Genomic DNA, 144,179 nt, shown 5'->3' with positions numbered 1-144,179 from the left:
TTCATCCGATGGGGCAGAAGAGGACATCCAGACCGGCAGAAATCTTCATCCTATCCGGGCAGAAGAGGCCTTCCGGACCGGCAGAAGGCTTCATCCAAGCGGCATCTTCTATCTTCTTCCATCCGACGAGGACCGACTCCATCTTGAAGACATCCGGCGCGGAGCATCCTTCCAGCACGATGGACTAACAACGAATGACGGTTCCTTTAAATGACATCATCCAAGATGGCGTCCCTCGAATTCTGATTGGCTGATAGGATTCTATCAGCCAATCGGAATTAAGGTAGGAAAAATCCGATTGGTTGATTTAATCAGCCAATCGGATTGAAGTTCAATCCGATTGGCTGATTGGATCAGCCAATAGAATTGACCTTGCATTCCATTGGCTGATCCAATCGGATTTTTCCTACCTTAATTCCAATTGGCTGATAGAATCCTATCAGCCAATCAGAATTCGAGGGACGCCATCTTGGATGATGTCATTTAAAGGAACCGTCATTTGTCGTTAGTCCGTCGTGCTGGAAGGATGCTCTGCGCCGGATGTCTTCAAGATGGAGTCCCTCCTCGTCGGATGGAAGAAGATAGAAGATGCCGCTTGGATGAAGCCTTCTGCCGGTCCGGATGTCCTCTTCTGCCCGGATAGGATGAAGACTTCTGCCAGGCTGGATGTCCTCTTCTGCCCCATCGGATGAAGACTTCTGCCGGATCGAATGGCCACTTGTGCCCGGCTGAGTAAAGACGGCTCAAGGTAAGGGAGATCTTCAATGGGGTAGTGTTAGGTTTCTTTAAGGGGGGATTGGGTGGGTTTTAGAGTAGGGGTGTGTGGGTGGTGGGTTTTAATGTTGGGGGGGTATTGTATTTTTCTTTTACAGGTAAAAGAGCTGATTACTTTGGGGCAATGCCCAGCAAAAGGCCCTTTTAAGGGCTATTTGTAATTTAGTATAGGGTAGGGAAATTTTATTATTTTGGGGGGCTTTTTTATTTTATTAGGGGGATTAGATTAGGTATAATTAGTTTAAAATTCTTGTAATTCTTTTGTTATTTTCTGTAATTTAGTAGTTTTTCTTTTGTAATTTAGTTTATTGAATTTAATTGTAATTAATTGTAGGTATTTTAGGTAATTTATTTAATGATAGTGTAGTGTTAGGTGTAATTGTAACTTAGGTTAGGATTTATTTTACAGGTAATTTTGTATTTAGTTTAGCTAGGTAGTTTATTAAATAGTTAATAACTATTTAATAACTATTCTACCTGGTTAAAATAAATACAAAGTTGCCTGTAAAATAAATATAAATCCTAAAATGGCTACAATGTAACTATTAGTTATATTGTAGCTATCTTATGGTTTATTTTATAGGTAAGTATTTAGTTTTCAATAGGAATAATTTATTTAATTGTAGTTATTTTATTTAGATTTATTTAAATTATATTTAAATTAGGGGGGTGTTAGGGTTAGGGTAAGACTTAGGTTTAGGGGTTAATAACTTTATTATAGTGGCGGCGACGTTGGCGGCGGCAGATTAGGGGTTAATTAATTTAATATAGTTGCGGCGACGTTGGGGGGGGCAGATTAGGGGTTAATAACTATAATGTAGGTGTCGGCGATGTTGGGGGCATCAGATTAGGGGTTTATAACTATAATGTAGGTGGCGGCGGTGTCCAGAGCGGCAGATTAGGGGTTAATAGTATAATGCAGGTGGCGACGATGTCGGGGGCGGCAGATTAGGGGTTAATAAGTGAAAGAATAGGGGTGTTTAGACTCGGGGTTCATGTTAGGGTGTTAGGTGCAGACATATTTTTTATTTCCCCATAGGAAACAATGGGGCTGCGTTAGGAGCTGGACGCTGCTTTTTTGCAGGTGTTAGGTTTTTTTTCAGCCAGCTCAGCCCCATTGTTTCCTATGGGGAAATTGTGCACGAGCACGTTTAGCCAGCTTACCGCTACCGTAAGCAACGCTGGTATTGAGGTGAGATGTGGAGCTAAATTCTGCTCTACGCTCACCTTTTTGCGGCTAACGACAGGTTTAAAAAAACCTGTAATACCAGCGTTGGCTTAAGGTAGCGTTAGAAAAAAAGCCTCGTTAGCAACGCACCCCTGTTACCGCCAAACTCGTAATCTCGCTGTATGTTTTTATAAAACACCTTTCTCTTGCAAGGTGTATCCAGTCCACGGATTCATCCTTTACTTGTGGGATATTCTCATTCCCTACAGGAAGTGGCAAAGAGAGCACACAGCAGAGCTGTCCATATAGCTCCCCCTCTAGCTCCACCCCCCAGTCATTCTCTTTGCCGGCTCTAAGCACTAGGGTCTCTCTCGGGAGTGTAAAGTGAATGTGGTGTTAGAATTGTAGTTTTATTATCTTCAATCAAAAGTTTGGTACCGGTTTGTACTATTTACATTCTAGCAGAAAAGTGATGAAGATTTCTGCTGAGAGGAAAATGATTTTAGCATGTTGTAACTAAAATCCACTGCTGTTCCCACACAGGACTTAGGAGTACCAGAAAACTTCAGTTGGGGGGAACAGTTTGCAGGGTGATCTGCAATAAGGTATGTTCAGTAATTTATTTCTAGACAAGACTGAGATAATGCTAGAAGAGACTGACAATATCCCCATGAGGGGAGGGTAAGCTATGTTCACAGACTTAGTAAGGAATTGAATGCTTACATAATAGGGCTAATATACTGGTTGACACTTATTCAGGGCAATCGATTGTTTGGCTAAGGAAAAATCGTTTTGCAAGACACTTTGAAAGCCCCTTTGGGTTCTTTCTGGGGTTATTACCCACATGGCTGTTTTTTAGTCACTTAGGAGTGATTTAATAGGACTCACAGCTCCGGAGTAGAGTGGGAGGGGCCTAATTTTGCGCCTCAGATGCGCACTTAGAATTGCAGAGAAGTTCATGCTGCTTCACATGGAGGGTCCTGCTGATGTTTGAGGGCCTAAAATAAGCTATATTCCCCCAAATCTGATCCCTAAAGGCAGGTAGGGCCACAGCAAGGCTGTGGCAAGGTGCTGTAGTAATTTAACCAGGGGTTGGCTTTAGGCTGCTCCGGTTTGGGCATTAAAGGGGTTAATCGTTTTGAAACTTGTGGTGCAATCTTATTAATGCTTTAGCTACATACTGTGAAAATTTCAGAAAGATTGCTGCATTTTTCACTGTTTTGTAAAATTGTGTGCTCTTTTTATCTCTTAAAGGCACAGTAACGTTTTTTTCAAATTGTGTTTTTTATTTGATTAAAGTGATTTCCAAGCCTGTTTGTGTACTCTACTAGTCTGTTAAACATGTCTGACACTAAGGAAAATCCTTGTTCAATGAGTTTAGAAGCCATGGTGGAACCCCCTCTCAGAATGTGTCCCACTTGTACTGATATGTCTATACACTTTAAAGATCATATTGTTGCACTTAAGAATGTGGCCCAAGATGATTCTCAGACTGAAGGTAACAAGGGTAGCCCGTCTGCCTCTCCCCAAGTGTCACAACCAGTTACGCCCGCGCAAGCGACTGCTAGTACCTCTAGTGCGTCTAACCCTTTTACATTACAAGACTTAGCGGTAGTCATGGATAATTCTCTTACAGCCTTCTTATCTAAACTGCCCGTGTTACCTACAAAGCGTGATAGCTCTGTTTTAAGAACAGATTATGAGCATTCTGACGCTTTGATAGCTGTATCCGATATACCCTCACAACGCTCTGAAGTGGGAGCGAGGGATTTGATTCTGAAGGAGAAGTCTCTGATTCAGGAAGGGTTCCTCCTCAGACAGATTCAGATACATTGGCTTTTAAATTTAAACTAGAACACCTCTGCGTTTTGCTTAGGGAGGTATTAGCTACTCTGGATGACTGCGACCCTTTGGTGATTCCAGAGAAATTGTGTAAAATGGACAAGTACCTAGAGGTCCCTGTTTACACGGATACATTTCCGGTCCCTAAGAGGATTGCGGATATCGTTACTAGGGAGTGGGATAGACCAGGTGTTCCCTTTGTTCCCCCTCCTGTTTTTAAGAAAATGTTCCCCATACCTGACCCTGTGCGGGACTCGTGGCAGACGGTCCCTAAGGTGGAGGGGGCTGTTTCTTCACTTGCTAAACGCACAACCATACCAATTGAAGACAGTTGTGCTTTTAAAGACCCTATGGATAAGAAGTTAGAGGGTTTACTTAAGAAAATTTTTGTTCAACAAGGCTTTCTTCTCCAGCCTATTGCCTGCATTATTCCTGTAACTACTGCAGCTGCTTTCTGGTTTGAGGCGCTGGAAGACTCGCTCCAGACGGAGACCTCATATGAGGAAATTATGGATAGAATTAAGGCTCTAAAGCTAGCTAATTCTTTTATCACTGACGCCGCTTTCCAAATAGCTAAGTTAGCGGCAAAAAATTCAGGTTTCGCCATTTGGGATCGCAGGGCGCTGTGGCTAAAGTTCTGGTTGGCCGATGTGTCGTCTAAATCCAAGCTTTTGAACATCCCTTTCAAAGGAAAGACCCTCTTCGGGCCTGAATTGAAAGAGATTATTTCAGAAATCACCGGGGGAAAAGGCCATGCCCTCCCTCAGGACAAGTCCTTTAAGACAAAGAACAAAGCTAATTTTCGTTCCTTTCGTAATTTCAGGAACGGCCCGCTTCATCCTCTCCGGCTGCAAAGCAAGAGGGTAACGCTTCACAGCCCAAGACAACCTGGAAACCTTACCAGGGCTGGAATAAGGGTAAACAAGCCAAACAGCCTGCAGCTGCCAACAAGACAGCATGAAGGGGTAGCCCCCGATCCGGGACCGGATCTTGTAGGGGGCAGACTCTCTCTCTTCGCTCAGGCCAGGGCAAGAGATGTACACGATCCTTGGGCGTTAGATATTGTATCCCAGGGATATCTTCTAGAATTCAAGGGTTCTCCTCCAAGGGGGAGGTTCCACATTTCTCGTCTGTCTACAGATCAGACAAAGAAAGAGGCGTTTTTACGCTGTGTAGGAGATCTACATACAATGGGAGTGATCCACCCAGTTCCAATCATGGAACAAGGGCTGGGTTTTTACTCAAACCTGTTTGTGGTTCCCAAACAAGAGGGAACTTTCAGACCCATCCTGGATCTAAAAATTCTAAACAGATTCCTAAGAGTCCCATCATTCAAAATGGAGACCATTCTGACAATCTTACCAATGATCCAGGAAGGTCAATATATGACTACTGTGGATCTAAAGGATGCATACCTACACATTCCTATCCACAAAGATCATCACCAGTTTCTCAGGTTCACCTTTCTGGACAAGCATTACCAGTTTGTGGCTCTTCCTTTCGGCTTAGCCACTGCTCCCAGAATTTTCACAAAGGTGCTAGGGTCCCTCCTGGCGGTTCTAAGGCCGGGGCATAGCAGTGGCGCCTTACCTAGACGACATCTTAATTCAGGCGCCGTCTTTCCAAAGAGCCAAGTCTCACACGGAGATTGTATTGGCCTTTCTGAGATCTCACGGGTGGAAGGTGAACATCAAAAAGAGTTCCCTTTCCCCTCTCACAAGGGTTCCCTTCCTAGGGACTCTAATAGACTCGGTAGAAATGAAAATATTTCTGACGGAGGTCAGAAAATTAAAACTCTTAACTACTTGCCGAGTTCTTCATTCCGTTCCCCGGCCATCTGTGGCTCAGTGCATGGAGACAATCGGATTGATGGTAGCGGCAATGGACATAGTCCCTTTTGCTCGGATACACCTCAGACCACTGCAACTATGCATGCTCAAACAGTGGAATGGGGATTATGCAGATTTGTCTCCTCAAATTCAGTTGGACCAGGAGACCAGAGATTCTCTTCTCTGGTGGTTGTCTCAGGATCACCTGTCTCAGGGAATATGTTTCCGCAGACCAGAGTGGATCATTGGAACGACCGACGCCAGTCTGTTAGGCTGGGGGGCGGTCTGGGACTCCCTGAAAGCTCAGGGCTTATGGTCTCAGGAAGAAAAGCTTCTCCCGATAAACATTCTGGAACTGAGGGCGATATTCAACGCTCTTCAGGCATGGCCTCAACTAGCTGCGGCCAAATTCATCAGATTTCAGTCGGACAACATCACGACTGTAGCTTATGTCAATCATCAGGGGGGAACAAAGAGTTCCCTAGCGATGACGGAAGTAACCAAAATAATCAGGTGGGCGTAGGATCACTCCTGCCATCTCTCAGCAATTCACATCCCAGGAGTAGACAACTGGGAGGCGGATTTTCTAAGTCGTCAGACTTTTCACCCGGGGGAGTGGGAACTCCACCCGGAGGTATTTGCCCAGCTGACTCAGCTATGGGGCACTCCAGAATTGGATCTGATGGCGTCCCGTCAGAATGCCAAACATCCTCTCTACGGGTACATGTCCCGGGACCCCAAGGCGGTATTGATAGATGCTCTAGCAGCGCCTTGGTCCTTCAATCTGGCTTATGTTTTCCACCGTTTCCTCTCCTTCCGTGTCTGGTCGCCAGAATCAAACAGGAGAAGGCTTCGGTGATTCTGATAGCGCCTGCGTGGCCACGCAGGACTTGGTATGCAGACCTAGTGGACATGTCATCTGTCCCACCATGGACACTGCCGATGAGGCAGGATCTTCTAATACAGGGTCCGTTCAAGCATCCAAATTTAGTTTCTCTACGTCTGACTGCTTGGAGATTGAACGCTTAATTCTATCAAAGCGTGGGTTCTCTGAGTCAGTTATAGATACTCTGATTCAGGCTAGAAAGCCTGTCACCAGGAAAATCTACCATAAAATATGGCGGAAATATCTTTGTTGGTGTGAATCCAAGGGTTACTCATGGAGTAAGATTAGGATTCCCAGGATATTGTCCTTTCTCCAAGAGGGATTGGGGAAAGGATTGGCAGCTAGTTCCTTAAAAGGACAAATATCTGCTTTGTCTATTCTGTTACACAAGCATCTGGCAGAGGTACCAGACGTTCAAGCGTTTGTTCAGGCTTTAGTCAGAATCAAGCCTGTCTATAAACCTGTGGCTCCGCCATGGAGTTTGAACCTAGTTCTTTCAGTTCTTCAAGGGGTTCCGTTTGAACCTTTACATTCCATAGACATTAAGTTGTTATCTTGGAAAGTTTTGTTTTTGGTAGCTATCTCTTCTGCTCGAAGAGTTTCAGAATTATCTGCCTTACAGTGTGATTCACCTTACATGGTGTTCCACGCAGACAAGGTAGTTTTGCGTACCAAGCCTGGTTTTCTTCCTAAAGTTGTTTCTAACAAGAATATTAACCAGGAAATAGTTGTTCCTTCTCTGTGTCCTAATCCATCTTCGAAGAAGGAACGTCTATTACACAATCTTGATGTAGTTCGTGCTTTAAAGTTCTATTTACAAGCAACTAAGGATTTCGGACAAACATCTTCCTTGTTTGTTATCTATTCTGGTAAGAGGAGAGGTCAGAAAGCGACTGCTACCTCTCTTTCCTTTTGGCTGAAAAGCATCATCCGTTTGGCCTATGAGACTGCTGGCCAGCAGCCTCCTGAAAGAATTACTGCTCATTCTACCAGAGCAGTGGCTTCCACATGGGCTTTCAAAAATGAGGCTTCTGTTGAACAGATTTGTAAGGCAGCGACTTGGTCTTCACTGCATACTTTTGCCAAATTTTATAAATTTGTTACTTTTGCTTCTTCTGAGGCTATTTTTGGGAGAAAGGTTTTGCAAGCAGTGGTGCCTTCCGTTTAAGGTACCTGTCTTGTTCCCTCCCTTCATCCGTGTCCTAAAGCTTTGGTATTGGTATCCCACAAGTAAAGGATGAATCTGTGGACTGGATACACCTTGCAAGAGAAAACAGAATTTATGCTTACCTGATAAATTACTTTCTCTTGCGGTGTATCCAGTCCACGGCCCGCCCTGGCATTTAAGTCAGGTAAAAAAATTTTGTTTAAACTACAGTCACCACTGCACCCTATGGTTTCTCCTTTTTCTTCCTAACCTTTGGTCGAATGACTGGGGGGTGGAGCTAGAGGGGGAGCTATATGGACAGCTCTGCTGCGTGCTCTCTTTGCCACTTCCTGTAGGGAAGGAGAATATCCCACAAGTAAAGGATGAATCCGTGGACTGGATACACCGCAAGAGAAAGTAATTTATCAGGTAAGCATAAATTCAGTTTTTTTATAGGATATGTGTGAGTTATATTAATTAATTAATAATTTGTTAATTAATTAATAAACCCTATGACTCCTGCATACTGCACAATGATAGGATGATATGTTCAGAAGTTTGCTTCTATCTGACAATAACATAAACATTCAGGAGGCTTTTCAGGAAGTGTGTCCTGTGTCTGCCAAACAATGTATATTTTACTAAATGCTGTGACACACTGAGAGTAGCGCGCAGCGTGATGATGCGGCTGTGAACGCTAAGAGTGTCCTGCCTTTTCATCTCTGCGCACTCAGCCGCATCAGGTCGCGTAACTGAGCGCTTAGAGTTGAAATATTTGAACTTCAGAAGCGAGCAACGTGACGTGAAGCAGTTACTTCGCCTCGAGCCACATCGCTTGCAGTGTGTCACAGTCTTTAAAGGAATTTGTTTTTTTCATGAGGCATCAGGACTGTTTAGCAGTAATAAACTTTGAAAGGTTTTTTTGTCCTTTTTGACTAGAGAAGGAAAATAATATTTTAAAAAATAACTATTGACAGCCTTATTATTCATTACTAAAATCCAGACATGAAGAAACAATATTTACCAGAAATGAAGGAGAAATACAGTCTTATCCTGATGAAAATTTTGATCATAAGAATTAAGGCTTTGACACACTACAAGTGATGCGGCGCGAGGCGAAACAGCTGCTTCATGCCGTGTCGTATCACTTCAGAAGTTCAAATATTTCAACACTTAGCGCTCAGCTACGCGACCTTACGTGGCTAAGCGTGCAGAGATGAGAAGGCAGGACACACTTAGCGTGCGCAGTCGCATCATCACGCTGCGTGGTTCTTGCCGCTCTCAGTGTGTCACGGTCTTAACACACTTTTATTTTGCATGCAGCTCCTATACAATCCAGTGAATAATGTATTAGGCATAAATAAAAAGTCATTTTGATGTCCCTTTAATAACACATAGTAAAAAAATGATATGTTCCTCCTCCCTTCTGTTCCTATAGTTTAAATGGACAGTAAAGCAAAAATTAAACTAAATTATTTATTGCAGCCCACACCGCCGCCACAAGAATGCAGTGTTTGTCGAGTGCAGGGCACATATCTGCTAATGACCAGACTCCAGAGGCTGGGGGAGCAGTTAGTGTAGCGCACGTGTCTCTCCCCCTTCAGTGACCTCTCCCCCCCTTCAGTGGTGTCTCCCCCATTAAGTTGTGTCTCTCCCTCTTCAGCGGTGTCCCTCCCCCCTTCAGTAGTGTCTCCCCCCTTCAGTTGTGTCTCCCCCCCTTCAGTGGTGTCTATTCCGCCTTCAGCGGTGTCTCTCCCCCTTCAGTGGTGTCTATACGTATTAAGACATGCATAGGTATGTATCTCTATCCCACCATTACCCAATCACGCACTCCTTATAGAAACGTTAACAAAAGCAACACACATAACCTCATTTCTTTCCCATGCATCACATAAGCACACACTCCTTTCACTTGTGCATTAAGGAATTCTCGTTCTGTCTGCAACAAACTTACAACCATTCATGACCTGTTTATTTCAAATGCTTTCACTCTTTTAGCAATTATAGAAACCTGGCTATCTTCTTCTGACACCGCTTCCATTGCTTCTCTCACACACGGTGGTCTCCACTTTAGCCATACCCCGAAGCCAGGTGAGAAACCAGGCAGTGGTTTTGGGGTCCTGCTCTCCCTCTCATGCACGTATCAGTACCTACCTCCAATCCCATCTCTCTCCTTCTCCTCCTTTGAAGTGCATTGTATCCGTATTTTCTCCCCCCTCTCCATCCGAGTGGCAGTCATCTATCGCCCTCCTGGACCAACCTCCCAATTCCTTGACAACTTTGCTGCCTGGCTTCCTCACTTTCTCTCTACAAATATACCAACGCTAATTCTTGGGGACTTCAACATTTCCATTGACAACCCATCGGCCCCTCCTGCCTCTAAACTTCTTTCACACCTCCTTCGATCTCTCACAATCCATCCTATTCTCTACTCACTGTGATGGACACTCCATCGATCTGGTATTTTCCTACCTCTGCTCTATTTCTGACCTAACTTGTCACCATTTTCCTATAATATTAATGCAACAGCTAAACCCCCTTCTCCATCCTGCCCCCACACATCCAGAAATCTACACGCTGTGGATCCGCTCCAATTTTCAAAAATCATTTAAAAGCTCCTCTCTCACACTTCCACTATAACCTGCCCTGATCTCGCTTCAGCCCACCATAACAAAGCTCTCTCCTCTGCACTAGACACACTTGCTCCTCCCTAACTGCACAAGTTACACTGTTACAGCCATGGCACTCTCAGCAAACACCCTATTTGCAAAAATGCTCCCGTACTGCTGAGCGTGTACGGAGGAAAACTCACTCAGAACCTGATTTCATCCACTATAAGTTTATTCTTCATTCATAAACTTCTGCCCTTCACTTAGCCAAGCAAACCTACTTCTCTTCTCTCATATCTACTTTTTCCACAAACCCTAAATGACTCTTCTCCACCTTTAACTCTCTCCTCTACCCACCTACTCCACCCCCTCCGTCTGTCTAGTGCTCAAGACCTGGCTGACTAATTTCTAAACAAAACACATACTATCCGAAGCAACATCCCAACATCAACCTGCAATCTTCCAACTCTAGGCCCAGTTACTCTCTCTGCCACCCTCCCCATCTTTCATCCAGCCACTGAGAATGAAGTTTCGTCACTACTATCTTCCTCACTCCTCACTACCTGCCAACTCTGCCCTATCCCTTCTCATCCCTTCCTGTCTTCCATCCTCACTCCTGCTCTTACTCACATCTTCAACCTATCTCTCTCTACCGGTTCATTCCCATCTTCTTTCAAATATGCAAAGGTCACTCCCATACTCAAAAGACCCTCCCTTGACCCTAATTCTCCTGAAAGCTACCGCCCCATGTCACTGCTTCCACTAACATCAAATGCCTAAAAAAACTAGTTTACAACTGCCTAACCCACTTCCTGTCCACATACTCCTTGTTTGACCCCCTGCAATCTGGATTCCACCCCAAACACTCAACTGAGACTGCCCTTTCCAAGGTTACTAACGATCTTCTTTCTGCTAAAAGCAATGGCCACTACTCTATACTTATCTTACTTGACCTATAAGCTGCCTTTGAAACAGTTGACCACCCCTCCTCCTACAGACCCTTAGCTCTTTTGGCCTTTGTGACACTGCACTTCTTGGATTCACTCTTATCTTTCTCACAGGTCTTTTTCTGTGTCATTTGCTGGCGACTCCTCCTCTCCAATGCCTCTGTCTGTTGGAGTACCTCAAGAATCAGTTCTGGGTCCTCTACTCTTCTCCATTTATACTTCTTCACTGGGTAAATTTATCAACAGTTATGGCTTCAAATATCACCTCTATGCTGATGACACTCAAATCTACCTCTCCACCCCTGCTCTCGCTCCCTCTGTCCTTTCTCATTTCAGCAACTGCTTATCTGGTATTTCTTCCTGGATGGCCTCTCACCACCTAAAGATTAACATGTCCAAGACTGAGCTCCTTCTAATCCCCCCCTCTAGCTCTACGCCAAATTCAGACTTCTTTATACCTGTTAACGGCACCACCATCTCTCCATCGCCCCAAGTTCGCTGCCTCGGAGTTACACTTGACTCAAATCTATCCTTCACCCTCCACATCCAATCACTTTCCTCATCCTGCCGCAACCACCTAAGCAATATTTCCAAGAATCGCCCTTTTCTGAGTGCTATCACCACAAAGCAAATAATCCACTTACTTGTTATTTCCTGACATGACTACTGCAATAACCTAACTACTGGCCTTCCTCTCTACTGCCTCTCCCCTCTTCAATCCATCCTAAATGCCTCTGCAAGGCTAATCCACCTTTCCCATCGCTCTGTATCTGCTGCACCTCTCTGAAAGTCCCTTCATTGGCTCCCCATTCACAGCAGAATTAAATTCAAAATACTCACCCTTACATACAAAGCTCTCACCAATGCTGCTCCCCACTACCTATCCTCTCTAGTCAACAAGTATTCTCTAACCCGCCCACTAAGAAACATCTTCAAATATCACCTCTTCCCATGTTAGACTACAGGACTTTTGTCGTGCAGCACCTACCCTCTGGAACACTCTACTTCGTACTGTCAGGCTTTCCCCTAATCTTTCTTCATTTAAATGCTCCCTGAAGACTTTTTTGCTCAGAGAAGCCTACCACCCAACTCAATAATAAATTAATTCCATAATTAACATCTTGCTCACTCTTGCAGTCCTCACCTCCTGTTTCTCAAACTCCTACCCTAGATTGTAAGTTCCCATGGGATTAGGGCCCTCAATTCATCCTGTGTTTGTAAAATTTTGTTTTATATAATTGTCTTATCTAAATGAATAGTACTCATGGACAACGCTGCGGAATATGTTGGCGCTTTATAAATAAAGTATAATAATAAAATAATAATATCTCTATGTTAAAGCCCTTTGCAGTTCTTTTTTTTCTTAAACCTGAGATCTCATATCTTTGAGCCTTTATAACTTTTTTGGGCAATATTTTTTTAATAATTTATTAGATGGTCTTATTATGAGTGTAACTGAACTTTGTAATGTAGTTTTAATATGTTTTGTGTAGTGTTTTATTGGAGCGTAACAGTTAAGCTCCTATCTAACGGGTTTCGCGCATGAGCACATGCGCTTCATCAGAGATATTGGTCTCTGCTGATCAGGGTCAATATAAAGGTGAGAGGAGCCAATTAACAAGTGAAACAGTTTTAACCCTTTTTGTGTATGATAGACCTTATGAACTAGTATTTAAAGGGAAAGGCACCTGAATATACTTGATTGAAAAATAAAGGAACTATACCAATCACCTATTAATTGCTCCTGGAAACAGATTATCACATGAAACAATTATCTAGGGTACAATTATTATTTACAATACAAGTGTTTTTGCCATTGGTTAGTGTTTTGATATATTCACATCATTCAGTTAGAAAAAGTATATATATACAAGTGGGGAATTGCAAATGAAGCAATTAGATGATCCCCAAAGGTGTACTTACATATGATGTTACTGACCATAGTGGTCCTACAACACACGGGGTAATAGGGGACAACTGGCAAAAAACAAGACAAAACAAAACAGTACATGATTATTGGTTAAAATAGTTAATAACATTCAGAATATGATATTAAGTTGGCATTGCTTTTATTTCATTGATAGAGAATAAAAAGTAAAAAGGGAGAGATGAAAAAAAGAGAAAAGGAAAAAGTATAGACTATATAATATATTCATCTATATGTAAACCCCTAGAGTAAAATTGGGAGTTTACAGTTAATATGTGCCTCAAAGTGTGTTTAGAGCATAATAAGAGTTTATATTATTCTTGCTCATAGGTAATGGAGATATCATTCTCCAGTTATTTGTGGAGAAAAGAAAATTGAGTGTTATGCATTACTAGAGAGATAGCATAGCCATAAAGCATCTGCATTGTCAGAGACTAAAATTGTCTATGACAATGCAGAACAAAAATTGATAACCAATAAATAAATGAGATAAAAACATTTTCTATAAGATAATTGGGGAAAAAAACTAATGGAATAGTAGAACGGGAAGGAAATGCAACCACTTAGGAAAAAGAGTATATATATGTAAAAACTAGTTAGTTGATTGTAAGAAAAAAAAATAATAAACTAAAATTGTTTATTCAACACTTATCTAACAAATTGTATTTTTGGAGTTAGCTTTTGATTCAGACTTAGACACAGCTTTCTGACACTAGGCATTACATTTTGATCAACACTTAGACACAGCTGTCTGACACTGGCAGTACATTTTGATCCAAACTTAGACACAGCTTTCTGACACTGGGCAGTACGTTTTGAACCAGACTTAGACACAGCTGTCTGACACTGGGCATTACGTTTTGATCAATACTTAGACACAGCTGTCTGACACTGGGCAGTACATTTTGATCCAGACTTAGACACAGCTTTCTGACACTAGGCAGTACGTTTTGATCCAGACTTAGACACAGTTGTCTGACAGTGGGCAGTATGTTTTGATCCAGACTTAGACACAGCTGTCTGACACTAGGCAGTACGTTTTGATCAATACTTAGGGCTCGATGATTGAAAGCTCTCTGGGCTGGCGTGATTATTAAAGAATGCTCGCCAGTCCTTCTATTTCCCTTGTGAAATGATCTAAAGCCATTTTTTACCCTGAAAACAGGGTGTCTCGCTAAGGGGCGTATACTGCATTTTCATATGAAATGTGCACAACAAAATTCGTATTTTAAACATTATGCAAAACAAATATTTGAATCATTCACACAAAAATAAGCATGGAAAAATTGTATTGTTAAGGTGCATCAAAAATCGTAACTAAACTCTTCACCAAAAATCGTATGTTAACAAAAACGTAAAATTAGTATCTAATTTACAAAGGAATAAATCAAATTAAATATTCACAGCGTAAATTGTAATTGTAGTACACTGAATGTGCAAAAATCAAACAGAAATTTGAATTTATAAATACAAAATGTATAGCGTAATTGTTGTGTTTTTGTAAAATGGGCTGAACATGGGCGTTCCATGGGCGTATATGAAAATGTCTCACTAATCCCAGCGTAATTCTATAAAGATTTTCGCACTGCAGATATCACAGTTTTTTCTCACCAACTAAAAGGTGGCGAGCTTTTGTCAAAACAATATGAACACTTATAACCCCAATAGAAAAACAAATGCATACGAACATATAGGCGAATGTAAGATGCTATAAGCAGAAAGCAGCGTAATGTGAGTTATATTGGCTGCAGGATTTTAATTTTAAAGTGCTCCCCCTGCTCTCTGCTAACTTCGCACTAAGGAGCGAAGTTTCCCTATCCAGCGAGCTCCATTACTTTTAATAGGAGCCATCTCGCAACTCGCAGGGACTGCCCCTTTTTAACGATCATTACACCGGGGCAGCCCGACGAGTGTCAGCGAGAAAATAAGGTTTGAGCTGGCGAACAATATATCATCGAGCCCTTAGACACAGCTGTCTGACACTGGGCAGTACATTTTGATCCAGACTTAGACACAGCTGTCTGACACTAGGCAGTACGTTTTGATCACTACTTAGACACAGCTGTCTGACACTGGGCAGTACGTTTTGATCCAGACTTAGACACAGCTGTCTGACACTGGGCAGTACATTTTGATCCAAACGTAGACACAGCTTTCTGACACTGGGCAGTACATTTTGATCCAGACTTAGACACAGTTTCTGACACTGGGCAGTATGTTTTGATCCAGACTTAGACACAGCTTTCTGACACTAGGCAGTATATTTTGATCAATACTAAGACACAGCTGTCTGACACTGGACAGTACATTTTGATCCAGACTTAGACACAGCTTTCTGACACTGGGCAGTACGTTTTGATCCAGACTTAGACACAGCTTTCTGATACATGTCAATACATTTCGCTCCAGATTGAGACACAGTTTTCTGAAACAGGGCAGTACATTTCACTCCAGAATGTCTTGATAGTCTTTTGATTTCATCATGTCCTGCACAGATTCTTGGCATCCAGTGCCAGAGGCAGCATCGATTGTCAACTTGAATTGTGTGGCTTGTCAACATGAATTTGGGCTTTTTTGTGTTTCTCTCTTAAAATGCAAGGGTACCGATACTTTAAAATGCAAGGGTACCAATACTTTATAGTGCTAGGGTACCAATACTTTATAATGCAAGGGTACCAATAATTTATAGTGCAAGGCTACCAATACTTTATAATGCAAGGGTACCAATACTTTATAACGCAAGGGTACCAATACTTTATAATGCAAGGGCACCAATACCTTATAGTGCAAGGCACCAATACTTTATAATGCAAGGGTACCAATACTTTAAAATGCAAAGGTACCAATACTTTATAATGCAAGGGTACCAATACTTTATAATGCAAGGGCACCAATACTATATAATACAAGGGCACCAATACTTTATAGTATAAGGGTACCAATACTTTATAATGTAAGGGTACCAATACTTTATAATACAAGGGTACCAATACTTTATAATGCAAGGGCACCAATACTTTATAATGCAAGGGTACCAATACTTTATAATGCAAGGGTACCAATACTTTAAAATGCAAGGGAACCAATACTTTATAATGCAAGGGTACCAATACTTTATAGTGCAAGGGCACTAATACTTTATAATGCAAGGGCACCAATACTTTATAATGCAAGGGTACCAATACTTTAAAATGCAAGGGCACCAATACTTTATAATGCAAGGGCACCAATACTTTATAATGCAAGGGCACCAATACTATATAATACAAGGGCACCAATACTTTATAGTATAAGGGTACCAATACTTTATAATGTAAGGGTACCGATACTTTATAATACAAGGGTACCAATCCTATATTATAAAAGGCCAAGTGTTTGTCTGAAGCCGCCATGCGCAGTAGAGACAAACACTTGGCCTTGAGATAGGGAGCGTGAGGTACACAGCATACAAGCAGCTGTGAGATAGGGAGCGCGAGGTACACAAACAGCTGTGAGGTCTGCTGCGTGAGAAGCGGCCACGCGCTCCCCAGACCTCACAGCTGTTTGTGGCCGACGGGAGCGTTGCGATGGGGGCGTGACCGGGCGTTGCGAGGGGCGTGGCCGGGCGTCGCGAGGGGCGTGGCCGGGCGGGGTACTGCGATGTGAACACAGAGCCAGAGAGGGAGCAGGAGAGGGGGCGAGAGAGACAAAGAGGGGGCAAAGAGAGACAAAGAAGGGGGGGCGAAGAGAGACAAAGGGAGGGGGCGAAGAGAGACAAAGGGGGTGGGGCGAAGAGAGACAAAGGGGGGGGGGCGAAGAGAGACAAAGGGGGGGCGAAGAGAGACAAAGGGGGGGGCGAAGAGAGACAAAGGGGGGGGGCGAAGAGAGACAAAGGGGGGGGGCGAAGAGAGACAAAGGGGGGGGGCAAAGAGAGACAAAGGGGGGGGCGAAGAGAGACAAAGGGGGGGGAAGAGAGACAAAGGGGGGGAAGAGAGACAAAGGGGGGGAAGAGAGACAAAGGGGGGGGGGAGACAAAGGGGGGGGGGAGAGAGACAAAGGGGGGGAAGAGAGACAAAGGGGGGGGGGAGAGAGACAATGGGGGGGGAGAGAGACAAAGGGGGGGGAAGAGAGACAAAGGGGGGAAGAGAGACAAAGGGGGGGGAAGAGAGACAAAGGGGGGGGGAAGAGAGACAAAGGGGGGGGGGAGAGAGACAAAGGGGGGGGGGAGAGAGACAAAGGGGGGGGGGGGAGACAAAGGGGGGGGAGAGAGACAAAGGGGGGGGAAGAGAGACAAAGGGGGGGAAGAGAGACAAAGGGGGGGGGGGAGAGAGATAAAGGGGGGGGAGAGAGACAAAGGGGGGGGAAGAGAGACAAAGGGGGGGGGAGAGAGACAAAGGGGGGGGAGAGAGACAAAGGGGGGGGGGGAGACAAAGGGGGGGGAAGAGAGACAAAGGGGGGAAGAGAGACAAAGGGGGGGAAGAGAGACAAGGGGGGGGAAGAGAGACAAGGGGGGAAGAGAGACAAAGGGGGGGGAAGAGAGACAAAGGGGGGGGAAGAGAGACAAAGGGGGGGGGAAGAGAGACAAAGGGGGAGAAGAGAGACAAAGGGGGGGAAGAGAGACAAAGGGGGGGGAAGAGAGACAAAGGGGGGGGGAAGAGAGACAAAGGGGGGGGAAGAGAGACAAAGGGGAGGGGGAAGAGAGACAAAGGGGGGGGGGAGAGAGACAAAGGGGGGGGAAGAGAGACAAGGGGGGGGAAGAGAGACAAAGGGGGGGGAAGAGAGACAAAGGGGGGGGAAGAGAGACAAAGGGGGGGAAGAGAGACAAAGGGGGGGAAGAGAGACAAAGGGGGGGGAGAGAGACAAAGGGGGGGGAAGAGAGACAAAGGGGGGGAAGAGAGACAAAGGGGGGGGAAGAGAGACAAAGGGGGGGGAAGAGAGACAAAGGGGGGGGAAGAGAGACAAAGGGGGGGGAAGAGAGACAAAGGGGGGGGAAGAGAGACAAAGGGGGGGAAGAGAGACGGGGGGGAGACAAAGGGGGGGAAGAGAGACAAAGAGGGGGGGAAGAGAGACGGGGGGGAGACAAAGGGGGGGAAGAGAGACAAAGGGGGGGGAGAGAGACAAAGGGGGGGGAGAGACAAAGGGGGGGGAAGAGAGACGGGGGGGAGACAAAGGGGGGGGGAGAGAGACAAAGGGGGGGGAGAGACAAAGGGGGGGAGAGAGACAAAGGGGGGGGAGAGAGACAAAGGGGGGGAGAGAGACAAAGGGGGGGAGAGAGACAAAGGGGGGAAAGAGAGACAAAGGGGGGGGGGAATCAAGGGGGGGAGAGACAAAGGGGGGGGAGAGAGACAAAGGGGGGGGAGAGAGACAAAGGGGGGGGGAGAGAGACAAGGGGGGGGGGGAGAGACAAAGGGAGGGGGAGCCAAAGAGGGTGGGGGGAGAGCAAAATAGGGGGGAGAGAGAGCAAAAGAGGGGAGAGAGAGAGCAAAAGAGGGGAGAGAGAGAGCAAAGGAGAGGGGGGAGAGAAAGCAAAAGAGGGGGAGAGAGAGAGCAAAGGAGAGGGGAGAGAGAGAGCAAAGGAGAGGGGGGAGAGAAAGCAAAAGAGAGGGGGGAGAGAAAGCAAAAGAGAGGGGGGAAGTGAGAGCAAAAGAGAGGAGGGAGAGAGCAAGGGGTGGGACCGCTGTACTGCAAAAAATGGCCCGTGTACACGGGCTTTAGTACTAGTACTTTATAATGTAAGGGTACCAATACTTTATAGTGCAAGAGTACCAATACTTTATAATGCAAGGGTACCAATACTTTATAGTGCAAGGGTACCAATACTTTATAATGCAAGGGTATCAATACTTTATAATGCAAGGGTACCAATACTTTATAATACAAGGGTACCATACTTTATAGTGCAAGGGTAACAATACTTTATAATGCAAGGGTACCAATACTGCAAGGGTACCAATACTTTATAATGCAAGGGTACCAATACTTTATAGTGCAAGGGTACCAATACTTTATAATGAAAGGGTATCAATACTTTATAATGCAAGGGTACCAATACTTTATAAAGCAAGGGTACCAATACTTTATAATACAAGGGTACCATACTTTATAGTGCAAGGGTAACAATACTTTATAATGCAAGGGTACCAATACTTTAAAATGCAAGGGCACCAATACTTTATAATGCAAGGGTACCAATACTTTATAGTGCAAAGGCACCAATACTTTATAATGCATGAGTACCAATACTTTATAATGCAAGGGCACCAATACTTTATAATGCAAGGGTACCAATACTTTATAGTGCAAAGGCATCAATACTTTATAATGCAAGGGTACCAATACTTTAAAATGCAAGGGTACCAATACTTTATAATGCAAAGGCACCAATACTATATAATACAAGGGCACCAATACTTTATAATACAAGGGTACCAATACTTTATAATGCAAGGGAACCAATACTTTATAATGCAAGGGTACCAATACTTTATAATGCAAGGGTACAAATATTTTATAATACAAGGGTACCATACTTTATAGTGCAAGGGTAACAATACTTTATAATGTAAGGGTACCAATACTTTATAGTGCAAGAGTACCAATACTTTATAATGCAAGGGTACCAATACTTTATAGTGCAAGGGTACCAATACTTTATAATGCAAGGGTATCAATACTTTATAATGCAAGGGTACCAATACTTTATAATACAAGGGTACCATACTTTATAGTGCAAGGGTAACAATACTTTATAATGCAAGGGTACCAATACTGCAAGGGTACCAATACTTTATAATGCAAGGGTACCAATACTTTATAGTGCAAGGGTACCAATACTTTATAATGAAAGGGTATCAATACTTTATAATGCAAGGGTACCAATACTTTATAAAGCAAGGGTACCAATACTTTATAATACAAGGGTACCATACTTTATAGTGCAAGGGTAACAATACTTTATAATGTAAGGGTACCAATACTTTATAGTGCAAGGGTACCAATACTTTATAATGCAAGGGTATCAATACTTTATAATGCAAGGGTACCAATACTGCAAGGGTACCAATACTTTATAATGCAAGGGTACCAATACTTTATAGTGTAAGGGTACCAATACTTTATAATGTAAGGGTACCAATACTTTATAATGTAAGGGCACCAATACTTTATAATGCAAGGGCACCAATACTTTATAGTGCAAGGGTACCAATACTTTATAATGCAAGGGTATCAATAATTTATAATGCAAGGGTACCAATACTGCAAGGGTACCAATACTTAATAGTGCAAGGGTAACAATACTTTATAATGTAAGGGTACCAATAATTTATAATGCAAGGGCACCAATACTTTATAATGTAAGGGCACCAATACTTTATAATGCAAGGGTACCAATACTTTATAATGCAAGGGCACCAATACTTTATAATGCAAGGGCACCAATACTGCAAGGGTACCAATACTTAATAGTGCAAGGGTAACAATACTTTATAATGTAAGGGTACCAATACTTTATAATGTAAGGGCACCAATACTTTATAATGTAAGGGCACCAATACTTTATAATGCAAGGGTACCAATACTTTATAATGCAAGGGCACCAATACTTTATAATGCAAGGGCACCAATACTTTATAATGCAAGGGTAACAATACTTTATAATGCAAGGGCACCAATACTATATAATACAAGGGCACCAATACTTTATAGTATAAGGGTACCAATACTTTATAATGTAAGGGTACCAATACTTTATAATACAAGGGTACCAATACTTTATAATGCAAGGGTACCAATACTTTATAATGCAAGGGTACAAATACTTTAAATTCAAGGGTACCAATACATTATAATGCAAGGGCACCAATACTTTATAATACAAGGGCACCAATACTTTATAGTATAAGGGTACCAATACTTTATAATGTAAGGGTACCAATACTTTATAATGCAAGGGTACCAATACTTTAAAATGCAAGGGCACCAATACTTTATAATGCAAGGGTACCAATACTTTATAGTGCAAGGGCACCAATACTTTATAATGCAAGGGCACCAATATTTTATAATGCAAGGTTACCAATACTTTATAATGCAAGGGCACCAATACTTTATAATGCAAGGGCACCAATACTTTATAATGCAAGGGTACCAATACTTTATAGTGCAAAGGCACCAATACTTTATAATGCATGGGTACCAATACTTTATAATGCAAGGGCACCAATACTTTATAATGCAAGGGTACCAATACTTTATAATGCAAGGGCACCAATACTTTATAATGCAAGGGCACCAATACTTTATAATGCAAGGGTACCAATACTTTATAGTGCAAAGGCACCAATACTTTATAATGCAAGGGTACCAATACTTTAAAATGCAAGGGTACCAATACTTTATAATGCAAGGGCACCAATACTATATAATACAAGGGCACCAATACTTTATAGTATAAGGGTACCAATACTTTATAATGTAAGGGTACCAATACTATATAATACAAGGGTACCAATACTTTATAATGCAAGGGCACCAATACTTTATAATGCAAGGGTAACAATACTTTATAATGCAAGGGTACCAATACTGCAAGGGTACCAATACTTTATAATGCAAGGGTACCAATACTTTATAGTGTAAGGGTACCAATACTGCAAGGGTACCAATACTTTATAATGCAAGGGTACCAATACTTTATAGTGTAAGGGTACCAATACTTTATAATGAAAGGGTATCAATACTTTATAATGCAAGGGTACCAATACTTTATAAAGCAAGGGTACCAATACTTTATAATACAAGGGTACCATACTTTATAGTGCAAGGGTAACAATACTTTATAATGTAAGGGTACCAATACTTTATAGTGCAAGGGTACCAATACTTTATAATGCAAGGGTATCAATACTTTATAATGCAAGGGTACCAATACTGCAAGGGTACCAATACTTAATAATGCAAGGGTACCAATACTTTATAATGTAAGGGCACCAATATTTTATAATGCAAGGGCACCAATACTTTATAGTGCAAGGGTACCAATACTTTATAATGCAAGGGTATCAATACTTTATAATGCAAGGGTACCAATACTGCAAGGGTACCAATACTTTATAATGTAAGGGTATCAATACTTTATAATGTAAGGGTACCAATACTTTATAATACCAATACTTTATAATACAAGGGTACCATACTTTATAGTGCAAGGGTAACAATACTTTATAATGTAATGGTACCAATACTTTATAGTGCAAGAGTACCAATACTTTATAATGCAAGGGTACCAATACTTTATAATACAAGGGTACCAAACTTTATAGTGCAAGGGTAACAATACTTTATAATGCAAGGGTACCAATACTGCAAGGTTACCAATACTTTATAATGCAAGGGTACCAATACTTTATAGTGTAAGGGTACCAATACTTTATAGTGTAAGGGTACCAATACTTTATAATGCAAGGGTACCAATACTTTATAAAGAAAGGGTACCAATACTTTATAGTGTAAGGGTACCAATACTTTATAATGCAAGAGTATCAATACAGGGAGTGCAGAATTATTAGGCAAGTTGTATTTTTGAGGATTCATTTTATTATTGAACAACAACCATGATCTCAATGAACCCAAAAAACTCATTAATATCAAAGCTGAATAGTTTTGGAAGTAGTTTTTAGTTTGTTTTTAGTTATAGCTATTTTAGGGGGATATCTGTGTGTGCAGGTGACTATTACTGTGCATAATTATTAGGCAACTTAACAAAAAAAACAAATATATACCCATTTCAATTATTTATTTTTACCAGTGAAACCAATTTAACATCTCAACATTCACAAATATACATTTAAGACATTCAAAAACAAAACAAAAACAAATCAGTGACCAATATAGCCACCTTTCTTTGCAAGGACACTCAAAAGCCTGCCATCCATGGATTCTGTCAGTGTTTTGATCTGTTCACCATCAACATTGCGTGCAGCAGCAACCACAGCCTCCCAGTAACTGTTCAGAGAGGTGTACTGTTTTCCCTCCTTGTAAATCTCACATTTGATGATGGACCACAGGTTCTCAATGGGGTTCAGATCAGGTGAACAAGGAGGCCATGTCATTAGATTTTCTTATTTTATACCCGTTCTTGCCAGCCACGCTGTGGAGTACTTGGACGCGTGTGATGGAGCATTGTCCTGCATGAAAATCATGTTTTTCTTGAAGGATGCAGACTTCTTCCTGTACCACTGCTTGAAGAAGGTGTCTTCCAGAAACTGGCAGTAGGACTGGGAGTTGAGCTTGACTCCATCCTCAACCCGAAAAGGCCCCACAAGCTCATCTTTGAATATACCAGCCCAAACCAGTACTCCACCTTGCTGGCGTCTGAGTCGGACTAGAGCTCTCTGCCCTTTACCAATCCAGCCACGGGCCCATCCATCTGGCCCATCAAGACTCACTCTCATTTCATCAGTCCATAAAACCTTAGAAAAATCAGTCTTGAGATATTTCTTGGCCCAGTCTTGACGTTTCAGCTTGTGTGTCTTGTTCAGTGGTGGTCGTCTTTCAGCCTTTCTTACCTTGGCCATGTCTCTGAGTATTGCACACCTTGTGCTTTTGGGCACTCCAGTGATGTTGCAGCTCTGAAATATGGCCAAACTGGTGGCAAGTGGCAACTTGGCAGCTGCACGCTTGACTTTTCTCAGTTCATGGGCAGTTATTTTGCGCCTTGGTTTTTCCACACGCTTCTTGCGACCCTGTTGACTATTTTGAATGAAACGCTTGATTGTTCGATGATCACGCTTCAGAAGCTTTGCAATTTTAAGAGTGCTGCATCCCTCTGCAAGATATCTCACTATTTTTGACTTTTCTGAGCCTGTCAAGTCCTTCTTTTGACCCATTTTGCCAAAGGAAAGGAAGTTGCCTAATAATTATGCACACCTGATATAGGGTGTTGATGTCATTAGACCACACCCCTTCTCATTACAGAGATGCACATCACCTAATATGCTTAATTGGTAGTAGGCTTTCGAGCCTATACAGCTTGGAGTAAGACAACATGCATAAAGAGGATGATGTGGTCAAAATACTCATTTGCCTAATAATTCTGCACTCCCTGTACTTTATAGTGTAAGGGTACCAATACTTTAAAATGCAAGGGTACCAATACTTTATAATGCAAGGGTACCAATACTTTATAATGCAAGGGTACTAATACTTTATAATGCAAGGGTACCAATACTTTATGGTGTAAGGGTACCAATACTTTATAGTTTAAGGGTACCAATACTTTATAGTGTAAGGGTACCAAAAATTTAAAATGCAAGGGTACCAATACTTTATAATGCAAGGGTACCAATACTTTATAATGCAAGGGTACCAATACTTTATAGTGTAAGGGTAAGGGCACCAATACTTTATAATGCAAGGGTACCAATACTTTATAGTGTAAGGGTACCAATACTTTATAGTTTAAGGGTACCAATACTTTAAAATGCAAGGATACCAATACTTTATAGTGTAAGGGTACCAATACTTTAAAATGCAAGGGTAGCAATACTTTATAATGCAAGGGTACCAATACTTTAAAATGCAAGGGTACCAATACTTCGGATTTGAAGAAATTCGGCTCGATTCGGTTCGATTCGGTTCGGAAATTCGGAATTTCGGTAAGTGTTAGGTGGGATTAGACTAGTATTATGTACTGTATATTAGGTGTAACCCATAATAGAGTGATATAACCTAACATTCTGTACAATACTAGTGTAATCCAATGGCCATCCGAATTTACGAATTAATTCAAACTAATTCGGATATATTCGGAAAATTCGGCAGTATTTTAATTCGGAAAATCGGTTCGATCCGAATCGCTGAATTTTCCGAATTTTCCGAGTTTCCAAATCGAACTGAACCGAATCGCACATATCTATACTTTATAATGCAAGGGTACCAATACTTTATAATGCAGGGGTACCAATACTTTAAAATGCAAGGATACCAATACTTTATAATGCAAGGGTGTCAATACTTTATAATGCAAAGGTACCAATACTTTAAAATGCAAGGGTACCAATACTTTATAATGCAAGGGCACCAATACTTTATAGTGCAAAGGTACCAATACTTTATAATGAAAAGATAACAATACTTTATAGTGCAATGGTACCAATACTTTATAATGCAAATCTACCAATACTTTATAATGCAAGGGTACTAATACTTTATAGTGCAATGGTACTAATACTTTATAATGCAAGGGCACCAATACTTTATAGTGCAAGGGTACCAATACTTTATAATGCCAGGGTGTCTATACTTTATAACGCAAGGGTACCAATACTTTAAAATGCAAGGGTACCAATACTTTATAATGCAAGGGAACAAATACTTTATAATGCAAGGGTGCCAATACTTTATAATGCAAGTGTACCAATACTTTATAGTGCAAGGGTACCAATACTTTTTAATACAAGGGTACCAATACTTTAAAATGCAAGGGTACCAATACTTTATAATGTAAGGGTACCAATACTTTATAATGCAAGGGTACCAATACTTTATAATTCAAGGGTACCAATACTTTATAGTGCAAGGGCACCAATACTTTATAGTGCAAAGGTACCAATACTTTATAATGCAAAGGTACCAATACTTTATAGTGCAAGGGCGTCAATACTTAAAAAAATCCAAAGGTACCAATACTTTATAATGCAAAGGCACCAATACAAGGGTACCAATACTATATAATGCAAGGGCACCAATACTTTATAATGCCAGGTTACCAATACTTTGTAATGCACAGGCACCAATACTTCATAATGCAAGGGTACCAATATTTTATAATGCAAGGGTACTAATACTTTGTAATGCACGGGCACCAATACTTTATAATGCAAGGGTACCAATACTTTGTAATGCAAGGGTACTAATACTTTGTAATGCATGGGCACCAATACTTTAAAATACAAGGGTACCAATACTTTATAGTGTAAGGGTACCAATACTTTAAAATGCAAGGGTACCAATACTTCGGATTTGAAGAAATTCGGCTCGATTCGGTTCGATTCGGTTCGGAAATTCGGAATTTCGGTAAGTGTTAGGTGGGATTAGACTAGTATTATGTACTGTATATTAGGTGTAACCCATAATAGAGTGATATAACCTAACATTCTGTACAATACTAGTGTAATCCAATGGCCATCCGAATTTACGAATTAATTCAAACTAATTCGGATATATTCGGAAAATTCGGCAGTATTTTAATTCGGAAATTCGGTTCGATCCGAATCGCTGAATTTTCCGAATTTTCCGAATTTCCAAATCAAACTGAACCGAATCGCACATATCTATACTTTATAATGCAAGGGTACCAATACTTTATAATGCAGGGGTACCAATACTTTAAAATGCAAGGATACCAATACTTTATAATGCAAGGGTGTCAATACTTTATAATGCAAAGGTACTAATACTTTAAAATGCAAGGGTACCAATACTTTATAATGCAAGGGCACCAATACTTTATAGTGCAAAGGTACCAATACTTTATAATGAAAAGATAACAATACTTTATAGTGCAATGGTACCAATACTTTATAATGCAAATGTACCAATACTTTATAATGCAAGGGTACTAATACTTTATAGTGCAATGGTACTAATACTTTATAATGCAAGGGCACCAATACTTTATAGTGCAAGGGTACCAATACTTTATAATGCCAGGGTGTCAATACTTTATAACGCAAGGGTACCAATACTTTAAAATGCAAGGGTACCAATACTTTATAATGCAAGGGAACAAATACTTTATAATGCAAGGGTGCCAATACTTTATAATGCAAGTGTACCAATACTTTATAGTGCAAGGGTACCAATACTTTTTAATACAAGGGTACCAATACTTTAAAATGCAAGGGTACCAATACTTTATAATGTAAGGGTACCAATACTTTATAATGCAAGGGTACCAATACTTTATAATTCAAGGGTACCAATACTTTATAGTGCAAGGGCACCAATACTTTATAGTGCAAAGGTACCAATACTTTATAATGCAAAGGTACCAATACTTTATAGTGCAAGGGCGTCAATACTTAAAAAAATCCAAAGGTACCAATACTTTATAATGCAAAGGCACCAATACAAGGGTACCAATACTATATAATGCAAGGGCACCAATACTTTATAATGCCAGGTTACCAATACTTTGTAATGCACAGGCACCAATACTTCATAATGCAAGGGTACCAATATTTTATAATGCAAGGGTACTAATACTTTGTAATGCACAGGCACCAATACTTTATAATGCAAGGGTACCAATACTTTGTAATGCAAGGGTACTAATACTTTGTAATGCATGGGCACCAATACTTTAAAATACAAGGGTACCAATACTTTATAGTGTAAGGGTACCAATACTTTATAATGCAAGGGTACCAATACTTTATAGTGTAAGGGTACCAATACTTTATAATGCAAGTGTACCAATACTTTATAGTATAATGGTACCAATACTTTATAATGCAAGGGTACTAATACTTTATAAAGCAAGGGTACCAATACTTTATAGTGTAAGGGTACCAATACTTTATAATGCAAGGGTACCAATACTTTATAATGGAAGGGTACAAATACTTTATAATGCAAGGGTACCAATACTTTATAAAGAAAGGGTACCAATACTTTATAATGCAAGGGTACCAATACTTTATAGTGTAAGGGTACTAATACTTTATAATGCAAGGGTAATAATACTTTATAGTGTAAGGGTACCAATACTTTATAATGCAAGGGTACCAATACTTTATAATGCAAGGGCACCAATACTTTATAGTGTAAGGGTACCAATACTTTATAATGCAAGAGTATCAATACTTTATAGTGTAAGGGTACCAATACTTTAAAATGCAAGACATTTTAAAGTATTTATAATGGAAGGGTACCAATACTTTATAATGCAAGGGTACCAATACTTTATAGCGTAAGGGTACCAATACTTTATAATGCAAGGGTACCAATACTTTATAGTGTAAGGGTACCAATATTTTATAATGCAAGGGTACCAATACTTTATAGTGTAAGGGTACTAATACTTTATAATGCAAGGGTACCAATACTTTACAGTGTAAGGGTACCAATACTTTATAATGCAAGGGTACCAATACTTTATAAAGCAAGGATACCAATACTTTATAGTGTAAGGGTACCAATACTTTATAATGCAAGAGTATCAATACTTTATAGTGTAAGGGTACCAATACTTTAAAATGCAAGGGTACCAATACTTTATAATGCAAGGGTACCAATACTTTATAGTGTAAGGGTACCAATACTTTATAATGCAAGGGTACCAATACTTTATAATGCAAGGTTACCAATACTTTATAGTGTAAGGGTAAGGACACCAATACTTTATAATGCAAGGGTACCAACACTTTATAATGCAAGGGTACCAATACTTTATAGTGTAAGGGTACCAATCGTTTATAGTTTAAGGGTACAAATACTTTAAAATGCAAGGATACCAATACTTTATAGTGTAAGGGTACCAATACTTTAAAATGCAAGGGTACCAATACTTTATAATGCAAGGGTACCAATACTTTAAAATGCAAGGGCACCAATACTTTAAAATGCAAGGGTACCAATACTTTAAAATGCAAGGGCACCAATACTTTTAAATGCAAGGGTACCAGAACTTTAAAATGCAAGGGTATCAATACTTTATAATGCAAGGGCACCAATACTTTATAGTGTAAGGGTACCCGTACTCGATCGGGTTGAATTGCGGCGATCTCTGTCCACCTGGTCAGAGCAGGCGGACAGGGTTATAGAGCAGCGGTCTTTGTGACCGCTGCTTCATAACTGCTGTTTTTGGGGAGTCTGAAGACTCACCAGAAACACGGCCCTTCAAGCGCCATTTGGAGCTTGATAAATTGGCCTCTTAGACACAGCTGTCCGACACTGGGCAGTACATTTTGATTCAGACTTAGACACAGCTGTCTGACACTAGGCAGTACGTTTTGATCAATACTTAGACACAGCTGTCTGACACTAGGCAGTACGTTTTGATCAATACTTAGACACAGCTTTCTGACACTGGGCAGTACGTTTTGATCCAGACTTAGACACAACTTTCTGATACATGTCAGTACATTTCGCTCCAGATTGAGACACAGTTTTCTGAAACAGGGCAGTACATTTAACTCCAGAATATCTTGATAGTCTTTTGATTTCATCATGTCCTGCACAGATTCTAGGCATCCAGTGCCAGAGGCAGCATCAATTGGCAACATGCATTTTGTGGCTTGTCAACAAGAATTTTGGCTTTTTTGTGTTTCTCTCTTAAAATGTGAGGGTACCAATACTTTATAATGCAAGGGTACCAATACTTTATAGTGCAAGGGTACCAATACTTTAGAATGCAAAGGTACCAATAATTTATAGTGCAAGGCTACCAATACTTTATAGTGCAAGGGTACCAATACTATATAGTGCAAGGGTACCAATACTTTATAATGCAAGGGTACCAATACTTTATAATTCAAGGGCACCAATACGTTATAGTGCAAGGGTACCAATACTATATAATGCAAGGGTACCAATACTATATAGTGCAAAGGTACCAATACTATATAATGCAAGGGTACTAATACTTTATAATGTAAGGGTACCAATACTTTATAATTCAAGGGCACCAATACTTTATAATGCAAGGGTACCAATACTTTATAATGCAAGGGTGTCAATACTTTATAATGCAAAGGTACCAATACTTTAAAATGCAAGGGTACCAATACTTTATAATGCAAGGGCACAAATACTTTATAGTGCAAAGGTACCAATACTTTATAATGCAAAGGTACCAATACTTTATAGTGCAATGGTACCAATACTTTATAATGCAAATGTACCAATACTTTATAATGCAAGGGTACTAATACTTTATATTGCAATGGTACTAATACTTTATAATGCAAGGGCACCAATACTTTATAGTGCAATAGTACCAATACTTTATAATGCAAGGGTGTCAATACTTTATAATGCAGGGTACCAATACTTTATAATGCAAGGGTACCAATACTTTATAGTGCAAGGGTGCCAATACTTTTTAATACAAGGGTACCAATACTTTAAAATGCAAGGGTACCAATACTTTATAATGCAAGGGTACCAATACTTTATAATTTAAGGGTACCAATACTTTTTAGTGCAAGGGCACCAATACTTTATAGTGCATAGGTACCAATACTTTATAATGCAAAGGTACCAATACTTTATAATGCAAGGGTACCAATACTTTATAGTGCAAGGGCGCCAATACTTAATAAAATGCAAAGGTACCAATACTTTATCATGCAAAGGCACCAATACTTTATAATGCAAGGGTACCAATACTATATAATGCAAGGGCACCAATACTTTATAATGCCAGGTTACCAATACTTTGTAATGCATGGGCACCAATACTTCATAATGCAAGGGTACGAATATTTTATAATGCAAGAGTACTAATACTTTGTAATGCACGGGCACCAATACTTTATAATGCAAGGGTACCAATACTTTGTAATGCAAGGGCACCAATACTTTATAATGCAAGGGTACCAATACGTTATAATGCAAGGGTACCAATACTTTATAATTCAAGGGTACCAATACTTAATAAAATGCAAAGGTACCAATACTTTATAATGCAAAGGTACCAATACTTTATAATACAAGGGTACCAATACTTTATATTGCAATAGTACCAATACTATAAAATGCAATGGTACCAATACTTTTGGCCACATCTCAACATGAAAATGGTGCATATTCCTAGCCTATAATGTAGCCTTCAATAACCATAGCTTTCAAACCTCTCTACCCCAGAGCAGACGCATTTCTCCTGTCAATTATTCTCCCAAGCTCTTCTGTCAATCTTGTGTAAACATGATATGAAAGCTTTAATAAAAATATTTACACAAGAAAATGTGTTTGAAAAACAAAAGATATCTATTCTTTCCAGCAAGAATTTAAAATTATCTATAGATCTGTTTGCTCAAGCATATATTTTCTTTCTGTTATGTAAACAATCATTTAATTCTTGGCATGAATCAAAAACATTTTAAAACTTAATTCTGGAATTTCAGAAATGTATTTGTATTGACAGTTTTTTAACTCACATGTGCTTGCATATTCGGTTAGTATGTCATCTATGAACAACAGACAACTGTTCAAATGTAGTAAAATCCTGTGCAGTGATAGATTAAATTTACATTTTATTCTGCAACTTAGTTATGTTATGGAAACATGTCCCTAGCACTTTAAGTATGTAAATCTAACAATAAGACGGTTTTGTCAACAAAAACATTGTTGATTTGATAATGAGTACAGGTATATTGAAAAGCAATTATAAGTACATTCATTGAATTTTTATATATGCATTTATATATATGATATGATGAAATGCATATTAAAGGGACATAAAACACTAAAGGCTAGATTACAATTGGAGCACTATTTATTTCTCCTACTCGTGTGCTTCGCTAGAAGTAAGGTTTTTTGTGCGCATTAAGTTGCTCGCACGCTAACCCGATACACACAAAATGCCTGACTTAGAATATTTAGACCATGTTAATGTATTCCTCCATAGAAGTCAATAGATAAAAAAATGGGGAAAAAACGTAATACACTTCTTGCTCGTAAATATATTACATTCCAATGTTCATCACATAGAAGAATATGTTCTATTTATTCATAAATATATATTTCTTCATATATCTTACATTTTTTGCACAAATATATATCTATTCTTATATATGTAGATGATTATATATAGGTATAGCTATATAACCTAAAAGAAAAATAGAGAAAAAAAGAGCGCCCAAAAACGCATCTAAGTGCAGACTGTCTGTACCAATTTATTAAGTAATTAACATAAAACACACATAAGAATCACACTCACAATTTAAAAGATTAAAACATGCGGTGTATAATATCACCCGATGAGTTCTCTTTTCCTCCTGCTTTACTAGCGTGGCGTGCGGCGTCAGTGACCCAGCTGTCTGTAGGTGTGTTGGGATTTAACCAATCCGGTAGTCACTTCCGTAACTCAACCCTCCGCTATTGGTTGGTTCACGAAGGTTGTTAGAATCCTTCTCCCAATAGAGTATTAAGTCTCTTTGACACAGGGAAGAAAAATATTTAAACTGGACCATACAAAGGCATATTAGCCATGCATAGCAAGGTATCCTCAGCCCGCTGAGTGTAAATCGATCACAAGAAATACACAACAAAAGGCGGCTTCACTGGATTTGAACAAATTATGTAAAGAGCAATATTACTGCCCCCTCACTCGACGTACGTTTCGTTCCGTGCTGGAACTTTTTCAAGAGTGTTACTATTCACCGACTTCCTGCCTTTTATAGGAGGTGGCAACCAGTATTTAATAATTAACTATTTCATTGCCTCCTAAAATTATAATGGAGAGCTAAGTATACATGCCATAATTGATATAACAAATTATTAGTTGCATAAGTTTACCTACATAGATATTACATTGTATGAGCTCATTTGCATATCAATATGATTCAAAAAATATTCATCAGAAAATATATGCTTACCTATAACTTCTTAAAAACCACTATTATTGATGTAAAATACATGGATCATCTATAAATATATAAAAAAATAATTTCATTTAAATATAACAATAAATATCATAATTAAAAGCATAAAAATGTATGATAAAATATAGGATAAATTACAATAAAATATAAAATGGACTTCACCCCTATTAACACCTTAAGTTAAAAAGGCCTGTATGTCTAAATCAATATTTAACCCCTGTGGGTAAAGGCAATCCAACTTTTTAATCCAGAATGTTTCTCGTTGCCGTAATTTAAGCAGCCTATTAGTGTCCCATACATTTGGAGGGACCCATTCTATAACTTTAATTTCTAAATCCTTAGGATCACAATTGTGTGCCTGTTTGAAATGCTGGGAGACACTATGAGTTTCAAGACCTTTATCAATATTATTTAGGTGTTCTCTAAATCGGTACTTTATTTTTCTTTTCGTTCTACCTACATAGATATAATTGCATTTACACTTAAGGTGATATACCACATGGGTGCTCATACAGGTACACCTATCTTTGTTGGAAAACTTTTTCGAATTATCAAAATTTTCAATAACATTGTGATTACTGGGTATATGGGGACACATTACACAATCTTTCTTTTTACATTTAAATGTACCTGTACTAGTCCCCCAGTTTGATATCTTTACTGGAGGTCTACTCCGAAGTTTGCTAGGGGCCAAAATATTTTTTAAATCTCTATTTTTCCTAAATACCATTTCTGGTTTTTCTCCCAGTGATTTCTTTAGGATGGGGTCTAATTGCAACACATTCCAGTGTTTGTTCAATATATCTTTGATCCTATAATGTTGGTTATTATATCTTGTGATAAATTTTGGATTTTTGTTCTCCACTACATGTTTAGTGACCTTCTTACTGTTTATTTTCTCCAATAGGTGTTTTCTGTCCATCAAATCCACCTTGTTTTTCATTGTTAGAAGGAGCTCATTATTATACCCTTTGTCTAAAAACTTTTTAGTTAAAATATCAGCTTCGTGGTTATAATCATTATCATTGGTAAAATTGCGCCTAATGCGCTGGTATTGACCAAGTGGTATGTTGTTCTTCCACTGTTTATAGTGACCACTTCTTGCGTTTAATAAACCATTTCTATCCGTTTCTTTTCTGAAATTTTTTACTGCTATTTTATTTTTATCTACAAATAATGTTAAATCCAAGAAACTAATCTCTGTCTTGGATTGTGTATATGTGAATTCTAGATTATAGTCATTAAAATTCATATGTTCTATAAAACTCTCTATTTCTTTGGACTCTCCCTCCCAAATCATAACAATATCATCTATGTACCTGTAGTACATGTATATGTTGGAAAGGTACGGGTTATTATTCCATATTTTACATTCTTCATAGTTAGACATGTATAAATTCGCATATGATGGGGCAAAAGTCGTCCCCATCGCTGTCCCCTGTATTTGTCTATAAAATTTGTTTTCAAATAAAAAGTAATTATGTGAGAGAATAAAGTGGATAGACTCAGAAATAAACTTAGATTGAACCGCTGATATATTTCCTTTTTGGCATTCTTCCTTGATTACTGTTACACCCTTATTGTGAGGTATACTAGTGTACAGTGCTGATACATCACAGGTAACCCAACAATAGTTTGAGCTCCATTCTTTTCCTTCAAATTTGTTTATCACATCAACAGTATCTCTAATATAAGAAGGTATCACTTTAATTAAGGGTTGCAGATAATAATCTATATATTTTGACATATTGTCGCATAGAGAGCCAATGCCTGATACTATAGGACTACCAGGGGGTTCCCTTGCGTTCTTATGCATTTTAGGTAGGTGGTAGAAGCATGCCACTTTAGGGTATGCTTCGTATAAATATGCAAATTCATTCTGATTTAATATTCCATCCTGCTTTGCCTTACATAAAAATTCAAATACTTCCTTCTTATAATTTTGAGTTGGATTGAATGTTAAGAGTTGATATGTATTTTTATCACTCAACAATTTATAAGCCTCCTTCAAATAATCACATCTATTCTGGACAACCAGTCCACCTCCCTTATCAGCATTCCTGTAGATTACCTCATAATCATCAGTTAAAATTTTAAGAGAAGTTCTTTCTTCTTTAGTTAAATTATCATTTGTAAGCTTCTTTCCATAGGATAATTTATTGATATCTTCACAAACCAATTTATTAAATATTTTTATAAATTCGCTCTGCATATTCTGTGGGTAAAAAATAGATTTTCTCTTTAAGGGACAATGAACCATTTGTGAATGGTCTTCATCATGTACAGAGCAACTCAATAATTCCTCATCCTGATCCATATTACATCTATTCTGAGTGAGGTTTTCATTTTCTAGTGCTTCTAAATTTGCCAATGTTAAAAGATCTTCTTCACTCAGTTCCATATTATCAGTTATATTTATCTTATCGTAGTACCTCTTTAGAGTTAATTTCCTAATGTATCTCTGTACATCTATAAATAATTCAAAGTGGTTAGGCTGTGAAATAGGGGCAAAATTTAGTCCCTTAGATAATAATTTCATTTGATTTTCTGTGAATGTTTTATCAGAAAGATTGAAAATTAACTGATGACCTGTTTCTAATTCCAACCGTTTCTGTTTCTTTTTTCGTTGTTTGTTTCCCCCTCTGCAGCCTCTATATCTTCTAATTGCCTTTTTGGTTTTCTTGGGGTATCCAGGGCCTTTATATGTGCCCCCCCCCCATTCCGTTTTGCCCCCTTGACGCCAAGGGGGAGTCCCTAAAAAATGCCCCTTATTTCGGTTACTTTGGATAAATATTGATTTAGACATACAGGCCTTTTTAACTTAAGGTGTTAATAGGGGTGAAGTCCATTTTATATTTTATTGTAATTTATCCTATATTTTATCATACATTTTTATGCTTTTAATTATGATATTTATTGTTATATTTAAATGAAATTATTTTTTTATATATTTATAGATGATCCATGTATTTTACATCAATAATAGTGGTTTTTAAGAAGTTATAGGTAAGCATATATTTTCTGATGAATATTTTTTGAATCATATTGATATGCAAATGAGCTCATACAATGTAATATCTATGTAGGTAAACTTATGCAACTAATAATTTGTTATATCAATTATGGCATGTATACTTAGCTCTCCATTATAATTTTAGGAGGCAATGAAATAGTTAATTATTAAATACTGGTTGCCACCTCCTATAAAAGGCAGGAAGTCGGTGAATAGTAACACTCTTGAAAAAGTTCCAGCACGGAACGAAACGTACGTCGAGTGAGGGGGCAGTAATATTGCTCTTTACATAATTTGTTCAAATCCAGTGAAGCCGCCTTTTGTTGTGTATTTCTTGTGATCGATTTACACTCAGCGGGCTGAGGATACCTTGCTATGCATGGCTAATATGCCTTTGTATGGTCCAGTTTAAATATTTTTCTTCCCTGTGTCAAAGAGACTTAATACTCTATTGGGAGAAGGATTCTAACAACCTTCGTGAACCAACCAATAGCGGAGGGTTGAGTTACGGAAGTGACTACCGGATTGGTTAAATCCCAACACACCTACAGACAGCTGGGTCACTGACGCCGCACGCCACGCTAGTAAAGCAGGAGGAAAAGAGAACTCATCGGGTGATATTATACACCGCATGTTTTAATCTTTTAAATTGTGAGTGTGATTCTTATGTGTGTTTTATGTTAATTAGTTAATAAATTGGTACAGACAGTCTGCACTTAGATGCGTTTTTGGGCGCTTTTTTTTTCTCTATTTTTCTTTTAGGTTATTACAACAAGTTCGTTATGGGACTTTTTTAAGGAGCTGCCTGCATTATCAGTATCTGAAAGGAACATGGACTTTTAATTTGGACATTTTTATATCAGATTTGTAAGATCTTTATATTCTTATTTGTACCCTTATTTGAATGTATCCTTCTTACTGTGGATAATACCTGTAGATATAGCTTTATTTTATTCTTACTAGAGGTTAACTAGTACATAGATCTATAGTAGCGCCTTGTATACCCTTTCTTTTCTAGGTATAGCTATATACAGATATACACTCACCTGCCACTATTAGGTACACCTGGTTCAATTGCTTGGTAACACAAATTGCTAATCAGCCAATCACATGACAAAAACTCAATGCATTTAGGCATCTAGATGTGGTGAAGACGACTTGCTGAAGTTCAAACCAAGCATCAGAATGGGGAAGAAAGGGGATTTAAGTGACTTTGAACATGGCATGGTTGTTGGTGCCAGACTGGCTGGTCTGAGTATATAAAAAACTGCTGATCTACTGGGATTTTAACGCACAACTATCTCTAGGGTTTACAAAGAATGGTCCAAAAAAGAGAAAATATCCAGTGAGAGGCAGTTGTGTGGATGAAAATGCCTTGTTGATGTCAGATGTCAGAGGAGAATAGGCAGACTGGTTCAAGATGATAGAGAGGTGACAGTAACTCAAATAACCACTCGTTACAACCAAGGTATGCAGAATACCATCTCTGAACGCACATCACGTCAAACCTTGAAGCAGATGGGCTAAAGCAGCAGAAGACCCCACCGGGTGCCACTCTCATCAGCTAAGAACAGGAAACTAAGGCTACAATTTCCACAGGCTCATCAAAATTGGACAATAGAAGATTGGAAGAACGTTGCCTGGTCTGATGAGTCTCAATTTCAGCTGCGACATTCAGATGGTAGGGTCAGAATTTTGTGTAAACAACATCAATCCATCCTGCCTTGTATCAACGGTTCAGGCTGGTGGTGGTGGTGTAATTGAGTGAGGGATATTTTCTTGGCACACTTTGGGCCCCTTAGTACCAATTGAGCATCGTTTAAACGCCACATAAAAGAATATTATCTTCTCATAGAGGTGTTAAAGGTACATGCAACCCAAAATTTTTCTTTCATGATTCAGATAGAGAGTACAATTTTAAACAACTTTCTAATTTACTTCTATTATCTAATCTGTTTCATTCTCTTGGTATCATTTGTTGAAGGAGTAGCAATGCCCTACTAGTTTCTAACTGAACACATGGGTGAGCCAATCACATTTAATATATATATGCAGCCACCAATCAACAGCTAGAACCTAGTTTTTCTGCTGCTCATGAACCTGCCTAGATAACTATTTCAGCAAATGATAACAAACAAATGATAACAAATTAAATAATAGAAGTAAATTGGAAAGTTGTTTCAAATTGTATTCTCTATCTGAATCATGAAAGAAAATGTTTGGGCTTCATGTCCCTTTAAGTATAACACTGCAATTTCACAATTGGGTGATACTGTAGAAATTTATGTTCACAACTAAATACGAATATAGTTTTTGACCATATTAAGAAAATTGCACCCATAGATCGTATTTAGAGACAATATATTCCCTTTACCACTATTAAGCAAAGTGATTTTAAGATTGTCACTGTAACTGTGACATATAGATATTTCTTACTAGATCGATCCGTTTTCAATGACTCCTTATGACATTTGCGCTATTGGTCAAACAGCAATCATGTGTATCTGCATACCAACAATCTCCCCTTAACTACTCCGTATTTGAACTACTGTGTGATTGGTTAAAGTTCTAATCATATGGTATAGTGACATATGTGGAAACAGTGTAAGGAATACACACAGCCGTGATAACTGAAAAATGTAAGCTTACTACCATCTAAAATAGTTGTTGAAAAAACGTCTCCACTTTATGATGCACATCAAAATAAGAGCCTCTAAAGAAAAATTTCATATCACTGCAAGATCATAGATAGGAATAGTTGATTTTATATTTTAATAACATTTTGCTAATTTCTCTGTAATACACCATGCCATTGTATATATTAGCTATTGTATATTATTTACTGTATGCCCCCTTTATCCTTATTTTGATGTTTAAACACCATGGCCTACCTGAGTATTGTTGTTGACCATGTTCATCCCTTTATGACTACAGTGTACCCATCTTCTGATGGCTACTTCCAGCAGGATAATGCACCATGTCACAAAGCTCAAATCATCTAAAACTGGTTTCTTCAACATGAGATCACTGTACTCCAATGGACTCAACAGTCACCAGATCTCAAACCAATAGGGCACCTTTGGGATGTGGTGAAACGGGAGATTCGCATCATGGATGTGCAGCCGACAAATCTGCAGCAACTGCGTCATGCTATCATGTCAATATAGATCAAAATCTCTGAGGAATGTTTCTAACACCTTGTTGAATTTATGCCACAAAGAATTATGGCATAAGGGGGTCCAACCTGGTACTAGCAAGGTTTACCTTATAAAGTGGCTGGTGAGTGTAGAGTGTATATATATATATATATATATATATATAAAATAACTCATTGTGTAATTCATTAACAAATCTAGACAGGCCCAGAGGCTTGTTTTCCCACAGAAAACCTCTGAATTACATTGTTTCCAATGCAGCAAAGGATTCTGGGTAAGATATGCAAATTAAGTACACAATGACACACCTTTTTACTTCAGTCTGCTTTTCAGCAGGTTCCCTTTACTCCAAAGTATCGCTGTTCACACAGCTTATAAACTTAGCTAGGGTTAGTGCAGTGATTCATAACCATCCCAGGACAGACTGTTTCGTGGTTATTGCCACTCATCAGCTGGGAGAAGGTTAGAATCACTGCTGCGTGAAGTTGATTCCAAGCAGAATACTGTTGTTGTCTCTACAAATGGGATATAAATGTCCTCTAAACATCATTATGAATGTTGTCATATAGTTACATTTGTAGTAAATATTGAGATTGATGGTAGTTTCCTTAATAAGGACACTTAAAGTGAAAGTTTTTGAAATGCTAGGGTTGACTGTTGAAACAAATAAAGGGCACTTTCATTCATGAAGTACAGATACTTCATGCAGAAAGTGCCTTTATTCGTTTTAATCGATTGCTGTTCTTAGCCAATAGCCAATAGCCGTGTGGTAAATCCGGCTCCCATGGGCGCCAAGTCGGATTTATCGCACGGCTATTGGCTAAGAGGTGAAAACATCACCTCTTAGCAAAATACAGTTAAAATACGGTTAAAACGAATAAAGGCAGTTTCTGCATGAAGCATCCTATACTTCATGAATGAAAGTGCCCTTTATTTGTTTCAACAGTCAACCCTAGCGTTTCAAAAACGCCATGGTTGACTTTCACTTTAGCCATAAATTTGTATATTAGTGCAAACTAGCAAATACATAGTCAGCAAATTGGTCTGTTAGTCATTACCAATGTGTCCTAAATATCATTGCTAATAGGTTAGGGCAGTATAGATCCTAATATCTAGATTTTGCAGTAGCAGCTTGCTACTATATCATTCCGATCTGAATGCAAAAATACTTCTAGATTACGAGTTTTGTCGGTAATGCTGTGCGGTGCTAACGAGCAGTTTTCCCTCACCGCTCACCTACAGACAACACTGGTATTACGGGTTTTTACAAACCCGGTGTTAGCCGCAAAAAAAGTAAGCATAGAGCAAAATTTAGCTCCACATCTCACCTCAATACTAGCGCTGCTTACGGTAGCGGTGAGCTGGCAAAACGTGCTCGTGCACGATTTCCCCATAGGAGTCAATGGGGGAGAGCCGGCTGAAAAAAAAACTAACACCTGCAAAAAAGCAGCGTAAAGCTCCTAACGCAGCCCCATTGATTCCTATGGGGAAATACTTTTTATGTCTACACCTAAAACCCTAACATGAACCTTGAGTCTAAACACCCCTAATCTTACACTTATTAACCCCAAATCTGCCGCCCCCGACATCACCGCCACCTACATTATATTATTAACCCCTAATCTGCCGCTCCGGACTCTGCCACCACCTACATTATACTTATGAACCCCTAATCTGATGCCCCCAACATCGCCAAACTCTACATTATATTTATTAACCCCTAACCTGCCACCCCCAATGTCACTGCCACTATATTAAAGTTATTAACCCCTAAATCTAAGTCTAACCCTAACAACCCCCTAACTTAAATATAATTTAAATAAATCTAAATAAAATAACTATCATTAACTAAATTATTCCTATTTAAAACTAAATACTTACCTATAAAATAAACCCTAAGCTAGCTATAATATAACTAATAGTTACATTGTAGCTAGTTTAGGATTTATTTTTATTTTACAGGTAAGTTTGTATTTATTTTAACTAGGTAGAATAGTTATTAAATAGTTATTAACTATTTAATAGCTACCTAGTTAAAATAAAGACAAATATACCTGTAAAATAAAACCTAACCTATGTTACAATTACACCTAACACTACACTATAATTAAATAAATTCCCTAAACTAAATACAATTAAATACAATTAAATACAATTATCTAAAGTACGGAAAAAAACACTAAATTACAATTATAATTTAAATAAATATAAATAAATATTCCTAGCATTAAATAAATTATTCCTATTTAAAACTAAATGCTTACCTATAAAATAAACCCTAAGTTAGCTACAATATAACTAATAGTTACATTGTAGCTATCTTAGGGTTTACTTTTTATTTTACAGGCAACTTTGTATTTATTTTAACTAGGAACAATAGTTATTAAATAGTTATTAACTATTTAATAGCTACCTAGTTAAAATAAAGACAAATTTACCTGTAAAATAAATCCTAACCTAATTTACAATAACACCTAACACTACACTATAATTAAATTAATTATCTAAACTAAATACAATTAAATACAATTTAAAAAAATGATCTAAAGTAGAAAAAAAAAATACTAAATTACAGAAAATAATAAAATAATTACAAGTTTTTTAAACTAATTACACCTAATCTAATCCCCCTAATAAAATAAAAAACCCCGCCAAAATAATAAAAAGCCCTATCCTATACTATATTACAAATAGCCCTTAAAAGGGCCTTTTGCGGGGCATTCCCCCAAAGTAATCAGCTCTTTTACCTTGAAAAAAAAAGTACAATCCCCCCATAACATTAAAACCCACCACCCACACACCCAACCCTACTCTAAAACCCACCCAATACCCCATTAATAAAACACTAACCCCTTAAAGATCACCCTACCTTGAGAAGTCTTCACCCAACCGGGACGAAGTCCTCAACGAAGCCGGCAGAAGTGGTCCTCCAGACGGGCAGAAGTCTTCATCGAAGCCGGGAAGAAGAGGGCCTCCAGGCGGGCAGAAGTCTTCATCCAGACGGCATCTTCTATCTTCATCCATCCGGAGCGGAGTGGCTCCATCTTCAAGACATCCGATGCGGAGCATCCTCTTCAAATGAAGTCCAACTGAAGAATGAAGGTTCCTTTAAATGATGTCATCCAAGATGGCGTCCCTTGAATTCTGATTGGCTGATAGAATTCTATCAGCCAATCGGAATTAAGGTAGAAAAAATCCTATTGGCTGATGCAATCAGCCAATAGAATTGAAGTTCAATCCTATTGGCTGATGCAATCAGCCAATAGGATTGAGCTGGCATTCTATTGGCTGATTGGATCAGCCAATAGAATGTAAGCTCAATCCTATTGGCTGATTGCATCAGCCAATAGGATTTTTTCTACCTTAAATCCGATTGGCTGATAGAATTCTATCAGCCTATCGGAATTCAAGGGACGCCATCTTGGATGATGTAATTTAAAGGAACTTTCATTCTTCAGTTGGACTTCGTTTGAAGAGGATGCTCCACGTCGGATGTCTTGAAGATGGAGCCGCTCCGCACCGGATGGATGAAGATAGAAGATGCCGCCTGGATGAAGACTTCTGCCCAACTGGAGGACCTCTTCTTCCCGGCTTCGATGAAGACTTCTGCCCGTCTGGAGGACCACTTCTGCCGGCTTCGTTGAGGACTTCGGCCCGGTTGGGTGAAGACTTCTTAAGGTAGGGTGATCTTCAAGGGGTTAGCGTTAGGCTTTATTAAGGGGGTATTGGGTGGGTTTTAGAGTAGGGTTGGTTGTATGGGTGGTGGGTTTTAATGTTGGGGGGGTATTGTACTTTTTTTTCCAGGTAAAAGAGCTGATTACTTTGGGGCAATGCCCTGCAAAAGGCCCTTTTAAGGGCTATTTGTAATTTAGTATAGGGTAGGGCTTTTTATTATTTTGGGGGTCTTTTTTATTTTATTAGGGGGATTAGATTAGGTGTAATTAGTTTAAAAAACTTGTAATTATTTTATTATTTTCTGTAATTTAGTGGGGGGGGGGTTTTCGTACTTTAGATAATTTTTTTAAATTGTATTTAGTTTAGGTAATTAATTTAATTATAGTGTAGTATTAGGTGTAATTGTAACTTAGGTGAGGATTTATTTTACCTGTAAATTTGTCTTTATTTTAACTAGGTATCTATTAAATAGTTAATAAATAAATACAAAGTTGCCTGTAAAATAAAAATAAACCCTTAGATAGCTACAATGTAACTATTAGTTATATTGTAGCTAACTATGGCCTAGATTTAGAGTTTGGCGTTAGCCGTCAAAAGCAGCGTTAAGGGGTCCTAACGCTGCTTTTTAATGCCTACTGGTATTTAGAGTCAGGCAGGTACAGGTCTACCGCTCACTTTCTTTCCGTGACTCCAGGCTACAGCAGATCCCCTTACGTCAATTGCGTATCCTATCTCTTCAATGGGATTTGCCTAACGCTGGTATTTGAAGTCTTGGAAGAAGTGAGCGGTAGAGCCTCTACCGACAAGACTCCTACCGCCAAAAAAAGTCAGTAGTTAAGAGCTTTATGGGCTAACGACGGAACATAAAGCTCTTAACTACAGTGCTACAAATTACACTAACACCCATAAACTACCTATGTACCCCTAAACCGAGGCCCCCCCACATCGCAAACCCTCTAATAAAAAATTTTAACCCCTAATCTGCCGAACGGACACCACCGCCACCTACATTATAGCTATGAACCCCTAATCTGCTGCCCCTAACATCGCCGACACCTATATTATATTTATTAACCCCTAATCTGCCCCCCCAATCCGCTACCTAACTACACTTATTAACCCCTAATCTGCCGACCGGACCTCGCCGCCACTATAATAAATGTATTAACCCCTAAACCGCCACACTCCTGCCTCCCAAACACTATAATAAATTGTATTAACCCCTAATCTGCCCTCCCTAATATCGCCGCCACCTACCTACAATTATTTACCCCTAATCTGCTGCCCCCAACGTCGCTGCTACTATAATAAAGTTATTAACCCCTAAACCTAAGTCTAATCCTAACACTCCCCTAAATTAAATATAATTTTAATTAAACTAAATAAATTTACTATTATTAAATAAATTATTCCTATTTAAAACTAAATACTTACCTAGCAAATAAACCATAATATAGCTACAATATAACTAATAGTTACATTGTAGCTATTTTAGGATTTATATTTATTTTACAGGCAACTTTGTATTTATTTTAACTAGGTACAATAGCTATTCAATAGTTAATATTTATTTAATAGCTACCTAGTTAAAATCGTATTGAGCTTGCATTATATTGGCTGTTCCAATCAGCCAATAGAATGCAAGCTCAATACAATTGGCTGATTGGATCAGCCAATCGGATTGAACTTCAATCTGATTGGCTGATTGAATCAGCCAATCAGATTTTTCCTACCTTAATTCCGATTGGCTGATCCAATCAGCCAATGGTATTGAGCTCGCATTCTATTGGCTGATTGGAACAGCCAATATAATGCGAGCTCAATACCATTGGCTGATTGGATCAGCCAATCGGATTGAACTTCAATCTGATTAGCTGATTGAATCAGCCAATCAGATTTTTCCTAGCTTAATTCCGATTGGCTGATAGAATCCTATCAGCCAATTGGAATTGAAGGGACGCCATCTTGGATGTCACTTAAAGGTACCGTCTTTATGTTAGAAGACTCCGGATGAAGAGGATGGCTCTGCGTCGGCTCTTTGGAAGATGGCTCCGCTCTGGATGGATGAAGATTGAAGACGCAGCCTGGATGAAGACTTCTACCGGATGAAGGACCTCCTCTGCGCTCCTTGGATGAAGATTTCGGCCCGGTTGGGTGAAGACGACTCAAGGTAGGGAGATCTTCAGGGGGTTAGCGTTAGGTTTTTTTAAGGGGGGGTTGGGTGGGTTAGAGTAGGGGTATGTGGGTGGTGGGTTTTGATGTTGGGGGGTTGTATTTTTTTAACAGGTAAAAGAGCTGATTACTTTGGGACAATGCCCCACACAAAGCCCTTTTAAGGGCTGGTAAAAGAGCTGATTACTTTTGTAATTTAGAATAGGGTAGGGCATTTTATTATTTTGGGGGGCTTTTTTATTTTATTAGGGGGCTTAGATTAGGTGTAATTAGTTTAAATTTCTTGTAATATTTTTTATTTTCTGTAATTTAGTGTTTGTTTTTGTATTATAGATTAGTTTATTTAATTGTATTTTAGGTTAGCTAATTGTAGGTAATGTATTTAATTAATTTAATGATAGTGTAGTGTTAGGTGTATTTGTAACTTAGGTTAGGATTTATTTTACAGGTAATTTTGTAATTATTTTAACTAGGTAGCTATTAAATAGTTATTAACTATTTAATAGCTTTGTACCTAGTTAAAATAAATACAAAGTTGCCTGTAAAATAAATATAAATCCTAAAATAGCTAAAATATAACTATTAGTTATATTATAGCTATATTAGGGTTTATTTGCTAGGTAAGTATTTAGTTTTAAATAGGAATAATTTATTTAATAATAGTAAATTTATTTCGTTTAATTAAAATTATATTTAACTTAGGGGGTGTTCGGGTTAGGGTTAGACTTAGGTTTAGGGGTTAATAACTTTATTATAGTAGCGGCGACATTGGGGGCGGGAGATTAGGGGTTAATAATTGTAGGTAGGTGGCGGTGATGTTAGGGAGGGCAGATTAGGAGTTAATACAATTTATTATAGTGTTTAAAAGGCGGGATTGCGGCGGTTTAGGGGTTAATAAGTGTAGGTCGGTGGCGGCGACGTTGGGGGGGGGGGGGCAGATTAGGGGGTAATAAATATAATATAGGTGTCGGCGATGTTAGGGGCAGCAGATTAGGGGTTCATAGCGATAATGTAGGTTGCGGCGGTGTCCGGAGTGGCAGATTAGGGGTTAATAATATAATGCAGGTGTCAGCTATGATGGGGCGGCAGATTAGGGGTTAATAAGTGTAAGGTTAGGGGTGTTTAGACTCGGGGTTCATGTTAGGGTGTTAGGTGTAGACTTATAGAGTGTTTCCCCATAGGAAACAATGGGGCTGCACTAGGATCTGAACGCTGCTTTTTTGCAGGGTTTTTTTCAGCCAGCTCAGCCCCCTTGCTTCCTATGGGGATATCATGCATGAGCACGTTTTTACAGCTTACCGCTACCGTAGGCAACGCTGGTATTGAGGGTTGAAGTGGAGCTAAATTATGCTCTACGCTCCCTTTTCTGAGGCTAACGCAGCCACTCAGACAACTCTAAATACCAGCGTTGTCTTAAGGGTGCGCTGGAAAAAAAGCAGCGTTAGCACCACGGGTCTTTACCGACAAAACTCTAAATCTAAGCGTTAGGGTTTATTTTATAGGTAAGAATTTAGTTTTAAATAGGAATAATTTATTTAATTCTAGGAATATTTATTTATATTTATTTAAATTATATTTAAGTTAGGGGGTGTTAGGGTTAGGGTTAGACTTAGATTTAGGGGTTAATACATTTAATATAGTTGTGGCGACGTTGGGAGCGGTAGATTAGGGGTTAATAAATGTAGGTAGGTGTCGGTGATGTTAGGGACGGCAGATTAGGGGTTAATAAAATTTAACTAGTGTTTTCGATGCGGGGGGGCTTCGGTTTAGGGGTTAATAGGTAGTTTATGGGTGTTAGTGTACTTTTTAGCCCTTTAGTTAAGAGTTTTATACTACGGCGTTAGCCCATAAAACTCCTAACTACTGACTTTTAAATGCGGTATCAGTCTTGACAGGAGAGGCTGTACCGCTCACTTTTTGGAAGACTCGTAATACCGGAGTTATGCAAGTCCCATCGAAAATATAGGATACGCAATTGACGTAAGTGGATTTGCGGTATTTTCGAGTCTGACCAAAAAAGTGAGTGGTACACCTGTCATTTCAAGACTCGTAATACCAGCGGGCATTAAAAAGCAGCGTTGGGGCCTCTCAACACTGCTTTTTAGGGCTAACGCAAGACTCGTAATCTAGCAGAGTGTTTGCAGGTGAAGATCCAACTACACACAGACCAGTATTAAATAATATTCCACATTAAAGTATAGACTCGTATATGTACTATACTATCCAGTATAAAATATGCTCCAAAGCAAACTGCCTGTAGCGGTTCAGATACAATTGCCTATTGAGATAGACTCTAACATGTATAATCAGAATTTTAAAAAAGGGCACCCATCTATCCCCCCTTAACAAGTTTCGCCATACTTGGCTTTTTCAAGTGCTTGAAGATGTATCCTGCCCAGCTCTTTGCTGGAATAGTTAATATTACATTTTCCTAGATACACAGAACCTAAGGACATTTGAATAAGTACCACATTAACATTAAGACGTATACACCCCTATAACCCTTCAATTCATATAAGAGTAGTGTCATTTTGTCTTCTATTACACAGGAAAAAGTTAGTAGTCCACTCAAAGTTAAAGATAGGAAAAAGTCAAATTTCTAAGTCATCAGGGACTACTGGGCCAATTGAAATTTCAAGTCCTCTCTCTATATATCTTTAGACATGTACAGTATATGTATGTATCTCTATATATATCTTTAGACATGTACAGTATATGTATGTATCTCTATATATATCTTTAGACATGTACAGTATATGTATGTATCTCTATATATATATCTTTAGACATGTACAGTATATGTATGTATCTCTGTATATATCTTTAGACATGTACAGTATATGTATGTATCTCTATATATATCTTTAGACATGTACAGTATATGTATGTATCTCTATATATATCTTTAGACATGTACAGTATATGTATGTATCTCTATATATATCTTTAGACATGTACAGTATATGTATGTATCTCTATATATATATCTTTAGACATGTACAGTATATGTATGTATCTCTATATATATCTTTAGACATGTACAGTATATGTATGTATCTCTATATATATCTTTAGACATGTACAGTATATGTATGTATCTCTATATATATCTTTAGACATGTACAGTATATGTATGTATCTCTGTATATATCTTTAGACATGTACAGTATATGTATGTATCTCTGTATATATCTTTAGACATGTACAGTATATGTATGTATCTCTATATATATCTTTAGACATGTACAGTATATGTATGTATCTCTATATATATCTTTAGACATGTACAGTATATGTATGTATATATATATCTTTAGACATGTACAGTATATGTATGTATCTCTATATATATCTTTAGACATGTACAGTATATGTATGTATCTATATATATATCTTTAGACATGTACAGTATATGTATGTATCTCTCTATATATATCTTTAGACATGTACAGTATATGTATGTATCTCTATATATATCTTTAGACATGTACAGTATATGTATGTATCTCTATATATATCTTTAGACATGTACAGTATATGTATGTATCTCTATATATATATCTTTAGACATGTACAGTATATGTATGTATCTCTATATATATCTTTAGACATGTACAGTATATGTATGTATCTCTATATATATCTTTAGACATGTACAGTATATGTATGTATCTCTATATATATCTTTAGACATGTACAGTATATGTATGTATCTCTATATATATCTTTAGACATGTACAGTATATGTATGTGTCTCTGTATATATCTTTAGACATGTACAGTATATGTATGTATCTCTATATATATCTTTAGACATGTACAGTATATGTATGTATCTCTATATATATCTTTAGATATGTACAGTATATGTATGTATCTCTATATATATCTTTAGACATGTACAGTATATGTATGTATCTCTATATATATCTTTAGACATGTACAGTATATGTATGTATCTCTGTATATATCTTTAGACATGTACAGTATATGTATGTATCTCTGTATATATCTTTAGACATGTACAGTATATGTATGTATCTCTATATATATCTTTAGACATGTATATGTATGTATCTCTATATATATCTTTAGACATGTACAGTATATGTATGTATCTCTATATATATCTTTAGACATGTACAGTATATGTATGTATCTCTATATATATCTTTAGACATGTACAGTATATGTATGTATCTCTATATATATCTTCAGACATGTACAGTATATGTATGTATCTCTATATATATATCTTTAGACATGTACAGTATATGTATGTATCTCTATATATATCTTTAGACATGTACAGTATATGTATGTATCTCTATATATATCTTTAGATATGTACAGCATATGTATGTATCTCTATATATATCTTTAGACATGTACAGTATATGTATGTATCTCTATATATATCTTTAGACATGTACAGTATATGTATGTATCTCTATATATATCTTTAGACATGTACAGTATATGTATGTATATTTATATATATCTTTAGACATGTACAGTATATGTATGTATCTCTATATATATCTTTAGACATGTATATGTATGTATCTCTATATATATCTTTAGACATGTACAGTATATGTATGTATCTCTATATATATCTTTAGACATGTATATGTATGTATCTCTATATATATCTTTAGACATGTACAGTATATGTATGTATCTCTATATATATCTTTAGACATGTATATGTATGTATCTTTATATATATCTTTAGACATGTACAGCATATGTATGTATCTTTATATATATCTTTAGACATGTACAGTATATGTATGTATCTCTATATATATCTTTAGACATGTACAGTATATGTATGTATCTCTATATATATCTTTAGACATGTACAGTATATGTATGTATCTCTATATATATCTTTAGACATGTACAGTATATGTATGTATCTCTGTATATATCTTTAGACATGTACAGTATATGTATGTATCTCTATATATATCTTTAGACATGTACAGTATATGTATGTATCTCTATATATATCTTTAGACATGTACAGTATATGTATGTATCTCTATATATATCTTTAGACATGTACAGTATATGTATGTATCTCTATATATATCTTTAGACATGTACAGTATATGTATGTATCTCTGTATATATCTTTAGACATGTACAGTATATGTATGTATCTCTGTATATATCTTTAGACATGTACAGTATATGTATGTATCTCTATATATATCTTTAGACATGTATATGTATGTATCTCTATATATATCTTTAGACATGTACAGTATATGTATGTATCTCTATATATATCTTTAGACATGTACAGTATATGTATGTATCTCTATATATATCTTTAGACATGTACAGTATATGTATGTATCTCTATATATATCTTCAGACATGTAAAGTATATGTATGTATCTCTATATATATATCTTTAGACATGTACAGTATATGTATGTATCTCTATATATATCTTTAGACATGTACAGTATATGTATGTATCTCTATATATATCTTTAGATATGTACAGCATATGTATGTATCTCTATATATATCTTTAGACATGTACAGTATATGTATGTATCTCTATATATATCTTTAGACATGTACAGTATATGTATGTATCTCTATATATATCTTTAGACATGTACAGTATATGTATGTATATTTATATATATCTTTAGACATGTACAGTATATGTATGTATCTCTATATATATCTTTAGACATGTACAGTATATGTATGTATCTCTATATATATCTTTAGACATGTACAGTATATGTATGTATCTCTATATATATCTTTAGACATGTATATGTATGTATCTCTATATATATCTTTAGACATGTACAGTATATGTATGTATCTCTATATATATCTTTAGACATGTACAGTATATGTATGTATCTTTATATATATCTTTAGACATGTACAGCATATGTATGTATCTTTATATATATCTTTAGACATGTACAGTATATGTATGTATCTCTATATATATCTTTAGACATGTACAGTATATGTATGTATCTCTATATATATCTTTAGATATGTACAGTATATGTATGTATCTCTATATATATCTTTAGACATGTACAGTATATGTATGTATCTCTATATATATCTTTAGACATGTATATGTATGTATCTATATATATATCTTTAGACATGTACAGTATATGTATGTATCTCTATATATATCTTTAGACATGTACAGTATATGTATGTATCTCTATATATATCTTTAGACATGTACAGTATATGTATGTATCTTTATATATATCTTTAGACATGTACAGCATATGTATGTATCTTTATATATATCTTTAGACATGTACAGTATATGTATGTATCTCTATATATATCTTTAGACATGTACAGTATATGTATGTATCTCTATATATATCTTTATATATGTACAGTATATGTATGTATCTCTATATATATCTTTAGACATGCACAGTATATGTATGTATCTCTATATATATCTTTAGACATGTATATGTATGTATCTATATATATATCTTTAGACATGTACAGTATATGTATGTATCTCTAGATATATCTTTAGACCTGTACAGTATATGTATGTATCTCTATATATATCTTTAGACATGTACAGTATATGTATGTATCTCTATATATATCTTTAGACATGTACAGTATATGTATGTATCTCTGTATATATCTTTAGACATGTACAGTATATGTATGTATCTCTGTATATATCTTTAGACATGTACAGTATATGTATGTATCTCTATATATATCTTTAGACATGTACAGTATATGTATGTATCTCTATATATATCTTTAGACATGTACAGTATATGTATGTATCTATATATATATATCTTTAGACATGTACAGTATATGTATGTATCTCTATATATATATCTTTAGACATGTACAGTATATGTATGTATCTCTATATATATCTTTAGACATGTACAGTATATGTATGTATCTATATATATATATCTTTAGACATGTACAGTATATGTATGTATCTTTATATATATCTTTAGACATGTACAGTATATGTATGTATCTCTATATATATCTTTAGACATGTACAGTATATGTATGTATCTCTATATATATATCTTTAGACATGTACAGTATATGTATGTATCTCTATATATATCTTTAGACATGTACAGTATATGTATGTATCTCTATATATATCTTTAGACATGTACAGTATATGTATGTATCTCTATATATATCTTTAGACATGTACAGTATATGTATGTATCTCTATATATATCTTTAGACATGTACAGTATATGTATGTATCTCTGTATATATCTTTAGACATGTACAGTATATGTATGTATCTCTATATATATCTTTAGACATGTACAGTATATGTATGTATCTCTATATATATCTTTAGACATGTACAGTATATGTATGTATCTCTATATATATCTTTAGACATGTACAGTATATGTATGTATCTCTATATATATCTTTAGACATGTACAGTATATGTATGTATCTCTGTATATATCTTTAGACATGTACAGTATATGTATGTATCTCTGTATATATCTTTAGACATGTACAGTATATGTATGTATCTCTATATATATCTTTAGACATGTATATGTATGTATCTCTATATATATCTTTAGACATGTACAGTATATGTATGTATCTCTATATATATCTTTAGACATGTACAGTATATGTATGTATCTCTATATATATCTTTAGACATGTACAGTATATGTATGTATCTCTATATATATCTTTAGACATGTACAGTATATGTATGTATCTCTATATATATATCTTTAGACATGTACAGTATATGTATGTATCTCTATATATATCTTTAGACATGTACAGTATATGTATGTATCTCTATATATATCTTTAGATATGTACAGCATATGTATGTATCTCTATATATATCTTTAGACATGTACAGTATATGTATGTATCTCTATATATATCTTTAGACATGTACAGTATATGTATGTATCTCTATATATATCTTTAGACATGTAGAGTATATGTATGTATATTTATATATATGTTTAGACATGTACAGTATATGTATGTATCTCTATATATATCTTTAGACATGTACAGTATATGTATGTATCTCTATATATATCTTTAAACATGTACAGTATATGTATGTATCTCTATATATATCTTTAGACATGTATATGTATGTATCTCTATATATATCTTTAGACATGTACAGTATATGTATGTATCTCTATATATATCTTTAGACATGTACAGTATATGTATGTATCTTTATATATATCTTTAGACATGTACAGCATATGTATGTATCTTTATATATATCTTTAGACATGTACAGTATATGTATGTATCTCTATATATATCTTTAGATATGTACAGTATATGTATGTATCTCTATATATATCTTTAGATATGTACAGTATATGTATGTATCTCTATATATATCTTTAGACATGTACAGTATATGTATGTATCTCTATATATATCTTTAGACATGTATATGTATGTATCTATATATATATCTTTAGACATGTACAGTATATGTATGTATCTCTATATATATCTTTAGACATGTACAGTATATGTATGTATCTCTATATATATCTTTAGACATGTACAGTATATGTATGTATCTTTATATATATCTTTAGACATGTACAGCATATGTATGTATCTTTATATATATCTTTAGACATGTACAGTATATGTATGTATGTATCTCTATATATATCTTTAGACATGTACAGTATATGTATGTATCTCTATATATATCTTTAGATATGTACAGTATATGTATGTATCTCTATATATATCTTTAGACATGTACAGTATATGTATGTATCTCTATATATATCTTTAGACATGTATATGTATGTATCTATATATATATCTTTAGACATGTACAGTATATGTATGTATCTCTAGATATATCTTTAGACCTGTACAGTATATGTATGTATCTCTATATATATCTTTAGACATGTATATGTATGTATCTCTATATATATCTTTAGACATGTACAGTATATGTATGTATCTCTATATATATCTTTAGACATGTACAGTATATGTATGTATCTCTATATATATCTTTAGACATGTACAGTATATGTATGTATCTCTATATATATCTTTAGACATGTACAGTATATGTATGTATCTCTATATATATCTTTAGACATGTACAGCATATGTATGTATCTTTATATATATCTTTAGACATGTACAGTATATGTATGTATCTCTATATATATCTTTAGACATGTACAGTATATGTATGTATCTCTATATAGATCTTTAGACATGTACAGTATATGTATGTATCTCTATATATATCTTATCTTTAGACATGTACAGTTTATGTATGTATCTCTATATATATCTTTAGACATGTATATGTATGTATCTCTATATATATCTTTAGACATGTACAGTATATGTATGTATCTCTATATATATATCTTTAGACATGTACAGTATATGTATGTATCTCTATATATATCTTTAGACATGTACAGTATATGTATGTATCTCTATATATATCTTTAGACATGTACAGTATATGTATGTATCTCTATATATATCTTTAGACATGTATATGTATGTATCTTTATATATATCTTTAGACATGTACAGTATATGTATGTATCTCTATATATATCTTTAGACATGTACAGTATATGTATGTATCTCTATATATATCTTTAGACATGTACAGTATATGTATGTATCTCTATATATATCTTTAGACATGTACAGTATATGTATGTATCTCTATATATATCTTTAGACATGTACAGTATATGTATGTATCTCTATATATATCTTTAGACATGTACAGTATATGTATGTAACTCTATATATATCTTTAGACATGTACAGTATATGTATGTATATCTATATATATCTTTAGACATGTACAGTATATGTATGTATCTCTATATATATCTTTAGACATGTACAGTATATGTATGTAACTCTATATATATCTTTAGACATGTACAGTATATGTATGTATCTCTATATATATCTTTAGACATGTACAGTATATGTATGTATCTCTATATATATCTTTAGACATGTACAGTATATGTATGTAACTCTATATATATCTTTAGACATGTATATGTATGTATCTCTATATATATCTTTAGACATGTACAGTATATGTATGTATCTTTATATATATCTTTAGACATGTACAGCATATGTATGTATCTTTATATATATCTTTAGACATGTACAGTATATGTATGTATGTATCTCTATATATATCTTTAGACATGTACAGTATATGTATGTATCTCTATATATATCTTTAGATACGTACAGTATATGTATGTATCTCTATATATATCTTTAGACATGTACAGTATATGTATGTATCTCTATATATATCTTTAGACATGTATATGTATGTATCTATATATATATCTTTAGACATGTACAGTATATGTATGTATCTCTAGATATATCTTTAGACCTGTACAGTATATGTATGTATCTCTATATATATCTTTAGACATGTATATGTATGTATCTCTATATATATCTTTAGACATGTACAGTATATGTATGTATCTCTATATATATCTTTAGACATGTACAGTATATGTATGTATCTCTATATATATCTTTAGACATGTACAGTATATGTATGTATCTCTATATATATCTTTAGACATGTACAGTATATGTATGTATCTCTATATATATCTTTAGACATGTACAGCATATGTATGTATCTTTATATATATCTTTAGACATGTACAGTATATGTATGTATCTCTATATATATCTTTAGACATGTACAGAATATGTATGTATCTCTATATAGATCTTTAGACATGTACAGTATATGTATGTATCTCTATATATATCTTATCTTTAGACATGTACAGTTTATGTATGTATCTCTATATATATCTTTAGACATGTATATGTATGTATCTCTATATATATCTTTAGACATGTACAGTATATGTATGTATCTCTATATATATATCTTTAGACATGTACAGTATATGTATGTATCTCTATATATATCTTTAGACATGTACAGTATATGTATGTATCTCTATATATATCTTTAGACATGTACAGTATATGTATGTATCTCTATATATATCTTTAGACATGTATATGTATGTATCTTTATATATATCTTTAGACATGTACAGTATATGTATGTATCTCTATATATATCTTTAGACATGTACAGTATATGTATGTATCTCTATATATATCTTTAGACATGTACAGTATATGTATGTATCTCTATATATATCTTTAGACATGTACAGTATATGTATGTATCTCTATATATATCTTTAGACATGTACAGTATATGTATGTATCTCTATATATATCTTTAGACATGTACAGTATATGTATGTATCTCTATATATATCTTTAGACATGTACAGTATATGTATGTATCTCTATATATATCTTTAGACATGTACAGTATATGTATGTATCTCTATATATATCTTTAGACATGTACAGTATATGTATGTATCTCTATATATATCTTTAGACATGTACAGTATATGTATGTATCTCTATATATATCTTTAGACATGTACAGTATATGTATGTATCTCTATATATATCTTTAGACATGTACAGTATATGTATGTATCTCTATATATATCTTTAGACATGTAGTATATGTATGTATCTCTATATATATCTTTAGACATGTACAGTATATGTATGTATCTCTATATATATCTTTAGACATGTACAGTATATGTATGTATCTCTATATATATCTTTAGACATGTACAGTATATGTATGTATCTCTATATATATCTTTAGACATGTACAGTATATGTATGTATCTCTATATATATCTTTAGACATGTATATGTATGTATCTCTATATATATCTTTAGACATGTACAGTATATGTATGTATCTCTATATATATCTTTAGACATGTACAGTATATGTATGTATCTCTATATATATCTTTAGACATGTACAGTATATGTATGTATCTCTATATATATCTTTAGACATGTACAGTATATGTATGTATCTCTATATATATCTTTAGACATGTACAGTATATGTATGTATCTCTATATATATCTTTAGACATGTACAGTATATGTATGTATCTCTATATATATCTTTAGACATGTACAGTATATGTATGTATCTCTATATATATCTTTAGATATGTACAGTATATGTATGTATCTCTATATATATCTTTAGACATGTACAGTATATGTATGTATCTCTATATATATCTTTAGACATGTACAGTATATGTATGTATCTCTATATATATCTTTAGACATGTACAGTATATGTATGTATCTCTGTATATATCTTTAGACATGTACAGTATATGTATGTAACTCTATATATATCTTTAGACATGTACAGTATATGTATGTATCTATATATATATCTTTAGACATGTACAGTATATGTATGTATCTCTATATATATCTTTAGACATGTATATGTATGTATCTTTATATATATCTTTAGACATGTACAGTATATGTATGTATCTCTATATATATCTTTAGACATGTACAGTATATGTATGTATCTCTATATATATATCTTTAGACATGTACAGTATATGTATGTATCTCTATATATATCTTTAGACATGTACAGTATATGTATGTATCTCTATATATATCTTTAGACATGTATATGTATGTATCTCTATATATATCTTTAGACATGTACAGTATATGTATGTATCTCTATATATATCTTTAGACATGTACAGTATATGTATGTATCTCTATATATATCTTTAGACATGTACAGTATATGTATGTATCTCTATATATATCTTTAGACATGTACAGTATATGTATGTATCTCTATATATATATTTAGACATGTACAGTATATGTATGTATCTCTATATATATCTTTAGACATGTACAGTATATGTATGTATCTCTATATATATCTTTAGACATGTATATGTATGTATCTCTATATATATCTTTAGACATGTATATGTATGTATCTCTATATATATCTTTAGACATGTATATGTATGTATCTCTATATATATCTTTAGACATGTATATGTATGTATCTCTATATATATCTTTAGACATGTACAGTATATGTATGTATCTCTATATATATCTTTAGACATGTACAGTATATGTATGTATCTCTATATATATCTTTAGACATGTACAGTATATGTATGTATCTCTATATATATCTTTAGACATGTACAGTATATGTATGTATCTCTATATATATATCTTTAGACATGTACAGTATATGTATGTATCTCTATATATATCTTTAGACATGTATATGTATGTATCTCTATATATATATCTTTAGACATGTATATGTATGTATCTCTATATATATCTTTAGACATGTACAGTATATGTATGTATCTCTGTATATATCTTTAGACATGTACAGTATATGTATGTATCTCTGTATATATCTTTAGACATGTACAGTATATGTATGTATCTCTATATATATCTTTAGACATGTACAGTATATGTATGTATCTCTATATATATCTTTAGACATGTACAGTATATGTATGTATCTCTATATATATCTTTAGACATGAACAGTATATGTATGTATCTCTATATATATCTTTAGACATGTACAGTATATGTATGTATCTCTATATATATCTTTAGACATGTACAGTATATGTATGTATCTCTATATATATCTTTAGATATGTACAGTATATGTATGTATCTCTATATATATCTTTAGACATGTACAGTATATGTATGTATCTCTATATATATCTTTAGACATGTACAGTATATGTATGTATCTCTATATATATCTTTAGACATGTACAGTATATGTATGTATCTCTGTATATATCTTTAGACATGTACAGTATATGTATGTAACTCTATATATTTCTTTAGACATGTACAGTATATGTATGTATCTATTTATATATATATCTTTAGACATGTACAGTATATGTATGTATCTCTATATATATCTTTAGACATGTATATGTATGTATCTTTATATATATCTTTAGACATGTACAGTATATGTATGTATCTCTATATATATCTTTAGACATGTACAGTATATGTATGTATCTCTCTATATATATCTTTAGACATGTACAGTATATGTATGTATCTCTATATATATCTTTAGACATGTACAGTATATGTATGTATCTCTATATATATCTTTAGACATGTATATGTATGTATCTCTATATATATCTTTAGACATGTACAGTATATGTATGTATCTCTATATATATATCTTTAGACATGTACAGTATATGTATGTATCTCTATATATATCTTTAGACATGTACAGTATATGTATGTATCTCTATATATATCTTTAGACATGTACAGTATATGTATGTATCTCTGTATATATCTTTAGACATGTACAGTATATGTATGTATCTCTATATATATCTTTAGACATGTACAGTATATGTATGTATCTTTATATATATCTTTAGACATGTACAGTATATGTATGTATCTCTATATATATCTTTAGACATGTATATGTATGTATCTCTATATATATCTTTAGATATGTACAGTATATGTATGTATCTCTATATATATCTTTAGACATGTACAGTATATGTATGTATCTCTATATATATCTTTAGACATGTACAGTATATGTATGTATCTCTATATATATCTTTAGACATGTACAGTATATGTATGTATCTCTGTATATATCTTTAGACATGTACAGTATATGTATGTATCTCTATATATATCTTTAGACATGTACAGTATATGTATGTATCTTTATATATATCTTTAGACATGTATATGTATGTATCTCTATATATATCTTTAGACATGTATATGTATGTATCTCTATATATATCTTTAGATATGTACAGTATATGTATGTATCACTATATATATCTTTAGACATGTACAGTATATGTATGTATCTCTATATATATCTTTAGAAATGTACAGTATATGTATGTATCTCTATATATATATCTTTAGACATGTATATGTATGTATCTCTATATATATCTTTAGACATGTACAGTATATGTATGTATCTCTATATATATCTTTAGACATGTATATGTATGTATCTCTATATATATCTTTAGATATGTACAGTATATGTATGTATCTCTATATATATCTTTAGACATGTACAGTATATGTATGTATCTCTATATATATCTTTAGACATGTATATGTATGTATCTCTATATATATCTTTAGACATGTACAGTATATGTATGTATCTCTATATATATCTTTAGACATGTACAGTATATGTATGTATCTCTATATATATCTTTAGACATGTACAGTATATGTATGTATCTCAATATATATCTTTAGACATGTACAGTATATGTATGTATCTCTATATATATATTTAGACATGTACAGTATATGTATGTATCTCTATATATATCTTTAGACATGTACAGTATATGTATGTATCTCTATATATATCTTTAGACATGTACAGTATATGTATGTATCTCTATATATATCTTTAGACATGTACAGTATATGTATGTATCTCTATATATATCTTTAGACATGTACAGTATATGTATGTATCTCTATATATCTTTAGACATGTACAGTATATGTATGTATCTCTATATATATCTTTAGAAATGTACAGTATATGTATGTATCTCTATATATATCTTTAGAAATGTACAGTATATGTATGTATCTCTATGTTAAAGCCCTTTACCTGCTTTTTTGTTTTCCTAACACCTGAGACCTTGTATCTTTGAGCCCTTATAACTTTATTGTGCAAATTTATTAAAATATTTTTTATTCAATAGTTTTATTATGAGTGTAATTGTATTGTTAATGTATTTTTGATGTGTCTTGTGACACTTGTTTTGTTTTGCAAAACAGTTAACCAGAGTAATCATTCTTGCATAATTGAGATTGTGTTCACTCATTTGTGTTTACTTTCAACTTGTATTCCGAACACTAAATCCAACACGCAAACACCCACGTAAACCCCTTTTTACTCATGATCTGACCCTAAATAAGTGCTAGATATGTTAATGTATTCTAAGCAAATATCTTTTTTAAATGTATGATAGTTGCTTAAAGCTTGAAGATATAAGTGTAAAAGTTTAGTTTCTATAAAGAAATTAGAGCCACCAAGTATATCTCTTTTGTTGAGGACTAATTGTTTTCAGCAGTAGAGATAGATAAGGGGAAGCCTAGCTTTCAACATGGCTGCACCTATGACTTTATAGAGTCTCAGTGGAATTGAGAAAATAAATAATTCAAAGTAAAATTTCTGGAAAAGGGGACATAGATAATAAAGGTATATTGTAAAGTCCTTTTACAACAATGTATATTTTATATTACATTCTGAAAGTGCCCCTTTGACACCTATTAAAAGAGAATGATATAAATGTTGATATTATTACAATTAAAAGTGATTGTTAGTAAGATAAAATAATGTTCATCTATAGGTTTAAAGGGTCCATTGATCTGTGCATCATGATAAAAAATAGTCCAGTGGTTAACCCAAATCCCTAAACTAACCAGTAAGCTTTAAAGTTTGTTTACTATACATAAACATTTTACTTAACAGTCTCAAAGTGTTTAATGTCGCAGCTGTCGCTTACAGGCATGTTTATTTTGTCTACTTTGCTGTGGGCAATTAAGTTACCCCCTTTACTGATCTAACTAATTAATGTAACTAGGGATGGGCGAATGTTTCCCTACATTCGAAAAATGAAATGAATTTGAACACATATGTTTGTTTTGAATTTTGAATGTTTGTACAACATTCTAACTTTCATTTAACGTAAGTATTACTAATGCTATCTTTAAATGTAATATTCAACTTATGCAATATCTGAATTAATACAATTAAATCAATATATTTGTATTGATTATGTAGCAATTTACTAAATTCCCTACCACATGGACTATTGAAATTCTGAATAGTACTTGTTAAATTGAATGTTACATTGGAAATTTCAATGTGGATACTCAATCTAATTATGAACATTTAAAAATCGGAAATAACATTAGTTTAACAAATTATGAGGGGTTTTCGTCCTTATGGACATTAATTTGTCTACAACGAATGTCCATGGAACTATTCGTTCGAACAAATGAAATGGACTTTGAACACATTCACTCATCCCTAACTGTAACCTAAATACAGGCAAATTACAGACTTAACTATGGTACATGCACTGCAGTCTTTATGTGGGAGTATAGATGCATATAAATTACAGGAAAAGCAGGCAAATTAAATAATGTGCATTGCATTTTAGTATACTTAACATTTTATTAAAGGGACAGTCTACACCTTAGTCATCTTAATGTCTTACTTTAGATTAAGCTGCAAATATCATCCTGCACCCTTTCTAGATCATGCAGGAGCAACAGTAAACAAGTCATTTTTAAATTACTAATGTTTCTGGTCATTTTGAAATGGCTGTCAAGCTCCACCCACTGAGGACACCATGATCTGTGCTAGATTAAAGACTTCACTATTTACAAAAGACTCACTACTTGGATTCAACAGACTGTCAATGCTATTCAGTAGAGAACATAGATGCAGCCCAGATCATGATGTCATCAGTGGGTGGAGCTTGGTAGCCATTTCAAAATGACCAGAAACATTAGTAATTTTAAAATAACGTTTTTACTGTTACTGCTGCATGATATAGAAAGGGGTGCAGGAGGATATTTGCAGCTTAATCTAAAGTAAGACTTTAAGATGGCTAAGGTGTAAACTGTGCCTTTAAGGATTTCATTTTAAGTTTAAAGTCCATTTAATGGCATAGCCAATTAGGATTGGAATACACATAAAGTCACCAATCAGTAGTTATTTCCAGCTCAGAAAAGGATATGTGTTACAGCTCCCAAGCAGGACTTTAGTTATGTATTTAACCTCTTGGCTAGGCCATTGTTCATGGACTATTTCACTTCATCTTTAGAACAAATAAAATAAAAAATACTTATATAATATTGTCTCTTTGCTGGCTTATTTCCTTTTTTGTCATAAACGTATGACCTTTACTCAAACTGACCCAATTACTGTTCGTGCCAAAGGAAGTTCATGTTCATTTATTGGCATTAGGAGTGAAGGTAAAAATGCTATTCCCAATGTGATCATTATTTACTAGGGTATTGTTATTTTAGTCACAGATTTCTATCTGCCAGGAAGAAGAAGTGTCCAACATTGTGAGCTGTTTGTCAAAAGCAGAATTAATGGATTGTCTGTTTGTTATGACTTCATGTCGCTTCCAAAATGTTCTTAAAGGGGCATGAAACCCAAAATGTTTCTTTCATGAATTAGGTAGAACCTACAATTTTAAACAACTTTTCCAGTTTAATTCTAGTATCAAATTTGTTTCATTCTCTTAGTATCATTTGTTGAAGGAGCAGCAATGCGCTACTGGTTTCTACCTGAACACATGGGTGAGCCAATGATATATATGCAGCCAACAATCAGCAGTTAGAACCTAGGTTCTCTGCTACTCCTGAGCTTTCCTAGATAACCCTTCAGCAAAGGATAATAAGAGAAGGAAGCTATAGAAGTAAATTGGAAAGTTGTTTAAAATTGAATCCTCTATCTAAATCATGAATGTCTAATTATGACTTTACTGCCCCTTTAAAGTAATAGTGCACATTTATACTTTATATTTTATAAAAATATATATTTATCAGGAAGAGTGTAAGAGTTATAGTTGAACAGCAAAATAGAGTCATATATGATTACACAATGGACTAGGTTTATAAACGCCCTTATTTCCAGGGATCTTCCTTATTTGCCTTATCTCAGTTCTTTTTACAGACTTGCATTTTAGACAATCAGTGCTGACTTATAAATAACTCCACGGGAGTGAGCACAATGTTATCTATTTGGCACACATGAACTAGCGCTCTATAGCTGTAAAAAACTGTCAAAATGCACTGACATAAGAGACAGCCTTCAACGGCTTAGAAATTAGCATAAGCCGACCTAGGTTTAACTTTCAACAAAGAATACCAAGAGAACAAAGCAGATTTGATGAAAAAAGTAAATTGGAAAGTTGTTTAAAATTGCATGCCCTATCTGAATCATATAAATTTAATTTGGACTAAACTGTTCCTTTAAGTGAGACTGTGTAAATGAAGATTATTGTATGAAGATCTTTGTTGTACCAAACGGCAACAAATTGTTAAATAAAGTTTTTTTTCAATAACTACTGTATAATATGTTGATTTCCTGCATGAAATTTGTGGATTATTTTGTCTCCCTTATTTTCTTCAAAACAAATTTGCAATCCTATTGCAAAAGCAAGATTATATTCCAAAATCATTGAGCAGTGCTTCACCTACATTTTCCAGACTTTAGTTATCCGGCGTTCCTGTAATTTATGTCTATTGGTATGTGAGCGAGGTACCAGGTATCCAATATCTCACACATCAAATATGGACCTCATGGGGGGCGAAGCCAACTGCCTAACTGAATGGACGCAGAAAGTTAGAGCTCTGCAACTGGAGTATCTTTAAAGTATAATTTATGAGCAAATAAGCCCAGAAACTTGTATATTGACCTTAGCTTTATATTGCTAAACTCTTGGGCTCTACAGTGGGGTATCTACATCCCCCTCAATCAAAGAAACTAGACTGGAAGAAGTACGACAAAGTTCTATGGCTCATCCAAGCATGCAGAACTTGGAAGCTATCCTGCTCGAGCTGCTCCTAGAATTGAGTGAAGCAATGGACGAACAATATGCCCAGCTCTCTAAAGATATCGCTCAATGCTTTGGCACACATCGGGATCCTTGCAATCCCCCAGATAACAACTCACACACTCCTGCCTCGTCTGAGAAAGCCATAGCACCTAGTCTCTCCTACAAACCGCAAGTCAACGTGCTTCGGTCACATCATGGAGCAGATGCATCGGAGGTCTCCAGCCAGGACCTATATGTTGTTACCGCGATCGCTGTTTCTAACGAGGTGCAGAGAGATGGTGACGCAGGAGATTCCCAGAGCCCGCTATGGTACAGCCAAGAAACCCGGCATCGGATACCTCAGAAAGTTACTGGGCAATTTGTTGTCTCCACGAGCCTTTCCAAGCTACCGTCTACGCAGTCATTATCGGTCCCCATGCTAGGCCTGAAGGTCGCTGATACTGTAAAGACTGCTATATTCCGGTCCCAAAGTTATGTTAGCAGGTCGCACAGAGATAACTGGCGTGCTATTGTACTTGTCAGGCCGACCGGAGTGGGGTAGATTGACTTGTTTTACCTAGGAGAGTTTGTGTAAGTCTGCATGATGAGTTCCTCTTCCAGACCTTCTATCAACCCCACACATTGCTGGACCTTGACATGACGACTATATTGTCTGAAATATTAGTCTCACTGACATATCAGGAACCCATGAAACAGTCTATACAAGTACCTTCTACTAACGGTTTAACATTCCACTCTTATCTTTTTTCTACCATTTTTCCCTTCCTGCCGTATGTGTCTGGTAGTGGGTCCAGTTTGGGCCTATAACTCCAGGATTTCTAGCATCAGATACATGTGGAGGACATAAGCTCGATTTGTTGTCATAGATTTTTTCATTAATGTTTATGCATGTGACAATTAAGTTAACAAACGTTTTACCAAGGTTAGGTAGCTCAATTTACCCAATTATGTATACACTCTTTTTATTTATTTATTTTTATTTTTATTTTTTCCTCTTCTACATTCATATGCTTTAATAGATGTGCTAAGTGGGGTGTTGGTATACTATTCTGATTGCCATTTCCCCCAGCATGTCATTCACCCCACTTGGTTAGCTCCTTTGTAAAATCGGGACCCAGAGATAAGAGAGACAACACTCATATTGGGCTCCTTACACACTGCACTTACTCACTGATTATACTCTCTAACCCAGCTTGAAAGTACTATGCTCCTGTCACATGCTAGCAACATATACTATAATGATCTGACCGCTACATGTGTAACTTTTATCTGATATTGTCATCTTATTTGTTTATGCTAGCCGCACACGCTAAACTCATATATTGGGTACATTGGGCCATCTTTAAATACTCCTGAGTCATACTCTTCTATACAGTATTACTCCCATCTCATCTTAATCTATTTCTAAACAAAATGTTATGGATACAGCTATTTCTCCCCCCTTTAATTGGAAAGTTAACATAATTTTTTGACCTACTCCATATATTTAATATTGTCTGATGTTCCAGACCTCCTTTAATATTAAAAATACACTGCTTAGATGTTTCCAAAAAATACAACTCCATTTAGTTATGTACTTAGGAGTACTGAGGTATCGGTGCATTTAATAATTGTCTATGGGACTTATTGGCAGGGCGTTGCAGTGTTACTCTTCTTTAGTGACATTCCTGTGATATTAGATATCTGATCATTATGTCTAAGAGTGACAGTTCCCTTGTTCAGGGGTTTAAAGATTAAGCTAAGATATAGATATGGTTTTTCTTTTTTTTTTTTTTTTTTCTCTCTCTCTTCATAAGCCCGCAAATATGTGTATATGTTCAGGCGCTAGTGGGTACACTTAGTGTATTTAATACTCTTTGCTCTTCTAACTGTTTATGGAATCATGCTATCCTTAAGCTTTATATTTTTTTTTTTTGTGCTTAGGATATGGCATTGCTTATGTCGAGTTTTATATTAATACTAAATTATTTGTTTTTGGTGGGCTCCTCCCCCCCTTTCCAGCCGGTACTGGTTGCCTGCGGGTCATACCCCTAAGCCTTTCTCCCACATCGCCTATAGCTGGTAATTCCCTAGGGGAGGGGCTCATCTGGAAATCTCTTATGCTCCATGCATGCTAATGTCCCCCTCCCTACTTAATAATGCTAGGAGTTACCCCTATCCATTTTATAGAGAGTCAATCCCTAATCTTGGTCATGATACCGTTGTATTATGTGTTTAATTCTACTCTAGTCTGCATATTCTGTGTACTAAGACTCATCCTAGTGTATAAAGTATTGTCTCCAGCTTATAATGAGATGTATGACAGCTCACCACTATATATCCCTTTAATTAAGTATTCTAATTTATACTTTATCTAGATATTTTTAGGAGTATACTCGGCAATTAAAACTAATCCTCACTTATGGTCCCGATAATAGTTAATTCATGAGTGCCATCCCGACTGGCTCCGTCCTCCACCCCCCCTATTATATTTCGAGCGGCTCCTGCCCGCTGCATCCCCCCCCCCTTTTTTTGGACTATAAAGCTAATCCCCCTGGCCCTGATTGTATTTGAGTGGATACTTCAATTTGCCTACTATATGGCCCAGGGAGGACTATTTTTGTTCTATTGTTATTACCTTTATTATAAAACTGAAGTCTTATTGTAAACTGCCCAAATTTTATAACATTATATATGCTGTCTGGATACATTATACCCTTACTGTAGGGTTTTGTTTGTAACATTTATCTAATAATATTGTAATTGCACTTTTCTGTAAATGCTTTGGGGCATAATCTTGGTTGTATCTGTTTATGACTTCAATAAAAAAAATATATATATAAAAAAAAAATATATGGACCTCATCGCCAGCAATGCAGAAAAAATAATCATTTCAGTAACATACAGAAAGAGAAGTACGTGTTCCTTGTTCAGAAAGGGATTCCAGAAGTGGACTTCTTGACCAATGTTCTTATTAGAATATGGCTGCACCTCATTGACAAAGCCCAAAGAAGGCCGAAATGGTCGTCTAGGGTTGCTGTGTTTCTTGTTCAGAGAGAAATTGCCTGGTATTTAGGCACTAGAATGACATTGTTGGGCAGGGTCAGATTCAGGGGTCAAGTCGAGCGGGAACACATGGAAATGGAGTTCCTGCACTATTTTTGCTGGTGGAACTAAGTTCACTCTGGACAGAGAACAGAAACACTTCAGTAAACAATGCTGGTGGGAGGAGCTGGAACACCGTCTGGTTAGAGGGATAGTGAGATCCTCTAGTAATGGGCAGTAACACTTCCTACAATACACTAAATGCAAGCCTGTCAGCGGTCCTGCTGTGTGATCACCCCGCAATGTGTGTAACACATGGTGCTTACATTTCTGTGTGGCTTGCGGTGGAGTAATTTAGCTCCCATCAGCAGAAATTGGACTATTACCTTAAGTGGGTGAGACTCTGTGACAGAGGAGGATTCTTAAGCCCAAAGGCAACCATTCAACCCTTCATTGTATTTACTTTGCTTTCATTAGATTAGTGTATAGATTATATACATACAAATACAGTGTGTGTGTGTGTGTGTGTGTGTATAAATGCGCAAGTTATTCCTTAGAAGGTTCTTACTTGAAGTCTTTCCTGCACTTTAGTACTGAACGTACGCAGGTAATTCTCCAGTCTCCTTCTGGTGTAATAGAAAGTCACACTCCCATCGACATGTTTCGCCAGGTGTTCTGGCTTTTTCAAGATGAAGTGTGAGCTTAATATCGCCTTTAAATAGTGTTGTGCAAACTTTTATTGGATTCCGCTGGGTCCTAGAGCCATAGTGCTGGGATATTTTCTGGTTGCCATAACTATTTGCCTCCCAGAACTCCCCCACCTGAGAGGCTGCCGGAAATACGGAGTAAGTAGATGCGGCAAGCGTTGGGGAATAAGGCAGAACGCTGCAAATAAGGCTAGCTGGATTCATCTTCAAATAAGGGTAAGAACATTTACATTAATAACCCTTACTAAATGGAATATTCAGTGAACTGACTTAAAATTACAAACATTCCTGCTCATTTACAAACGTGAATACCGTTGTCATCTGATATTTGCCATTAATACTCCACTACACAGTTAAAATCGCTGCATATGGGATTATAATCTGAAAATAACTGCATGATATATATCCCTAACGGTATCATTGCAAGGATTGACTTTTATCTGATACATTGTATCACCGCTCATATAATTTTTGTAACAGTTTTTTGTGGTTTAATCCTTGGTAAACTTTAGAAAAGTCTCCACTCAGAAAACCCACTGTTTTTTGTGCTAATCAAAATAACTTGAATTTATGAATCAGTGTTGCAACACTTAGGTATTTTATAATTTTTATTGTATATTTTGCATGCCCATTTTATAGCACTAAGATTTGTGCTTTTCTATTAACAGGGTTACATTTGTAATAAATTGTTGTTTATTTATATTTTACATCTTGTCACTAGTTCTTTAGTGATTTCAACATTTACAAGACCTTTATATGTTTTACACCTGTCGCTAATTATCTAATCTGATGTGAGTTCAACATCTACAAGCCTTTAACTCTCTAAATACACACTAATATAATAGTAAGATATCACTTTATCCATAGTACTTTTAACCCCTAGTGCTATTTCTAGCGCCTCATTTCCACCTCCCCATCCCCTTCAAATTATTCACTATCTAGGAAGAAGATAGTAGGAACTAGAGGCTTAGGGGCTATTAACTCTAGCGCTTTTTTATTTAACCCCCTTTTTTCTGCTTTTTTGTGTATATAAAACAATATTAATTGTGAGGGGGGGGGGTGGAAGTCTTGGTGAGTTCCCACACTTTTATATACTAGAGGAAAGTTAAAATAAGCTGTGATAAATTGCCATAGAACAAGTTATTGAGCGGGTTGTTCGTTACTGAGAGAGCACTTCTTTTTCTATATGTATTTAGTTTCACTAGAGGGAAAAGGGGAAACCAGATGTGGACTTGTCCAGTGTACTTAGAGGAATATGGCTGTACCTCACTGACGAAGCCCAATGAAGGCTAAAATGATTGCATGAAGTTGCTGTGTTCTTTGTTCAGAGAGGAATTGCCTGGCATTTTAAGGCTGGATTGAACTTGTTAGGCGGGATAAGACTGATATACTTCAGTAAAGCTCTTCTCTATGAAAAGCATTCTTGGGCTAAAAGAAGCTGCACCCAGGTTGTAAATCGCCATAGAAGAAGCTAACAAGTTATTGCGCTGGTGTTCATTTCTGAGGGTGCGCTTATCTTTCTGTGTATATAATTACAATAACAACCTCAACACTATGGAAAAAACACGCAATACAGTTTATGTAAATGCATGCAGTTGTAGAAAATTCATATTCCTGTTTTGTTACAGTAAAGTCTCGCTGGATAGAATAAAAGGTGTCCTGGTGACCTCGCAGACCAGAACGAGGGTCCAACTGTGGTTTTTCTGCGGGCATTCTAGAGCTATGGTGGGGATTTTTCCCCCAAAATTAGGCCCAGTGTTTGAAATTTATAAATACTCTATTGCACTTGTTAAGCATTTTGTCTTGCAATTTCAAACCTAACAAAGTTGTCTTGTTTTTATTTTTCTTCTTTCTTTGAAGAGATATGAAACTCAAAAATTATATTATATCAAACATTGAAAAATATTAAACCTATTTGCAATTATCTAATAATGTTTTTTTACCGTTTGCTTTGTTCTTTAAAAATCTTTATTCTGCCAAACCCAAGATTTAGCTAATTATGGGCTAGATTACAAGTGGTGCAGTATTTATTTTTTGCGTAAGCCAAAACACAGCTAGTGTTAAATTTTTGCGCTGGTATTACAAGTTCCAAAAAAACATATTTTGCACTAGCGGTAACCAAAATTGTGCTTTAAGTCGAAAATCACGATTGTGTTTTCACATTCCCCCATAGAAGTCAATAGAGCAAAAAAGTTGAAAAAAACACCCACTCTCTCGCGACAACACCATGACAATAGAGCTAACCCAACATGAAATTATGAATATTGCATATTCCAATGTTCTTTAACATGTTTTTTGTAATATATGCAAATATGATCGTATACTGTAAAATGCGCATACCAGACATGAAAATATGAAAAATATGTATACATATATATTAATGTAATACATATGTATACATACATAGACATATATATATATATATATATATATATATATATATATATATATACAGTATATATATACTGTATAGACATATACATCATTAGACATGTATCTGTATGTATCCCTGTGTTAAAGCCCTTTTGCAGCTTTTTTTCTCTAACACCTGAGATCTCATATCTTTGAGCCCTTATAACTTTTTTGTGCAATATTTTTTTTGGAATAATATTTATCAGACAGTGTTAATATCTGTGTAACAGTACTTTGTAATGTATTTGTGCAACTTAATAATTTCGAAAAACAGTTAACCACAGCTCTGAGATCGTGGAAAAGATTGAAGCATAAATCAAGATTGAGCTAGCGATATTGCAATTGAGCTCTACTTGAAATAGCGCAATAAAAAAGTCTCATGAAAATATCTGGGGCGCGATTACATATATACGGCACAGGCTTCAGCGCAAGTACTGCAATCTGCGCCGCCCGTAATTTCACCTTGCACATCGGGGTATTACATAAACCCTGCAGGCAGTTCATAAAGTACCGTAAGTCTGATAAACTAGCGATGTCCAGAAATGAGCGTAAATACAAATTTCTGGAGTCGCCAGTGACTTACAGCACTTTAGAAACTGCCGGCGCCTAAGAAAAGTAAAGAAAATAACAAATCTCCCGTAAAAGTCTAACACGCCTCCCAAAAATATGCCTGACACATAAAAACCCCTATATCCGCAATCCCCCCTCTCACTATTAATAATAAATGTATTAACCCCGAGACCAACAACCCCCACAACGCAATAAAGCTAAATAAACTATTAACCCCTACATCCGCCATCAAACCCACACCGCAAGTAATAACTCAATTATTAACCCCTAAATCCGCCAACCCCAACATCGCAAACTACCTATTAAAACTTTTAACCCTTAACCCACAACGCAATAAACCTATTCAAGTATTAACCCCTAAACCGCCATAGCCCACAACGCAATAAACCTATTCAAGTATTAACCCCTAAACCGCCATAGCCCACAACACAATAAACCTAACCCCTAACCTAACCTCCCCTAACCTAACACCCCCTAAATGAACCCAAATTACCTAATTAACCAAATACAGTACTAAAGTTACTATTAAATTAAAAAAAAACTAACACTATTTTAAAAATACAAATAAACTAAGTATAAATGAAAGGGACAGTCTAATCAAAATTCTGGAGTAGACTGTCCCTTTAAGCTACAATTACAGAAAATAAAAAAATCTAAGATTACAGAAAATAATAAAGAAACTTACAAAATGTTACAAAAATTATACCTAATCCCTATGAAAACAAAAAAGCCCCCCCCAAATAAAAACACCCCCTAATCTAATAAACTACCAGTAGTAGTAGTAGTAGTAGTAGTTTTTGCAGGGCATTGCCCCAAGATGATCAGCTCTTTTTCCAAAAAATACACAACCCCCCCAACAGTAAAACCCCCCACCCACCAACCCCCCCAAATAAAATAACCTAACACTAAAAACCCTAAACTACCCATTGCCCTGAAAAGGGCATTTGTTGGGCATTGCCCTTAAAACGGCATTCAGACGGCATTCAGCTCTTTTTCTGCCCACCCTATCTAAATAAAATAACCCCCCCCAAAAACCTGTTCAAATCAGCCAATAGGATAAGAGCTACTGAAATTCTATTGACTGATTTGAATAGCCAATAGGATTTCAGTAGCTCTCAAAGTGCTGATTATCTTGGGGCAATGCCCTGCAAAAAGCCCTTTTAAGGGCTACTGGTAGTTTATTAGATTAGGGGGTGTTTTTATTTTGGGGGGCTTTTTAATTTTCATAGGGATTAGGCATAATTTTTGTAAAATTTTGTAATTTCTTTATTATTTTCTGTAATCTTAGATTTTTTTATTTTCTGTAATTGTAGCTTAAAGGGACAGTCTACTCCAGAATTTTGATTAGACTATCCCTTTAATTTATACTTTTATTTGTATTTTTAAAGTAGTGTTAGTTTTTTTTTTTATTTAATAGTAACTTTAGTATTTGGTTAATTAGGTAATTTGGGTTAATTTACGGGGGTTTAGGTTAGGGGTTAGGTTTATTGCGTTGTGGGCTATGGCGGTTTAGGGGTTAATACTTGAATAGGTTTATTGTGCTGTGGGTTAATGGCGGATTAAGGGTTAATAGTTTTAATAGGTAGTTTGCGATGTTGGGGTTGGCGGATTTAGGGGTTAATAATTGAGTTATTACTTGCGGTATGGATTTGATGGCGTATATAGGGTTAATACACTTTATTAGTTATTGCGGTGGGGGATTGCGGTTGACAGGTAGATAGACATTGTGCATGCGTTAGGTGTTAGTTTATTTTTACAGGCATTTTCGGGAGTCACTGGGCTCCCATACTCAGCGCAAGGCTTGCTACAGCTGCCTTTTAAGGCAAGGTAAAAATGGAGTAAGTTTTCTCCATTTTCGCCACGTAAGTCCTTGCGCTGGATATTGGATACCGATTTACAACGCGGTCCCATGTTAGTCTATGGGAGTAAAAATTGCGTGCGACGGGTGAAATATACGTGCTGCATTTATATGCGGCGCTGTATATTGGATACCAAACCAGCGCAAAAACCGGCGTCGCCCGCAAAAGCTTAGCACTCAAAGGGTTGGTGCATTTATATGCAGCTCTGTATATTGGATACCAAACCCGCGCAAAAACCGGCGTCGCCGGCTTTTGCGGGCGACGCCGCATATGTAATGGAGCCCTTGTAGTTTAGTGTTAGAATAGATTTTTTTTATTTTAGGGTTGTTTTTTTGTGGGGTTTTAGAATAGGCATTACTTTATTTTTGGTAATTTGTTATTTTTTTGTAAAGCTAGTTTTTTTTAATTTTGTGTTATGTTAGTTTTTTATTTTTTACGTAATGTTAGGTTTTTTTATTTTGTTAAGGTAAGGTTAGTTTTATTTTTAATATCTCAGGTAAGTTTTTATTTTTTTAAAGGTAGTTAGTTTTTTTTTGTAAAGGTAGGGTTAGTCTATTTTGGGGTAACTTATAGGGTGTTAGGTTAGGGGTATAGATGTTAGTAGATTACTTTGCATTGGGGTATTGGCGGTTTAGGGGTTAATAGTGTAGAGGGGTAGTTTCTGATGTGGGAGTCGTGGTATAAGGGTTAATAGTGTCGTTTAGTGCAACTGTTTCCTCCGGACAAACTCTTTACGCAACATTTTAGTTTAGTTTGAGAGGTAAATGTGCAAACAAATTTGCAGTAATTTTAACAGTGTAAAGAACATTGCGATCTTGCGATTGCGTTTTTGCTCCTCACGCTAACGATAGCGATCCACTCGTAATCTAGTCCATTGTTCTTTGTTTATGACTACAGTGTCCCTTTAAGTACAGAATCTGAGCTTTAGGGCCCCATGTACAAAGTTGCAGGTGGACAAGGTTCCCGACTTGGGAACCCATCCATCTGGCTTTCCGGTAAACAGGCAGCAGACACTGTACCTGTATGTACTGTTACGCAAGCACCTGCTTGTGCAATGCCATCCCTTCTCTTGCACGAGAGCAGGGCCTGTCAATCATCCTGCTCAAATGAGTTCAGGGTGCCCTCTAGCTGTGAAAAAATGTCAAAATGCCCTGAGATAAGAAGTGGCTTTCAAAGACTTAGAAATTAGCATATCAGCCTACCTAGGTTTAGCTTTCAATAAAGAATACCAAGAGAACCAAGAAAATTTGATGATAAAAGTAAATTGGAAAGTTGTTTAAAATTACATGCACTATCTGAATCATGAAAGTTTAATTTTGACTAGACTGTCCCTTTAACATTTTATATAAACAGGAAGTGCATGTTTGTGCACAGCTTATATTTACTGGGTGGGTTGTTCACTGGCCGAAAAGCATACTCACTACTCTATTGGTGGACAGTAACATGCCCACAAGTTTAAAAGCAACAAGCGTTGTGTTTTGCTTTGTTTTATTTATTTTTTTAAAGATAGCAACATCCATTTTTCATAAAACAAACAAAAAACAAACAAACCTGTAGTGTATTTTAAAATGCCTAATATTAACTTAAACAAACAAAAAAAAAGTATCCATTGACTGTAAATATAACTATGCACCATAGAACAGTGATGGCCAGCTCACTAACACTTAATAGCCACAGATCAATATTTTAAAGCCTTCAGAGATGGGGAACCTTGGCCCTCCGGATGTTCCAGAACTACATTACCCATGATGCTTAGGCACTCAAGTCCAGTTGAGCATTGTAGGAAATGTAGTTCTGAAACATCAGGAGGGCCCAGATTCCCCATCCCTGCCTTAAAGGAACATGAAACCCAATTTATTTATTTCCTGATTCAGACAAAATATGCTATTTTAAACCATTATCACATTTTCATCGCTCTCTTGGTATCTTTTGTTGAAAAGCAGGGATGTGCTCCAGACATCTACCTAGGTAGCTCTTCAACAAAGAATTGCATGGGAACAAAACACATTTGATAATAAAAGTAAATTGGAAACTTTAAAATATATATATATATACAGGTATGTGTGTGTGTGTGTTGGAATATTTGCCATCCACATGTCTGCTAATAATTATATTAATATGGTAATACCTATTTTGTAGCCGACAAATGTATTAATATATATATACTGTATATGTGTGTATATATATATATATATATATATATATATATATATATATATATATATTTATATATATATATATATATATATATATATATATATTTATATACTGGAAACAAGAAAATGCAACATCCACAAGTGCAGATGTGTCAATATTATGATGTAAAGTGATGCTAAACTCTTTTTTTAAAAACGATTCGGAATGTTAGTGATATTTTAGATGAAGTTTAAAGGGCCAGTAAACCTAGCAAATAATGTTATATAATTCTGCACATAGTGTAGTATTATATAACATTAGCTTAGCACCAGGTTTCTAAAGCAAATTGTTAGATAGATATTTAGCAAAGAAAACAGAACGCCGCTCCTGGCTCTACTGAGCGGGTCTGTTTTCTTCTGCTAAGCGCATCTGGGCACGCTGTCTAGTCACAGCGTGCCCGATTGCACTATTAAAATCAATGTAGCTCGCTCCCGCTCTGGTCTGGTAGCGGGAGCGAGCTACATTGAGTTTATTAACGCGATTGGGCAAGCTGTGATTAGACAGCGTGCCCAGATGCGCTTACCAGAAGAAAACAGACCCGCTCAGTAGAGCCAGGAGCGGCGTTCTGTTTTCTTTGCTATCTAAGAATTTGCTTTAGAAACCTGGCACTAAGATATGTTATATAATTCTGCCCTATGTGCAGAATTATATAACATTATTTGCTAGGTTTACTGACCCTTTAATTCATCAGTTGTAATTAAGATGCGCTATAACTTACTTTTTAATATAGATATGAAATTCAAATAACCCTCGGTCCACCGCCCACTTCAAAAATAATTTTTTCTGTGAGCTAACAGTTTGAATTGTTGTCCAATCAGCGCTCTCCCCATATGGCACTTATGTTGTAGCTATAGCGCTGATTGTACACAATCAGCTAACAGAAAATTTACTTTTGAAGTGGGCGTCAGAGCACAGGGTATTTGAATGTCAAATCTATATTAAAGAAACTTATAACTCATCTTCATTACAACTGATAAATGAAACTCCATCTAAAATATCACTAACATTCCAAATCTGATATTTAAAACGGAGTTTATCATCAATTTAAAGTGAATGTAAATTTTGATGCTAAAGTGCCTGGTTTTTAAAAATTCGATTAAAAACAGGGGCACTTTAATTCATCAAAATTTACATTTCACTCGTGTTGAGAAAAAATACTTACCTTTTAATCTTGACAGCCGCTCCTGCTTCCTGGATTTAATTTTTAATTTTCTGTTTTACAGGGCGGAGATCACGTGACCGGCTTTTCACTGAGGTCACGTGACGTTTTAGAACATCCGCCCACCTTACTGTCTGTTGGCATGCCGCACATTGAAGGGAGTCATGCACGTGTGCACTTGATCTCCCAGGCAGCGGTGAGAAGAGAAGTGGAGTCGCGAGTGATAGGTGGAGCGGAGCCTGAGGAGGACTGCACTGGAGAGTGGAGGGGGCTCACCCGGCTGAGTCGACTTAACTCAGGTAGGACAGGGTACGCACGCCACAGCATTGCAAGCCAAAATATCTCACGCTGACAGAGTCAGAGGACTCAGTGTGAGTGTTGTACTACAGTACTTGTCTTTGTTGAGGCTCTGTATTAGCTGTGCCAGTGCACTGTGGCTTAATGCCGGCCGACCTCCTCCTCTACTCTGCTATTTTATTGGCAATGTTTACACAGTATGTGTGTGACTGTGTTTAACAAACTGATTAGTCATTGATATCAAGAACAGACAGTATTGAGGGAGGGTTTCACCTCCTGGAAGCTATGTTGGCTATTCAAATATGTTATTCCTCACAGTATTTACTGCTTAAACAAACATCTCTGGTTTCTTTGTATACTACACAGATACTTCCTTGATGTTAATTAGTACAGCTGAACTTTTGTTTATTTTACCTTCAAGTCTTTTTATGCCAAATATTTTCTTATATTTGCTATATAGTGGATACATACATTTATTATTTTATTTGCATATGGCATCTACATTATGTAGAACTAGGATTGTTCGCATTGTAATGAGTTATGTGCAAGTATGTGTTCAAACTTTGAGTGGTACAGCACTGTTTTGAAAAAAGCCCATGTGCTGGTTCTTTGCCAGTGAGTCAAGTCAGGAAGTTAAGTCCTGTGTGTGAGTTCTGTGGGAGAATATGTATCACAGTCCCAGACCTTAGTTCAAAAACTGACTTTATGCGGCCAAACAGTGATGATTACATGGCGGGGCTGGTGACAGAGTGCACATTATGCTAAATGTTATGCCAACTGAAACTTGTGTCCAGTGACTCATGTTGAGCTCTGTGGCAAGAAATGTGAACACAAATAGTCCTCAGTTTAAGCTACCTTTGTGCCTACAGATTGCCATATAGTCTATGCAGTCCATTTGATGACTGCTGGCCCCATATCACCAGAGTAGTTTGTTGTCCTGGGAAAGCTTCAATACAAAATATGAGACGGTTAAAAGGAATAGCAGTTTTATCTCATGTCATGTGCCACAAGCAACCTCTCCTCCATAAACACTCACTTATGGGACTTGTTGTTTCGTCATTGTGGGCTAGGCTTTGAAGGCAATTGGACAGGGGATTGTTGACAGTAACTGGGGTGCTTGACTTGTTTTGAGAAGGGGTTAACTGGGGGGCTTTCTTACCTCCCTCCTTCCTTTCTCTCACTCCTTTTCTTCACTTCTCTCCTTCATCTGACATCTCTCACTCCTTTTCTCCCACCCCTCCATTAATTTACTTTGGAAATGCAGTGTAAAAAAATAAATAAAGACATGTTACACCCTGACCAAAAAAATATTACAAGTAAAAAAGGAATAAAAACAAAGGGGGGGGGGGGGGCTAGGAGGGGCAGCAAATTGCTGAGTGCCTAGGGCAGCACAAAACCTAAATACTCCACTGGTCTATACTGTTTATTATTATGCTTTGTCTATTATTAACCATATAATGCCTCAAAGTAGGGGCTTCCAAACTATACCCTCTATCTGCTATTCTCCCCTCTAGAGGGTTCTTTGGAGTTCTAGCCACTTTGTTTGCCCTCCCGCCAGGAGACCTCAAAGCAAACATGTTTAGTTTTCTTGAGTCCAAAAAACCATGGCACAAATTTGTAGTCCTGCTTTTTCCGAGCCTTCAGTTGGCCATCCTTGATTTAGAATGTTAATAAAGTTACTGCAGTATTCTAAAAATTGCAGCATTGTAAAAAGAGCAGTTTTATTTATAACATTAAGTAGGAATCATATCACTTTAAAGATACATAAAACCCAAAGATTTTCTTTCAAGATTCTGATAGAACAAAGAATTTTAAAAAAACTTTCCAATTTACTTCTATTACCAAATTTTCTTCCTTATCTTGTTATCGTTCATTGAAAAGCAAAAAAGTAAGTTCAGAAACGTGCATGTGTCTGCAGTACTATTAGGGATGGGCGAATGTTTCTAAAAATTAAAAATTTAAAACGAAATTTGATGCATTCGTTCGTTCAAATAGAATTTTGAATATTTATATAACATTCTAACATTCTATTTTAGAATTTTCGTTTTCAAATTTTTCAATAAAATTTGAAAATATTAATTTGAATAATAGAATGTTTAGCTATGTATTCAATCAATTTCTAAATGTAATATTCGAATTCGAATGTGACATTCAAATTTGAATGTAAGATCCAAATTTGAAATAGTATTTCTAGTCTACAACTGTGTTTAATAAATGTAATATTCGAATTTGAATGCTACATTCGAATTTGAATGTCACATTCAAATTCGAAATAGTATTTCTAGTCTAATACTGTGTTTTATAAATGTAATATTCAAATTCAAATGTGACATTCGAAAACTGTAAATAACATTCGATAATAGAATTTTTAAGAATATTTGTTCTTATCAACATTCTATTATGTAAATCGAATTTCTACAATAACATTCGTTCTAACATTCAAATTTGAATATAAACACATTCGCCCATCCCTAAGTACTATATGGCAGCAGTTTTGCAATAATGTTATACATTAGCAAGGGCACTAGATGGCAGCACTATTTCCTGTCATGTAGTACTAATGTTATACATTAGCAAGAGCACTAGAGGGCAGCACTATTTCCTGTCATGTAGTACTAATGTTATACATTAGCAAGAGCACTAGAGGGCAGCACTATTTCCTGTCATGTAGTACTAATGTTATACATTAGCAAGAGCACTAGATGGCAGCACTATTTCCTGTCATGTAGTACTAATGTTATACATTAGCAAGAGCACTAGATGGCAGCACTATTTCCTGTCATGTAGTACTAATGTTATACATTAGCAAGAGCACTAGAGGGCAGCACTATTTCCTGTCATGTAGTACTAATGTTATACATTAGCAAGAGCACTAGAGGGCAGCACTATTTCCTGTCATGTAGTACTAATGTTATACATTAGCAAGAGCATTAGATGGCAGCACTATTTCCTGTTATGTAGTACTAATGTTATACATTAGCAAGAGCACTAGATGGCAGCACTATTTCCTGTCATGTAGTGCTTCATGCATGCGCACGCTGCCTATCTAGCTAGATCAACAAAGAATAACATGAGAAGTAAGCAAATTTGATAATAGAATAAATTGGAAACTTTTGTTTTAAATTGCATTCTCTCTTTGAATAATAAAAGATAAAAATTTTGTGGCATGTCCGTTTACCTCTAGGCACGGTACAATAAATATCAGGAAAGACATTATAATCATAATATTTATAGCCAGGAGGAAGAAAGGGATAGGAAGGAAATCATATATTCAACACAGCTCAGCGGGGAGGCAAATCTGAGCGAAAGAAAAGAAAATAGGACAGGAGATCCTGATTTGATTCTTAAGTATGGCAGCCCCAGGGGATATACAGTATATACAAGGAAGTATCCTTCATGAAAACAGCACTGAATTCATACAGCAGAAGTTTATTGATGTTGATATGATCAGAGGATAGACCTAGAAGCCCCTACTTTATGTTTTCAAATCACAACAACTCATTTATCACATGATATTTAAATTAATTTGTAGCAAGGAAGCACTGGGATACATTATGGGCTAAAGGTGCACTATTCATAGAGTGACTCTGTACTAAGAATCTGGTACTTAAAGGGACATAAAAACCCCAAAAAAATGTCTTTCATGATTCAGATAGAGAATACAATTTTAAACAACTTTCTAATTTACTTCTATTATCTAATCTGTTTTATTCTCTTGGTATCATTTGTTGAACGAGCATCCGTGCACTACTGGTTTCTAACTGAATACATGGGTGAGCCAATTAAAATCAGTTTATATATGCAGCCACTAATCAACAGCTAGAACCTAGGTTATCTGCTGCACATGAACTTTCCTAGATAAACATTTCAGCAAAGGATAACAAGAGAAAAAAGCAAATTAAATAATAGAAGTAAATGGGAAAGTTGCTTGAAATTGTATTCTCTATCTGAATCATGACAGAAAATTTTTGGGTTTCATGTCCCTTTAAAGTGAATGGTAAAAAAATATTTATCAGTGAATCTTAACATGACTGATATTTTGTTAGCGCCACCTTAACTTTTCAGTGGTGAGTTTTAATAGCACTGAAACATTAAGCATACCTGGAGACCTTAAATACATTGTTAGAAATATGAAGTCTAAAGTTTTTCTTTCATCATTCAGAAACAGCATTCACTTTTAAAAAGCTTTCCAATTTACTGCTATTAAAACATTTGCTTCATTCTCTTGGTTTCCTTTGTTGAAGGAGCATCTATAAGAACCAATAAAAAGAGGACTATATGTGCAGCCACCAATCAGTAGCTACCTCCCAGTATTGCACTGCTGCTCCTAAACATACCTAGGTATGCTTTTCAACAAAGGATACCAAGAGAAAACAAGCAAATTAGGTGATAGAATTAAATTGGAAAGTTATTTACGATTGCATGCTCTGTTGCATGAATCAAAAAAGAAAAATTTGGGATTTCATGTGCCTTTAAGGCTAATGAAATATTTTACGTGTGTGTATATGTGTATATATACAGGTGGCCCTCGTTTTACAACGGTTCAATTTACACCGTTTCAGAATAACAACCTTTTTTTCCAGTTATGTGACTGCTATTGAAAAGCATTGAGAAGCAGTGCATTTATTAAAATAGCCAGTAGATAGAGCTGTCCACTTGTGTTGCAGCAAAGCCAAGCAAGCTGAAATTAATCAGTTTAACCAGACCTGAGCTATTGAGCAGATTTCAAAGGAACAAGATCTTCCTGTCTATAAATCAGTCCAGATTGGAATGCATAGAAAGAACTGTTTGCAGAAAAATGCAAGTAAAGTCTGTGTTGTGTGATTATTTTATTAGGTTTATAATGCTGTTTAGCAAATGTTTTTGTTCATTTAACTTAGTTTAATTATTTATTCTGTGTTGTGTGATGTTTTTATTAGGTTTATAATGCTGTTTAGCATTTAAAGTCTTCATTTCAAAGCTTTAAAAATAATGTATTAGGTGTTACTTATGACAATTTTGAAAGGGTCCTGGAACCTAACTCCCTCACTTCCCATTGACTTACATTATAAACTGGGTTTCAATTTACAACGGTTTCGATTTACAACCATTCCTTCTGGAACCTAACCCCGGCGTAAAATGAGGGCTACCTGTATATATATATATATATATATATATATATATATATATATATAGTGACAAAAATACCCCTCTTTTAGTGATTTTGTTCTTGATCAGTTTTAACACACAGTTTTTTACAGTAGAAAAGTAGTACACTACTCCAAACACTTGTATAGGTGTGAAAGCCTTGGTCTCTTAATTCACAGAACATTTGCAGTAACTAACTTTTAACATAAATAAAACAAAACAAATCCTTGCTCCACAACACTTGCTATAAAGTATAATGCCGTCCTGACAAAAGTTAAAGGGCCATGATACCCAAATGTTTAAACACTTGAAAGTGATGCAGCATAGCTGTAAAAAGCTGACTAGAAAATATCTCCTGAACATCTCTATGTAAAAAAGAAAGATATTTTACCTCAAAAGTTCCTCAGTAGCCACCTCCCATTGTAAAGGATTTCTAAGCAGCATTTTAGTGAGTCTGTCCTGGGACAGCTGAAAGGATGAGCCTCGTGAACTCTCATATTATTTCACCAATCAGGTAAAGGAAGCTTACTATGAAATCTCATGAGAGTTAAGTCAAATCTCATGAGATCACAGTAAGAGTTCATGACCTCAGCACTGCTGATGCTGATTGGCTGCTGTTCATTTCTTCATTTTTTTTATTTTTACCTGCAGCTGGGAGCAGGTGAAGTATAACTTTTTACACAGAACTAACTCTGCTGAGCTGAGTAAACTGTGAGGTAAAATATCTTCTTTTTTTACATAGAGATGCTCAGGTGATATTTTCCTGTCAGCTTTTTACAGTTATACTGCATCAGTTTCAAGTGATTTAGTATATGAGTATTATGTCCCTTTAAGTGGCTGTTCCACAACAACTACAAAATTACAAACAGAATAACAGAGTTACAGGCCTTTAAACCTTTAGACAGCAGCTCAGCATTAGAGTTTTGTCTCTCACAGGTTCTATCACACATTGCTACCCAACAATTCTGAGAGGGAAACATTAATGTTCTGATACATGAGTTTTCTTATATAAAGAAATTCTTAAAATAACATTTTCATTTAAATCTATCACATGTACATGGTGGGAAAAGATATTAAGAGATGCTGCCACATTACTCCACGCAGGCACCTTTTTCTTAAAGGGACACTGAACCCAAATTTTTTCTTTTATGATTCAGATAGAGCATGCAAATTTAAGCAACTTTCTAATTTACTCCTATTATCAAATTTTCTTCGTTCTCTTGCTTTCTTTATTTGAAAAAGAAGGCATCTTAGCTATTGTTTTGGTTAAGGACCATGGAAAGCACTTGTTTATTGGTAGGTGAATTTATCGACCAATCAGCAAGAAAAACATGGTGTGTTCACCAAAAATGGGCCGGCATCTAAACTTACATTCTTGCATTTCAAATAAAGATACCAAGAGAATGAAGAAAAATTGATAATAGGAGTAAATTAGAAAGTTGCTTAAAATTGCATACTCTATCTGAATCACGAAAGAAAAAATTTGGGTTTAGTGTCCCTTTAAAATTGATCAATGACACTTTTTTAATAGCTTCATTATGTTGACACCAGCTCTTTATATATTAAACATGCACCATTTATTTATATATTCAACACAATTGTCAAAAAAAAAAAGTTGTTGTGTTGAATTCCCTTCATCTACTACTTCTTGGTATCAGAGGTGATAAACCTGTTTGTCCTGCTGATGACACTTTCAGACAGGTTGTCAATCAAATTGAAAACTTCAACCAATGATAGTTGTTCTGATTGCAACTGTCTTAGTGTTCTATTATAGACATCAAGTAGGTCAGCAAGGAATCTAAGCCATAACAATGTAGTTGGGCTACAGAAAATCTTTTAACTTAGCTGGGTAAAATATATATGATCTGAAACTCGCCTTATTTATTTTACTACAAATCATGATTAAATCTTTAAGGCTTGATAATAATGAATATTATCTTTGACTTGAATATTTGGTCCTTTCTGAAATGCTCTCATAATTACAACCTTAGATTTGTAATTTATCAAGACTGGTCTCAGGGCCAAATCTTTTTCAGATGGAGATTTCATGGGGCCAAACCTATGTGCTCTCTCCACTTCAAATAAACCTTGTTCTTTGTTCAAATTTAGTAATACTGGTAATTTATTATCTTTGAAATCAGTTCATGATCCTTAAATTGTTTCTGATAGACCTGCTATTCTTACGTTACTCCTTCTTGATCTGTTCTTTTAGACCCTCTGCTTTCTGGATTATTTAATAATTTTTCTTAGTTAATTCTGAGACATTAAATTCAAGGCTTGTTTGAGAGTCTTCTCGTTTTCTGACTCTATTCTATTGGAGAGATATTTTCTGTTTCTCTATCAATGCTCTGATTAGATTTCTCGAATGGGTTTTTCCTCTTTTTCTCACTAGATTTAAGTTTAGGGGACATTTTCTCGTTCATCACAAATGTTTTCATGGAGAGAAAAAGTTAACCTCTGTATGCTTAAAAATCTCCACCTATTATGATGTTATATTTTTTAAAATCATTTCTTAGTAGTTACATTGCCTTATTCAGTTTCTTTATAGATGAGATTAAATAAGAATAAACATTCTTTGTATATTAATACATACAAAATAAATACTATTCAACAATTTTTATAGATCCCCTCTTATTCTCAATTGATGTGGGTGAGAGGTCTATATAAAAAATATATACTACTCAACATTTGTATAAACTATACACAAATACTTCTAGATAATAGACCCAGATATACAAATCATTATATACTGGTTAAAAGTTCACAAATTATACAATGTCTCACAGGTATGTAAACTAGAGATAACACAGAGTCACAGACAATAGAGACAAAAAAACTCCACTAATTGTCGGTTACAAAAAACCCCAAAACAATAATTGTGGATTAAAAAAAAATATATATAGCACCTTATTTATGACCATATGCCGCAGTGAACATGTATATTAATTTACTAAGAAGACTATTTTAAGTTCTATAAATAACTAACTTTAGTAAAGTTATATCACGTGTAAGTACAAGTATCCTTTTTTTTTTCTTTCATTGCATTCCTTTTAAAAAGTTTGGTTGGCTAATAGTAAAATTCCATCTTAATACAAATAATGTCAATTATTTTTATACCATAAGATTAAGGAAGTACAACCTAAAAATATATCTTCTCACAAGATAAAAAAACATCTTAACGTTCCGCCCCTATCACATTTTTATTCCCTTTTTGTCTGCAATACTGGTGACCTTTGAAGTCTCAAACAATACTGTCCAGCATGGGTCATATGGAAATGTTTATATTCACTTTTCTGGGCTACTCATGTTTGCTTATTTTCTGGACATAAAATTTAATAGTATTCAATATACACCATATTCGTTTCAACAAGTATACATCTTCATTTACTCACAGCTCTAGAATTTCTCGTCCCATCAAGTCCAATGCCAGATAACTTGATGTTTCTTATCTTAACTTTCCATCTCAGACAAAACTTAGGCTGATTTTAGTTCCTATTTGTCCATCAAAATGTTGGTCATTGGGGCCTCAGAAAATTTAACCCAGTTAGAGCCTCGAGACGAGATCCGGTGTGAGGTTTAGTGATCGTTCACCTCTTTAGAGGCTTTAGCATAAGATATCAACCAAGCCGACTATGTTATTCCTAGTCAAGGCACAGCATGTATTTATGTGGCACCTTCCTCATGGAAGGATTAGCTTCTCACTCTTCTCAATTCATCACCCACCTAATGAAAGTTATTATTTATTTTATGATTAATATTTAAGTTTGATTCCTCATCATTAATGAAAACTGGGAAAACTTTTCTGTCTTGAAAGGACTTCTCATGACGAGGACAAGGGGCCAAAAACCAAGGTTGTCCCAGGAAAACCAGGACATCTGGTCACCCTGTCCATTATACACAATCCCTTGAGCTCTGTCACAGTATATATACTGAACATAATGAATGTAATATATTGGTTTATTATTGAGAAAAATGTTTTAACAGTGATTGAAAATTTTGTGACCAGATGTCACATTTTAACTGGATTGCCCTGGTTTTTAGAACCTTGTCCCATTATCCCAGCACTTTTTAAAGGAACGGCAAAATGTCTTTTTATTTATGTATTAATTATTGTCAATTATTTTACTTTTTGTATGTAGCACATGTACTACTAAGTACTTATCAAGAGGAGCTAAGCACAGCATAGTAGTGACAAGCAACAGGCATTTTATATACCACCTGGCAGGGAAAAAAAACACTTTCAAAATATAAAATAAAAAGGGCATATATATATATATATATATATATATATATATATACACACACATATATGTATATATATATGTGTATATACATATATATATATATATATATATGTTTATATACATATATATGTATATATAATATATAAATATATATATATATATATATATATATATAGAGAGAGAGAGAGAGAGAGAGAGAGAGAGAGAGAGTCTTTAGGTTTGCATGTGTTATGTTTTGTTTCAAAGTCTGGTCACCCTAATTTAAGAAGATGTTTGTATTTGTTCACAATCTCATAAGCCTGATGAAACGGTGGATATACCACTGAGAAATGCGTCGCTTGTTTTTAAATAAACCATTTTACACTAACAAAGGAATCTTTATGCTTCTTACCGACATTGTGATATCCCTCACTGTTTTGCCAAATCACATTGTATTGGTGCTTGAGCTAGCAGATTGGGAATCGGAGTTCATTCTTGGAGCTGACGGAGCCTATCTTGTGACTGTGACGTCACACGCTACCTGGTGGAGGAAACCCCATTGTGGTGTCAGCTTGTTATTTCCCACCTACCGCTGCTGTGTATGGTTTGTCTCGCTGGAGGGAGCGGTATTTTCCAGTCTGCTACATGTAGTGCCCATCTAAATGTGAGTTGCCACTTGTCACCATATCAAGTGTTTTCTTCTATTTAGACATACTCACCCTATGAGGCGCTTCTTGGCTTTTTCTGTTGTTATAGCCTTCGCGGGATTCAGGATCCCTTCATCGGAGTGACGACTCGTTGGGTGCTTCATGCTATGAGACTGTTTTTATTATAGTGAACATTGCCTCTCTTGTTTGTTCTCCTGTGGTTATTACACATTCTGTAATATATTTTGTACCATATAATGAGCACCCCCTTTATATATTATTCCTGTATAGGAGTTAGCCTTATATAAGTGGATATATATATATATATATTTTTGCACTATTGCACAATAGAGCTAATATGTTTGCACTACACTTGTAATGTAGGCCTACACAGGAATGATGAATATTTTTAGACATCAAATTCAACAGCTTTGACCTCTTAAAGCTCATTTTTACTTTGTTTTTTTAATTTACATTTGTGTGCTTGCTTGGGTCATATTTAAATAAACACAATCAATATCTTTACAATGTTATGTTGCTTCTTTTTATCTCTGAGGAATAAACAACTAATTAAAGGGACACTGAACCCAAATTTGTTCATTTGTAATTCTGAAAGAGCATGCAATTGTAATCAACTTTCTAATTTACTCCTATTATCATTTTTTCTTCGTTCTCTTGTTATCATTTTTTTTAAAAAGAAGGCATCTAAGCTTTGTTTTGGTTTCAGTACTCTGGACAGCACTTTTTATTGGTGGATGAATTTATCCACCAATCAGCAAGGACAACCCAGGTTGTTCAACAAAAATGGGCCGGCATCTAAGCTTACATTCTTGCATTTCAAATAAAGATACCAAGAGAATGAAGATAATTTGATAATAGGAGTAAATTCGAAATTTGTTTGAAATGTCATGCTCAATCTGAATCACGAAATTCAATTTTTGGGTACAGTGTCCCTTTAAGAAGTCATTAAAACAACAGTGTACTGTTAAATAGTTTTCCCTTAATAAGTTTCAACGAGTAGTTATACCAGCTGCAGAGTATAAAATATATGAGACATTGCTTAGAAGTTTACACAACATTTTGCTATTCTGTATTTATCATTTTATAAGCTTGAATTTATAAAACATGACCATTTGAAATAAAACAATATTATTTTCTAATATTAGGGTTGCCAGGTGTCTAGTATTTAACTGGACAGTCCACTATTTTATCTATCCTGTAAAATCTTCACAAAAAATGCTGGACATTCAAATGTCCATTTTTTTTTTAAAGTCCCTGCTTGTTAGATAAATGCAAAAGGCCTAAACATATTACAAATTTGGAGCAGTGAACTGGGTCAAATCTAGGGATGGGCAAATGTTTTGCAATTTTCAAAAAATGAAACAAATTTTCACACATTTGTTTGTTTCGAAAATCGAATTTTTGTACAACATTCTAACATTTGTTTATTGTAATAGTATCTCTAATGCTTTCTTTAAATGTAATATTCAATTCAAGTTATTCTAATAATTCGATTCAAATTAAACAATATTCAAATTCAAAAGGTTTGAATTTATATATTTGTAATAGTATTTCTAATGACATCTTTAAATGTAATATTCTAATTATGCAATATTCAAAATAGAAACATTCAAATTTATATTTGAAGCCAGACAGATAGCTCATCCTGATAATGCACTGTTACAGATATCTGTGGTAACCCCAGGGTTGCAGGTTCGATCCCAGCAAAATCCACTCATCCTTCATAGGTTGGTAAAATGAGTACCATGAAGTTGGGTAACAATAATACCTGCTATCAGTGCCGTAAGTCAATTAAGTTTGAGGTTGTGCGCTATCCAATTATTGTTATTATATATTTGTATATGTTATGTATTAATTTACAAAATTCCCTACACATGAACTATTGAACTTCTGAATAGTATTTGTTAAATCGAATGTTACATTCGAAATTTCGAATGTGGATATTTGATCTAATTATGAACATTCGAAAAACCGAAAATAATGTTTGATTACCAAATTTAAATGGATTTTCAATCGATTGTCCAAAACATCCACAGGACTATTCGTTCTACCAAACAAATTACAGTTTCAGCACATTCTCCCATGCCTAGTAAAATCCCTTCTCTATTTGTGTTACTGGCAGCTAAAGAGGTAACATTATTCATTTGTATTTTACTGTTATCTAAGGGGTAAAATTACTGCTCAATTGCTAAAAATATACGTTTTGGATCAAGAGTGGGGGCTAATGTTGAGCTTTTGGGGCTGGGGGATTTTGGGACCCAAACTACCATCATGCACAGGGCAGGGCAGCTGGCACCTGTATCTAATATATAAATATAGGGTTCGATTAATGATTTTACCTTTCATTCTACGAAAACTTAAAATTGTTTACATTTTTAGTTTACTGGCTCAGGAATTTCATGAATATTTTTTTTGTTAGTGTAAACTTTTTGTTAGCAAGACATAAATTTCTATATTTTGCATAAAAATTAAAGGGAAATTAAACATTTTGAGATTATAATACAAATGTTTAGTTATGGGTAGTAAAAAAAAAAAAGAACAAATTTGCAATATACTTTCATTTTTTATTTTGGTTTTTTGGCTACTTTTCTATTATTTCTGAAAACTGTGGGCTTTTGAATATCTGTTAGAAATGGAAATACATTATTCAGACTTAAAGGGACACTGAACCCAAATTTTTTCTTTTGTGATTCTGATAGAGCATGCAATTTTAAGCAACTTTCTAATTTACTCCTATTATCAAATTCTCTTAATTCTCTTGGTATCTTTATTTGAAATGCAAGAATGTAAGTTTAGATGCCGGCCCATTTTTGGTGAACACACTGTGTTGTTCTTGCTGATTGGTGGGTAAATTCATCAACCAATAAACAAGTGCTTTCCATGGTTCTGAACCAAAAAAATAGCTTAGGTGCCTTCTTTTTCAAATAAAGAAAGCAAGAGAACGAAGAAAAATTGATAATAGGAGTAAATTAGAAAGTTGCTTAAATTTGCATGCTCTATCTGAATCACGAAAGAAATAAATTGGGTTCAGTGTCCCTTTAAAGATCTCTAAATTAAAAATTAAACATCCATCATTCAGATAGAGCACACAAGTTTAAAGGGATATGAAACCCTAAAACAGACATCCTCAAACTTGGCTCTCCAGAGGTTTTGGAACTACATTTCCCATAATGCACAGCCAGCTGATATGCTGGCTGAGCATCATGGGAAATGTCTTATAAAGGATACAAAAAATATTGAGGGGGCGCCCGTAGTATAACAGTATTTCTATTGTATCAGTGTAACAAAACTAAGTAATATACTATAAAAAATATAAAAAAATATATATAAAAAATATATATAGTGAGGGTGTAGATCAATCTACCCTCTAAGTCAGAATAAACTATATACTAGATATGCGGTAATTAAAATGAACTACTTAGAAAAATATGATGATAAGATACGAAATGGCACAATTGTAACTTATACAGAAATAGCAAATAAAGAAGTCCTAAATAGTATAGTCAACAGTATAGGTATAGAAATCAGAGATACAATTTGATATCTATGGATGATTAAATCTACAGTGTGAATAATAAGAGTAAAAGTCTCTGATGTTGACAGAGTATCGATGGAGGTAGCAATCTGTGACGGACCAGGCCCGGATCCAGGAACAGCAGTCTAGAAAATCAAAAGAAGACAGATGCGCCACATGTTGTTTGATCCAAAAAAATATTGTTAGTGTGTAACAGATACACTCACAGGAGAAACGCGTCGCTTGTGGTTTTTAAATATTTTATTAAAGTAATTTTATTACTCTTAAACACTTGCTGCCTTTATGTGAAATATTTGCGAACACTTTTGGGCCTCCTGAATTGTCTGGAGTTCTGGATTTTCCTGATTGCCTTGAACTAAGTCTGTTGGGTGACTGAATTGACCCCAGCCTGCTCTATTAGCATCAATGGAGAGGCTACAACAAATGTGAGTGCAAACTTTTACACCTGTCTGCATTTACCTTGGTAAAACAGTACTAGGCCATATTGGCACCATTTGTCCTTTATAATTTCTCCACTACAGATTCTATACCAATCTTAGGAGGTCGGTCTACTGGGTGACTGTTATAGATCCCAGACTGCTCCCACAGCACCAATTGAGGTGCTTCAATACATGTGAGTGTATCTGTTACACACTAACAATATTTTTTTGGATCAAACAATATTGGGCCATGTGGCGCATCTGTCTTCTTCTGCTTTTCTATCATGGGAAATGTAGTTCCAAAACCTCTGAAGGGCCAAGTTTGAGGATGTCTGTCCTAAAAGTTTATTTCATGATTCAGATAGAGCATGTGATTTTTAACAGCGTTCTAATTTATCTATTATCTTGGTATCTTTTGTTGAAAAGCAGGGACGTATGCTTAGGAGCCAGCCCATTTCCAGAGCAGTATATAGCAGCGCTATTTCCTGCCATGTAGCATTCCAGATGCCTACCTAGGATTCTACTAAACACAGAATATCATAAGAATGAAGCAAATTTTATAATAGAAGTAAATTGTAAACTTTTTCAAAATGGCGTGTTCTGTCTGAGTCATGAAAGACAATTTTTTGGGTTTCGCATCCCTTTAAATAACTTTCCAATTCACTTCCATCATCTAAATGCACCTCACAATCTTTTTATATGCACACTTTATGAGACACCAGCTCCTACTTAACAGTTACAAGAATTCACAGAATAAAATATACATATATGCGTTTTGCATGATGCAGGGGGTGGTGGATGGAAAATCGAAGTAACTTTGAAATTTGTCATAAAAAATATCTAATCGTTTGAAATTCAAACTTAGGGGCTTATTAGCTAAATTTTGCCGGGTTCTGACATGTTTTTTTACGCTGACCCTTGCAGAGACGGCTCTGGTGGAATTATCATAAAATAGGGGCGGTCCCTGCGAGTGGCGAGATGTCTCCTATAGAAGGTAATGGTGCGCGCTGGAAATGGAAACTTTACTGAGTAGTGCGAAGTTAGCAGAGAGCAGGGGGTGCACTTTTCTGCTTATAGCATCTTACAATCACCTCTATTTTCGTACGGCACGTGTTTTTCTATTATGGTATTAAGTATTTTGCCTATTCTGTCACAACCTCGCTATCTTTTAGTTTGCGACAAAAGCCCATGTTCACCCCATTTTATGATAAAACAACAATTACGCTTTGTATTTTGTACTTATAAGTACGCATTTCTATGTGTTTTTTGCGCATCCAGTGTACTTAAATTACGATTTACCCTGTGCATATTTAATACAATTTATTCCTCTGTAATTTATGTACAAATTTTTCTTTTTTGATAAAATAGGCTTTTTGGTGAACAATTTTGTTACGATTTTTGAAGCACCTTAACAATATAATTTTTCTCTGCGTATTTTTTTGTGAATAGATGAATTATTCGTTTTGTATGATTTTCATTGTGCACTTTTGTAATGTATGTATCTCCTTACAAAAATGCAGTATACGCCTCTTTTTTTCAGGGTAAAAAGTGTATTTTTATAATTTTACCAGTAACTATAGAATCTCACCAGCCTACAGACCTTTAGATAAATAGGTCCTAAGTGCCTTGCTTTTATTATTCAATTACTAATTATGTAGTTTTGCTGTATTTAAAGGGACATGAAACAGAAATGTTTTCTTTAATGTTTTAGAAAGAGCATGCGATTTTAAACAACTTTCTAATTTACTTCTATTATCTAATTTGCTTAATTCTCATAATATCCTTTGCTAAACAGCATATCTAGATAGGCTCAGTGGCTGTTGATTGGTGGCTGCACATAGATTCCTCTTGTGATTGGCTCACCCATGTGCATTGCTATTTCTTCAGCAAAGGATATCTAAAGAATGAAGCAAATTAGATAATAGAAATAAATTGGAATGTTGTTTAAAATTGTATTCTCTATCTGAGTCATGAAATAAACATTTTGGGTTTAGTGTCCCTTTAACCCCTTGGCGACCGAGGACGTGTCCGGCCCGTCCTACAAAAAGTGTCAGTTAAGGACCAAGGACATGCCTGGCATGTCCTCTGGGGTTTCAAGCACTGGAAGCAATCCTGACAACTTCCAGATGCTTTCAGGGTATTGTACCCTGCAGAAAATATATTTTAAAAAAACTTTCTGCCAGTAAAAAAGACTTTCTGCCAGTAATTAAGATGAGGGTGACCTTTGGGGAGGAGCTCTTTGAGGGGGGTCAGGGAGGGATCATGGGGTGGGATGTATCAGGTGGGAGGCTGATCTCTTTACTAAAGCTAAAATTAACCCTACAAGCTACCTAATTAACCCCTTCACTGCTGGGCATAATTAAAGTGTGGTGCGCAGCAGCATTTAGCGGCCTTCTAATTACCAAAAACCAATGCCAAAGCCATATATGTCTGCTATTTCTGAACAAAGGGGATCCCAGAGAAGCATTTACAACCATTTGTGCCATAATTGCACAAGCTGTTTCAGTGAGAAACCTAAAGTTTGTGAAAAAGTTAACGATTTTTTTAATTTGATCGCATTTGGTGGTGAAATGGTGGCATAAAAATATACCAAAATGGGCCTAGATCAATACTTTGGGTTGTCTACTAAAAAAAATATAAATATGTGAAGGGTTATTCAGGGATTCCTGACAGGTATTAATATTACAATGTAACTATCGCTAATTTTGAAAACAAAATGGTTTGGAAATAGTAAAGTGTTACTTGTACTTATTGCCCTATAACTTTCAAATAAGCAAAGAACATGTAAACATTGGGTATTTCTAAACTCAGGACAAAATTTAGAAACTATTTAGCATGGTTTTTTTGGTGGTTGTAGATGTGTAACAGATTTTGGGGGTCAAAGTAAGAAAAAGTTGGGATTTTTTAAAATGTTTTCATCATATTTTATATTTTTTTAATAGTAAATTATAAATTATGATGAAAATAATAGTATCTTTATCACTAAGGGGTTAATGATCCTTTAACATTCTAGTGACTCATTTATAAATGCCCCTAGGAAACCTAGGTTAAAACATGGTGGTCCTGATTGCTTTATGGCCAATAAAACGTTGCACTTATTTTTTCAATATTTAAACAACTAATATAATAAAAATCTGCATATTATTCTCTGTTTAATTTTAGCTTTAAAGGTATTAAACATGCTATGTAACATGTTTTTTTATGTTTAAAGGGACATGAAACTAAATGTTTGGGTGATTTAGATAGAATATACACTTTTAAACAACTTTCCAATTTACTTCTATTATCAATGTTGCTTCATATTCTTGGTATCCTTTATTGAGCGGCAAAGCACTACTGGGAGCTAGCTGTACACATCAGTCAGCCAATGACAACAGGCATATATGTGCAGCCACCAATCAACAGGTAGCTCCCAGCTCTGAGCTTACCTAGATATTCTTTTCAACAAGGGATACCAAGAAAAATTGACTAAATTAGATGATAGAAGTAACTTGGAATTTTTTTTTTAAATTGCTTGATCTGTCCAAATCATGAAATAAATACTTTGCGTTTCCTGTCACTTTTAATGTCCCTTTAAGGGATCTAAATTCTAGTAACCCTCAACTTTTGCAATGTTATTAAGCTCAGCGGGGAGGGATATCTGAACAAAAGTAAATAAATATGACAGGAGATCCTGATTTGATTCTTAAGTATGGTAGCCCCAAGGGAAATACGAGGAAGTATCCTTCATGGAAACAGCAGTGAATTCCTGCAGCAGAAGTTTATGATGTTGATATTATCAGAGGACAGACCTATCTGAAAAATGAAGCCATTACTTTATGTTTTCAAATTCAATATCACAATTATTCACATGCAATATCTCACTTATCACATGATATTCAAATGAATTTGTATCATGGCAACACCCAAATACATACGGTGTAGTTTATAAGTGAAGACTGTCTTTGCTCATATTATGTGTTATGGGTATTACAAGTGTTATGTGTATTACGAATGTTATGGGTATTGCAAGTGTTATATGTATTACTAGTGTTAAGTGTATTACAAGTGTTATGTGTATTAGAAATGTTATGGGTATTACAAGTGTTATGTGTATTAGAAATGTTATAGGTATTACTAGTGTTATGTGTATTACAAATTATATGGGTATTACAAGTGTTATATGTATTATAAGTGTTAAGTGTATTACAAGTGTATTGTGTATTACAAGTGATATGTGTATTACATGTGTTATGGGTATTACAAGTGTTATGTATATTACAAGTGTTATGTATATTACAAACGCTATAGGTATTACTAGTGTTATGTGTATTACTAGTGTTAAGTGTATTACAAGTGTTATGTGTATTAGAAATGTTAAGTGTATTACTAGTGTTATGTGTATTACAAATGTTATGGGTATTACAAGTGTTATATGTATTACTAGTGTTAAGTGTATTACAAGTGTTATGTGTATTAGAAATGTTATGGGTATTACAAGTGTTATGTGTATTAGAAATGTTATAGGTATTACTAGTGTTATGTGTATTACAAATTATATGGGTATTACAAGTGTTATATGTCTTATAAGTGTTAAGTGTATTACAAGTGTATTGTGTATTACAAGTGATATCTGTATTACATGTGTTATGGGTATTACAAGTGTTATGTATATTACAAGTGTTATGTATATTACAAACGCTATAGGTATTACTAGTGTTATGTGTATTACTAGTGTTAAGTGTATTACAAGTGTTATGTGTATTAGAAATGTTAAGTGTATTACTAGTGTTATGTGTATTACAAATGTTATGGGTATTACAAGTGTTATATGTATTACTAGTGTTAAGTGTATTACAAGTGTTATGTGTATTAGAAATGTTATGGGTATTACAAGTGTTATGTGTATTAGAAATGTTATAGGTATTACTAGTGTTATGTGTATTACAAATTATATGGGTATTACAAGTGTTATATGTATTATAAGTGTTAAGTGTATTACAAGTGTATTGTGTATTACAAGTGATATGTGTATTACATGTGTTATGGGTATTACAAGTGTTATGTATATTACAAGTGTTATGTATATTACAAACGCTATAGGTATTACTAGTGTTATGTGTATTACCAGTATTGTTTGTATTACTAGTGTTATGTGTATTACTAGTGTTATGTGTATTACAAGTGTTATGTGTATTACAGGTGTTATGTGTATTACAAGTGTCATGTGTATTACAAGTGTCATGTGCATTACATGTGTTATGTGTATTACAAGTGTCATGTGCATTACAAGTGTTATGTGTATTACAAGTGTTATGTGTATTACAAATGTTATGTGTATTACAAGTGTTATGTGTATTACAAGTGTTATGTGTATTACAAATGTTATAGGTATTACAGGTGTTATGTGTATTACAAATGTTATAGGTATTACAAGTGTTATGTGTATTACAAGTGTTATGTGTATTACAAATGTTATAGGTATTACAGGTGTTATGTGTATTACAAGTGTTATGTGTATTACATGTGTTATGTGTATTACAAGTGTTATGTGTATTACAAGTGTTATGTGTATTACATGTGTTATGTGTATTACTAGTGTTATGTGTATTACAAGTATTATGTGTATTACAGGTGTTATGTGTATTACAAATGTTATAGGTATTACAGGTGTTATGTTTATTACAAGTGTTATGTGTATTAGAAATGTTATGGGTATTACAAGTGTTATGTGTATTAGAAATGTTATAGGTATTACTAGTGTTATGTGTATTACAAATTATATGGGTATTACAAGTGTTATATGTATTATAATTGTTAAGTGTATTACAAGTGTATTCTGTATTACAAGTGATATGTGTATTACATGTGTTATGGGTATTACAAGTGTTATGTATATTACAAGTGTTATGTATATTACAAACGCTATAGGTATTACTAGTGTTATGTGTATTACCAGTATTGTTTGTATTACTAGTGTTATGTGTATTACTAGTGTTATGTGTATTACAAGTGTTATGTGTATTACAGGTGTTATGTGTATTACAGGTGTCATGTGTATTACAAGTGTCATGTGCATTACATGTGTTATGTGTATTACAAGTGTCATGTGCATTACAAGTGTTATGTGTATTACAAGTGTTATGTGTATTACAAATGTTATGTGTATTACAAGTGTTATGTGTATTACAAGTGTTATGTGTATTACAAGTGTTATGTGTATTACAAATGTTATAGGTATTACAGGTGTTATGTGTATTACAAATGTTATAGGTATTACAAGTGTTATGTGTATTACAAGTGTTATGTGTATTACAAATGTTATAGGTATTACAGGTGTTATGTGTATTACAAGTGTTATGTGTATTACATGTGTTATGTGTATTACAAGTGTTATGTGTATTACAAGTGTCATGTGTATTACATGTGTTATGTGTATTACTAGTGTTATGTGTATTACAAGTGTTATGTGTATTACAGGTGTTATGTGTATTACAAATGTTATAGGTATTACAGGTGTTATGTTTATTACAAGTGTCATGTGCATTACAAGTGTTATGTGTATTACAAGTGTTATGTGTATTACAAATGTTATAGGTATTACAAGTGATATGTGTATTACATGTGTTATGTGTATTACTAGTGTTATGTGTATTACAAGTATTATGTGTATTACAGGTGTTATGTGTATTACAAATGTTATAGGTATTACAGGTGTTATGTGTATTACAAGTGTTATGTGTATTACATGTGTTATGTGTATTACAAGTGTTATGTGTATTACATGTGTTATGTGTATTACAAGTGTTATGTGTATTTCAAATGTTATTTGTATTACAAGTGTTATGTGTATTACATGTGTTATGTGTATTACAAGTGTTATGTGTATTTCAAATGTTATGTGTATTACAAGTGTTATGGGTATTACAAGTGTTATGTGTATTACAAGTGTTATGCGTATTACACATGTTATAGGTATTACAGGTGTTATGTGTATTACCAGCGTAATGTGTATTACATGTGTTATGTGTATTACAAGTGTTACGTGTATTACATGTGTTATAGGTATTACAAGTGTTATGTGTATTACATGTGTTATGTGTATTACCAGTGTTATGTTTATTACAAGTATTATGTGTATTACAGGTGTTATGTGTATTACAAATGTTATATTTATTACAGGTGTTATGTTTATTACAAGTGTCATGTGCATTACAAGTGTTATGTGTATTACAAGTGTTATGTGTATTACAAGTGTTATGTGTATTACAAATGTTATAGGTATTACAAGTGTTATGTGTATTACATGTGTTATGTGTATTACTAGTGTTATGTGTATTACTATTGTTATGTGTATTACTATTGTTATGTGTATTACAAGTATTATGTGTATTACAGGTGTTATATGTATTACAAATGTTATAGGTATTACAGGTGTTATGTGTATTACAAGTGTTATGTGTATTACAAATGTTATAGGTATTACAGGTGTTATGTGTATTACAAGTGTTATGTGTATTACATGTGTTATGTGTATTACAAGTGTTATGTGTATTACATGTGTTATGTGTATTACAAGTGTTATTTGTATTACAAGTGTTATGTGTATTACAAGTGTTATGTGTATTACATGTGTTATGTGTATTACATGTGTTATGTGTATTACAAGTGTTATTTGTATTTCAAATGTTATTTGTATTACAAGTGTTATGTGTATTACAAGTGTTATGTGTAGTACAAATGTTATGTGTAGTACAAGTGTTATGTGTATTACATGTGTTATGTGTAGTACAAGTGTTGTGTGTATTTCAAATGTTATGTGTATTACAAGTGTTATGGGATCGAGCGTAACACATTTTAGCGCACTTGGAGATATGAAGTCAAGTATTAAGGCTAGAATAAATACATAACAAAACACATGTATAAACAAAATAAGATGAATTATTTCTCACACACATTTATATATATATAGGGCTAGATTACAAGTGAAGCGCTAATTTATCATGCGATAAATAACCAGCCATTACAAATGGCTAGTTATTGCTACCGTGAGCTTGGAGTAACAATTAGTGTTCAGAAAATTGCTTCCATGCAATGCGAACGTGAGTTTGCATTCGCATTGTGGCTAACTTGTCATATCAGAGCACATTTGTGCGCACTGGTATTACTAAGTGGAGCGCAAAAATCACTCTTGCAAAAGCAATACTTTGCACTCCACTTGTAATCTGGCCCATAATAGGCTAATAGGAACACTTGGCACTCGCCCTTAGTCAGTATGCCATTTATTGTGACGTTTCGGGGAAAGATTTTCCCCTTTCTCAAAACTGAGGAAGGGAAAACTCCCAGAAACGTCAAATTAAATGGCATACTGACTAAGGACGAGTGCTCCGTGTTTCTATTAGCCTGTTCTGCATTACTTCTCAAGCACCCCCAAGCTGCACTTGTGTAGTGCACTACCTTTGGACTTTATATTTATATACAAGTAGGTTTATTATTGAGAACAATGTTTACCAGTGATTTAAAGGGATATAGTGCGTGACAAGGTGTTGGACTGCAAAGGGCTATATATATTTAAATAGAAAAATCAGAGTTTTAAACTTGGTGAAGAACTTCCATATTTGATCTTCGGGTTAGCACACCTTCATCTTAGCACTTGAAAGATAACCTAAATTAGTTTTTCACTGTACCATGTTAATTGTTTGCCTTAAAACACACAATTCTAACATTTATTTAGTGTTTAATGTCCCTTTAAGAGATTTCATCTCTAATAAGCTCATATTTTATGTTGTGTTACACAGTTCCACTAACCCTCAGCTTTAGTAAATTTTGTAAACATGCTTTTTATGTTTTAAGAGCACGTTTAAAATCACGTAACACAGAGAACTGGGAAATAACAAGCTTTGATGTTCAGGATAATAGAACATATATGACTGCCTCCTCCTGTTTAGAATCATTGTTCCTGCTCACCAACATTTTTAAATGACAGTGTAAAAGTGACTTTCCTGCAAATGTATTGGTCTTGTCAATTTTGACATTTGCCTTTAGGGAAAAAACAGTATAGTGTGAAGTGTTGACTCATTTTAGCCTGAGTGACAGCAAAGGGGAAAAAAAAGAAAAGCAAAGGGGAAAAAAAAGTTCATAGAATGTCCATCAATGTTTAGTTACTCTGGTCTTTAAAATGATTTTATAAATTAGTAATATAGAAATTCATTGGGTGACAGATGCCAGAACTAGTGTGTCTATCTGTCTCTAATAATATGTCTACAAATTATACAACAAAAGGTAAAAACAAAACCTGTGCACAAATTCCAATCTTAGTGAGCTGATGTAATGACATGAAGCCACATTTTTTGGCTCAATTTAAGAACCAGCTTCCGATCTTTGATTGGTCGGTCTACAGCAGGGGTGGGACTGACCAAGAGAATTCTTGTTAAATCTAATCTTCTGCCAGTGATGCCTTTTAGTAAATAATTCTTCATACATTTCCTAAATATTTAAAAACAATAATAATATTCTTGTTATTATTATTTACTATTATTACATAATGCATAATTGTTCATTAGCTATAGGGGTGACTTATTATTTATAAATACAATTATTACTATTATTGTTATTATTATTATTGCTAATATTCTGCTAGATTATGAGTCTTGTGTTAGCCTTAAAAAGCAGCGTTGAGAGGTCCCAACGCTGCTTTTTAACGCCCGCTGGTATTACGAGTCTGGCAGGTACAGGTGTACCACTCACTTTTATTCCGCGACTCGAGCTTACCGCAAAATCCCCTTATGTCAATTGTGTATCCTATTTTTTTAATGGGATTTGCCTAACGCCGGTATTACGAGTTTTTGAAGAAGTGAGCGGTAGACCCTCTCCTGTCAAGACTCCTACCGCATTTAAAAGTCAGTAGTTATGAGTTTTATGGGCTAACGCTGTAACATAAAACTCTTAACTAAAGTGCTAAAAAGTACACTAACACCCATAAACTACCTATTAACCCCTAAAAGGAGCCCCCCCCCCCACATCACAAACACTTAAATAAAGTTTTAAACCTCTAATCTGTCGACCGGACATCGCCGCCACTTTAATAAATATATTAACCCCTAAACCATAGCACTCCTGCCTCGCAAACATTAGTTACATTTTATTAACCCCTAATCTGCCATCCCTAACATCGCCGACACCTATCTACATTTATTAACCCCTAATCTGCCGCCCTCAATGTTGCCGCTACTATATTAAATGTATTAACCCCTAAACCTAAGTCTAACCCTAAGTCTAACCCCCCTAACTTAAATATAATTTAAATAAAACGTAATAAAATTACTACAATTAAACAAATTAATCCTATTTAAAACTAAATACTTACCTAAAAATTAACCCTAAAATAGCTACAATATAACTAATAGTTACATTTGTAGCTAGCTTCGGATTTATTTTTATTTTACAGGCAACTTTGTATTTATTTTAACTAGGTACAATAGTTATTAAATAGTTATTAACTATTTAATAGCTACCTAGTTAAAATAACTACAAATTTAACTGTAAAATAAATCCTAACCTAAGTTACAATTACACCTAACACTACACTATCATAAAATTAATTACATAAACTAACTACAATTAACTACAATTAAATTAAATAAACTAAAGTACGAAAAAACCCCACTAAATTACAGAAAATTAAAAAATAATTACAAGATTTTTAAACTAATTACACCTACTCTAATCCCCTAATAAAATAAAAAGCCCCCCAAAATAAAAAAATTCCCTTCCCTATACTAAATTACAAATAGCCCTTAAAAGGGCCTTTTGCGGGGCATTGTCCCAAAGTAATCAGCTCTATTACCTGTAAAAAAAAATACAATACCCCCCCAACATTAAAACCCACCACCTCAGACCCAACCCTACTCTAAAACCCACCCAATCCCCCCTTAAAAAAACCTAACACTACCCCCTTGAAGATCACCCTACCTTGAGACGTCTTCACCCATCCGGGCACAAGTGGACCTCCAGAGGGGCAGAAGTCTTCATCAAGACGGCATCTTCTATCTTCATCCATCCGGAGCGGAGCGGATCCATCTTCAATCCATCCTCTTCAAACAAAGTCCAAGCGAAGAATGAAGGTTCCTTTAAATGACGTCATCCAAAATGGTGTCCCTTGAATTCCGATTGGCTGATAGGATTCTATCAGCCAATCGGAATTAAGGTAGGAAAAATCCTATTGGCTGATGCAATCAGCCAATGGGATTGAGGTCGCATTCTATTGGTTGTTCCAATCACTTCAATCCTATTGGCTGATTGGATCAGCCAATAGGATTTTTCCTACCTTAATTCCGATTGGCTGATAGAATCCTATCAGCCAATCGGAATTCAAGGGACGCCATCTTGGATGACGTCATTTAAAGGAACCTTCATTCTTCGCTTGGACTTCGTTTGAAGAGGATGCTCGGCGTCGGCTGGATTAAAGATGGACCCGCTCCGCTCCGGATGGATGAAGATAGAAGATGCCGTCTGGATGAAGACTTCTGCCCCTCTGGAGGTCCACTTGTGCCCGGCTGGGTGAAGACGTCTCAAGGTAGGGTGATCTTCAAGGGGGTAGTGTTAGGTTTTTTTAAGGGGGGATTGGGTGGGTTTTAGAGTAGGCTTGGGTGTGTGGGTGGTGGGTTTTAATGTTGGGGGGTATTGTATTTTTTTTTACAGGTAATAGAGCTGATTACTTTGGGGCAATGCCCTGCAAGAGGCCCTTTTAAGGGCTATTTGTAATTTAGTATAGGGTAGGGAATTTTTTTATTTTAGGGGGCTTTTTTTATTTTATTAGGGGGATTAGAGTAGGTGTAATTAGTTTAAAAATCTTGTAATTATTTTTTTATTTTCTGTAATTTAGTGAGGGTTTTTTTGTACTTTAGTTTATTTAATTTAATTGTAGTTAATTGTAGTTAGTTTATGTAATTGATTTAATGATACTGTAGTGTTAGGTGCAATTGTAATTTAGGTTAGGATTTATTTTACAGGTAAATCTGTAGTTATTTTAACTAGGTAGCTATTAAATAGTTAATAACTATTTAATAACTATTGTACCTAGTTAAAATAAATACAAAGTTGCCTGTAAAATAAAAATAAGAACAGAGGCCTAGATTTAGAGTTGGGCTGTAGCCGTCAAAACCAGCGTTAGCTCTTTTGCCTGTAAAAAAAAAACATACAATACCCCCCCCAACATTACAACCCACCACCCACATACCCCTAATCTAACCCAAACCCCCCTTAAATAAACCTAACACTAAGCCCCTGAAGATCTTCCTACCTTATCTTCACCACGCCAGGTTCACCGATCGATCCAGAAGAGCTCCTCCGATGTCTTGATCCAAGCCCAAGCGGGGGGCTGAAGATGTCCATGATCCGACTGAAGTCTTCATCCAAGCGGGAGCTGAAGAGGTCCATGATCCGGCTGAAGTCTTCTATCAAGCGGCATCTTCAATCTTCTTTCTTCCGGATCCATGTTCATCCCGCCGACGCGGAACATCCATCTTCACCGACGACTTCCCGACGAATGACGGTTCCTTTAAGGGACGTCATCCAAGATGGCGTCCCTCGAATTCCGATTGGCTGATAGGATTCTATCAGCCAATCGGAATTAAGGTAAGAAAATTCTGATTGGCTGATGGAATCAGCCAATCAGAATCAAGTTCAATCCGATTGGCTGATCGGATCAGCCAATCGGATTGAGCTCGCATTCTATTGGCTGTTCCGATCAGCCAATAGAATGCGAGCTCAATCTGATTGGCTGATCGGATCAGCCAATCGGATTGAACTTGATTCTGATTGGCTGATTCCATCAGCCAATCAGAATTTTCCTACCTTAATTCCGATTGGCTGATAGAATCCTAATCGGAAGAAGAAGATGGATCCGCGCTGAAGGTCTTCAAGATGGAGCCGTTCGTCATCGGATGAAGATAGAAGATGCCGCTTGGATCAAGATGGTTGCCGGTCCGGATCTCCTCTTCTTCCCGGATAGGATGAAGACTTTGGAGCCTCTTCTGGACCTCTTCAGCCGCGGCTTGATAGAAGACTTCAGCCAGATTATGGATCGCCAGCCCCCCGCTTGGGCTTGGATGAAGACTTCGGAGGCTTGGATCAAGACTTCGGAGGACGGATCGGTGAACCTGGCATGGTGAAGATAAGGTAGGAAGATCTTCAGGGGCTTAGTGTTAGGTTTATTTAAGGGGGGTTTGGGTTAGATTAGGGGTATGTGGGTGGTGGGTTGTAATGTTGGGGGGGGTATTGTATGTTTTTTTTTACAGGCAAAAGAGCTGAATTCTTTGGGGCATGCCCCGCAAAGGGCCCTTTTCAGGGCTGGTAAGGTAAAAGAGCTTTGAACTTTTTTAATTTAGAATAGGGTAGGGCATTTTTTTATTTTGGGGGGCTTTGTTATTTTATTAGGGGGCTTAGAGTAGGTGTAATTAGTTTAAAATTGTTGTAATATTTTTCTAATGTTTGTAAATATTTTTTTATTTTTTGTAACTTATTTATTTTTTATTTTTTGTACTTTAGTTAGTTTATTTCATTGTATTTATTTGTAGGTATTGTATTTAATTAATTTATTGATAGTGTAGTGTTAGGTTTAATTGTAGATAATTGTAGGTATTGTATGTAATTAATTTATTGATAGTGTAGTGTTAGGTTTAATTGTAACTTAGGTTAGGATTTATTTTACAGGTAATTTTGTAATTATTTTAACTAGGTAGCTATTAAATAGTTATTAACTATTTAATAGCTATTGTACCTGGTTAAAATAAATACAAAGTTGCCTGTAAAATAAATATTTATCCTAAAATAGCTACAATATAATTATAATTTATATTGTAGCTATATTAGGGTTTATTTTACAGGTAAGTATTTAGCTTTAAATAGGATTAATTTATTTAATAATAGTTAATTTATTTTGTTAGATTTAAATTATATTTAAGTTAGGGGGGTGTTAGGGTTAGAGTTAGACTTAGCTTTAGGGGTTAATACATTTATTAGAGTAGCGGTGAGATCCGGTCGGCAGATTAGGGGTTAATTATTGTAGGTAGGTGGAGGCGACGTTGTGGGGGGCAGATTAGGGGTTAATAAATATAATATAGGGGTCGGCGGTGTTAGGGGCAGCAGATTAGGGGTACATAGGTATAATGTAGGTTGCGGCGGTGTACGGAGCGGCAGATTAGGGGTTAATAATAATATGCAGGTGTCAGCGATAGCGGGGGCGGCAGATTAGGGGTTAATAAATATAACATAGTGGTCGGCGATGTTAGGGGCAGCAGATTAGGGGTACATAGGGATAACGTAGCTGGCGGCGGTGTACGGAACGGCAGATTAGGGGTTAATAATAATTTGCAGGGGTCAGCGATAGCGGGGGCGGCAGATTAGGGGTTAATAAGTGTAAGGTTAGGGGTGTTTAGACTCGGGGTACATGTTAGAGTGTTAGGTGCAGACTTAGGAAGTGTTTCCCCATAGGAAACAATGTAGCTGCGTTAGGAGCTGAACGCTGCTTTTTTGCAGGTGTTAGTTTTTTTTTCAGCTCAAACGGCCCCATTGTTTCCTATGGGGAAATCGTGCACGAGCACGTTTTTGAAGCTGGCCGCGTCCGTAAGCAACGCTGGTATTTAGAGTTGCAGTGGCGGTAAATATGCTCTACGCTCCCTTTTTGGAGCCTAACGCAGCCCTTCTGTGAACTCTAAATACCAGCGGTATTTAAAAGGTGCGGGAGAAAAAAAGCCAGCGTTAGATACGCGGGTCGTTACCGACAAAACTCTAAATCTAGCCGTAAGATAGCTACAATGCAACTATTAGTTATATTGTAGCTAGCTTAGGGTTTATTTTATAGGTAAGTATTTAGTTTTAAATAGGAATAATTGATTTAATTTTAGTTATATTATTTAGATTTATTTAAATTATATTTAAATTAGGGGGGTGTTAGGGTTAGGGTTAGACTTAGGTTTAGGGGTTAATAACTTTATTATAGTGGCGGCGATGTTGGCGGCGGCAGATTAGGGGTTAATAAGTGTAGGTAGGTTGCGGCAACGTTGGGGGGGCATATTAGGGGTTAATAAATATAATGTAGGGTTCGGCGATGTTGGGGGCAGCAGATTAGGGATTCATAGGTATAATGTAGGTGGCGGCAGTGTCTGGAGCGGCAGAGTAGGGGTTAATAATAAAATGCAGGTGGCATCGATGTCGGGGGCAGCAGATTAGGGGTTATTAAGTGTAAGATTAGGGGTGTTTAGACTCGGGGTTCATGTTAGGATGTTAGGCATAGACATAAAATTCCTTTCCCCATAGGAATCAATGGGGCTGCGTTAGGAGCTGAACGCTGCTTTTTTGCAGGTGTTAGGTTTTTTTTCAGCCGGCTCAGCCCCATTGTTTCCTATGGGGAAATCGCGCACGAGCACGTTTAGCCAGCTCACCGCTACCGTAAGCAACGCTGGTATTACAGTGAGATGTGGAGCTAAATTTTGCTCTCCGCTCACTTTTTTGAGGCTAACACCGGGTTTTGTAAAAACCTGTAATACCAGCGTTGTCTTAAGGGAGCGTTGAAAAAAAATGCTCATTAGCAACGCACCCCTGTTACCGCAAAACTCGTAAGCTCGGTGATTGTTATTGTTGTTGTTATTACTAATATGTTTAATTCATATGTGCACTGGCTATGGGGAGTGATTATTATTTATAAACAAAATTTTAATAATATCTATTATTATTATTATTTTATAATGCATATCTCTGCATTGGCTAAATGAGTGACATATTAGTTAAAAAAAACAATTATTATTAATATTGTTGTTATTACTGTTATATTTAATTCATATGTGCACTAGCTCTGGATAGTGATTATAATTTATAAACAAAATTTTAATAATATCTATTATTATTATTATTTTATAATGCATATATCTGCATTGCTATACAAGTATTATAATATTAATAACAAAAATAATAATAATATAATAATTTTGTTTATAAATAATATATCACTATCTATAGCCAATGTGGATCTATACATTATAAAATAATAATAATTATTATTATTATTATTATTATTATTATTATTATTATTATTATTATGTGGACCTATGCAATATTTTATAATGCATAGATCCACATTGGCTATGTATAGGGAGTGATTATAACCATGAAATCTGCTGACCTGCAGTCCTATAGGATGACTCTAACAGTCACGGAAAAAAAAGAAGGAAATCTATAAGCTCCTCAGCTCAGCCAAGTCTGAAGAAAAGCATCATATCTGGGACTGGCAAATACTATTTTTCTGGATGCAAAGAAATTGATTTAAAAAGGACCAAACATTTTCAAATGCACCAGGAATATTGTTATATCAGATTTCAGTTGCTGGAATCTCTAGTCCGGAGAACTAATCCAAAACCAGGTTCAAATAGCTTGAGGAATAATTTGCCAAGGCTAAAATTTTGTTTTCAACAGCAGTTTTTGTTCTGTATCACTGAAATGCCATCAGATAAGTCATTAGCAAAGGACTTAGTCACAAAGAGTCTGTAGTAGAGTGACCATATCGCCTCTTCAAAAAGGGACACATATGAAAAATACATATGTCAGGGAACATTATTCCAAACATTTCTTTAAACAACCCTGACATATGTATTTTTTTATATGTGTCCCTTTTTAAAGCGGCAATATGGTCACCCTAAGTTTATAGCAAATGATATACAAAGAGGCTTCCTGTCCTGTTCAGGAGTCCCAAATAGAGGCACAGTCCAGAAGACTGGCATCTAATTTTATGTTAAAACAAGTACTGAACATGATGAATTACATGCACACATACATTTCTTTATGGTAAACCCCGAGGAGCAAAAAGTAAAATACAAAGCAATGTAGCTGAAAGCTTAAAGGGACATGAAAACCAACATTTTTCTTTTTCTTATTTTTCATGATTCAAATAGAACATGCGATTTTAAACAACTTTCCAATTTACTTCCTTTATCTAATTTGCTTCATTCTCTTGGAATCCCTTTTTGAAGTAACAGCTATGCACTACTGGGAGCTATCTGAAGATATCTAATGAACCAATGAAAAGAGGCATTTTTGTGCAGTCACCAATCAGCAGCTAGCTCCCAGTAATGCATTGCTGCTTCTGAGTCTACCTAGATATGCTTTTAAACTGAGGATACCAAGAGAATAAAGCTATTTAGATAATAGAAGCAAATTGGAAAGTTGTTTAAAATCACATAATCTGATTGAATCATGAAAGAAACATTTTGGGGCTGGCATGTCCAGGCAGCTGTCATGGCTGGCAGCATCTTTCACATTGGCAAGCAAAGATACTGATAAGCCGCCGGATATCAGCCTTCTCTCTTGCCATCTAAAGCTGAAAAGCACAACATATGAAACCTCAATACTACAAGCAAAGTTTACGCTAATTTCTGAATATAATTAATGAGAAGATCTGGACCATTGGGACTTGAGGTGGCCACGTTTAAGAAGGCTCCAACACCCTCCCCCCCCCCCCTCCGGCAATGGGGTAATATGAGAGCCGACACTGCTCTATTGATATCAGTACAGAGTTTATAGACCAGCTACATATTACATACCTGTCAACTATGAGGGAGATTTATATTACTATTCAAGCCCTCCTAAAAGACTTTGAGAACAAGTTTTATGAGCAGATGGAGGACTTGGTTCTATTCATACAATCTGGAAGCAAACAGACAGACAACCCCACACTGCAGGGTGAGACCAGGGAGTTGACCGTGGACACGAGCAGCAACATGTGGTCACAGGCCGTTTTATCACCTACCTCACAGCTGGTGGAGCTTAATCCAGAGTTTGCTCAATATATCCGAACGAGCATTGCACACTGCCAGATGCCGAATACAAACCTACCCTCAGAGAACTTGCAGAGAAGGGGCAAGCAGACATCGCTATTATTTACATGTGTCCATGAAGGCTCTCCTCATCAAACTATTGATCCGGGGGGCGGACGATCTCTGGGAGTAATATCTATATAAAAAAAGAGGGCTACATAGATAGCATTATACAGCCCGCAGCCACATATCCCCCTATGCCCAAAGACACACCGGGAACTTCAGCGCACCAGTCCACTCCACTGAATCCGAAGAAGAGGATTACATGCAGCCTCCCTAGTAAATGGAGACAGAAGGAACTCCAGATTCTACCTAATGGTTTAACAAGGCAGCAATACAACACGAACGGAGGGTCCTTTTCATTTCAAGCCCACGTATTAAGGGATAGACCCACGATGACCACTACAAAAACTGGAGTTGGGTAATATTTTATTGGTAATGGGACATACCGCTACACAGACAAAGAGAAAAAATAAGAAAAGAAAGAAAATGAAGGGGGAGAAAAGGGCAAATACTCTGGACTATATCCTCAGGACTTTATCGTTTGGGCGCCTTAATGAAAGTAATGTTACTTGATGACTGTGTCCAGCCAATTAATTAATCGGGTAATATTTTTAGAGAAAGTTTCTCTGCACAAATTGACTTTATTGTTGAGACTTTGCTCATTACGTGGTCTTTTTTTGTTGACAATTATAATGTCTGTCGATCAGTACCATTGTTTCCGTCTAAGATCCCATGGCTCTTTTTGTTTCTAATTGAGTTTATAACAGTGATATGTTACTTATCTCCCACCCCATGCAAACCCTTGAATCCAGTTTACCTGTTGATATATATCTCAATAAGAATTCCAATAAGAAATATATAGATTGCTAAAAGGGTGCTCACTGAGATTGTAATCATATCATTGTATTCTCTTAGTGCACTTACTGCAATATAGCTGATTGTATAGGGATTGCCAAGCAAGTAGGCCTACGTATTATTGCCTAATGTGCATTAGGATACATCTACACCCCACATAAATAACTGCAGATCCCCAGAATAGATGATATCTGCTTCACCAGTCTTTAATTGTTGTTCAATATTTAGAGGTCCCTAGAACTGCATATTCTAGATATATCATCTTGTCCTTTATGGATATTTGAAGTTTGTTTATTGATAAAGGGAATTCCTACATAATGCCCTATTGAGTGTTCATCTAGAGTTATGTTTTATTCATGTCACACACTCTGTTACACTAACTAGCAATGGTTATTAGAATCTATTTCCTTTACTTTTCTTAGTATAGCATTCTCATCGCACCCAGCAAATTGTACATAGTTGCTCAAATGCAATTGCCCCATTATCTGTCTATTTTTAATCAGTGGTCCATTAATAATTGGTTGTCCATTTCTATGGTCTTAGATTGCTTCCTAGCTCCTCCATAGTTTAGATAACCGCATATATTAAACCTCGCTTTTATACATAAAGTTACTTCTTGTGTCCAGAACTCTTTCCAGTCCATAAGTTGGTCCGTATTTATATCAAAGCTGTAGAACTATATTTGAACACTTAACTTACCATTGCTTATCTAAGCTACATACAACTCCTTACAAAATAATTGCTATAGTATATTTAAACATCTATCCTAGCTTTGCCTATCTAAGCTACATAAAACTAAATGCAAAATTATCAACGTAGCATATTTGAATATCTATCATATCTTTGCTCTTCTGAGTATAAAACTATTATGATAGTATGTTTAAACATCCATCTTATCATTACGGCATAAAACTACATATAAAATGATAGCTATTAATGACTGTTTTGTCACTTTATCAAGGTCCAAGAGTGACTGTTTATTTCACTAAATCTCCTCTATGTGTATTTCCAAGCAAGTAGGCCTACGTATTATTGCCTAATGTGCATTAGGATACATCTACACCCCACATAAATAACTGCAGATCCCCAGAATAGATGATATCTGCTTCACCAGTCTTTAATTGTTGTTCAATATTTAGAGGTCCCTAGAACTGCATATTCTAGATATATCATCTTGTCCTTTATGGATATTTGAAGTTTGTTTATTGATAAAGGGAATTCCTACATAATGCCCTATTGAGTGTTCATCTAGAGTTATGTTTTATTCATGTCACACACTCTGTTACACTAACTAGCAATGGTTATTAGAATCTATTTCCTTTACTTTTCTTAGTATAGCATTCTCATCGCACCCAGCAAATTGTACATAGTTGCTCAAATGCAATTGCCCCATTATCTGTCTATTTTTAATCAGTGGTCCATTAATAATTGGTTGTCCATTTCTATGGTCTTAGATTGCTTCCTAGCTCCTCCATAGTTTAGATAACCGCATATATTAAACCTCGCTTTTATACATAAAGTTACTTCTTGTGTCCAGAACTCTTTCCAGTCCATAAGTTGGTCCGTATTTATATCAAAGCTGTAGAACTATATTTGAACACTTAACTTACCATTGCTTATCTAAGCTACATACAACTCCTTACAAAATAATTGCTATAGTATATTTAAACATCTATCCTAGCTTTGCCTATCTAAGCTACATAAAACTAAATGCAAAATTATCAACGTAGCATATTTGAATATCTATCATATCTTTGCTCTTCTGAGTATAAAACTATTATGATAGTATGTTTAAACATCCATCTTATCATTACGGCATAAAACTACATATAAAATGATAGCTATTAATGACTGTTTTGTCACTTTATCAAGGTCCAAGAGTGACTGTTTATTTCACTAAATCTCCTCTATGTGTATTTCAGGGTTCCATGGGTCCATGAGTGACTCAATATAGAACGAGAGGAATTAATACATCTTAAAAAAAAAGAGGTTAGTTAACTAAGTGGAAGTTATTCTTACTGTCTGTGTACTTCAGGCACCCGCTTATTAAAACTCTGTTAATATAATTGTTGTACGTGTGCAATGTCAATCTTACTGTACATTATTGTTTCATGTTGTTTTACGCTATGTCCTAATAAACCTCAATAAAAATTATTTGGAGGAAAAAAATGAAACAAATCAGCATCGCTAGTTGTACGACTGAGTTGTGTAACTAGCGCTGCTGCTTGGATCAGCTGCAGTTTCCACTCAAGGATCAGTAGTGTTCTGCGGGTCCCGAGTGCTTTTTTTACTATCTATATATAATAAGTAGTGATGTCCCGAACTGTTCGCCCGCGAACGGTTCACAGCGAACATAGCTTGTTCGCGTTCGCCCCTATGTGTCATCATTGTGGAAACTTTGACCCTTTATGTCACAGCCGCCAGACACATTAGAGCCAATCAACATCAGACACTCCCTCACAGACACTCCCAGCTACTCGGAATCCGCCATTTTAGACTCATAACGACCTTGCTTTTTCAATGATAGGACGTGTTATGTTTTTGCTCCTGACATTCATAGGAAAAACATAGCTAGGCTAGTGTATTTACAGTCCAGAAGGACTCCACTCATCTCTGCTGCAAGCACAGCACCCCAAAAAGCCCTTTTTAGGGCTATATTTCGTGCCGTTTTTTTTATTTATTTTTTTTTTTATTAGCATTTGCCTGGCTTTCAGCTGTGTGTTTAAGGCTCACAGCATATGCTGTGACTACTGCCACCACTGATATCTCCCTAACAACATTAGTTTAAATTTAACTGACCCAAAAATATAATTATTTTTCTAGTGTAATTTTTTTTCATTTTCTATCAGGCCAGTGTCACACAGCATATACTCTGGTTCATTGCTCTGTGCCAGCCAGCAGCCAGCAGTGTTAATATCCGCTTATAACATTATTTTTAATTTAAAAAAAAAACACAAAAAAATATGTTTCTAGTGTAATCTAATTACATTTACTATCATGCCTGTGTCTGTCAGGCTCACTCAGCATTAATATACCTCTTTTTTTTCAGTCTTTTGGTTAATTGGTCTGTGCCAGGCAGCCACCCAGCACTCATATCTATTTTTCTTTCACCTTAATTTTAATATAAAAAAAAAAAGTTTAAATTTGTTTGCTAGTGTAATCAAATCTAATTTTCTATCCGGCCTGTGTGTTTTGCTGACATAGAGAGCCTACTGTGTTTACTTGCTGCCCTCCCTAGTCTATGAGCCACGACTCATATGTGTTTAACCTTTTTTTAATTTCCCCCCCCAAAAAATAATTTCAATCATTTTTCTAGTGTAATCTAATAGTATTTTCTATCAGGCGTGTGTGTATCCGACATACATAGCCTACTGTTTTTAATAGCTGCCCTTCCAAGGCTATCAGCCACGACTCATATGTATGTGCTTAACCTTTTTCTTAAAATTTCCAAAAAAAAGTCTTTAAATCATTATGCTAGTGTAATCTAATTGTATTTTCTATCAGGCCTGTGTCTAACTGTCTATCTGACTTACACAGCATACTGTTGTTATAATTGCTGCCCTACGTAGCAGCCAGCCAGTGCGACCACTCATAGAGTCATATGTGCATTGCACTTCTTAACATAATTTTAATATTAAAATCTAAAATTTTAAAATATTTTGCTAGTGTAATGTAACTTAATTTTCTATCAGTCCTGTGTTTTTGTCACTTACACAGCATACTGTGTTAAATTACTGCCCTACCTACCATCCACGACTCATATCTGCCAGCCTGTCTGCCAGGCCCAAGTAGCCAATTAGTGGCACCAATCACAATTCTTGTAACAGTAATAAAAATAAAAAAAATCATAATTTTTTGGACTGCAAATATTCAGTCTCCTAGGGCCATTGAATTTCATTTACCTCCTGCCTGCCACTGCCAGCCTTTTGTGCCAGGCCGTCTAGCCAACTATTTACACCAATCATAATTGTTGTCACAGTCAGACAGTATAGTTATTAATTTAAATAAAAAAATTTTTTAGTGTTGATCTTAACCCTCAGTTTGCTCGTGCCTTTGAATTGCACTTTTCTACAGCCTTCCAAGCCTGTGTGCCAGGCCTACTTAAAAAATATTTACACCAATCATATTTGTTGTGACAGTATTCTAATAATTAAAAATTAAAATTTTTGGTAATAGTTGCTGTGATTTGAATCGTCAGTTTGCTGGTGCCATTGAAACGCACTTTCCTCCTGCCTTGCAGCCTGCTGTGAGCCAGGCCCCTACCTAGCCAATTGTTGTCAGCAATCATATTTCTGTTAACAGTATTGCAAAAATTGTCAATCATCACTGTTTAGACTGTCAGTAATCAGTCTCCTAGTGTCCTTGAATTGCATCTCCCTCCTGCCTGCCATCCTTTTGTGCCAGGCCGTCTTGCCAACTATTTACACCAATCCTAATTTTTTGTCACAGTATAGTTACTAATTATAATTAAAAAAATCTTTATTGTTGATGATCTTAACCCTCAGTTTGCTCGTGCCTTTGAATTCAGTTGTCTACAGCCTTCCAAGCCTGTGTGCCAGGCCTACTTAAAAAATATTTACACCAATCATATTTGTTGTGACAGTATTCTAATAATTAAAAATTAAAATTTTTGGTAATAGTTGCTGTGATTTGAATCGTCAGTTTGCTGGTGCCATTGAAACGCACTTTCCTGCTGCCTTGCAGCCTGCTGTGAGCCAGGCCCCCACCTAGCCAATTGTTGTCAGCAATCATATTTCTGTTAACAGTATTGCAAAAATTGTCAATCATCACTGTTTAGACTGTCAGTAATCAGTCTCCTAGTGTCCTTGAATTGCATCTCCCTCCTGCCTGCCATCCTTTTGTGCCAGGCCGTCTTGCCAACTATTTACACCAATCCTAATTTTTTGTCACAGTATAGTTACTAATTAAAATTAAAAAAATCTTTATTGTTGACGATCTTAACCCTCAGTTTGCTCGTGCCTTTGAATTGCACTTTTCTACAGCCTTTCAAGCCTGTGTGCCAGGCCTACTTAAAAAATATTTACACCAAACATATTTGTTGTGACAGTATTCTAATAATTAAAAATTAAAATTTTTGGTAATAGTTGCTGTGATTTGAAACCTCAGTTTGCTGGTGCCATTGAATAGCACTTTCCTCCTGCCTTGCAGCCTGCTGTGAGCCAGGCCCACCTAGCCAATTGTTGTCAGCAATCATATTTCTTTTAACAGTATTGCAAAAATTGTCAATCATCACTGTTTTGACTGTCATTAATCAGTCTCCTAGTGTCCTTGAATTGCATCTCCCTCCTGCCTGCCATCCTTTTGTGCCAGGCCGTCTTGCCAACTATTTACACCAATCCTAATTGTTGTCACAGTATAGTTACTAATTTAAATAAAAAAAATCTTTATTGTTGATCTTAATCCTCATTTTGCTTGTGCCATTGAATTGCACTTTTCTACTGCCTGCCAGCCTGTGTGCCAGGCCCAACTATCCAATTAGTGCTAGCAATCATATTTCTTTTAACAGTATTGCAAAATTTGTCAATCAACACTGTTTTGACTGTCAATCTGCAGTCTACTAGTGCCCTTGAATTGCATTTTCCTCCTGCCTGCCTGCCTGTGTGCCAGTCCCAACTAGCCAATTAGTGCCACCACTCATATTTATTGTAACAGGATTGGAATTTTTGTTAATCATAACTGTTTTGACTGTGATTCTTCAGTCTCCTAGTGCCATTGAATTGCAGTTTCCTTTCTCCCAGCGTGTGTGCCAGACAGGCTCATTTGCCAAATAGTGCCAAACAATCATATTTGTTGCCACAGTACTAGTAATATTTAAAAAAAATTAACAATTTGTGATTTTTAAAACATCTGTCTTTTTTGTTGTTGTCAGTCTCACAGCGTATACTGTGCCCACTTTCACAGTGCCACCACTCAATTGGTGTAATAGTATTGTTAGTGTCCATTTAAAAAAAAATGACAGGCAGAGGCAGGCCACCCCGCAGGTTCCGTGGTCGTGGTCGTGGTGCTGTGATTCCTTTAGACCCTACAAATATGCACATTGACGCCGGGTGCCAGGGGGGATGCAAAAACTTCTGAGGAGAACCTAGTTGAATGGCTAACACAGGAAACCCAATCTTCTTCAGCTTCTGCTGCTAGTCCTCCTAACCTTGACGCACCATCTAAGTCCAGCTGTGCTTTGGGCAGGTCTCAAGTGACCAGTGACACTCCGCCGCCTGTCGCCACCACCAACACTAGCACCACAGCCGCTTCACTTGATCTGTCACAGGAGTTATTGACACATCATTTTGAAGAAATGAGTGATGCGCAACCATCATTGACAGAGGATGTAGATAATAGTGATCAGTCTCAGTCAGGCAGCATTACCGACATGGAGGTACGGTGTGATGATGATGGTGATGTTGTACCCGCTGCTGCTTCCTTTCTTGATGTTTCAGATACAAGTGAAGCGGTTGATGATGATGTGTCGGTGGATGTCACGTGGGTGCCTGCTAGAAGAGAAGAAGAAGAGGGGGAAAGTTCAGATGGGGAGACAGAGAGGAGGAGGAGGAGGAGACGATTTGGAAGCACGGGGAGGTCGTCTCAAGGAGCTAGTGGCACAGTCAGACAGCATGCATCGTCACCAGGGGTCAGCCAGACAGCCCGCCGATGCCCATCAACGCATGCTGTTGCCACCACCAGAATGCCGTCATCGCAGAGCTCAGCAGTGTGGCATTTTTTTTGTGTGTCTGCCTCTGACAACAGCGATGCCATTTGCAACCTGTGCCAAAAGAAACTGAGTCGTGGGAAGTCCAACAGCCACCTAGGTACAACTGCTTTGCGAAGGCACATGGTCTCCCATCACAAAGGCCGATGGGAAGAACACATGAGTAGAAGCAGCACACAAAGTGAAAGCCGCCCTCCTCCTCCTGCTCCAGCATCTTCAGCTACGTCAACCAGTGCTGTCCTCCTTGCCCCCTCTCAACCATCCTCCACTCAGTCTCTCTTACGTAGCAGTTCCTGGTCATCTGCCCACAGTCAGGTGTCTGTCAAGGACATGTTTGAGCGTAAGAAGCCAATTTCTCAAAGTCACCCCCTTGCCCGGCGTCTGACAGCTGGCTTGTCTGAACTCTTAGCCCGCCAGCTTTTACCATACAAGCTGGTGGAGTCTGATGCTTTCAAAAAATTTGTATCTATTGGGACACTGCAGTGGAAGGTACCTGGCAGAAATTTCTTTTCACAAAAGGCAATCCCAAACCTGTACTCTGTTGTGAGAAAGGAAGTTATGGCATGTCTGGCACACAGCGTTGGGGCAAGGGTCCATATGACCACGGATAGCTGGTCTGCAAAGCATGGTCAGGGCAGGCATATCACCTACACTGCGCATTGGGTAAACCTGCTGACTTCTGACAAGCATGGAATGCCTGGCTCTGCAGAAGAGTTGGTGACACCGCCACGACTTGCAGGCAGGCCTGCCGCTACCTCCTCTACTCCTCCTACTCCATCCTCTTCCATAACCTCTTCCTCGGCTGAGTCCTCTTCAACTTCTGCGTCTTGCTCCACATCTATGGCACCCCCCCAGCTCCCCAGGTACTATGCTACATCCCGGGTACGGCAGTGTCACGCCGTCTTGGGGTTGACTTGCCTGAAAGCGGAGAGTCACACCGCACCAACACTCCTGACCGCCCTGAATGCACAGGTGGATCAGTGGCTGACTCCGCACCAACTGGAGATTGGCAAGGTTGTTTCTGACAATGGAAGTAATTTGGTGGCGGCATTGAAATTGGGCAAGTTGACACATGTGCCGTGCATGGCACATGTGTGTAATCTGATTGTACAACGATTTGTCCATAAGTACCCAGGCTTACAGGACGTCCTGAAGCAGGCCAGGAAGGTGTGTGGCCATTTCAGGCGTTCCTACACGGCCATGGCGCACTTGTCTGATATCCAGCGTCGAAACAACCTGCCAGTGAGGAGCTTGATTTGCGACAGCCCGACACGGTGGAATTCAACACTCCTAATGTTTGACCGCCTGCTCCAACAAGAAAAAGCTGTTAATGAGTATTTGTATGACCGGGGTGCTAGGACAGCCTCTGGGGAGCTGGGGATATTTTTGCCAAATTACTGGACGCTCATGCGCAATGCCTGTAGGCTCATGCATCCTTTTGAGGAGGTGACAAACCTTGTCAGTCGCACCGAAGGCACCATCAGCGACATCATACCATTTGTTTTCTTCCTGGAGTGTGCCCTGCGAAGAGTGCTGGATCAGGCAGTAGATGAGCGTGAAGAGGAAGAGGAAGAGTTGTGGTGTCCATCACCTCCACAAACAGCCGAATCAGCATTGCTTGCTGGACCTGCGGCAACGCAGGAAGAGGATTGTGAGGAAGAGGAGTCAGAGGAGGAATGTGGCTTTGGGGAGGATGAGGAGGAGGAAGACCGAGCACAACAGTCATCCCAGGGTGCTAGTTGTTGTCACCTCTCAGGTACCCGTGGTGTTGTACGTGGCTGGGGGGAAGAAGATACCATCAGTGAGATCAGTGAGGAGGAGGAACGCGACATGATTAGCTCAGCATCCAACCTTGTTCAAATGGGTTCTTTCATGCTGTCGTGCCTGTTGAGGGACCCTCGTATAAAAAAGCTGAAGGAGAACGACCTGTACTGGGTGCATAAAGTGCCTGAAATGTTACCAAATTCCCGCAAGTCGGAAAGGATGGAGCATTTTCATAATAAATTAAAAACTATGCTTTATACAGCGTATAAGGGTGATGTCACAGCACCACGGGAATGTAACAGGGGAAGAGATGAAATTAATCCTCCTCCTCCCACGACCACGGCGGCAAGGACCGGGCGCTTTCCTGATGTCTTGTTGATGGAGGACATGCGTACCTTTTTAACTCCCATGCACCATCAGAGCCTTTCGGGATCCAGCCTTAGAGAAAGTCTCAACCGACAGGTAGCAGACTACCTAGCTTTAACTGCGGATCTCGACACTCTCAGGAGCGATGGACCCCTTGACTACTGGGTGTGCAGGCTGGACTTGTGGCCTGAGCTATCCCAATTTGCAATGGAACTTCTGGCCTGCCCCGCTTCAAGTGTCCTGTCCGAAAGGACTTTTAGTGCAGCAGGAGGTTTTGTCACTGAGAAGAGAAGTCGCCTAGGTCAAAAAAGCCTTGACTATCTCACTTTTATAAAAATGAATGAGGGCTGGATCCCGAAGGGACTGACATTGGGCGATACATTTGAATAAAAAACTACTGATGATGATATGAGCTGCCTTGGGCTACAACTGTTACACAGGCTGGCCTTTTTTTCTTGGTTATAAAGACGGAGGACTTGCTTGACTTATCCGCCAACAACTAGTGTTCAAGCCACAAGCTTTTCGGGCACTTTATAAATGTTTTACAAACATCGATTTTTCTGGCCGCTGCTACAGCAGTTGCTCCAACAATACCCCAATGTTTCAGTCATTTGTACATTCCTAATTTTTCTGGCCTCTGCTGCATCTCTGTGGGTACAAAACTCAAATAAAAAAAATAAGGCACATAACACTAGTGATTAAACTGTTACGAATTGTACAACTTTACACACCACTCATATCCGGTGGACCATTCAATTGAACGCAAAATGCAACAAATTTGAAAGAGTAGGACCGACCAAGCATCTTTATCCGTCTCTTGGTTGATCTAAATTATCTCCGTGTTCCATCTATGACATACCTGTACTCTATTGTGCAAAAGGGTGGCATATGTTTTGTTTCATGCTGTTGTGCCTGTTGCGGGTCGTGGCCCATGATATAAAAAGGCTGAAGGAGATCGACCTGTAGTAATGGTTGCCCCATCCAGTTTTTATAAAAATGTTCCTGGTTCCTCTCAATTATCTTTGGTTTCTAAAATGGATGCCATACCTGTACTCGCTTGTGCAAAAGGATGGCATATGTGGTGGTGTTTCCTGCAGTTGTTTCTGTTGAGGGTGCTGGACCCTCTTATAAAAAAGCTGAAGGTGAACGACCTGGAGTGGGAGTCCAAGCATGGTTTTTGGTGCTATTTCACTTTTACAAACAATTATCTGTCGTTTTCACAAATCAATGCCGTACCAGTACTCTATTGTTCCAAAGTATGCCATATGTTCTCTTTCCTGCTGGTATTTTGTTTGAGGGTCCTGGACACTCTTATAAAAAGGCCTAAGGTGAAAGAGGTGTACTGGGTGTCCACTCATTTTTATTTTCTATTTCTCATTTGACCAAAATTATCTCTGGTTTTGTAAAATCAATGCTGTACCTGTACTCTATTGTTCAAAAGGATGCCATACGTCCTCTTTCCTGCTGGTGTTTTTTTTTGAGTGTCCAGGACCATCTTATAAAAAGGCCTAAGGAGAAAGAGGTGTACTGGTTGGCCACTCACTGTTATTTTTCTATTGAACAATTGACCAAAATTATCTCTGTGTTTGTAAAATCAATGCTGTACCTGTACTCTATTGTTCAAAAGGATGCCATACGTCCTCTTTCCTGCTGTTTTTTTTTTTGAGGGTCCAGGACCCTCTTATAAAAAGGCCTAAGGAGAAAGAGGTGTACTGGCTGTCCATCGAATCATTTTTTTTATTCAAATTTACATTTTAAAAAAAAATTCTATGGGTTTCTAAAATCTATGCCTTTCCTGTACTCTATTGTTCAAAAGTATGCCATATGTCCTCTTTCCTGCTGGTTTTTTGTTTGAGGGTCCTGGACCCTCTTATAAAAAGGCATTATGGATAAAGAATTGTACCTGGTGACTGTCCATCCAATCATTTTTTTTAATTCAAATTCACGGTTGCAACAAATTATCCCCGGGTTTCTAAAATCAATGCCTTTCCTATAATCTTTTTTTCACAAAGGATGCCATATGTCCTCTTTCCTACTGCTGGTTTTGTTGAGTGTCCTGGAGCCTCTGCTAAAAAGGCCGAAGGATAAAGAAGTGTACTGGGTGTCTATTCAATGTTTTTTTAGATTTCACATGTGTATCTTATTTTTTCTGTCTTTCAAAAATCAATGCCTTTCCTGTAATCTATTTTTCAAAAGGATGCCATATGTCCTCTTTCATGCTGTTCTTTCTGTTGAGGCTCCGGGACACTCTTTTAAAAAGGCCTAAGGATAAAGAAGTGTACTGGGTGTCCAATCAATGTTTTTTTTCTATTTCCCGGGTCATATAACTGATCTCTGTGTTTCTACAATCAGTGCCTTTCCTGTAATCTAATTTTCAAAAGTATGCCATATTTCCTCTTTCCTGCTGGTGTTTTTTTTGAGGGTCCAGGACCCTCTTATAAAAAGGCCTAAGGAGAAAGTGGTGTACTGGGTGTCCATCGAATCATTTTTTTTATTCAAATTTACATTTGCAAAAAATTATCTATGGGTTTCTAAAATCAATGCCTTTCCTGTACTCTTACTGTATTGTTAAAAAGTATGCCATATGTCCCCTTTCCTGCTGGTGTTTTGTTTGAGGGTCCTGGACCCTCTTATAAAAAGTCCTAGGGAGAAAGAATTGTACTGGGTGTCCATCCAACCATTTTTTTAATTCAAATTCCCGGTTGCAACAAATTATCCCCGGGTTTCTAAAATCAATGCCTTTCCTATAATCTTTTTTTCACAAAGGATGCCATATGTCCTCTTTCCTACTGCTGGTTTTGTTGAGTGTCCTGGAGCCTCTGCTAAAAAGGCCGAAGGATAAAGAAGTGTACTGGGTGTCTATTCAATGTTTTTTTAGATTTCACATGTGTATCTTATTTTTTCTGTCTTTCAAAAATCAATGCCTTTCCTGTAATCTATTTTTCAAAAGGATGCCATATGTCCTCTTTCATGCTGTTCTTTCTGTTGAGGCTCCGGGACACTCTTCTAAAAAGGCCTAAGGATAAATAAGTGTACTGGGTGTATAATCTATGTTTTTTTAGATTTCACGGTTGCAACTAAGGATCTCTGTGTTTCTAAAATCAATGCCTTTCCTATAATCATTTTTTTCAAAAGGATGCCATATGTCCTCTTTCCTGCTGCTGGTTTTGTGGAGGGTTCTGGAGCCTCTGCTAAAAAGGCCTAAGGATAAAGAAGTGTACTGGGTGTATAATCTATGTTTTTTTAGATTCCACGTTTGCAAAAAATTATCCACGGGTTTCTAAAATCAATGCCTTTCCAGTAATCTATTATTCACAAGGATGCCATATGTACTTTTTGATGCTGTTGTTTCGGTTGAGGCTCCGGGAGCCTCTTATTAAAAAGGCCTAATGAAAAATAAGTGTACTGGGTGTCTAATCAATGTTTTTTTCGATTTACCGTTTGCAACTAATGATCTCTGTGTTTCTGAAATCAATGCCTTTCCTATAATCATTTTTTCCAAAGGATGCCATATGTCCTCTTTCCTGCTGCTGGTTTTGTCGAGGGTCCTGGAGCCTCTGCTGCGCATAATAAAGAAAAAAAAATTAATTTAACTTGACATAATAACTGAGGCATGACTTCAGGAGTCAGGTGTGGTCGTAGGTAGTGGTTGTTGTTAGCAGATTATTTTTATTGCAAATTGCAATTGCCACAGCGTGCATAAAATGTGCGTCACTAGTCCAAATTGTTATTTTTTTTTTTCATTCAGGATTAGTTTGGGGTACGGCGCTATATTGGAAACGCAAAAAACAGGTCTCCATACCCGTTGATATAAGGGGTGACTACTACTGCTTTTACCAGGCTCCTCTTGGATAGCCCCAGAAAGTGTGACAATGAATCCCAAAAAGAAAATTAAATTAAGGTTGAAAACTAACTCCAAAGTAACTTGTAAGACCTGGAGCTCCTCAAACACACGTCCTACCTTAACAGCTATAGGCTCCACAACCCACAAATCTTAACTTTTTCATGCAAATTGATATTGCCACAGCTGGAACAACAGTAAATAACATGTGCGTCACCACAGTCTCCGAAGCTGTTGTCGGATGTATACAAAAACACTGATAAAGTATTCCTTTAGGAGCGCAAAGAGATGGCTACCGGAACACTCCAGGAACTTCACAAGAGTGGCTGTATTGTGTTTCTGGTGATGTTTGAGACACCTGGGTAGTGTACAGGGAGGGCAAAAATCGTCTCCATCTCTGTGCACCAAAGGACATGACGTCCTTGTCATCCATAAGCACATGAAATTGCTGGCATTTTTGTTGCTTCAAGAAGTTCATTTTTTGTGGTGATAGATAGTACTGAATTAAATAAACTTTGGTTTCCTACCATACTCAAGACAATCTTGTATTTCAAAATTCGTACTTGCTGTGGGAAACAGTGGCCTGTCCATACCAGGAAGATGATTTAGACAGAAGTAACGAGCTCTGCTTGCAGGTGACACATGTTTATCGTCAATCATCAAAGGGGTTGCGTGCAGAATATGGCTGATGGCCCCTTATTCACATGTTTGTCCAGAGCCACAACATTTGCAAACAGCCAGAAGAAAGGTTGTTTCTCACCAGCCTAAGTTGAGCTTCATTTAACAAATGCTGATATTCAAAAAAATAGACAAACAGTGCCTTAAATAACACATTTGCGATATGGATTCACCAGAGCAAGGTCATTGCAAGTACTAAGTTCCCACGATAACAAAATTAAAATGCCACAACTATGCAATCTTCACCTTCAGATTATTATTGTCACACTCCATTGTACTCCTATGCCCAGCTCCCTGCTCTTGTTTTTGTTGAGGGTCCTGGAGCCTCTGCTGAAAAGGCCTATGGATAATAAAGTGTACTGGGTGTCTGTTCAATTTTTTTTTTTTTATTTCCCGGTTGCAAGTAATTATCTCAGTGTTTCTAAAATCAATGCCTTTCCTGTAATCTATAATTCAAAAAGATTGACATATGTCCTCTTTCATGCTGTTGTTTCAGTTGCGGCTCCGGGACCCTCGTATTAACAAGGCCTGAGGATAAATAAGTGTAACCGGTGTCTAATGAATGTTTTTTTCTATTACACGGGTCATATAAATGATCTGTGGGTTTCTAAAATCAATGCCTTTCCTGTAATCTTTTATTCAAAAGTATGACATATCTCCTCTTTCATGCTGTTGTTTCGGTTGAGGCTCCGGGACCATCGTATTAAAAAGGCCTGAGCATGGGGGCGGAGCCGGCTACCAAAGCGCTAAGACACACTTTTACAGAGCTCCTGATATTTAACTACTAAACCTTTGCTTGTTGCCGTTTTGGGAGCCTATATATCTTTCCCCCACATTGCCCTCAGGATGGAGATGCCCCCTGCATATTTTATTTCTTTATTAGAAGACCTGGCTGTTAAGGCGGACAGTCAGTTTTTCAGCTTGAGGTCTGCAATTTCGGAGATACGCAATAAAGATGGCGTCTCTGTCCTACCCAGCTATGACCCTCTCATTACGGCTCAGACGGCAGACTCACTACTTATACAATATCCTATTGATCGCCCACTGGAACGGCAATCTGGACAGAGCTTAATTTATAGTCACCCTGGACCTGTAAGCAGTGAGCCGAAGCTCCCAAGCACAGCTGACCTGCGCCATATACAAGCCGCTGCTATCTTGGAGCCAGTGAGTCCGGAGTCGACACTTCCTATCCCAGCCACAAAATCTTATGACTTGCCATGGAATGAGTCAATGCGGAGCACTTTACATCATGTAAATAACTTGCCAGACCAGTGTGGAGTGGAATTGCCGCTTGCTGCCATGGGGGAGGATGTGTCTACCTATGCTGGGGAGACCGGAGAGTTGTCAGCCTCACAGTGCAGAGCTATGCGCCAGCCACGGTACAGTGTGGTGCTCTCACTTGGCGCCTACCAACAAGCGACGATCGCAATTTTGAGAGACCTGGAGTATGGAGGCTGTACTAAAGGACCTATGCATCTTAGCAACGAGAAACTCCACGATATACAGGGGGTCATTATATACAAGAAGAAGGTACGAATCTATCTAAATCAGGACCACATTATCACTAAGCTAGGTAGATCCAGCAAAAACATGCCTGGGGCGATAGCGCTGAGACTGTCACACAGATCCGGAGTACTGGTTCCCGTAGCAGTGTATGGAATGCTGGTGGGACCTTTCGATCCGGGAGGATACTTTACTTTCTAGTTGTCCTACCTAACTACATAGCGCAACTTGAGATACCAGGTTTTAGGCGATGGGAATGAGACTACTGCAGTATTCGGGAGCACTGGTTTCAGTAGCGGTTTCCAGACCGCTGATGGGGCCTTTTGATCCAGGAGGAGAGTTGAAGCCCTAGCTATCTTACATGCCTACATAACGTAATGAGCAATACCTGGACACTGGAACTATAGTTTTCCCTTTTAAACACAGCTTTGTTTTGTATGAATATTACCTGATCTGCTCATAAGCCACTCATGCATTATTATGTATGTATCATTATATACATCTCTATAGAATATTTATACACAAATGTACTACACATGTTAAGCTAAGTTTAAGAGTTAAGTTTTATATATTCCCTTACTATACTAATGAACATACTTAGCGCCGGGGTGGAGATCTTTTAATGGATTACATGTCACAGATTTAGTGGCTCTCCGTGTAAATATGATGCAACAGGTCAGGGCTGAAGAGTAAAACTGTAACATTAATCGCAAGCCCAGAGTGTTCAAATTTGATCTCTATAGCTTTCCCATATGCTCCCACTGTCAGATAAGTTTAAAATATTTAATATTTTTACCAGGCTAGTTATGTTGTGTAGATGTCTGTTTTCTGCTCCCTTACCAACCTGTATGCTTATATTGCTTTATTATTTACAGAAGTGCATCACAAGGTTTTAGGAATGACCATCCAGCATAGAACAGGTTTTAATGTTCTCAAATAATATATTAGCTTATAGATTAGCTGAGGTAAGTGCTCATTTACAGTACAGCCAGAGATGAATGACAGGAACAGTTATTATGCATATCACAAATTAGGTATGCCTGATATATATATGTCCCACACTTCAGTTATAATGGCAGAATAGATCCTCTATACATATGTGCGCTCTTATATGATTACCAATTACTATGCTCTCCTATACATAGGTTACATGTTAAGGGCGCTATATCTCATAGTTTCACAAAGTTAAGTATTGGGTACATATACGCTACTCTACTGTGTTCTGACCCACCTGATGTAAAAGTTCTATACCAGGCTGTAAGTCATAACACATATTTTGCCTCACATAGTATTAACCTCTATAATCATATATTGTCTGTTTTCTTTTTACATGACTTTGATATTTTTAATAACCTGTTATATGCCATGACTTTGCATTGAATTTGATGGGATATGCTATTCTTAGTTATTGTTGTATTACAGATTTATCATTTATGTGCGATCTTACATTCAGTTTGATATGTCAGAGTCATTTTCCACATTATGTGTTTTAGGGGCCTAACTCACGGATATGTATTATAGTCTGATATCAATCTAATACCAAGTTGTATATATGTGATATTTATCCTATTATCTCACTGTATCAATGAATCCCCAATACAGCTTTCTCCATTTCACTATTTAAACCTAGCATATAGCGCTAGCAAATTTTGCTAAAATATATAGACTAGCCATATACTTTAATATGATTACTCCCCTATGTCCCTGGGTGTTTTCCTGTCTGCAATCGGCCAACATGCCCTGCGTCATTGCTGTCCTAAATAGGTATATTATACTGTGGTCCCCATGCATAATTATGGTACTGCTAATGCTCATTCCTTCTTTAACCATATACAAAAACAGCTTAGGTTCAGGAGTATTACCTCAACGTAGCTAATTGTGCCATGAAACTAATGGACTTATTAGAGATCTGTTAACTAGTCAGCCAGCGACGCCATTTTTCTCACCTATAACCTGAAAACCTATGACCAGAAACTAGTATATTGATGGCCTCGCCTGTAACATGCCACTATCCAGGTACCCCACATGGCTCCGCCCCCCCCCCCATCAGGGTTCACCCTTATTGCAAGTGAACAAATCAGCGGTATTTATCCGCAATTGCTGATACATTGTTATAAGTTTTCTTTACATCTGTATGTTATATTTAGTTTACCATACTATAGGATGTATATGTTACAAGAATGTCCAATATATTTCTATTCACAGCTATGGTTATTACTATCATTCCTCTTTCCTATATCATTAGCCTTGACAGGTTCAAGAGCATTACTTCAAGCAGATGAGGAACATAGCTAAAGAAAAAGAGGTTTCATTATTATGTATATATTCTCTCTCTTGTTTTTATTTTTTGTGTAGACTTAACTATCTCTAGAAATGGTATGATATTCTTTATACATTGTGTGTTCAAGAGATCATCCATGGTGCCATATGTCTACAGAATTAATATATATGTTGTCATGTAATGAATGATGTATTGCTAATAACCTCAATAAAAAATTTTGATTTAAAAAAAAAAAAGGCCTGAGCATAAATAAGTGTCACGGCTGTGTAATCAATTTTTTTTTCTAAATTCACGGTTGCAAATAATGATCTGTGGGTTTCTAAAATCAATGCCTTTACTGTAATCTTTTATTCAAAAGGATGACAGTACTACCAAAATACAGCCAATGAAGGGCCTTAGGAAGACTGAGCCAAGGTTGGATTGTAGTATTTGGTTAGGCTAATCATGATGGCCATGTAGACCACCACCACCGAGAGTCCTGGAAGTAACAGGGATGATGAGATGAAAGAGCTAAGAATAGTAGAACTTGAAACAACAGAGTTAGCCATGGGTGTTAGTGCAAAACCGCTTGGCTTTTTTTTGGCTTTGGGTGCGGCTATTCATGCAGGCCATATAGAGCTGACAACATTCGGTGTCGTATCAGCTATTAAACTAATAAGAACAGTACTACCAAAATACAGCCAATGAAGGGCCTTAGGAAGACTGGGCCAAGGTTGGATTGTAGTATTTGGTTAGGCTAATCATGATGGCCATGTAGACCACCACCACCGAGAGTCCTGGAAGTAACAGGGATGATGAGATGAAAGAGCTAAGAATAGTAGAACTTGAAACAACAGAGTTAGCCATGGGTGTTAGTGCAAAACCGCTTGGCTTTTTTTTGGCTTTGGGTGCGGCTATTCATGCAGGCCATATAGAGCTGACAACATTCGGTGTCGTATCAGCTATTAAACTAATAAGAACAGTACTACCAAAATACAGCCAATGAAGGGCCTTAGGAAGACTGGGCCAAGGTTGGATTGTAGTATTTGGTTAGGCTAATCATGATGGCCATGTAGACCACCACCACCGAGAGTCCTGGAAGTAACAGGGATGATGAGATGAAAGTGCTAAGAATAGTACTACTTGAAACAACAGAGTTAGCCATGGGTGTTAATCCAAGACCGCTTGGATTTATTTTTGTATTGGGTGCAGCTAATCATGCAGGCCATATAGAGCTGACAACATTCGGTGTTGTATCAGCTATAAAAATAATAAGAACTGTACTATCAAAATACAGACAATGAAGGGCCTATGAAGACTGAGCAAAGGTTGGATTGTAGTATTTTGTTCGGCTAATCATGATGGCCATGTAGACCGCCCGTAACAGGGATGAAAGTGCTAAGAATAGTACTAATTGAAACAACAGAGTTAGCCATGGGTGTTAGTCTAAGACCACTCGGCTTTTTTTGGGGTTTGGGTGCAGCTAATCATGAAGGACAGATAGACCTGCCACCATTTGGTGTTGTAACAGGTATGAAAATGCAAAGAACAGTACTACATAACACAACCTACTTACCATGGGTCCCAGAACATATGTTTGGTTGTTATATTTTGTAAGGGTAATCATGCAGGCCATATAGACCTCCACCGATAGGGTGAGTATGAGTAACAGCTATTAAAATGCGAAGGACATTACTAATTAACACAACATAGTTACCATGGGTCGCAGACCAAGAGCAGATGTCTTATTATTATATTTTGTATGGGTAATCATCCAGGCCGTATAGACCTCACCAAATAGGGGGAGTTACAGAGATTAAAGTGCTAAGAATGGTAGTACTTAAAACACAACCTCGTTAAAATAGGTAGCAGACCACATGTCTTATTATTATAATTTTTCAGGGTAATCTGGCAGGCCATATAGAACTCCCACGATAGGGGGGGGGGGGGAACAGGGATTAAAGTGCTAAGAAAAGTACTAATTGACACAAGCTAGTTGGGTCCAAGAACGCATGTTTGATTATTAGAATTTATTAGGGTAAGTATATATCTAACAAATATATCTATTTCTCTTCTATCGATTCTATCTAACTATCAATCTATGTATATCTATCTATCCTATCTATCACTATCAATCTATCTTCTGTCCGGGATGTTTTGAGACAGCCACTTTGGGAATGTTAGTTGATTTAGACCCATTATGGCTTAAAAGCAGACTCTGCATCAACTATGTAATTTTCCATGGGAGTTTTGCCAGGGATCCCCCTCCAGCATGCAACAGTCCAGGTGTTAGGACCCTTGAAACAACTTTTCCATCACTATTGTGGCCAGAAAGAGTCCTTGTAGGTTTTAAAGTTCGCCTGCCTATTGAATTCAATGGCGGTTCGCGCGGTTTGCGCGTTCGCGAACAATACCGGAAGTTTGAGTCCGCGGTTCGCGAACCGAAAACTTTAGGTTCGCGACATCACTAATAATAAGAGGGAGCGCCAAAAGGCTAATGTATCTATGTATACTAAAATAATGGAATAAGCAAGAGTGTTATAATATCAAAGGAAATACATATATTACATTACATTTATTACTAGGGTACCCTAAACAAATAAAAACAGTTGGATAAAAACAATGGAAACAGTAAGCAATTACTAAAAAGGTGAGTGACTATCCTCAAAGGTAGAGGATAAATAAAGCAGAAATATATATATAAATAATGTGCAAAGTTAAATTCAATGTGAATAAAAAAAGTCCTCTAAAAAGTGAATGTCCTCTTTAGTGTCCTGTATGTCCAAATTGGAAATCCTATATGGTGACTCCTGGTTGAAAAGTGTTCATTAATCCCAATGTGAAAAAAAAAATTTAAAAAATATATCCAATGTGAAAAAATAAAAAGACGATAAAAATAAAAATAAAATAATTTAATTAAAAAATAGGATAGAAATTAGTGATCCAAAAAATGTGATCAAGGAGTGATATACTAATAATCCAATAATCGATACCTGTGAAAACAAAAAATAATATAATATATATATAAAATAGACATGTGCGATTCGTTTCGGATCGATTCGGAAATTCGGAAAATTCGGAGATTCGGATCGATTCGAATTTCCGAATTAAAATACTGCCGAATCTACCAAATAAATCCGAATCGAATCGAATACATCCGAATCGATTCGAATACATCCGAATCAATTCGGATGTATTCGGTAGATTCGGATGGCCGTGTATTACACTAGTATTGTACAGTATAATAGGTTCTATCACTCTGCTATGGGTTAAACCTAATATACAGTACATAATACTAGTGTAATACACAGCACATCCCACCTAACACTTACCGAAATTCCGAATTTCCGAATCGATTCGAACCGAATCGAATCGAACCGAACCAAATTTTTTCCGAATCCAAATGAATCCGAAACTAATTAATTCTAATTTTTCCGAATTTGAATAGATCCGAACCGAAATTCTAATCGATCCGAATTGATCCGAACCGAACCGAAACAAAATTTTCGAAGCTGCACAAGTCTAATATAAAATAATCTTGAGAAAGGCCCAGGTGTGGGCCGAAATGCGTCGATCTATAGAGTCACTGCTCGAGTCTACAAATAGGGTAAGCTAATTTCCTATTAGTTCTAGCACTTTTTAGCAATATTGCACATTGTTATCTTTTGTTTTCACAGGTATCGATTATTGGATTATTAGTATATCACTCCTTGATTATATTTTATATTTACAGGCAAAAAAAAACAAACACTAAATTACAGAAAATGATAAACAAATTACAGATATTTAAACTAATTACACCTAATCTAATAGCCCTATTAAAATAAAAAAAGCCCCCCCAAAATAAAAATAAAAACCTAGCCTAAACTAAACTACCAATAGCCCTTAAAAGGGCCTTTTGTGGGGCATTGCCCCAAAGTAATCAGCTCTTTTACCTGAAAATCAGCCAATAGGATTGAAGTTCAATCCTATTGGCTGATCCAATCAGCCAATAGGATTGAGCTCGCATTCTATTGGCTGATTGGAACAGCAAATAGGATTGAACTTCAATCCTATTGGCTGATTGCATCAGTCAATATGATTTTTTCTACCTTAATTCCGATTGGCTGATAGAATTCTATCAGCCAATTGGAATCTAAGGGACGCCATCTTGGATGACGTCACTTAAAGGAACCGTCATTTAGTAAGAAGACTTCGTTTGAAGAGGATGCTCCGCGCCGGATGTCTTGAAGATGGACCCGCTCCGTGCCGGATGGATGAAGATAGAAGATGTCGTCTGGAGTACCACTTCGCCCGGCATGGATGAAGACTTCTTCCGGCTTCGTTGAGGACTTCGACCCGGCTTGGATGAAGACTTCTCCCGGTAAGTCGATCTTCAGGGGGTTAGTGTTAGGTCTTTTTAAGGTTGTATTGGGTGGGTTTTATTTTTAGGTTAGGGACTTTGGGCTTGCAAAAGAGCTAACTGCTCTTTTAAGGGCAATGCCCATCCAAATGCCCTTTTCAGTTAGTATTTTATTTGGGGGGTTGGTTGTGTGGGTGGTGGGTTTTACTGTTGGGGGGGTTGTTTGTATTTTTTTTCCAGGTAAAAGAGCTGATTACTTTGGGACAATGCCCCGCAAAAGGCCCTTTTAAGGGCTATTGGTAGTTTAGTTTAAGCTAGGGTTTTTTTTATTTTGGGGGGGCTTTTTTTATTTTGATAGGGCTATTAGATTAGGTGTAATTAGTTTAAATATCTTGTAATTTGTTTATTATTTTCTGTAATTTAGTGGGGGGGGTTTTGTACTTTAGCTAATTTATTTTAATTGATTTAATTGTTGTTAATTTAGTTAATTTATTTAATTATAGAATAGTGTTAGGTGTTAGTGTAACTTAGGTTAGGTTTTATTTTACAGGTAATTTTGTATTTATTTTAGCTAGGTAGTTAGTAAATAGATAATAACTATTTAATAACTATTGTACCTAGTTAAAATAAATACAAACTTGCCTGTGAAATAAAAATAAACCCTAAGATAGCTACAATGTAACTATTAGTTATATTGTAGCTAGCTTAGGGTTTATTTTATAGGTAAGTATTTATTTTTAAATAGGAATAATTTTGTTAATGATAGGAATTTTATTTAGACTTATTTAAATTATATTTAAATTAGGGGGTGTTAGGATTAGGGTTAGACTTAGATTTAGGGGTTAATAACTTTAATATAGTGGCCGCGACGTTGGGGGCGGCAGATTAGGGGTTAATAAGTGTAGGTAGGTGGCGGCGACATTGGGTGCGGCAGATTAGGGGTTAATAAATATAATGTTGGTGTCGGCGATGTTGGGGGCAGCAGATTAGGGTTTCATAAATATAAAGTAGGTGGCGGCGGTGTCCGGAGCGGCAGATTAGGGGTTAAAAATGTTATTATAGTGTTTGCAATGCGGGAGGGCCTCTGTTTAGGGGTTAATAGGTAGTTTATGGGCGTTAGTGTACTTTTTAGCACTTTAGTTATGAGTTTTATGTTACGGCGTTGTACCATAAAAGTCTTAACTACTGACTTTAAAATGTGTTAGGACTCTTGACAGGGTAGGGGGTGTACCACTCAGTTTTTGGCCTCCCAGGACAGACTCGTAATACCGGCGCAATGGAAGTCCCATAGAAAAAAGACTTTACGAAGTTTACGTAAGTCGTTTTGCGTTAAGGCCAAAAAAGTGTGCGGTGCCCCTAAAACTTCAAGACTCATAATAGCAGCGGGCGTAAAAAAAGCAGTGTTAGGACCTCTTAACGCTGCTTTTTTACCCTAACACACAACTCGTAATCTAGCCGATTGAATTTAACTTTGGACATTATTTATATATATATTTATGCTTTATTTATCCTCTACCTTTGAGGATAGTCACTCACCTTTTTGGTAATTGCTTACTGTTTCCATTGTTTTTATACAACTGTTTTTATTTGTTTAGGGTACCCTAGTAATAAATGTAATGTAATATATGTATTTCCTTTGATATTATAACACTCTTGCTTATTCCATTATTTTAGTATACATAGATACTTTAGCCTTTTGGCGCTCCCTCTTATCATATATATTTGAGTTTTTAGGGATCTCATTTTGGGAGCCTGTATCTTGTTAAATGTTGGCGCTGTATATAGTATTCATTTCATTGTAGTTCTTTTTTAATATCTGTTAGTGGGAGAATTAAACACATTGTAGTACAGGGTCACTATTTGCTAGTCTTAAAATGACATACTCTAACGAATTAGAACATGTCATTTTTTTAACTTTTATGGCCCTTTAAGAAGCACATGACTATATAAATTTAGACAGACATGACTTGCAGAATAAAGTATGGAGGTGGGGGGGTTAAACAATTGACAAATAATAATTATTGAAGACATTATTGTTAATTATCTATCAATAAACTTAAAACAATAATAAGCAACTACACACCAAATGCCTTTTAGAGTTTTATAAATATATGATTGGTTGAAAATTTCAACTTCATTGTTTGATATTTTCAGCATCAAAAGTATTGTGAAATATGAGATTCCTGTCTTGTGGCTGAAGGGGCATTAATTACATTTTATGCACTTCCCTCTAATTAGGGGGGACGCCATTTTGGAACCTAAGTCACTGTGCAGATATCTGAAGGAGAGTTACGGCATATGTGCAAGCGCATCAGGGCATCTAACTCTAATAAAATTAGATTACAATATGGCAGCACCTATGACTAAAGGGAGGCAGAGCATAACTTCAATCCTATGCTTATAAAATGTATTTTTTGAATGGGTGTCTTTTTTTACTGTAATTTGTCTCTGTAGCTGTATGCACAGATGTTTCCTCATTTGTGCAACTTCAGGCTAAAAAAATGTAAGCTCGCAATCAAAATATGAGAACATCTAAATGAATGATAAATGTAAAGCCTACAGTAGTTTATCTCACTATACACCTGTTATATTTTAATACAAGGGAATTTCACTAAATATTTATGCTTTCGCTACTAAAATAAACCAGCATGCTCTAGGGCCCATTTTTAGTAATTGTGCCCTGCTACATATTTTTCCCTAACTGGCTTTAGCAGACAAAAGGTGCAAGACAATTTACTTTATAGTAGCATAATAACGTGACTAGCCTTGTTGTCTGCAAGAGTGTATTATTATTATTATTATCGGTTATTTGTAGAGCGCCAACAGATTCTGCAGCTTAAGAATGATCCGTGCACCAGCATTTTAAACACAGCACATGCTCAGAGAGCCTAAGGTGCTTTTATCATCTGGTAATAACTGAATTTACATCATTAACAATATGATTAAAAAAAGCCCCACTGACTCTCTGATCAGCTGTAGTATTTTGAATGCTGGTGCACTGAGGATATCTAGCTATGCCTCACATGCATGTGCAGAGAAAAATACTAAAGCAGTGATAAGTTTGGCTAGAAGCATGTTCACCGATATGTGTGTATTGTAAACATGTTTGTATCCAAAGGTGGAATTCATGTGCATTTCAATATTAAAGGGGCAGTCTACACCTTAGTCATCTTAAAGTCTCACTTTAGATTAAGCTGCGAATAGCCTCCTGCACCCTTTTCTATATCATGCAGCAGGAACAGTAAAATAGTTATTTTGAAATGAATATTGTTTCTGGCCAGTTTGAAAGCACTGCCAAGCTCCACCCACCGATGACATCACGATTCTGGGCAGCATCTAGGCATTCTGTTGAATAGCATTGGCAGTCTGTTGAATCCAACTAGTGAGTCTTTTGTGATTGGAAGCAACATGCAGTCCAGATCTTGATGTCATCAGGGGGTGGAGCATGGCAGACGTTTTAAACTGGCCAGAAACAATATCCATTTCAAAATAACTGTTTTAACGTTCCTTCTGCATTATATAGAAAAGGTGCAGGAGGATATTTGCAGCTTTATCTAAGGTAAGACTTTAAGATGTCTAAGGTGTAGACTGTCCCTTTAACCGGACTGTTACTTTAAATTCTCCTTCATATATATTCTTTGATATCAGATTTCTTAAAACAAAAAAACATACATTTTTCAAGATTCTTAGAACTTTGATCAACTGAGTTTTTCTTCTACTGTTTTATAATCTATATTTACTCCTTCCAAGAGTTCAACAATTGTAGATAATCCAATTAAGATATTGTAGAATAATCTCACATTTATTATCTACGTTATTTTGTTTTTACTGCTGGTTATAACAATATAAATGAGTAGTATTTGATACAGTGGGATAAAAATCTTATTTATTTAGGGTTAAACTATTTTGTTAGCTTAAAACATTGCTTGTTATATTGTCATCTTTGGGAATGAATGCAAATATATTTTAAAGGGAAAGGAAGGTCAAAATTAAACTTGCATTATTCAGACAGATCATGTAATTTTAAGACACTTTTAATTTCACTTCCATTTTCATCTGTGCTTTGTTCTTTTGGTATCCTTTATTGAAAAAGAATACACACATATTCTACACTAGTGGGAGCTAGCTGCTGATTGGTGCCTGCACATATTTGTCTCTTGTGATTAGCTAACTAGATGTGTTTATCTAGCTGCCAGTAGTGCAATGCTGTTCTTTCAGCAAAGGATAACAAGACAATGAAGCAAAGTTGCATGATCTATCCAAATCATAAAAGAAAATATTGAGTTTTCCTGTCCCTTCAAAGGGATATGATTTAAAAAAAAAAAAAAGTTTTGGTGTTCCATCTAAAAGACAATGTTTCAAAATACATTAAAATACTTTGATTATTTATTCAACCCGATAGGAAAGTCAAAATAAACTTGCAGCAGATACAGATTCAGATAGATCATGTACTTTTAAGACACTTTTAATTTCACTTCTATTTTCAAATGTGCTTTGTTCTCATTGTATCCCTTATTGAAAAAGAATATGCACATATCTACACTAGTGGACGCTAGCTGCTGATTGGTGCCTGCATACATTTGTCTCTTGTGATTGGCTAACTAGATGTCTAGATGTCTTGTGATTAGCTAACTAGATGTCAGCTGACTGCCAGTAGTGCAATGCTCATATCTAGGTAAAACCCTTTAAAAAGCCTAACACTAACCCCCTGACGATCCACTTACAGTTTTTGAAGTCCCGCTTGAACTATCTTCATCCCTGAGTTGAAGTCCAGATCCAGGCGGCGAGAAGTCTTCATCCAGGCGGCCTCTTCAATCTTCATCCAGGCGGCATCTTCTATCTTGATCTCGGAGGAGCGGAACGGGTCCATCCTGAAGACATCCGGTGTGGAGCATCCTCTTCATACGGTCGCCGCCGTACACTGAATCTTCAATGCAAGGGACGCAATTCAAGATGGCGTCCCTTGTATTCCTATTGGCTGAAAAATTTGAATCAGCCAAAAGGAATTAGGGCTGCTAAAATTCGATTGACAGTTCAAATCAGCCAATTGGATTTTAGCAAAATTAGGGTTAAGTTAGGGTTAGGGTTACGTTAGGGTTACGTTAGGGCGAACCGGACGAACCGCCATAGACTTCAATAGGCAGGCGAATTTTAAAACCCACAGGGACTCTTTCTGGCCAAAATAGTGATGGAAAAGTTGTTTCAAGGGGACTAACACCTGGACTGTGGCATGCCGGAGGGGGATCCATGGCAAAACTCCTATGGAAAATTACATAGTTGATGCAGAGTCTGGTTTTAATCCATAAAGGGCATAAATCACCTAACATTCCTAAATTGTTTGGAATAACGTGCTTTAAAGCATCAGGTATGATGTTGTATCGATCAGGTAGTGTAAGGGTTACGCGCGCTTCACAGTGACAGACCAAACTTCCCGTTTAAAGGGACAGTCTGCATGAGAATTTTTATTGTTTTAAAAGATAGATAATCCCTTTATTACCCATTTCCCAGTTTTGCATAACTAACACATTTATAGTAATATACTTTTAACCTCTGTGATTATCTTGTATCTAAGCCTCTGCAAACTGCCCCTTTTTTCAGTTCTTTTGACAGATTTGCAGTCTAGCCAATCAGTGCCTGCTCCCAGATAACTTCTCATGCACGAGCACAGTGTTATCTATATGAAATACGTGAACTAACACCCTCTGGTGGTGAAAAACTGTTCAAATGCAATCTGAAAGAGGTGGGCTTCAAGGTCTAAGAAATTAGCATATGAACCTCCTAGGTTAAACTTTCAACTAAGAATACCAAGAGAACAAAGCAAAATTGGTGATAAAAATACCTGAGTATCCCTTGACATGTATATATTTTGTTTTAGAAGACATCCCAATGTATTGATCTAGGCCCATTTTGGTATATTTCATGCCACCATTTCACCGCCAAATGCAATCAAATAAAAAAAATTGTTCACTTTTTCACAAACTTTAAGTTTCCCACAGAAATTATTTACAAACAACTTATGCAATTATGGCATAAATGGTTGTAAATGCTTCTCTGGGATCCCCTTTGTTTAGAAATAGCAGACTTATATGGCTTTGGCGTTGCTTTTTGGTAATTAGAAGGCTGCTAAATGCCACTGCGCACCACACGTGTTTTATGCCCAGCAGTGAAGGGGTTAATTAGGGAGCATGTAGGGAGCTTGTAGAGTTAATTTTAGCTTAAGTGTAGTGTAGTAGACAACCCAAAGTATTGATCTAGGCCCATTTTGGTATATTTCATGCCACCATTTCACCGCCAAATGTGATCAAATAAAAAAAAATTGTTCACTTTTTCACAAACTTTAGGTTTCTCACAGAAATTATTTACAAACAACTTATGCAATTATGGCATAAATGGTTGTAAATGCTTCTCTGGGATCCCCTTTGTTCATAAATAGCAGACTTATATGGCCTTGGTGTTGCTTTTTGGTAATTAGAAGGCTGCTAAATGCCACTGCGCACCACACGTGTTTTATGCCCAGCAGTGAAGGGGTTAATTAGGGAGCATGTAGGGAGCTTGTAGAGTTAATTTTAGCTTAAGTGTAGTGTAGTAGACAACCCAAAGTATTGATCTAGGCCCATTTTGGTATATTTCATGCCACCATTTCACCGCCAAATGTGATCAAATAAAAAAAAATTGTTCACTTTTTCACAAACTTTAGGTTTCTCACAGAAATTATTTACAAACAACTTATGCAATTATGGCATAAATGGTTGTAAATGCTTCTCTGGGATCCCCTTTGTTCATAAATAGCAGACTTATATGGCCTTGGTGTTGCTTTTTGGTAATTAGAAGGCTGCTAAATGCCACTGCGCACCACACGTGTTTTATGCCCAGCAGTGAAGGGGTTAATTAGGGAGCATGTAGGCAGCTTGTAGAGTTAATTTTAGCTTAAGTGTAGTGTAGTAGACAACCCAAAGTATTGATCTAGGCCCATTTTGTTATATTTAATGCCACCGTTTCACCGCCAAATGCGATCAAATTTAAAAAAAAAAAAAAAAAAATCGCAATTTTAGGTTTCTCACTGAAATTATTTACAAACAGCTTGTGCAATTATGGCACAAATGGTTGTAAATGCTTCTCTGGGATCCCATTTGTTCAGAAATAGCAGACATATATGACTTTGGCGTTGCTTTCTGGTAACTAGAAGTCCGCTAAATGCTGCTGCGCATCACACGTGTATTATGGCTAGCAGTGAAGGGGTTAATTAGGTAGTTTGTAGGGAGCTTGCAGGGTTAATTTTAGCTTTAGTGTAGAGATCAGCCTCCCACCTGACACATCAGACCCCCTGATCCCTCCCAAACAGCTCCCTTCCCTCCCTCACCCCACAATTGTCCCCGCCATCTTAAGTACTGGCAGAAAGTCTGCCAGTACTAAAATAAAAGGTTTTTTAATTATTATTTTTTTAGCATATTTACATATGCTGTGGTGTAGCATCCCCCTTAGCCCCCAACCTCCCTGATCCCCCCCAAAACAGCTCTCTAACCCTCCCCATCTGCCTTATTGGCGGCCATCTTGGGTACTGGCAGCTGTCTGCTATTATTTCACAGTCAACAAAGTGTTTTTTTTTTTAAATGTACACTACTGTTACACCAGATATGAGTGGTGGCACTGGGCAAGTGGGCACAGTATACGCTGTGAGCCTGACACACACGCTGGCAGGCAGGCAACTGCAATTAGATTACACAGGAAAAAAAAAAAAGCAGACATGTTCTAGCCCTAAAAAGGGCTTTTTGGAGTGCAGAGATCAGATGAGTCCTTCAGGACTGTAGTGGACACTGAATACACTAGCCTAGCTATCGATTTCCCTATTAAATCAGCAGCAGCTACACTGTCCCTCCTATCACTAAGAATGCAGCTTCCGAATGAATCTAAAATGGATGCTGTCCAGGAGGTGGGAGGGTCTGGGAGGGAGTGTCTGCTGCTGATTGGCTGGAATGTGTCTGCTGACTGTGAGTTACAGGGTCAAAGTTTACTCAATGATGACGAATAGGGGGCGGACCGAACATCGCATATGTTCGCCCGCCGCGACGAACGCGAACATGCTATGTTCGCCGGGAACTATTCGCCAGCGAACTATTCGCGACATCACTAGTAATAACTTTATTTAGTTGCGGCGATGTTGGGGAGTGGTGGAATAGGGGTTAATAACTTTAATTTAGTTGCAGCGAGGTTGGGGTGCGACGGAATAGGGGTTATTAACTTTAGCATAGTAGCAGCAATATCGGGAGCGGCACATTAGGGTTTAAACATTTTATTTAGGTGGCGGCAATATCGGGAGCAGCAGATTAGGGGTTAATAACTCTAGGCAGTCGTCGGCGATGTCAGGGGCAGCAGATTAGGGGTGTTTAGACTCAGGGTTTATGTTAGGGTGTTAGGTTTAAACTGTATTTTCTTTTTCCCCATAGACATCAATAGGGCTGCGTTACAGAGCTTTTGTTTCCGCGGTCGCAGGTGTTAGACTTTTTTTTTGCCGGCTCTTCCCATTGATGTCTATGGGGAAAGCGTGCACAAGCACGTCAAAACACTGCTTGTTTTTGGTGCAGTATGAAGCTAAAAATCTCCATATCGCCCGCGCAAGCTGGGTTTTTTAAACTTGTAATGGCAGCGCCATAGGGGGTTAAATAACACAACTTTTGTTGTGTTCTTTACTTTCCCTATAACGCTCAAAACTCGTAATCTAGGTGAGTTTGAGCTTTTTTACTACTTACAGTTAAACACTATTTTAAGTCAAATTTCAGTAAGTGACCCACACAAGCTGTATATTGTTATTTTTTTCAGCAGGCCCAGGAGATTCAGAATATACCATTGTTATATTTACATTTCATGGCATGTGAAAAAGCTTCAACAAAAAAAGATAAAAACAATGTATATATTTGTAAAGATTTTAGTAAATAAAATTGAAAACTGCTGCTACTGTGATCACCTTATTAAATTGTAATCAAGGGTAGCAATGTGTAAAACAGGGGTTATAATATAACCTAGAGGAATCCCTGTGTATAGTAAAGAAGTAAAAGCAGATTTTTTATTGTAAAGGGATCACTGTAACTGCAGTAGTCACCTGGCTATATACACAGGTTTTCGAATTTCGTTTCGGATCGATTAGAATTCGGAAAAATTCGAATGAATTTGTTTCGGATTCGTTTCGGATTCATTCAGATTCGAAAAAATTTGGCTGGATTCGGTTCGATTCGGTTCAGTTCGAAAATTCAGAATTTCGGTATGTGTGCTGTGTATTAGACTAGTATTATGTACTGTATATTAGGTGTAACCCATAGCAGAGTGATATAACCTAATATACTGTAAACTACTAGTGTAATCCATGTCCATCCGAATTTACCGAATAAATCCAAACTAATTCGTATTTATTCAGTAAATTCGGCAGTATTTTAATTCGGAAATTCGGTTCGATCCGAATCTCCAAATTTGCCGAATTTTCAGAATTTCCGAATCGAACCAAAACGAATTGCACATGTATACAGACAATTATCTTTCAAATGAGGGGTCTTTAAAGTCTGTGGCTAGTAAGGGAGCTAAGATTGAGGGGTTGAATAACCTCCAGTCATTCAGCTCCCTTACTGTAATGTCTGAAAAAGAGACATATATTAGAGTGGACCACAGCTACTGATAAAACAATATATTTATATATAAATGGTGTAGCTAAGTGTGTAGCAGGGTGTCACATAGATATTACCCTTAAGTAATATGTGACAACCTAGCACACACACAACTAGCAGTTAATATGTGAAGAAAGGAAAAAAAATAAACAAAGCAGCAGCAATCACTATAGCTGAAGTAACAGGGTTAATACAATTCAGCAGTGTAACTAGTTGCTTTAACCTCAATTATGAAATTATTGTTTAACGTTATACCTTGAATATATATATGTTTGTGCACAAAACAAGGAATGGAAAAGGCTTATAGTGTTTTGGAAGCAAGGGGAAAATGGATACTTATAAAGTAACATGAGCTCTTATAACTAGTGCACATAGAAGATTGCGCCAAGTGTACAGTTTGAACAGCATATCAATATAAGCAAAAGAACCCCCTTAATATTGGTACCTGATAGACCTAAGGTAGGAGACTGGACTTCGGTATAACCGCAAGTAAGGTAAGTGCTGAGAGCGGTAAGATAGCAGCTGAAGTCGGCAAGAGAGTGGCGTGTGACGTCACAGAGGCCGGAGTTCCGGTTAGCGGAGCAGTTCACATCACAGGAAAGCAGCTTGAATGAGACAGTGCTCAGGGAGCGGTTGCTGCACAGACTGCAGGTAGAGGGTGGAGCTCAGGACTGGTCCGGAATGAAACAATACCAAGCAATGAGTAAGTGAGGATTGTTGCTATTTATGGCAATTGCAGGGGATTTAAAGGGCCAGTACTATGTTACAATAGGTGAGGGTAATAAGCATGATAGAACACCCCCCTCCAGGAGCAGCACCGATGCTCAGGGTCTAGGGCGATCTGGGTGTCTTTGGTGGAATCTGGAAAGTAATCTGGGAGCTGAGATATTGGTGGATGGTTCCCAAGAGTTGTGCTCACTAGAGTAGCCCTTCCATTTAATGAGGTATTGAAGGACACCCCTGAGACGTCTGGCATCCAAAATGTCCTCAACCTCATATTCCATGTTAGGGTCTACAGAAACAGAAGGTAGTGTAGTATCCATGGATTGGTTACGTAAGGTTCGGTAAGGTTTCAGCAAGGATACATGGAAAGTGGGATGTATTTTGAGTGAAGTAGGTAAGGTGAGTCGAACAGCATTGCAGCTGATAACCCGCTGCACAGGGAATGGTCCAATGAAGAGAGGTGAGAGCTTCCTGGATGGAGTTGATAAGCGAAGATTTTTTGTGGAGAGCCAGACGAGATCTCCTACTTTGTATGTAGGTGGTGGAGTGCGGCGGCGGTCATAATACTTTTTCTGTATAATCTTTGCGTCTTCGATTGCTTGTTTGACGGTTATGAAGTTAGAGCTGATGGTGGAAGTTAAATCTGAAATGTGGGAATGATCCGAAACCAGTTCAGGCAAGTATTGGAACGTAGGATGGAAACCATAGTTGACATAGAAAGGTGTCTGTTTAGTTGTAGAATGCAGAGTATTATTGAAGACAAATTCAGCGAAATGTAACTGTTGGGACCAGGAGTGTTGGTTAGTATGACAATAAGTTCGTAGGAACTGTTCCACCCACTGATTACACCGTTCCGTCTGTCCATTTTTCTGAGGATGGTAAGAAGAAGAGAGGGACTTTTCAATGGAGAACTGTTTACAGAAGGCAGACCAAAGAGCGCCAGTGAATTGGGACCCTCGATCGGTCAGAATTTTCTTAGGCAAACCATGTAGCCTGATAACATGTGTTAAAAGAAGTTGTATGGTTTCTGCTGCGGTGGGTAGTTTGTGATAAGGTATCAGATGGATCATTTTGCTGAAAAGATCCACTACTACTACAATAGTGGTGTTTTTGTCAGATGTAGGTAAATCCACAATGTAATCCAGAGCGATTTCCTGCCAGGGTTTCTCGGGGGTAGGTATTGAGAGTAGAAGACCGTAAGGTGGTCTTTTGTTCCTTTTGGATATGGTACAAGTGGGGCAAGAGTTTATGAACTGTGTTACATCAGTTAACATGGTAGGCCACCAGTAAGATCTCTGTACCAATTCCCTAGTTTTAGTTAGTCCACAATGTCCCCCAAGAGATGAATCATGAGCGGATCTGAATAGTTGGTCACGTAGAGATGGAGGGAGGTACAGTTTATTCCCATAACAGTAGAGTCCATCGTTATTCTTCCTTAAAAGATGTTCAGGTTTTGAAGAATCTTTTATTTGTTCAGTACGTAATAAAGGAAAAGAATCAATCATAAACAGAAGGAAATTTTCTTCAGGAATAATGTTTTGGGTTGTGGTCGTTGCTGATAATGTTTGTGGGAGACGAGATAGCGCATCTGCCTTCCCATTCTTGCTGGCTGGTCTGTAGGTAATGAGAAAATTAAAGCGTGAAAAGAATAGATTCCAACGAACTTGGCGGGCGGAGAGTGTTCTTGTGGACTTTAGGAATTGCAAGTTCCTATGGTCAGTGTAAACTACAGTTGGTGTTGTAGCTCCTTCCAGTAGGTGTCTACATTGTTCGAATGCAGCTTTTATGGTGAGGAGTTCCTTTTCGCCAACTGGATAATTTCTCTCTGCTGTTGTTAAGGTACGAGAATAGTAAGCAACAGGATGCAATGGTTGTTGTAGAGATTGTCGTTGTGAGAGGATGGCTCCAAGAAGCGTCTACTTCAAGAGTATAAGGGAGTTCTGAGTTAGGGTAGCGCAAAATAGGTGCGGAGGTAAAACGTGATTTCAATAAATCAAAAGGTATTTTGGGTGGCAGTAGACCAGGTGAATTTTATATTTTGTTTTGTAAGATCAATAAGAGGTTTAGCCAGAGAAGAGTAGTTTTTTATAAATTTCCTGTAGAAGTTGGCGAAACCCAGAAAACTTTGTACTTGTTTTCTGGAAGTAGGGACAGGCCAATCTACTACAGTTTTAATTTTAGTGTCGTCCATACGTATACCCTTATCAGATATTGTGAACCCAAGGAACGGTATACTATTTGCGTGAAAGGTGCATTTTTCAGCTTTTACATATAAAGAATTGCTTCTGAGTCTAGTCAGTACCTGATGGACGTGGATTTTGTGTTCTGATAGAGATTTTGAGAAAATGAGAATGTCGTCTAGATAAATGACCACATAGGTATCCAGTATATCCTTGAAAATATCATTTATCAGGTGCTGGAAGGTGGCAGGAGCATTGCAGAGACTGAATGGCATGACTACATATTCGTATAACCCATAGCGAGTACGAAATGCAGTCAGCCATTCGTCTCCTGCCCTCATCCTGATCAAGTTATAGGCGCCCCTAAGGTCCAGCTTAGTAAAAATTTTGGAGCCCTCTAGACGCTCGATTAATTCGCTGATAAGTGGTAGGGGGTAACGGTTTTTTATAGTTATTTTATTTAACTGCCTATAGTCCACTATAGGTCTTAGAGAAGCATCTTTGTTTTTTACGAAGAAAATCCCTGCTGCTGCAGGAGAAGTTGATGGTCTTATAAAACCTTTTTTAAGGTTTTCTTCGAGGTAAGTTTTAAGATGTAGTAATTCTGGTTTAGAGAAAGGAAAAATGTGCCCACAGGGAATAGCTGCTCCTGGAAGTAGATCGATTGGACAGTCATATGGCCTGTGTGGTGGGAGATTTTCTGATTGTTTCTTGCTGAACACATCAGTAAAATCTTCATAATCAATGGGCACATTTGTATGCAACCCTTCAGGGGAAGGTTGAAGTAACAGTTGGGGGTAACA

This window comes from Bombina bombina, chromosome 7 (assembly GCF_027579735.1).
Source record: "Bombina bombina isolate aBomBom1 chromosome 7, aBomBom1.pri, whole genome shotgun sequence".
Taxonomy (NCBI): domain Eukaryota; kingdom Metazoa; phylum Chordata; class Amphibia; order Anura; family Bombinatoridae; genus Bombina; species Bombina bombina.
The sequence above is the reverse complement of the archived record's forward strand: the minus strand, read 5'-3'. Positions refer to the sequence as shown.